The 134,455-nt window shown below is 38.0% G+C and overlaps 22 protein-coding genes, 1 long non-coding RNA gene and 2 pseudogenes across 33 annotated transcripts in view; 12 read left to right on the top strand and 13 right to left on the bottom strand.

Moving 5' to 3' along the window:
- Positions 1-18,359: 18,359 nt before the first annotated feature.
- Positions 18,360-19,456, bottom strand: LOC110754170 (protein PLANT CADMIUM RESISTANCE 12-like). The gene is made up of 4 exons (XM_021955203.2): positions 19,252-19,456; positions 19,091-19,162; positions 18,722-18,931; positions 18,360-18,636 (listed from the first exon to the last, which is right to left on the bottom strand). The coding sequence occupies exons 1-4, from the start codon at positions 19,454-19,456 to the stop codon at positions 18,551-18,553; spliced, it is 573 nt and encodes a 190-aa protein (XP_021810895.2). The 3' UTR covers positions 18,360-18,550.
- Positions 19,457-20,641: 1,185 nt separating this feature from the next.
- Positions 20,642-22,613, top strand: LOC110754083 (uncharacterized). The gene is made up of 4 exons (XM_021955093.2): positions 20,642-21,703; positions 21,797-21,868; positions 21,952-22,164; positions 22,265-22,613. Exons 1-4 carry the CDS (start codon positions 20,707-20,709, stop codon positions 22,366-22,368), a joined length of 1,386 nt encoding a protein of 461 aa, XP_021810785.2. The 5' UTR covers positions 20,642-20,706; the 3' UTR covers positions 22,369-22,613.
- A 279-nt stretch (positions 22,614-22,892) lies between these two features.
- On the top strand, positions 22,893-24,760 carry LOC110754084 (uncharacterized). Its single transcript, XM_021955094.2, has 4 exons — positions 22,893-23,802; positions 23,897-23,968; positions 24,067-24,279; positions 24,374-24,760. Exons 1-4 carry the CDS (start codon positions 22,944-22,946, stop codon positions 24,466-24,468), a joined length of 1,239 nt encoding a protein of 412 aa, XP_021810786.2. The 5' UTR covers positions 22,893-22,943; the 3' UTR covers positions 24,469-24,760.
- Positions 24,761-24,889: 129 nt separating this feature from the next.
- SCD1 (stomatal cytokinesis defective / SCD1 protein (SCD1)) lies at positions 24,890-36,517 on the bottom strand. Of its 2 annotated transcripts, none has more exons than XM_021955092.2 (30): positions 36,026-36,517; positions 35,795-35,888; positions 34,956-35,157; positions 34,726-34,867; positions 34,523-34,623; positions 34,380-34,443; positions 34,040-34,153; positions 33,362-33,582; positions 32,930-32,984; positions 32,742-32,825; positions 32,205-32,400; positions 31,984-32,092; positions 31,511-31,574; positions 31,381-31,425; positions 30,983-31,058; positions 30,719-30,843; positions 30,180-30,337; positions 29,403-29,450; positions 28,588-28,645; positions 28,403-28,486; positions 27,684-27,945; positions 27,395-27,552; positions 27,241-27,305; positions 26,805-26,928; positions 26,436-26,617; positions 26,269-26,340; positions 25,993-26,153; positions 25,826-25,867; positions 25,358-25,566; positions 24,890-25,184 (listed from the first exon to the last, which is right to left on the bottom strand). In XM_021955092.2, exons 1-30 carry the CDS (start codon positions 36,197-36,199, stop codon positions 25,089-25,091), a joined length of 3,585 nt encoding a protein of 1,194 aa, XP_021810784.1. In that variant the 5' UTR covers positions 36,200-36,517; the 3' UTR covers positions 24,890-25,088. The 2 variants fall into 2 exon arrangements, with proteins under 2 accessions (XP_021810784.1, XP_021810782.1); XM_021955090.2 differs by having other exon boundaries at positions 27,395-27,594; positions 36,026-36,516.
- A 1,843-nt stretch (positions 36,518-38,360) lies between these two features.
- LOC110754061 (cytochrome P450 CYP736A12-like) lies at positions 38,361-40,963 on the top strand. Its single transcript, XM_088253560.1, has 2 exons — positions 38,361-39,123; positions 39,964-40,963. Exons 1-2 carry the CDS (start codon positions 38,440-38,442, stop codon positions 40,807-40,809), a joined length of 1,530 nt encoding a protein of 509 aa, XP_088109686.1. The 5' UTR covers positions 38,361-38,439; the 3' UTR covers positions 40,810-40,963.
- Positions 40,964-41,420: 457 nt separating this feature from the next.
- Positions 41,421-46,412, top strand: LOC110754127 (cytochrome P450 CYP736A12-like). Its single transcript, XM_088252994.1, has 2 exons — positions 41,421-42,150; positions 45,435-46,412. Exons 1-2 carry the CDS (start codon positions 41,452-41,454, stop codon positions 46,269-46,271), a joined length of 1,536 nt encoding a protein of 511 aa, XP_088109120.1. The 5' UTR covers positions 41,421-41,451; the 3' UTR covers positions 46,272-46,412.
- LOC148294646 (cytochrome P450 CYP736A12 pseudogene) lies at positions 43,653-44,542 on the top strand (annotated as a pseudogene).
- Positions 46,413-46,628: 216 nt separating the features above from the next.
- On the bottom strand, positions 46,629-53,206 carry LOC110754126 (coatomer subunit alpha-1). Its single transcript, XM_021955152.2, has 5 exons — positions 53,042-53,206; positions 52,576-52,799; positions 51,320-51,814; positions 47,962-50,994; positions 46,629-46,857 (listed from the first exon to the last, which is right to left on the bottom strand). Exons 2-4 carry the CDS (start codon positions 52,781-52,783, stop codon positions 48,041-48,043), a joined length of 3,657 nt encoding a protein of 1,218 aa, XP_021810844.1. The 5' UTR covers positions 52,784-52,799; positions 53,042-53,206; the 3' UTR covers positions 46,629-46,857; positions 47,962-48,040.
- Positions 53,207-55,628: 2,422 nt separating this feature from the next.
- On the bottom strand, positions 55,629-62,545 carry LOC110754085 (uncharacterized). The gene is made up of 13 exons (XM_021955095.2): positions 62,387-62,545; positions 61,489-61,906; positions 60,421-60,667; positions 59,877-59,989; positions 59,693-59,772; positions 57,740-57,881; positions 57,528-57,608; positions 57,324-57,428; positions 56,917-57,099; positions 56,526-56,618; positions 56,196-56,335; positions 56,045-56,111; positions 55,629-55,923 (listed from the first exon to the last, which is right to left on the bottom strand). The coding sequence occupies exons 2-13, from the start codon at positions 61,879-61,881 to the stop codon at positions 55,804-55,806; spliced, it is 1,764 nt and encodes a 587-aa protein (XP_021810787.2). The 5' UTR covers positions 61,882-61,906; positions 62,387-62,545; the 3' UTR covers positions 55,629-55,803.
- Positions 62,546-63,017: 472 nt separating this feature from the next.
- On the bottom strand, positions 63,018-68,082 carry LOC110754108 (aluminum-activated malate transporter 9). Its single transcript, XM_088253859.1, has 6 exons — positions 67,271-68,082; positions 66,521-66,658; positions 66,131-66,400; positions 65,875-66,011; positions 65,631-65,777; positions 63,018-64,177 (listed from the first exon to the last, which is right to left on the bottom strand). The coding sequence occupies exons 1-6, from the start codon at positions 67,650-67,652 to the stop codon at positions 63,455-63,457; spliced, it is 1,797 nt and encodes a 598-aa protein (XP_088109985.1). The 5' UTR covers positions 67,653-68,082; the 3' UTR covers positions 63,018-63,454.
- A 481-nt stretch (positions 68,083-68,563) lies between these two features.
- Positions 68,564-69,317, bottom strand: LOC110754110 (heavy metal-associated isoprenylated plant protein 25-like). The gene is made up of 3 exons (XM_021955129.2): positions 69,126-69,317; positions 68,958-69,039; positions 68,564-68,863 (listed from the first exon to the last, which is right to left on the bottom strand). The coding sequence occupies exons 1-3, from the start codon at positions 69,135-69,137 to the stop codon at positions 68,604-68,606; spliced, it is 354 nt and encodes a 117-aa protein (XP_021810821.1). The 5' UTR covers positions 69,138-69,317; the 3' UTR covers positions 68,564-68,603.
- Positions 69,318-72,619: 3,302 nt separating this feature from the next.
- Positions 72,620-73,637, top strand: LOC110754152 (Bifunctional inhibitor/lipid-transfer protein/seed storage 2S albumin superfamily protein). Its single transcript, XM_021955188.2, has 3 exons — positions 72,620-73,002; positions 73,158-73,244; positions 73,477-73,637. Exons 1-3 carry the CDS (start codon positions 72,636-72,638, stop codon positions 73,635-73,637), a joined length of 615 nt encoding a protein of 204 aa, XP_021810880.1. The 5' UTR covers positions 72,620-72,635.
- A 150-nt stretch (positions 73,638-73,787) lies between these two features.
- On the bottom strand, positions 73,788-75,279 carry LOC110754153 (AT-rich interactive domain protein). Its single transcript, XM_021955190.2, has 2 exons — positions 74,784-75,279; positions 73,788-74,178 (listed from the first exon to the last, which is right to left on the bottom strand). Exons 1-2 carry the CDS (start codon positions 75,231-75,233, stop codon positions 74,005-74,007), a joined length of 624 nt encoding a protein of 207 aa, XP_021810882.2. The 5' UTR covers positions 75,234-75,279; the 3' UTR covers positions 73,788-74,004.
- Positions 75,280-78,370: 3,091 nt separating this feature from the next.
- Positions 78,371-79,890, bottom strand: LOC110754156 (uncharacterized). The gene has a single exon (XM_021955194.2). It carries the CDS (start codon positions 79,249-79,251, stop codon positions 78,511-78,513), a length of 741 nt encoding a protein of 246 aa, XP_021810886.2. The 5' UTR covers positions 79,252-79,890; the 3' UTR covers positions 78,371-78,510.
- An 8,033-nt stretch (positions 79,891-87,923) lies between these two features.
- LOC148294647 (uncharacterized) lies at positions 87,924-88,996 on the bottom strand. Its single transcript, XM_088252925.1, has one exon. It carries the CDS (start codon positions 88,776-88,778, stop codon positions 88,281-88,283), a length of 498 nt encoding a protein of 165 aa, XP_088109051.1. The 5' UTR covers positions 88,779-88,996; the 3' UTR covers positions 87,924-88,280.
- Positions 88,997-92,259: 3,263 nt separating this feature from the next.
- LOC110754171 (uncharacterized) lies at positions 92,260-94,638 on the top strand. The gene is made up of 3 exons (XM_088252907.1): positions 92,260-92,452; positions 92,653-92,910; positions 93,211-94,638. The coding sequence occupies exons 2-3, from the start codon at positions 92,738-92,740 to the stop codon at positions 94,370-94,372; spliced, it is 1,335 nt and encodes a 444-aa protein (XP_088109033.1). The 5' UTR covers positions 92,260-92,452; positions 92,653-92,737; the 3' UTR covers positions 94,373-94,638.
- Positions 94,639-95,710: 1,072 nt separating this feature from the next.
- LOC110754046 (DNAse I-like superfamily protein) lies at positions 95,711-100,342 on the bottom strand. Of its 2 annotated transcripts, XM_088253907.1 has the most exons (14): positions 99,864-100,342; positions 99,451-99,614; positions 99,248-99,313; positions 99,101-99,153; positions 98,665-98,746; positions 98,255-98,301; positions 98,068-98,155; positions 97,814-97,906; positions 97,667-97,699; positions 97,477-97,574; positions 97,170-97,308; positions 96,727-96,812; positions 96,525-96,609; positions 95,711-96,082 (listed from the first exon to the last, which is right to left on the bottom strand). In XM_088253907.1, the coding sequence occupies exons 1-14, from the start codon at positions 100,153-100,155 to the stop codon at positions 96,029-96,031; spliced, it is 1,380 nt and encodes a 459-aa protein (XP_088110033.1). In that variant the 5' UTR covers positions 100,156-100,342; the 3' UTR covers positions 95,711-96,028. The 2 variants fall into 2 exon arrangements, with proteins under 2 accessions (XP_088110033.1, XP_088110034.1); XM_088253908.1 differs by lacking the exon at positions 95,711-96,082 and having other exon boundaries at positions 96,453-96,609; positions 97,170-97,302; positions 99,864-100,341.
- Positions 100,343-100,743: 401 nt separating this feature from the next.
- Positions 100,744-102,929, top strand: LOC110754079 (lysM domain-containing GPI-anchored protein 1-like). Of its 6 annotated transcripts, none has more exons than XM_088253119.1 (5): positions 100,772-101,596; positions 101,804-101,918; positions 102,032-102,189; positions 102,298-102,329; positions 102,453-102,652. In XM_088253119.1, exons 1-5 carry the CDS (start codon positions 100,933-100,935, stop codon positions 102,504-102,506), a joined length of 1,023 nt encoding a protein of 340 aa, XP_088109245.1. In that variant the 5' UTR covers positions 100,772-100,932; the 3' UTR covers positions 102,507-102,652. The 6 variants fall into 6 exon arrangements, with proteins under 6 accessions (XP_088109243.1, XP_088109244.1, XP_088109245.1 ...); XM_088253120.1 differs by having other exon boundaries at positions 100,776-101,596; positions 102,456-102,652; XM_088253115.1 differs by having other exon boundaries at positions 100,793-101,596; positions 102,032-102,193; positions 102,453-102,929.
- A 1,735-nt stretch (positions 102,930-104,664) lies between these two features.
- On the top strand, positions 104,665-106,891 carry BBX16 (B-box type zinc finger protein with CCT domain-containing protein). The gene is made up of 2 exons (XM_021955139.2): positions 104,665-106,013; positions 106,344-106,891. The coding sequence occupies exons 1-2, from the start codon at positions 104,874-104,876 to the stop codon at positions 106,644-106,646; spliced, it is 1,443 nt and encodes a 480-aa protein (XP_021810831.1). The 5' UTR covers positions 104,665-104,873; the 3' UTR covers positions 106,647-106,891.
- Positions 106,892-109,370: 2,479 nt separating this feature from the next.
- LOC148294648 (uncharacterized) lies at positions 109,371-110,338 on the top strand. Its single transcript, XR_015835946.1, has 2 exons — positions 109,371-109,985; positions 110,132-110,338. It is a non-coding gene; the product is annotated as an uncharacterized LOC148294648 (long non-coding RNA).
- A 233-nt stretch (positions 110,339-110,571) lies between these two features.
- On the bottom strand, positions 110,572-112,657 carry LOC110754119 (NADH dehydrogenase ubiquinone 1 beta subcomplex subunit 10-B-like protein (Complex I subunit NDUFS6)). 2 transcript variants are annotated; one of them, XM_021955141.2, is made up of 3 exons: positions 112,280-112,657; positions 112,130-112,177; positions 110,572-110,764 (listed from the first exon to the last, which is right to left on the bottom strand). In XM_021955141.2, exons 1-2 carry the CDS (start codon positions 112,566-112,568, stop codon positions 112,146-112,148), a joined length of 321 nt encoding a protein of 106 aa, XP_021810833.1. In that variant the 5' UTR covers positions 112,569-112,657; the 3' UTR covers positions 110,572-110,764; positions 112,130-112,145. The 2 variants fall into 2 exon arrangements, with proteins under 2 accessions (XP_021810833.1, XP_021810832.1); XM_021955140.2 differs by having other exon boundaries at positions 110,572-110,910; positions 112,280-112,656.
- Positions 112,658-112,692: 35 nt separating this feature from the next.
- On the top strand, positions 112,693-120,946 carry LOC110754139 (P-loop containing nucleoside triphosphate hydrolases superfamily protein). The gene is made up of 24 exons (XM_088253342.1): positions 112,693-113,152; positions 113,451-113,547; positions 113,834-114,067; positions 114,181-114,338; positions 114,450-114,560; positions 114,898-115,111; positions 115,425-115,552; positions 115,651-115,734; positions 115,860-115,937; positions 116,021-116,113; positions 116,222-116,254; positions 116,541-117,293; positions 117,380-117,461; positions 117,546-117,641; positions 117,723-117,902; positions 118,038-118,144; positions 118,242-118,420; positions 118,569-118,733; positions 118,821-119,074; positions 119,221-119,384; positions 119,637-119,737; positions 119,869-120,132; positions 120,429-120,529; positions 120,654-120,946. The coding sequence occupies exons 3-24, from the start codon at positions 113,971-113,973 to the stop codon at positions 120,710-120,712; spliced, it is 3,501 nt and encodes a 1,166-aa protein (XP_088109468.1). The 5' UTR covers positions 112,693-113,152; positions 113,451-113,547; positions 113,834-113,970; the 3' UTR covers positions 120,713-120,946.
- A 2,488-nt stretch (positions 120,947-123,434) lies between these two features.
- Positions 123,435-125,381, top strand: LOC110754060 (diacylglycerol kinase 1 pseudogene; annotated as a pseudogene).
- A 2,382-nt stretch (positions 125,382-127,763) lies between these two features.
- LOC110754088 (uncharacterized) lies at positions 127,764-129,645 on the bottom strand. The gene is made up of 4 exons (XM_021955098.2): positions 129,488-129,645; positions 129,039-129,220; positions 128,847-128,907; positions 127,764-128,584 (listed from the first exon to the last, which is right to left on the bottom strand). Exons 2-4 carry the CDS (start codon positions 129,182-129,184, stop codon positions 128,303-128,305), a joined length of 489 nt encoding a protein of 162 aa, XP_021810790.1. The 5' UTR covers positions 129,185-129,220; positions 129,488-129,645; the 3' UTR covers positions 127,764-128,302.
- Positions 129,646-131,777: 2,132 nt separating this feature from the next.
- Positions 131,778-134,455, bottom strand: part of LOC110754070 (DNA ligase (DUF1666)) — a 2,713-nt gene continuing 35 nt past the window's right edge. Inside the window, exons 1-6 of one of the 3 annotated variants that reach the window (XM_021955070.2) lie at positions 134,260-134,455; positions 133,640-134,112; positions 133,196-133,543; positions 132,699-133,073; positions 132,273-132,484; positions 131,778-132,163 (exon numbers count right to left, since the gene is read on the bottom strand). The exon at positions 134,260-134,455 is cut by the window's right edge and continues 35 nt beyond it. In XM_021955070.2, the coding sequence (XP_021810762.2) occupies positions 131,918-132,163; positions 132,273-132,484; positions 132,699-133,073; positions 133,196-133,543; positions 133,640-134,112; positions 134,260-134,405 (1,800 nt within the window). In that variant the 5' untranslated portion in view covers positions 134,406-134,455 and the 3' untranslated portion in view covers positions 131,778-131,917. Of the gene's footprint in view, positions 132,164-132,272; positions 132,494-132,698; positions 133,074-133,195; positions 133,544-133,639; positions 134,113-134,259 lie in introns of all 3 variants that reach the window. The other 2 variants (XM_021955069.2, XM_021955068.2) reach the window with 2 other exon arrangements.

A 134,455-nucleotide genomic window follows, 5' to 3' on the forward strand; every position in this document is an offset into this window, starting at 1 on the left:
AACTTTGTGGATTTTGGAAACTTGGAAAATTTGAGAACGTAGAGACGGGAGGAGAAAGTGTTTGAGAAGTTTGGAGAATGTTTATGAACTTGGAGAATTTGAGAACTTAGGGAAGGGAGAGAAGGGTGTTTGAGAAGTTTAGAGAATTTGATGAAGGAATGGGAGAAGTGTTTGAGAACATGGGGAATTTGGAAGAGAATGGGAATTGTGTTTGGGAACTTTGTGGATTTTGGAAGAGAGAGTGTTTGGAAAATTGGAGAACTTTGAGAACTTTGGAAGGGAAGACACATGTGTTTGAGGAATTGGAGAATGCTTGGAAGAGAATAGAGAAGAGTTTGGGAAGTGTTTGAAGATTTAGTAAAAGGATCATATTACAACAATTGAGAACTACAAAGGGAAATTAAGAGAATTTGAGGGAGATAAGGGAAGGGAGCTCTAGAGAAGTGCTTGAGAGCTCCCCCCCTTTGGGTGTGTTTACAAGCTTGGGAAACCTCACTATATATAGGCCTAAGGAAGCTGAAAATCTGAATTAAGTATGGCTAATGCATACAACACTTTGTTTTATAAAATCTGAAATGGTTGATGCACTTCACTAATGCATACAACACTTCCATTATAAAATCTGAAATGGTTGATGCACTTCACTAATAAATCCCACCAGCAGCCCTAGCTCATCTTCATGTCACCATGACCAAGCTTCCAACCAGAAATAATAGCTCATCCTGAGGTCAGCATGACCAGCAACTTCAAGGGCTTACGAATTGGGCTTCCCTTAAGCAAATTAAGACTTTAAGCACTTAAACTTGAAGTTCAGAATGTCTTCTTTCCAGCCATATATCATTTGGGTCAATCCAAGGTCGGAGGAGGAAGTTAAGGCCAAAACAAATTGCTAACTCATTTTGCGCGCTGATAAAATCCATCCTGAGCATGGCTCTGTGTTTGCTAGGTAACAGACTCCACAATTATCCAATGAGGCTGAATTTCGGATATGTTATAGTATACACCCATTGGAACAACTTTCATGAAGAATGTGGCCTCATCCGAGCTATGTAGGTTGCTGAAACAAAGCTTGCAATATGACCTACGAAACTGGGCTGGCAGGGGACTGTAGCCAAAATTGAGTTTGTCTTTAAGCTCTTCATCCATTCATCCAAATTAGGCCCTAACATGCATGGATTGCATCATTTACTATCCAAAGCCCTCATTATTACCTAAAGCTCAATGAACTGAAAGATAAACACAAAAAGGATTAAAAGCACAAGTTTAACTCAAAAACATAACCAAATCATAAGCTAGAAGGGTACAAAATGATATACAATTATGAACCGATCAAATACCCCCAAACCTAGATTTTGCTAGTCCTCGAGCAAAACAAAAGGAAAACAAAGATAAAAACAAACAAGAAGTTAACTAGACCACTTTCGTAGGTAACTCGATTGCATTGAGCATATGCAACAAGCCTTTAAACCTCTAGGCATCCCTAGTAGGAGGAGTTGTGTCTCCTGAGGGTTTAACAGATACGATACCCACAAACGTTTTACTGACTCTGTAAAACAAGGTAATTAGAAAACTTAAAAGATTGTTAGTCCGTAAGCAAAATAAAAAACAAAAACAAAAATAATTACAAAAACAAAACAAAAATAAAAATAAATAAATAAATAAAAACTCAAAACAATCTTTCCGAACATTTTATGAAGATAAATGACTCATGCACATGACTCAAAAGTTTAAAAGCTCAATTTTAGACATTATTTACAAGGCGGCAAAGTTCAAAACATAACATGTTCAAAGTGTATTAGTGTGATAGCCAAATGCAACAAATTCCCCAATCTTAGTTTTCACACAATTTCAAAAATCATACCAAGCACAAATGCTACTTCAAATCTCACCGAAGTTGTCCTCTCACAAATGAATCACTCAGAAGAGGGCTACAATGCAACACTCAATTATAAACATGAGATTAGAGTTAAATCATAAGGGACTTAACTCAAAATAGGAAAATGAAGAACTTGCATTAATATGATCTCAAGAAGGATGCCAAACACTTAAAAGTAGAAAAATGGATGCAATTCAACCACATGACATTTAAGATCAATTTAGGTCTTTAGTATAGGTTGTAATGGGGCCAAGGGTGTAAGGTGAGTAAGAAATGAAAGGTATGGATAATACAAAGTCCAAGGAACTCGCAATGTAAGAGCATAAAACAATTGTTTACAAGACTTCGAATCATCACGATTAGATTTTTTTTTCTTTTACATGATCAAAACTCCTTATACCTTCATTTACATTGATTCAAACTCCTTTCCAAACACCAAATTATTTTGAAGGCCCAAAAATGAATTTTCAAACAACCGCCACTTAATCACAACTTTCTCTTTTCTTTCACCAATTGTGTGATTTTTTTTTTTTTTTTTTTTTTGATGTAATATCCCTTCCCAAACTTAGCCTGAAAAACACATCCGAATTAGAGCTCATGAATTCCTTAGAAAGGTAAATATTTGTTTTTCGGGCTAAGGTGAGGAAATATAATTGGTAAAATGAAAGAAAAGGTTTACATGTAGGCTCAAAATGGTTAACAATGGAAAATCATGCTTAAGCATGCATAAGGTTAGCTTGAAAGGCACAAACGATCCAAAGAGGGCCTTAATATCACTTCTTAAATGTCATGAAATCAAATTGCATAAGAATGAATGACTTTTAAGTGTTCAACCAAATCAATGAATAATGAGATCAAACAACAACTTTGATGACAAGAAAATAAGAGTATGTATATAACACTCATGAATTGAAGTACAAGGCTCAAAAGCTCACTTTATATGGTTGGTTATATAAGTCTAATTTATGCTTCATACAATTCTTTAGATCATGCAAATCCTTTAATTGGAAAATTATGAAACAAATGGCAAGTTTAAAGAAGGTTTCAAGCATATCATGTTAGAACAATGCCAAATTAAAATTTTTTTTTAAAATTTTTTAATTTTTTAATAAAGAAAAAAAAACACTAAAATAAAATGAAATCCAATTTTCATTTAAGTCATGCAAACATTTATCACAATCTCATCAAATGTGTTCGGAAAGTGAATAAAATCAAAATAAAAATAAAAGCAAGACTCAAACAAAATAAAATAAAAATAAAAACAAGCAAAAAAATTAAATTAAATTAAGGAAAAAAAATCAAATTTACATGCTAAACTCCAATACCCCCAAACCTAGAAATGAACATTGTCCTCAATGTTTAAAAATTAGGAACAAGCAATGTCATAGCAAGAAATGAAAGGTACTAAAGTAAATATAAATCACAAAACACACAAGAATTAAAATACACAAATAAAATAATTACAAAAATAAAAATTACAAAACAAACAAACAAACAAACAAAAAATGAAACAGTAAACCCTAATCACACAATTCTGAAACCCAAAAAAAATTTGAAGCCCAAAGCCCACAATTTCGAAACACAAACCACGGTGAATTTAACCCACTTTGAAACCCAAACTAAAGTGAAACCCGACCCACAATTTGTTTTCATTTATGGCTTTTTATTATTATTTAGTTTTGTAAAAACAAACTATCGAACCGTGATTAGCAACACAAAGAGCGGGATTTTAACATGGGTCATGATGTCTCGGTTCAGTGTAAGGGACCAACAGACAGGGCGAGACACGTGTCGACGCATAGAGGCGCCGCAGACTCCACAAGCAGAAATTACGGGGCCATACAAAGTCGTGATGACTTTACTGAACGCGTCCGTTCAGAAAGGTCACGTCGAGATAAATGTGTTGGGTACGGTTGGAAAGCGAGAAGGTTGTGGGACTCGATGAATGCTGGAGATTCAGAAATGCTTAGACGCTGCAATGGCTAGGGTTTGTCAAAGACTATATCTATAAGAAGGAAAAAGAAGGGGATAAAAACAAAACCACAAACTCAGAAACACAAAAGAGAAAAGAAGAAAAAAGTGAGAAATCAAATGGCCTCTTCCTACCCATTTTCGTTGGATCTCAACCTAGCTCCACCGACTCAAACACGGGGCCAAGCAGCAGCACCAGTATGGATGCCCTACTTTGGCTCCTCACGGGGGCCTGTGTCTGTCAATGACTCAATACTCCTAGACAACGATGTTGCTATTGGAGTTGGCAGAAATTTAGTGACTCCCAAAGATATACATGTGTTCGGGACAAGGGATGACAACCGAGTCACGAGTGATGCCCTGGCACTGAGCGTGCAGAGTACAGCATGTGTCGCAAGTTTGGGTCATCGCCTACTTGCGAAGTCCCATGAGGTAGAGGTGCTTAAAGCTCAGTTGGCGGCGGAGCGAAGTTTGGTTGAAGACTGTCAGAGTGCTATAAAAAGCTTGAAAAGGGAGAGGTCAAGGATTGTGGAGGTGAATCGACACCAGCTAGAAGTATTGCGAGACGAGAATAAAAATCTATCAAAGATGGTAGAGTTGTACTCTCGCGACATGAGAAAGCAACTGGAGGACCTAGACCGACCGGGTAAACGCAAGCAAGCGGATCGCGAGAGTAGTTACGCTCAAGCTAAGATTGCGATCTTTGGGAGCTCAAGTGATGAGCCCCAAGAGGCTGTGCGTGAAGCCCCGGAAGAGGACAGCCAGAGGGCCAAACTCAAAGCTCCTATGGTCGAGACACCGAGCGCCAAGAAGAAATGATTTCAGTTTTTATTTATTATTTAATTTTAAAGTGTATGTGTGTTTTTTTTTTCTTTAATTGGGAAATAAAAACGTTAGCTATCTCAAAGAAACGATTGACCCTAAATGTAAAGAACGACAATCAAACAAAAACACGAAGACCCAAACAAGATTTTTTTAATTTTTTTTTTTTTTTTTTTTTTTTTTTTAGTTAAGTAAATACACAAATAACTGCTTCTTCTTTTAAGAGAAAAACTTAAGGATGACCAGTTAAGGGCCTCAGAAAACACAGCCAGGGGTTCCGGGAAGGTTGGAGGGGTCACAATGGTCCCGCTTAAAACCCTAACTTCTTAGACACCGAAGGTGTCGCCTTAAAGAACTCCTAGACACTGTATAGACTGCGGTTGCTCACTGGAGTTACCAAAAATTTAGCTCCTTCAAAGAATATCCTATGAGTTTTAAATTATACTACCTAATTAAATAAAAAACAAAATAAATAAATAAATAAATAAACTGAAATAAACACGCAATTCAAACAATAATTTAAAAGAAGAGTTGGGATTCTTGCACCAGGTGTCCAAGACGCATCTTTAATTTTGTCTCTTCTTCCAACTACATTATTAAGAAACCAGTCAAACAAGAAGAAAATAATTGAAAATAAAATAAAATAAAATAAAATAAAATAAAAACTGAAAAAGCAAAAACACAAACATCAGAAAACAGGGAGGCAAAAGTAAGTGAAAGTGTAGACATGCTCCCTTTTAAAAAAAAAAACGTGCTCGCAATTTGCGCAAGAAATGAAGGGATTCGAGAGAAAAGAGCACAGGATAGCACCCTCGAGATCTGAAGTGCTTTCGGCTCCCTCATCTGCATAAGTCTATTTAAACTCATCTCGGTGAAGTAGAAGAGTACCCCGCATTTTTTCCTGCAAATTCAGAGAAAAACATCAAAAAATCCAAAAACAAAACAATGGCATCCTCATGCACTCACCTTGATGATCTCAACCTTGAATTGTCCCTTGCGCCACCGAATGCGCAGATAAGGGCTCCTCAAAACCATGTCTTCCCAAACTCCACATATCATCATGGTACGGCCTCAAACTTTGCTGAGGTAATACCGAACTTTTCTGAGGCAGTGCCGAACAGAGCAGCACTGCTGGAAGGCATGATTGGCAGCAAGCTCACATCGACAGATCATCTGCATGTGGCAAAGAGGTCTGACAAGGCAGCAGTGGAGGAGTCCCACAATTTAACTGTGCTCCACGTGGTCTCGGCTACCAATTTGGGCATGCGTTTACTGGCGAGAACACGGGAGTGTGCCGCGATGAGCGAGGAAATAGTTTCCTTGAAGGCTATGGTGGCGGACTTGCAGAAGCGGCTCTACTGTGCCAATCAGCACGTGGAAGCACTGCAAAGAAAAAATGAGGACCATGTGGAGCTGCTGCAGATTCTGCAAGTAAGAGATAATAGAGGCATGCCATGAAGATGAAGATGAAGACGAAGAAGAAGAAGAAGAAGTTGTTTTTATTTTTAATTTATTTGAATGTTCTTCTTTTTTTTTTTTTTCTTTTTTTTTTTTTTTTGTTTTTTTTTATAAATTTTTTTACTTTTTTTTTTGTTTGTAATGCAGTGTTTGAGTGAAATAAAAATAATATGTTTTTAACACTCAGAAATAAACTAACTAACCACACCACGTAAATAAATACATAAACTAACTTAACAAAACAAAAAAAAAAAGAAAACAAAGAAGTTCCAAATTGATTTTTTTTTTAAATTTATTATTATTTACAACTAACTGACCACACAAAGAAAAATAAATAAATAAATAAAAAGAAGTTCCAAATTGCAATTTACAAGGATAAAAAACTCAAATTTCAATTTTTTTAATTTTTTTTTTTTTTTGTTTTTGTTTTTTTATAAAACACACAAATATACAAGCAACTCATGGATGACCAGTTAAGGGCCTCAGAAAATACAGCCAGGGGATCCGGGAAGGTTGGAGGGGTCACAAAGGTCCCACTTAAAACCCAAACTTCTTAGACACCGAAGGTGTCGCCTAAAGAACTCCTAGACACTGTATTGACGGAGACGCTCACTGGAGTTACCACGAGTCAGCTAATATAAAAAATCTTTTTAAAATTTTTAAGATAAGAAACAAAAACAAATTAAGATAAAATGGAACAACAAACCATAAACGAAAATGAACTAAGTACTCTAAACAAATTCAAACAAACAACATAAATTGTTGTACTAAAAGAAACAAACCAATAAACCAAAGAAAAACACAAACAGCACTTTCTATCACCCGTTTATCACCATTTGGACAGATTCGTTTCTATGTTTTTCAGCTTCGACCTCTGTTCAGTTTTTAGGCTATAACTTTCCAACTGTAAGTCCAAATTTTACGTTCTTTATATGGTTGGATTCAGCACAGAAAAACAAAGAACTCAACGCGGACCAAAAGGTAAAAACAATGACGGAAAGAAACATAATTCAAAGAAGAGAAAGGATTGAAATGCTCCCCCTTGAAGCGATTAGGTCGAATGTGATGCACTTGGAGGTCGCGACTTCTCCCATTGCTCCACACTTCCCATTCTTATGATTGAGGTTGCCATCTCTCTCCATTTTTATTAAGCTATCATAAATTGCTAAAACAAACACACAAACTTGAAATGGAATTAAAAGGATTAAGAAATAAAAACTAAAATGAAAAGGAAAATCAACACACATCCAATTCCATGCTTCAAAGCAACAAGCACCAATGGGTTGTGTAAGCTGGGACTTAAACCCAGTTCTCTTGCTTGTTGGGCAATTGTTCTTTTCTGTTGGACTACAAACACAACTTGTCCATTAACGTCATTAACTTTAAAACTTGAAATTGTCTAGAAAAACATGAAAATGAAAAATAAAAATAAAACAAGTAGGGAAAAGAAATAGAACCAAACTATGTTGCCAATCCCCGGCAACGGCGCCAAAAACTTGTTGCGTAGATACAGCTGCACCAAAATGGATTCAGTTGCATCCTCAACTTGTGATACTCGCAAGTGCACGAGCCGTTCGGTAGTATAGCGTATGTAAGTGCGAGGTCGATCCCACGAGGATTGGTGATTGAATGATTCAATTCATTTTCCCTACACAAAACAAAAATGAAAAAGAAAGGAAATAAATACAACAAGAAAAAAGGAAATAACTCAAGCAAATAAGTTCCCAAGTTCAATTAGATTAATGGATTGATTCTAGCTAAAGTATGATTAAGCCATGGTGTGTGGTCATAACCTTGTGTTCCTAATTCCCTAATTTGATCATTTGTTGTCTAACCTAAAATTAAGCATTAGGAACCCATTAAGCATAGAAGAACAATTTAAACAACCAAGCATGTATCTAATCCCTGTTGTCGAATGTCCATACATACTCTTCCTATTCATAGTTCAATTCGAATTAAAGCATGGTGTATACTCTTAATTCAAACCAAGATAGCTAACATGCAAGCCTAAATGGTGATCAATCATTCAAACTAGCATATTAACTTATAAGCATAATGAATAAGAACAAAAACCATAATTGAAACTTGGAAACTAATTCAACTTGAAAACTTAAGAAAAGAATTTACATTACAAAGAAAAATAAATTACAACTAAGAAGCAAAAGGAAAGCTAGAATTGAGAACTAGAAAGCAAAATTAAGAGAATTTGAGGGAGAGAAGGGAAGGGAGCTCTAGAGAAGTGTTTGAGAGCTCCCCCCCTTGGGGTGTTGAGAACTTTGAGAGGGAGAAGAAAGTATTGAGAACTTGGAGGATTTTGGAAGAACATGTGTTTGAGAGCTTTGAGAGGGAGAAGAAAGTATTGAGAACTTGGAGGATTTTGGAAGAACATGTGTTTGAGAGCTTTGAGGATTTTGGAAAGGTTGAGACATGTGTTTGAGAGATTTGGAGACTTTTGGAAGAGAGGAGAGATGTGTTTGAGAAAGAGAAGGGAGGAGTGTTTGGGAACATTGAGAATTTGATGAAGGAATGGGAGAAGTGTTTGGAGAGTGTTTGAGAATATGTAGGCTTTTTGGAGAAGAAAGGAAAGTGGTGTTTGGGAACTTTGTGGATTTTGGAAACTTGGAAAATTTGAGAACGTAGAGACGGGAGGAGAAAGTGTTTGAGAAGTTTGGAGAATGTTTATGAACTTGGAGAATTTGAGAACTTAGGGAAGGGAGAGAAGGGTGTTTGAGAAGTTTAGAGAATTTGATGAAGGAATGGGAGAAGTGTTTGAGAACATGGGGAATTTGGAAGAGAATGGGAATTGTGTTTGGGAACTTTGTGGATTTTGGAAGAGAGAGTGTTTGGAAAATTGGAGAACTTTGAGAACTTTGGAAGGGAAGACACATGTGTTTGAGGAATTGGAGAATGCTTGGAAGAGAATAGAGAAGAGTTTGGGAAGTGTTTGAAGATTTAGTAAAAGGATCATATTACAACAATTGAGAACTACAAAGGGAAATTAAGAGAATTTGAGGGAGATAAGGGAAGGGAGCTCTAGAGAAGTGCTTGAGAGCTCCCCCCCTTTGGGTGTGTTTACAAGCTTGGGAAACCTCACTATATATAGGCCTAAGGAAGCTGAAAATCTGAATTAAGTATGGCTAATGCATACAACACTTTGTTTTATAAAATCTGAAATGGTTGATGCACTTCACTAATGCATACAACACTTCCATTATAAAATCTGAAATGGTTGATGCACTTCACTAATAAATCTCACCAGCAGCCCTAGCTCATCTTCATGTCACCATGACCAAGCTTCCAACCAGAAATAATAGCTCATCCTGAGGTCAGCATGACCAGCAACTTCAAGGGCTTACGAATTGGGCTTCCCTTAAGCAAATTAAGACTTTAAGCACTTAAACTTGAAGTTCAGAATGTCTTCTTTCCAGCCATATATCATTTGGGTCAATCCAAGGTCGGAGGAGGAAGTTAAGGCCAAAACAAATTGCTAACTCATTTTGCGCGCTGATAAAATCCATCCTGAGCATGGCTCTGTGTTTGCTAGGTAACAGACTCCACAATTATCCAATGAGGCTGAATTTCGGATATGTTATAGTATACACCCATTGGAACAACTTTCATGAAGAATGTGGCCTCATCCGAGCTATGTAGGTTGCTGAAACAAAGCTTGCAATATGACCTACGAAACTGGGCTGGCAGGGGACTGTAGCCAAAATTGAGTTTGTCTTTAAGCTCTTCATCCATTCATCCAAATTAGGCCCTAACATGCATGGATTGCATCATTTACTATCCAAAGCCCTCATTATTACCTAAAGCTCAATGAACTGAAAGATAAACACAAAAAGGATTAAAAGCACAAGTTTAACTCAAAAACATAACCAAATCATAAGCTAGAAGGGTACAAAATGATATACAATTATGAACCGATCAGTCATCGCCTAATTGCGAAGTCCCATGAGGTGGAGGTGCTAAGAGGTCAGTTGGCGGCAGAGCGAAGTATGGTTGAAGAGTGCCAGAGTATTATTAAAAGTTTAAAAACAGAAAGGGCAAGGATACTAGAGGTGAATCGACACCAGCTGGAGGCGTTGCGGGAAGAGAACAAAAATCTCTCAAAGATGGTAAGTGTTTACGCCCATGACATGAGAAAGCAGCTGGAGGACATAGACCGACCGGGAAAACGCAAGAAAACAGACCGCGAGAGTGGTTACGCTCAAGCTAAGAATGCAATCTTTGGGAGCTCGAGTGATGAGCCCCAAGAGGCTGTGCGTGAAGCCCCGGAAGTGGATAGCCAAAGGGCTAAACTCAAGGGTCCTATGGTCGAGACACCGAGCACTGGAAAAAAATGATTCTAGTGTATTATTGGTGTGCCTGTTTGTCTTTGCCTTTCGGTGAATTTTTTTTTTTTTTTTCAATTTCTCGTTTTCGGAAATAAAAGAAAAGAAAGTTGCAAAAGACAAAGAAGAAAAACAAAACGCACTTCCCAAACTTGAATAAAGGGAATGCGACAAACTAAAAAGAAACAAAGCACACTTCCCCAACGGAAATAAAACAAAGACGACAAACTAAAAAGAAATCAAAACACAATGCACCAGAAAACAGGGAGGGAAAGAAAGTAAAGTGAAAGCAGAAATGCTTCCCTGTTTAACTTGACTCATCCGCAAATTGCTCCGGAAATACAAAGTGGTGTCGGCTCCCCTATGAGAATAAGTCTATTTAAACCACTTCTCGGTTGAAAGAAGGAGCATCCTGCATTTCAACCTGCAAACTCAAGAAAAACCATCAAAAAGCCCAGACAGAAAAATCAATGGCATCCCCAGATATGCTTGTTGATGACCTTAACCTTGAGTTGTCGCTTGCACCACCAAATGCCCAGATACGGGCTCCTCCAAACCCTATCTTCCCAAACTCCTCATACCATCATGGCTCGGCCTCAAACTTCTCTGAGGTGGTGCCGCGAAGGGCAGTAATGCCGGAGGGCATGACTGTCAGCAGACTTACAGTTGCAGATCATCTGCATGTGGCGCAGAGGTCTGACCAGATGGCAGTGGACGAGTCCCACAATCTAACCGTGCTCAACGCGGTCTCGGCCACAAATTTGGGCATGCGCCTACTGGCGAGAACACGAGAGTGCGGGGCACTGAGTGAGGAGGTGGCGGCCCTGAAAGCTCTGGTGGCGGACCTGCAGAAGCGGCTCTACAGTGCCAGCCAGCATGTAGAGATGCTGCAAAAGAGGAATGAAGATCATGTAGAGCTGTTGCAGGTTCTACAAGCAAGAACAGACAGAGGCAATTAGCAGAAGCCTCAGGTGGTGCAAAATGCAACAATGAACATGTGATTGAGAAATTTATGTTTTTTTTTTTTTTTTTTTTTTTTTTTTTTTTTTTTCAAGTTTGTGTTTGGAATCACATGTATGGAATGAAATAAACATTTGAGCCAAAGTTCAGTGTGTGCAATCATGAAGCAATCTACTTCCCAAACTTAACAACAAAATAGAAACACAAACAAGTAAAGGAAAGTGAAAGTAAGAAAAACAAAGAGAAACAACAAGAAAATCGAAATTACCTTGGTTGGAGATTGAAATCCTAACTCAAAAGGAAAATAAATAAATAAAGTAAAATAAAAGTAAGTTTGAGTCTAGAGAAACTCCACTTTGAAGCGATTAGGACGACAACAAACTTCTTCTATTCACCTTGGGTTGCCTCCCAAGAAGCGCTAAGTTTAAAGTCTTTTGCCGGACTTCCAACATACTTGGGTCACTTGGGGGGTTTTGGCTCAATCGCCTCCTTGTGCCGAACATGAATTTTCTTCAAATCCCTTTGCCATCTAATCAACCCATTTCGTATTCTTTTCTTTTTATGCACATGAGTATAAGGAGGAGGCACATATTTAGGGTCGGGTGGCCTTCTCATTTGAGTATAAGGAGTGACATTGAACATATGATTGGTGCTTGGAACATGGATGTTCATCTTGTCTTCCTTTAGTACTTCAAAAACAGAATATGGCATTAGATTAATTGAAGCACCGAAATCAATTAAAGGTTCCTCAAACAATTTATCACCAACTATACAAGGAATTGTGAAACTTCCTGGATCTTGCAAATTGGGAGGAAGCTTCCTTTGCAAAACAGCAAAAACCTCTTCCGTTAATGCAACAGTTTCGCATTCCTTGAGCTTGTTTGCATCCAAGGAAGGAATATTGACTTGCACTTGCTTGAAAGTTTCCAATATGTCCTTGGCATGTTGATTTTTCCTAGAACTCATCAACCTGTGAGGAAAAGGAGCATGTAAGATATCTTCATCAGTAGGTTCACGACTTACCTTCTCCTTTCTTGCCCTTCTTGCAAGTTCATGCTTTGGGATCCACTCAGGTGACGATGCTGCTTGTTTATCTTCCCCCTTGTTGATTTCATCCTTTTCCTTAGGCCCAATCACTTGCTCAACCTGCATTTCATCAACATTGTGAATCAAATTTTTAGAACCATCAATTTCACCAATTACCTTACCAGTTCTCAAGGTAACTGCTTGAACATGCTCACGCCCATTTTGTATCACTGTTTGGCTAGACATTATCCTAGCTTCCCTTTGACTCAAAGAGGTGACAATTTGCCCCACTTGATTTTCTAGATTGGCAATGGCCTTAACCATTTTCTGCATGTGGGTATCATTCCTCTGCATATGGGTGTCATTCCTCTGCATGATGAAACTATCTGTGTGTCTAACCATTGAAGCAACAATTTCTTCCAAAGTTGGTCCTTGAGGTGGTTGGTGAGATTGACTAAGTGGTGGTGGATTATAATATTGGGGTTGACCATAAGGTGGACAAGTATTATGTTGGCCTTGATATGGTTGATATGACCCTTGTTGAAAATTTGGATTGTCGGTCCACCAGAAGTTTGAATTATTTCTCCACTCCGAATTGTATGTTTGTCGGAAATATTCATTCATAGGCAATTCATTATGAAATGAGCCAAAAACATTTGCTTCTTCCATCACAAATTTATTGGAGTATTCTTACATAGTAAGTTCCACAATTTCAGTTGCGGCTGCCATTGGAGATGGTGGAGGTGACTCCTCGGATGTTCCTGTAAGAAAAAGAAACAAAAACAAATCAAGATAAAATGAAACAACAATCAATAAACAAAAATAAAACTAAGTACTCTAAACATACTCAAACAAAACAAATAAGCAACCGCGCCAGTTCCCCAGCAACGGCGCCAAAAATTGTTGCATTCCTAAAAGGACACAAATTAATGTGCAAACAACCAATTAAAAATACCCGCAAGTGCACGAATCTAATGAAGTATAGATTATGTAAGTACGGGGTCGATCCCACGAAGAACTTGTCGGTTTCCTATAAGTTCTAATTTGAGTACGTAAAGAACACTAATTTTACACAACACACAAACACAATACAAATTGGAAACTAAAAATGAAGTAAGGAAGATAAAAGAAATGAAACAACACAAGAAAACAAAGAAAAACACAAACAGCACTTTCTATCACCCGTTTATCACCATTTGGACAGATTCGTTTCTCTGTTTTTCAGTTTCGACCTCTGTCCAGTTTTTGACCTATAACTTTCCAACCGTTTATCCAAAATTCACGTTCTTTATACGGTTGGAATCAGCACAGAAAATGCAAGAACACAACGCGGACCAAAAGTCCAAAACAATTACGGAAACAAACAAAATTCAGTGACAAAGACACAAAACGTGTCAAACACGCAACTCACACACACATTGGGGGGGGTTTTTTGATTTTGGTTCAAGTGACCTATTTCTATTGCATGAAAGTAAATGGACTTTGAATTTAAATGTGAATGGCAGAGATGAATTATCAAAAAGTGAAATTAAAATGTAACAAACACTAGGGTTTCGGAATCCACCCTAAACAATTCTACCCGTGTTCATGGATACTCAAGTGATGAACTCTAAATGTATTGATGAAGATGTTCGCAATCAAGACCATAGGTCGTGGCTCAAGACGCATTGATTCTCTCTAATATACGTAAAGTGCATGGTTCGTGCTACAATACTTGTGCCCTCCTCATAACCGAACCTAGGTATGGTTCGTACTTCGATTCGATTGCAAGGAAAACCCATTAAGTTCAAAGAGAATATGAACATCACAAGAACCCTAATAGCATGGTGTTTACATTAGGTATTCAAGAAACCAATTCACATGGATGGTTCTTACTCCATCCATCTATTGCTTAGGAAAACATGAAGATACACATAATCCCAACAACCTCAAGAAGCATGCTTTCAAAGGTAATCAATCAAGGAAAACACACATCAAGGATAGATTAATTTGGTGAATTGGAATTCATCAATTGTTGTCAAGAAACCAATTCACATGATGCTCACTTAAACAAGTTCAATCATTTGTTGCTAATTAGAAATTGTGTTCTTGGTTATCTTACACAACTTCTCAACTTTAGCTACATGCATACAACCTAAGGTGATTAAGCAAAGGAAGCAAACACAAATCATAAAATTCAATTAGTGAATGGGGTTCATCAACAACATCTAGAAATTCATACACTCAAGCATCAAAACAATAAGGTAATCATGTTTAGGGCTTCAACCTAAGCCCTAGCTATGGAGTTTAGTTGCTCATACTTATTCCAAATACAAACTCGAAATATAACTAGAAGGAGTTTACAGATTTGGAAATGATGAAAGCTTGAAGTCTTCAATGGTGGAAGTCTTCTCCTTTCTTCCTTGGCTGCACCTCCTTCTCCTTCCTTGCTCTTAGCTCCCCAAAAGCTGCTCTCCAGTTGTGTAGAATGTGGAATAGCCTGATTTCCCACGATCAAAAGGCTCCCAATATCAGATTGCAATTTTGACTTCTCCTCCCTCTCTCCTCCTTTCCAGCTTTTACCTTTTAATATAAAACTACCACCTTTGATAAAGCCTTAGCCCATTGTCCCCTTGCCATGATGGAGCTTTGACTTCACAAAGATGCCAAAAGCTCAGAAAATATCTATTTTACAAATGTAATTCCTTGTTACCAAGAGTTATGGTAACAAGAAGTTAAGATGACACAAGGGAGGTAAAAGCTGGCCAAATCCGGATTTCCAGAACTGTGGTAACATGATGGATTGGTTGGATAGGCAATACTTGTCCAATGGAGCTCAAATTTGGATATGTTGTAGTTAACATCCATTGGAACAAGTCTCATGAAGATCATGACCTCATCCGAGCACCAGAGCATGTTGATCCCAGGCCAAGAAGTTGACCTACGAAAATGAACAAAAACAGAATTTATAACTAATAATGCACTTTTAGCTCATTTTCATCCCAACCAAGGCAAAATCTAAGAAAACACAAAAAGGAAGTAAAAAGCTATAAAATGTCAAGAACTAACTCAAAATAGTGGGTGAATAACATGAAAAATCATGTGTAAAAATGAACCGAACAACGCACCTAATTAAAATTTCAATTTTCATTAACAATTTTGGACGAGATGGGGATTTTATCAAGATCTTGGACCGTTTGAAAATAATAATAATAATAATAATATTTCAAGAGCCAATACTAATAAGGAAAATGTTTAAGTACCAATATAATTCATATCTATTGAAAATTTTCTAGTTACTAAAGTTCAAGAGACGGGATTCGAAATGAAAATATGACATGTACTGATGTAAGATATTTTTTATAGAACATGAAAGCTCATAATTTATATGGGATTCCTCAAATTATTAATAGAAGACAACTCGAAGAATCGAAGAATTCACAATGAATGTACAAAGAAAACTCAATTGTGTAAACCGAAAACTCAACATTGCTATTACAAAAATTTCAAATTGTTACGAGCACCCCAATATTCTTGCAGAAGTTAAGGAAAGTAGGGTTCCTCTAGAAATCATTCGAGTTAAAATTTATTATTGTGCATATGCAGATCGAACTATCTATGGGGTATTAGGCATCAAATTTGGATATTTGTAGGTGAGGAATAATAAGAACTTATTTTACTTGTATTTAGTTGCAAACTCTTTCATTCTTTTTCTGTTAAATAAAAAAAATGAACAATTCCATAAGGAACTTCTGAATAGTTGTTTGAAAATGAGTTACATTTACATACCAGAAGTGCTAATATTGGTATGTTTGGAACTGTAAAAGAAACAACGGATTAGTCCTTCTAATGCAAGCATTTTTTTTATTTTAAAAAAAAAACCCATGATAACCATTCAAGCATATGAAATTGGTAATATTATCCGCCTATAGTAGGATATAAAATTTTATATTGATTGGAATTTCGATTTGCATAGATGTACACACTAGTAAACCAGATTTACTTTGCTCAATCAAGTAGGGCATGTTCTTGTTGTCTGCATTGATTGAGTGATTATCGAAATTCTATTTCCAATAAAAATGGTCCATATGTATATATAATTATGAACAAGATTCCATTTTGATCAAAAGGTTCTCTTCACTTTCTGTAAATTATATATAGATACGAAAATTGATAGGATATAGTTTTGATAAAATATTACACAAGGACAGAAAGGAGCAGGTAGATCCTTTTGGGCAGCAACTGGTGGATTGAGTGGAACATTCAAATTAAGATGGAACTCGTTTATGTTTGTTCTTCTCAGTGAGAAAGCACCAAAATGGAAAAGTAATGGAAATTAACTTGAATTATTATTCATTATTTGTCTTTACATTTGATTTTTCGTTTTCAAGGGGATTAATTAAAAGGAAATAATCTTCAAACAGATGATCATCTCTATCAATCTACTACACTCAGACTCTGATACTTGAGGGTTGCAGATGAGCTTGAGGGTGGTTAGGGAAGCTGTTGGTTGACGTAGGAAGGCGGAGTGTCTGGGACGACGTGGAAGAAGAAATCAAGGCAGGGGTTGCCGGAGGAGAGGTAGGTGGGTGAATTGTTCTCTGTTCTTTCCCATTGGGAGTGACTTGAGTGTGATGACTGCACATGTGTCGTCGAAATTGGCAACCACGAGGTCCGCGAAGGGGTCGCTGCTGGGTTTGGGTTGGGTACATACATTGGGGTAATGCTGCTGCTGGGTTTAGTAAGTTGTTGGTGTGGGGACGACGACTCTGATCTCTGGAGGACCAAGAAGAAGAGTTGGAGTTGGCGGAGGAGAGGCTCTTGCGAGTTGAGAAATGGCGGCTTGGGTTGGTTTTGCTCTGCTAACTGACAGGATTCCCATCTTCAGTTTCACTTTGACTTTAATCAAAAGGAAAACATATATTATATACCCTAAAACCGATTATTTTGGGATTTCAATTTGAGATTAATTTTGGGATCAGCTTACTTGCGCTCCAAGATATATATATATATATATATATATATATATATATATATATATATATATATTATTTAGTATTGTACAGGTACTAAAGTTCAAGAGACAAACTTTAAAGTGAAAATATATAAGAATAATTTTATTATTGTATGATATTCTTTAAATTTGTAGCATTATCTTTTTGTATTTCAGTATCACAAGGAAATATTCAAATTCAAAAAACTTATTTATTTTAGATAATTTGAAGTCAAATCAACTTATTTATCTTTTGAAAATTAGCAAAAACCAACGTTAAAGTTGCAAATTATTCATTTACATAATTGGATATTTCTTTTGGCGAACCATCATGTTAACCGCTATTTGTTTATGGGTCATGCTAGGGAGACCAACTTGGGAGACCAACTTGTGTACCAACTCTCTAATAGAGGTGGAGCCCACCAATACAATGGATCCCATGCTCTATTAGAGAGTTGGTATCCCAAATTGGTCTCCCAAGTTGGTCTCCCTAGCATTTTCCTTTGTTTATTTAGCACAAAACGGTCTTGCTTCTTTTGCTTACATGGATTAATGAATATCATATAAGCAAAATAATACGTCAACTGAGTCCTCCTTAAGTTTAACAAATGAATTAAGTTTAACGAATGAATAGGCAAATGATGTAACAATTTGTAACTTTAAATTTAAATGTGATATTTGGCCAAAGATATGAGCCCAAGCTAATACAAGTTCCAAAGCATTCATGTCGTGTGTGTGAGTTTAGTGTGTTATTGCCCCTCACAATAAGAGAGGTCCTCAACAAAAAAAATGTTTTTTGGGCTAAAAATGATCAGTACGAAAAATGAGTGAATATAAATTTGAAGTCAAGTTCGACAACGTTACAAATCAGGTAATACCGTCGACTGATACATACATATATATAATTAAAAAAAAGTAAACTTCACTTGCAGGTCGCGTCTGAGAAACTAATGAAAAACCAGAAAAACTCATGAACTGAAATAAATCAAATTACACTCTTTTTTTTAGGTGAGACCCAAGGGTATCCACCGCCGACAGCAGTGACTAATTCCTTTCGCCGCGGGAGCTCTCCCAAATTACACTCTTGATTGATCGTAGAATGAAGAACAAAAGAACCAACACGGGAAGTGTCTAACGAGACATGCCTGGCGTGATGTATGGTGGTGCAGGGTTTCCAGCTTGACCTTGGTTCATTTTCTGAGCATTGGCAATCCAACCTGCATTGAATTTTCATATTAATTAATCATGCAATTAATTAAGGCTATGAATTTTTGTTAATTAATTATGTAGATAGGTAGGTACCTATGGAGGGGTCTTGTCCACGGTTCTTGAGCTCCCTGTACTCTTGACAAATTGCACAACTGGCAAGCAAACAATGGACACAACAGTCTACACATGGATCTTCCGGCAATGAATATAGGCCTCTCAGTTTGGATCGATAGGGAAACGAGAACAAACAAGAACACCCCACATAGGAAAGAGCATGATAGATTAAACCCGCAAAAGCACAAGCTGCATGCAATATTATCAAGAATTTTTTTTACTTAACATTGCCATGCATCAATAATTTATATTAATATTTGATTAATTAGCATGATTGATTCAATTCATGTATGTTCTTAATTTGTAACTGCACCAAGGAAGTAAAAGGTTGACAAGTTATTGACTTACACGTTGTTCCTTTATCAATGATCTCAGCATTTTGGCCAAAGGTTACGCAGGGACAGCAGCAGGTCATCAAACCTAATAGAAAAGATTGGTTAGCAAAGATTGTTAATTTACCTGTTCACTATATATACTATAGAAAAGGTTAGTTAATTACTAGGACTTACAATTGGAAGGATCTTCAAAGCAACCACATAGACCTGTCGTCCATTGAGGCGGCCCCTGTTGATAGCCATATGCTGCTGCTGCGTGTGGAGGTGCCGCCTGTTGTTGATAACCACCGTATGCTGCTGCTGCCGCCTGATGCTGATAACCGCCGTATGCTGCTGCTTGTGGAGCTTGTTTAGGATCACTATTGTTATTAGGATGCATTTTGGTCTTATGAATGCTCAGACTAAAGTAACAGAAGGTCCAAGTGAAATTAATTGAGAGAGTTGCTAGCTGCAACCCCTTATATGCAGCACACTAGCTATAAGTTTGCTTTTAATTTGTTGCAGCTAAGTTTTTAGTAGTAATACTTAAATTGCAAATAATTCTAGGTAGCAGGCAGCTACTCTGCAGGCTGACTTGACTGACTGCGAGATGTTTGTGATTAACGTTAGGGATTGGACAGCGTAACACAGATGATTTTATTAGTTCAATGATTAAGAAAGTTCATACAAGTAGTTGACTAATATTATTGACCTTTTCAAAATACAAACCTGGCATGGATTAAAATTTTTCCATCCCCTGTTTGAAGGGCAGAGCAGAGGTAGGTGTTTTGCTTTTTTCTGGGGGAACTAAAACCAGTTCCATCTAGGCAGGGTGCCCAACTTGCTGCTCCAAGTGAAGCCCATGTGGGCATGTGGCTTGCTCCTTCCATCTTATCTTATTATTATGATGCCAACCAAAACCAATATAAGGAACTAAGAAGGAAATTGACTGGTTAATCAAAACAAAAGCCTCCTTGTTTCTTTTCCCTCTTTTTCTGAAGATCAAATGTAAATATATCAAGTGGCCAACTTAACAAAGTCAAACTAAGCTCCATCCTCCCTCCATTGACTTTGATTAGGATGTGTTTCCTGTTGAAGAGGGCCATGTGATGAAGTACATTGTCTCTGCCACTAGTTTGCAGGCAGGCACACATGGCGCTAGCTGCCAGCGTTTTTGCTGGTTTTGCAAAGAATCGGATGACATTCTGGTCAAAGTAAACTCTTCCGCAATTCCATTAGAACATTATTGTCTACCAGACAGACAGTGATCACCATGACTTTCCCAAATCCCCCAAATTAATATCTAAGTCAAACAATTCCGCATTTGTTCCATCCCTAAACCATTTGTTCCATCCCTCTTTCACACAAACTTCTTTTTTTCTTTCTTTTTTGTTGTAAGTGAATTACGGTTCCATAGTTTGTATATACAGCTGTGTGTGTTTGACTTCAATATATCCAGACAGAACTCCCACTAGTGGATTTTGTTAATTATTGCTTGCTCAATTGTTTGCACAACAGCTTCTTTTATTATAGTTGGTGGCATGTATGATATATATATTGTGTAGCATTGCACTATGATGTTTTCATCCACAGCTCTCTATCTCCATTTCTGTGAGATCAATCAACAAAGTTAGAGTGGTACATAGGCTAATGGGAGACCCAGAAGCAGAATACCAGGGTGATGTTCATGACCAACCTCAAATGGGGGCGGAGGTGGAGTTTGAGTTACAAGATCAACAATTTGAGTATCAGCAAGTGCCTGACACTGGCGACGGTGTTCCTCCATCGAACTATGATGACCAAAACCAACATGATCAATACCAACAACAACAGCAACAACCTCAGCCACAGCCACCCAATCAAAATGATTATGACCCCCAACCGCAACCGCAACCACAACCACAAGTCGTCTTTCAGCAGACACAACAGCCATCTCAGCCTCAGCCAATGCAGTTCCCACCACAAGTTCCTCCACAACCAAACCCTTATCAGACTCAACCACAGCAGTTCCCTCCTCAAAGCCCTCAGCAGTTTCCTCCTCAGAGGCCTCAGCAGTTTCCTCCTCAGAGGCCACAGAAGTTTCCTCCTCAAAGTCCACAGCAATTTCCTCCTCAAAGGCCACAGCAGTTCCCTCCTCAAAACCCACAGCAGTTCCCTCCTCAAAGTCCACAGCAGTACCCACCACAAAGCCCGCAATTTCAAGCTCAACAACAACAACAACAGCAGCAGCAGGGCTATCAGCAGCCTCAAATGAGCCCCCAGACTGGGGCTGCTGCACAGTTCCCACCCCAGAATGTGCAATCCCATCCCAATCCCAATCCCATGTATGGAAATGGGGCTAACCAACCTGGGGCCTACCCACCACAAGCACCCCAACAATCTCCAGCAAAGTTTCCTCCTGCAAGTCCAAGTACACCTCATCAGGTTCGTTACCAGCAGCAGCAGCCGCAACAAGCACAAGCAGGGTACATTAATGTTAATGCAGGCAATGCCAATGGCGTGCCTGATAATAATTATGCTGCTCAAGGGGTTCCAGTGCAGCAGCCTCATTACCAGCCGGGACCTCTTAATCATATAAACCTGCAGAATGTTGGCACTGGGGGCTGGAGTTCTGAGTTATTTGATTGCATGGATGATCCAATGAATGGTACGTCTACATTTCGTAGTATACATGGAATTATATATCAATTAATGAATCTTAATAAAGTATGATGATAAGCGTACTATGACAATATTTCAGCTCTCACAACGGCTTTCGTTCCATGCTTGACGTTCGGGCAGATAGCAGAGATTGTGGATAACGGCACTACCTGTAAGTCATCCAAAACATATATATTTATCTTATCTTATGTAGAATGATCCATGCTTAATTAACTGCCCGAGTAATTAATGCAGCATGTGCCATCAGCGGATTGTTCTACGGGTTGATTGCAAGTTTCCTTGGGGTACCATTCATAATGTCATGCACTTATCGCACAAAGCTGCGGAGCATGTTTGGGCTGGTGGAGGCCCCTGCACCCGATTGGGTCACTCATTTGTTTTGTGAACCCTGTGCTCTCTGCCAAGAATATAGGGAACTTCAGATCAGAGGGATAGATCCTTCCATAGGTATGTAACGTTACGTACGGTTCGTGATTTCATGTATGTACATTATATTATATAAAAATATAATATCCATCCTCCTTCCTTCTTCTATGCATCTTTGTAGGTTGGATAGGAAATTTGCAACGGAATCCCAACTTGCAGCAGCAGCTGCGAGCTAACATGATGGCGCCCCCACCACCCCAATATATGAATCATAATTGTCAATGACAAACAAATATGATATGATAATTGGTTTCATGAGAAATTGAAGCAAATTAATGTTTCTGATCTCATCATCTTTGTTATAAATCTCAACCGTTTGCAGACTTTTGCGTTTTCTGTCATCAAGGCCAATATTTTCTTTTTCTATGTTATTATTTTCTTGTTTAGTGATATTGTGGATACCATGAATATGTATCGCTTTTCATTCTTGTAATATTGAACGAATTGTTGTTTTCATTCATTGACAAATAATCCGAATATTTTTGTTTTGATGGAGTTTCTTTTATGTGTATATATATTCGTATAATGCCTAATGCTTATAAGATAACCTACCATGTTCACAACAACAAATCTCACATATGTATATTTAGAGATGAAAGTCAATGCATCCTTTTGGTCAACCGTGTTGACAATGTGTGTATAGAATAGAATATATGGTAGCAAAAGTAGGGGTGAGAGGCTGTCCTTAGTTTTCTCGTTTGTATATAAAGACGCGATGACGTTGCCGTCCAATTGGTTGGGTCCATTGATGCTCAAACCCCTCTTCTTCCCAGAGCGTGGGACGTCCTGGGGTGGATCTCATGGGACGTCCTGAGGCACAAACTTGTGATGCTCAACTGCATCCTCTTGAACATCAACCAAACCAGGCGCCGTTCAAATTCGCAGTACATGCGCAACAACCCCAGCAGCAGCTGCCTGCAGAACAGCTTCCCCCTCCAAATAACCCCTCTACTGCTATAGAACCCAGTCCTGATCACGAGGCAGATGATGATCTTCATGAACATCAAGCAATTGCAAACCATCATGATCAAACTCATGAACATCAAGCCATGCAGCCCCACTATAACCGTCCACAGCTTGCACCCCCAAACCCCTCCCACAGCGTTGGAACATCACGTCTTGATCATCATCAACAACCCCGGCCTTTACATCATGCGGCACAATTGCCTCCCACAAACCCCTATAACCCCAATCTCATGTTACACCATTATCATTGGCCTCACCATAATTATAATGCTCCTGCACCACCAGCGGCATACCAAGTACACCCCCAACAACAAGCATTGATGCCAACTGGCCCAGCAGCACCACGCCCGCATCCAACTCCAACTCCATATTATCTTCCTCATCATCATCATCATCATCACCGAGCTTCTTCTGCTCCTGCAATTTATTATACTACACCGCAAGTGCTTTTCCCTCCTCCGGCTGCTTACCAATTTGTTCCTCATCACTCTGGACAACTGCAATATTATAACAATCCAGTTGCTGCAGCTAGAAATCAGCTGCCGCCTCTACATTATAACCCTAATTATATTGCAGAAACAGGAATACCCGTCCAAAATGTTCAATACCTACCAATGCTGCTGCCTCAGCCCGCTGGCATAGACAGTGCTTGGAAAACGGGGCTTTTTCAGTGCTTACATGACCCCCCAAATGGTACTCTCAACTCACCATATGATACTCCAACTTTTTTATACGGCTTAGCTTGGAGGATTCATGAAAAATACATATATTTGTTGTTATATTTCAGCTATCATGACGTTATTCTGCCCATGCTGGACATTCGGTCAGGTTGCAGAGATTGTCAACAATGGTCAAACCTGTAAGTCGAGTTAAATCGTTTTCTGATTCCCATGAATGAATTAATATTTGACTACTTTTATGTTCACGACATTGATCTAAGTGTCAATATACGTTCAGCGTGCGCAGTCAATTCACTGATTTATATGCTGATCACGGTGTGCATCTTTGTGCCATGCTTGCTATCATGCACATATCGGAAAAAGCTAAGGAACAAGTTTGACCTACCTGAAAGCCCCGCTCCCGACTGCATCATTCACTTCTTATGTGAGTGGTGCGCTCTCTGCCAAGAACATAGGGAGCTCGAGCTCAGAGGCCTGGACCCTTCTTTAGGTACATACAAACACTCCCATTCACAATATGACGTTGTGATTTGCATATGTATGATGGCTTATGGTGTTTCATATGACATCTTTGTGTGTTGTAGGATGGGTAGGAAACATGGAGCATATGCAGAGGTTGCAGCAAAAGCGGCAAGCTGCCATGGCTCCCCCCACGACCCAAAGAATGACTGGATATTGAACAAAACCAAATGTTTGTGATATTGGCTATCCTTCCTATTTCCCATCAAAACTAAGCATCGACTTGGTATTTTGTTGGTTTGTATGCTTTTATGTTGTGGGATGCTTTTTTATCTTGTATTTTTTGTTATGAGGGGTGGTGAAGAGGGATGGATCATCAATGTCTAAACCGATTGATGTGAATGTGAACATTTTGTGATTTTGAATCAAACAGATGGTCCAGCTACAAGTCCTGCATTCCGATCTCTAGTACATTGGCGCGACATCCAAATTTGGGTCCGGGAAATATGAACTATTTCTGGCTCCAAACACGAACTTATCAAATACCTCATCTGATTAATGTTATTTTTTCACTTAACAGAGATCCAATTCACTAATACCAAACTAAGCAAACCCGAAAACGCACACCATGGATCAAGAAATTACACAAACAGGGCGACAACAAACCAGCCCCTCTTCTCTTCGTATTGTATTTAGCTTCAACACGCCAATTTCACAACTCAGAATGTATGTAGGTAGGTACAACTTGTAAAATATATTGGCAAAAATTGATTATTTTTTGGAAGAAAAGAAAAATGATGTGACATTTACTCAGCATAAATACACAAACGCACCAGAAACTTAAATGTTTATGGTGGCTTCCCAAAGCCTAAGAAGTCCATTACGACCGCCGCTGCATATCCTTTTCCTCTCGAGGTCCGTAGCAATACATCGTACCTGGATAGCACAAGGTAGTGAGTAAAACAGGGGAAACAAATAGCCATTAACAAGCAGATGCATACAGAACGGGAAAAGAAAATTATTATTATATCCATAGAGAGAGAGAGAGAGAGAGAGAGAGAGAGAGCGTGTTTTCTTGTAGGAATAAAATGGTTCGGATTAGTGCATACCACAGCAACTGTTCTTTGTGGTGTTCGGTATAGTTGCCACCCAGCCATTTTTGTTCCCGTGCTAGAGAAGCTACCAAGTCTCTCTTGAGGCCGATGGAAAAGAGACATGGAATTATCAGCAGCTCCAATTCCTAACCAGTGTTCTGCAGCGTTGATTGACAATATAGCAGCAGTATGAACAGTAACATTTTTCACGCATCTTATACCTCCTGCATAAAAGCAACAGAAGCAATGGTAAATGCTTACTTTTCATTGAAGAATGGCAGTAATTCGAAGGGAAACTTAAATCATTTCTATAAACTCTGACATAATTATTTGATTAATTACAAAAAATCTTGTAGAAACCAACCAACATTATATTTTAATAGTCTCTGTTTCTTATCACAGAAAAAGAACCTAGAAATAATAATAGTTGAACATGAAAGAATGAAAAATAAAAATTCTAGAGTCGAGACAAAATGCTCTTACCCTCCACATTTTCCCAAAAGCGGAGTAGCCCATCAGTTGAACCTGGAACAGAAATCACATGTTATAATTCCAACAGTTTTATTGGCGCATGTGTAAAAGCATTGCGACCAAAAATCTTGGGAGAAATCTAGGAAAAATAACATAGCAAATAGAATAGGAGTGCCAACCTGTAATTATTCCTTTGTCAGGTGTGGAATATTCAACGCTTAATATTGGGCCAGCATGGCATGCTAGAACAGCATCACATGTTCCTCGGGAAACGGACCACATTCTTGCGGTCCAATCATCACTACCAGTAACAACTGTGTCCCCCACCATTCTAATCGACCTGCATGATTGACAATAAAATACATGGCTAATTTAATATTTATCAATAAAATACTTGGCTACTTAAAAATTATCAATAAAATACATAAAAGAAAAGCTATGCTCCTTTAGCTCACCGAATCCATTTTGTGTGCCCTACAAGCTTGTGCATTGCCTTTCCCGCACGAATGTCCCAGATGTTTGCAATGCTGATAATCCAAGAACTCAGAGGATTAATTTCTAGGCATTAGTTGAATAAATTTTTCATAATGAAGCATGCTTAATCGAGTTTCAATATACATACGCATCTCGACCAGCAGCAGCTAAAATTCCTGTGGAGTCATCATATTCCATGCATAGAACGGCACTAGAGCAACGACCAACAGTTGCTACACAAGTGTCAGTTCTAACATCCCACATCTTTACAGTTCCATCATGAGCAGCGGTAAGGACACGCTCACCAGACAGCATGCGCGCACAGCTAACCTACAAGGATGGACAATAGGAAGTAAAGTTCAATACGTACTCCACATCAAGGGTGAGATATTTAATTTTGATGGAAAGATTGGTCATTATTGTGTGACTATTACCACATTATAATATAACAACTAAGTGCTTGATTTTCCATTGTCCGGTAACTAGTCAACATAATAAGCAAAGTGAGTAAGCTCACCGGTGCATCATGGCCTTTCAACTCTTCTAGAAGCTGAGTAGTTTGCTTATCCCATACTAAAACAGACTGATCATCTGATCCGGATACTACCTTTCCTCGATCAGAACTTATTGCACGAACAGCTCTGTAACAAGGGCCCAAAAGGACATGAGAGGAAGGACACTGAGCTATGTTGAATTAGTCATTATGACAAAGGATACTGCCACATAAAACCAAGTGTAGTAGGGCACATTGGATTTGATAAATGTACCCTATATGTATTGACATGCAATAAAAGCCAAACAATTTTTATTTTTATTTATATAAAAAATTAGTAATAATATAGTAGATTTTAAAATTTTAACAAAAGTATAGTCAACTAGTAATTGAAACAAAACAACAAAATGATGATAATGATGATAGTAAGAACAATAGTAACAGTAGAAAACAACAAAACCTTGTGTGTCCTTTCAAGGTTGCCCGAAGTTCATTACCACGAAAGCTAGGATCCCAGATCTTAACCTGAAAGATTGCTGAAAAGAATTAATATACCCCTTTCAGAGGACAGACTCTTGTGCAATGGAATTGTTTGGTAGATATGCAGAGCTCACCGTGCAGTCTGTGCTTCCACTGATGAAGAAACCAGCATCTTCGCGGTCGCCCACAAGATCCCAAACCTCTCTCCTCGTTACACAATGTAAAGCAGTAACCGAGCCACTATGACCTCTAAGTACACGCACATTGGTTTGAGTTTTCTTCTGCCCAGTAGCTGATAAATCTCGTTTACGTGGAGTCCCATTTTCATTTGTAGCTTAATGAATAGAAATTATGGTGATGTAGATGCAGATTATAAAAAATCAAACATAACATGCAAGAGCCTAATCTTAGCAACAGATTTACCTGAAGAGCCACCATCAGAGGTCCACTTACGAACACGACTGAAAGAGGTGGATCTGGATGCAGTATCCCTGCTAAACATGCTCTGAACCCAGCTCCTTCCAACACCAGAAGCCTCAGCAGGCTGCTGATCCTCAACTGTGGTATCTTTTGAATGTGGAGATGCTAATCCATGAGACAACATGGATTGAGGCTTGACAGCAGTGATTCCCCAATAACCAATGCGTAGTTGCACAACATGCGACAAGAACCCTCTCAGCTGTATCTGAAAATACATAATTAAGGAATATCATCAGCAATAAATCGAAAAACCAAAGGACACTTCAGCTGCATGCATACAGAAGACAGAACCAACAGATGAGCAACTAAATTATCTAGCCAAAATAAAAATATGGGAGTTTCACTAAAATACCCAAAATGGGGGCTGAAATTATAAAAATACCAAACACCCAAAACACTTTATAAACATACCCAAAACTCATCATTACACACACTCAAAACCCATCATTACACACATACCCAAAACCCATTTTGGGTATGTTTCTATGTTTAAATAGTGCTTGGGTATTTTTATAAATACATGTCTAGGATTGGGTATTTTTATAAATATCTATAAAAATATCCAGTAGGAAATTCTAATCACATACAGAAAAGAAGACGAGGATAACATTATGACCTTAAGTAGAACTGTAGAAACTGAAAGAAAGAAACAAGTTTCTTACAAATTGTGTGTATCCAATGTTGTTCTTCTCTCCTATTGTTTCAATCGTGTACCAAGCATCAGTATCCGGAAGGCCCAATCCAGCCTTATGTTGACAAAAAACAAACTCATAATCAAACTAATGAAAACAACTGTAAAAGTTGAGAATAGCCAGGAAAAGTGTAAAGATAAAAGAAGAAACAGCACCATGTGTGATTCCACAAACTTTAGCTGTGCAGTCACCAGAGAAGCATAGTTGGCCGACCTGATGTAAAAACGGAAACAAACATTACTTTGCAAAGATTACATCTCACATGGTGCAATAGAAGTTTCTCATTTATTGTGTACTAAGCACAAGACTATCAATATTTTTGTACAATAATTTGGATGAAAAGAAAAGATACAATGTACAAGTATTATCATCAACTTCAATGGTCCGGTATAGATACTACTGTTAGTATTCTTGGTAGGTGGATGCTTGGTTCTCCAAATAAAATACAACCAGATGGGGCAGGCTAACATCCCCATAATCATATAATCACTAAACTTGCATGCGTAGCACAAGTGTGCACTCAATATAACCAACAACTCAAAATTGCGCATTCTGTAAAATACAGGTCATGCTACTGTATACACTCATAGTTGAGCAGAAGTGCGCTAAATGCAACCCAACAACTCAAAATTGAGCATTATGCAGAATACAAGTCATGCTACAATATAAGGCCTTGCACAGAGGGGACTTAGCTAAAATAAAGTATAGGAAACATGGACATGAAAGCAGGATACACTCATAGTTGCTACTAAAACTTTGAAGTAGGTTTACCAGTTTCATACTCAAGGTTACTATTTATGTATGAGGTACAAGGCTTATACCATAGGAAACCCCTAACCAAACACCCAGAAAAAGGGAATGCAATGTAACAGATGAATTCAGTAGACCATAAAATCAAAGGCAGGATAAAGTGAATTTATCTAAGAAGTAAAAAAAACAAAAAAAGAAGATAAATTGGCTGAATTCTTACTTGTTTGCAGACCTCTCCATTAGATAGTCAAAGTACCCTTCCCAAAAGCTGCAAAATCATAAACATACATAAAATTTCATTTGTGATTTTTGTTGGATAAAAACTGATAAAATATAGATAGAGAAAGAAGTAATACGGAGAGTGAACCAGCAAGTTCACTTTGTAAACTAACCAGGTATGACAAATGTATTAAAAAGGCAATTTAACATAAAGAAAGAGACAAGAGCCACTATGGAGCGGGAAAAGAAAAGGAACTACAACACAAATGTCAAAAAGTTTAGAGTTTAGTTAAAGCAGCCTACAAACAAGAAAAATGAAAGTAAGTTGCAGATAGGGAAGTTTGGAATAGCTTAGGTTCAAGTACTGCAAGTATGTTACTTATCAGTAATGTGCCATCCATTACTTTCTCTCACTATTCTGATCTATTTCTGCACTGACAATAAACTCCAAAATATCATCTGGTTTTCTTTATTACTTTCTAATATCCACATTGTCCTTGTGGCTCTGAAGTTCAAAGGAGACTGGAAATGCAAGGATTTATTACACTTTGCACTGGTCTAGATTTAGAGTTTGACTCTGCATCTGATTGACACATTGCGTAGACCCCCTACTTCCACTACTGAAAATTGACCTAAGTTCAAATTTTACAGAGCAGAAGAGAAAAATAGCAGCGTGATAGTTCAATGAGAAGAACCAATAACTGTATGCAAGGGAAAAGTGAACATCAGAATCAATTGATGCTCAAAACTGAGGTGTAAATGACTTGCAACCACATACCGTAATTCCTCCCAGATGGACAAAGATATAAGATGGCGCTGAATGTAGTCAGCAACATTGTTTGCATCCTTCTTATACATTTCAGCAGATACTTCAAGGGCATCCCTGATGGTCAACAAATCATTTCGGGAAGTTGCACGACTGATAGCTGTTTTAAGCTGAATGCAAATACAAGTTAATGTTGAAAATAATAAAAAATAAATAACAGATTATCACAAAATACATGTTGTGTATAAAGTATTAGCCTAATGATAACTCTGGAATGCAAGCCAATAAGCAAAATAGTCAATGAGTGTTCGTTTGTGTGCTTGTGTGTTTGGGTAGCATATCCTTATACCCTGAAACCATGATCTAGTTTACAAGAAAATGTTTTGTTTTTTGTGGGATTACAAAAACCATAATAATGCTAAAAATTGAACCCAGGAAAATACAAAGTTGAACAAAACTTGGAGATTTTGATGTTCCAAAATCTTAACAATTCTTGGTTATTACTAAATTAGATCTATCTTCCGAAGAAAATTGAGTTTGTTTTTGCATACCAATTCCTTCACAGCAAGAAATTGTTCTTCAGTCAACTGACAGTGCCATCCCTGATTTATATGCTCCCTTATACATTCAATGAACCCACTGCCACCAATCCCCTCTGCATCAGATTCAATTAAAGCTGCAAAGCCAATATATAGTAATGTTTGTTAATTAACAGGCCCTTTGAGCTGCGAAGCAGATTATATTTCCAAAAAATAGACATCAGCCTTCCACCCCATCATAATACATGTGAGAGTTGAACACTCAAACAGCCATACCAAGGATTGTGCCATATTCAAATGACGAAAGAGGATCATCAGTGGGTCCCAATTTCAGAAGACGAAGCCACAGACCCTGGTCATCAACCACAATCACAAAAACACGCATAGTTATTAACCAGCATGGTCATTCAATATTCAAAGGTTATATGGTCAATAGTTTTTCACGGAAAAAAAAAAGGAAGAGAAGAATAAACTCCAAAAACTGATAATTTTGCATGATTATTAAGATATACATGAATTTCTTTTAAATTAGTAAAATGATCATAGCCAATTTCTTTTAAACTTAATAACATATTGATCAAGTAATGGAATATCATGCACTATAAACAGCCAACAAAAACGTGCACAATATGTCCACTACATGAACAGATAAATAAATAAATAAAAAATTGTACCTGCAGCTTAACTTTTATGTCCAAAACCATGCACTCCCTTTCCGCCTGAATGACCAATGTTTCATAAAGTTAAGGAAAGATTAAAGTAGAATTACAACTACAGGGAATCATTTTGGAGTACAGAACTTACAGCCCTCTCCAATGGAGTTAGAGTTTCTGATTTGGAGTCTTTACCCACTAGGACAGAAGGTGAGCTGAGAGAGAAACAAGAAAAGAGAAGAAAGATTAGAAACTGTACCAAGATGTGTTATAATTAGTCTTCAACTCTACTGAACAAGATAATGTCATCATATCCCCTACAACTCAATCTAATAATATATATTGCCACCATCTTTTATCATAGATGAAAGCCTACAGGCAAAACAAATATACAAAATCTGATTGACTTTATTGTATAACCAACTCACAAATTGGTAGAAAGGTTAGTAACCATATTTTAGTGTCTCTCAATGCAAGTAGAATTTGTCTCCAATAGTTTTCAGATATTTTAAAATTCTCATTTCTGTTACATATATGAAGCATGTTTATTTCCAGATTGACTGAAAATTACAAACATGAACAAGATTTCATTTTCATCTGCAACAAATTGCCATGTATATATACCTAGAGGATAATCCACTTGCTGCAGCAAGGATCTGCCTCCTCTTTTCTTCTTGCTCTTCTGTCCTAATGTTTGAGGGAAACCTATCATATGTGTATTTGGCACCTGATCCTAAAATCCACCAAAAATGAGGAAAATTAACACCATATCAAGCTTAATATTTGTGTTATCTTCTTCTGTTGACATAATTTTCAATCTTAAATAAACAGCAAATCAAATTCACCTGATGCTCCCACATCCGTATCTGAAATTGTTATAATCTCAGGCTCTACCAAATTTGATGGAAGAATTGAAATAGGATTTTGGCCTCTTCTAATTGCATCTTGTAACTTGTCAAGTAGGTTATTAGTGTTTTCGTCAGAACCTAATCCTCGTTCCAGATAATCCATGAAACCATGGGAATCCAGGAACTGTGTTAACTGTAAATAACAACAAAGAAATAAGTATAACACCAGGAGCCTAGGACAAGATATTTCATGAAATGAAGATTAAAATGATATTAAAAGAAAAAATGTAGTTGATATAAACCAACAACAACACACAAACACACATATTTGACTGGTTTGCTAGAAACTCTGCAATATGTAGAGTAACAATAAGAATAATCATCACAACAATTACAATTACAATCACAATCATAACTACATTAGTCATACCAATTACCATAATTATGACTATTGCAATTATATCTACCCATAATTACTAATGTGAGTTGATATCTCGAAGATAATGATGGGTGCAATGCAATGAAAATAAATACCATGGGTTCTGGTGGTTGGCCAGTTGACCGAGACCGCATCGTCAAGAATGCTTGAGTGTTGAAGACATGAGTAGCAGTAACTTCCTTGGGGAAAAAAACAATTCCACCAAATAAAATTTAGAGGAATCTACAGAGACAAATGAATAGACCAATTCACAAAACATCAAATTAGATAAAAAGTTTCATACTATGAAGTTTCGGTAGCCACTTAAAAGTGATGCAAAGAACTTTAAGAACACTAACCTGCACATGAAATCAAGTGCAAAGAATATGTGTGAATACTTAACACTCTCCAAAAAGTAAGGCTTCAGAAACAACTAACAAGCCATTAGCTCAGAGGGAAGACATAAAGCATAATTACCAACTGGTTAGCATTTCTAAGGTTATTGCATAGCTTCAAGACCTCTCCAATATTAAATTTTGAACTTTAAGTAAAAGAAAAGAAGCAAATAACAATGACTACACTGGTGTTTGTTGAAGTATAATGAAAACCTATAATCTGCAATGTTGGTCACAATATTTAAAATCAATCAAGGCAAAGTTGCTCTTTCAGTCTTTTACCACAAAAGTGGAACCCCTACAATTATTACGCTAAATTTCGCTTGGCACCAGAGTATCACCTAAGTTGAAGGTCGTAATCCTCTCCCCAAGGTTTGTTGCCACCTTTAGGATATTGCTCAGGCAAACTATATAAACCATCCTTCATCTGATCTATCCCCACAACATTGGGATGCAATAACTTTGTTATCTCCCCACGCAAATCTCCTAATTCTGGCTCTGGGATAGGAGGTATATCTTCCGTTGTTGTGATACGATTACACTCAAGGTCAACAACAACTACCTAGAACCACAAGGGGAAGGCAAGAAAACAGATATTACATCAGTACCTTTCTTACATGCTACAAAATTTCATCATGATTTTGCAATCTTTTGGAAAACATAACAGAAGAAGTCACAGAAAAAAGAATGTAAGAATAGAGAGCTAAACGAGATATGCAACATTGTAAAGAATATAAAACCTAAGCCCTAAGTAATTATATAGTATACTATACAGCAACGAATTCCTGTGATAGGTACTTGACCAAATACAGGCAGAATGAAGGGTCAGAATCAAATCCAAAGGTTTCCCAACATATTGTTATTAGCAATGCTGTTGGGAACCTAACAACCATAGAATACATATAAAAGACCATGAGATATATTGTTCAACCAGCACATGTAAATTAATAACTATAAATTGACAAATGTGCAGTTTTTTTTTTTGTCATATAAAGTGCAGTTTATGCAGAACAACTTACACCATCCATGGCCAGATTAGATGTATCAACGCCTGAATGGAGACCCATCATATATGGCGTAGGCGCATCAATATAGTCTACGCCACTGAAAAAGAGTAACGGAATGTAGACTTGCTTCCGCACAACAAACATGCACAAATTAGACAAGAGTCAAGTACACGAAGCATAAAAGATAATACTACTGCATTATTTATTCCATCTTTGAACAAAAAATTAGTTCTTTTGAAAATGTTGGAATATAAAAAATTTTGCCACCATAATGACAAAAACTAAATGAAGCACAAGGGTTAAATATTTTATCTAGACCCATAAAAAGCAGGTCACAAAAGAACTAGTTTACCTGCCACCGAAATGGATAAAGTAAATGGCATATGGCTTCTGATACAAGGGTTAAAATTGAATATCTGCCAAAAAACAGGAGGACGGATTATCTAAAGGATGCACAAATACACGGCATTAAATTGTTCAAAGTCAGCTGCTTACTTGTTTGATCGGAGCAAAATTCTCCTCTCAAGCAACACGGCTGTGAAAAATTTAATTAAGTTGTCAACATCTAGGCACTGTACCAATGGCTGAAATGATATCTGCATTAAAGAAATATAGTCCGGTAATTAAGCAACCAGATTAATATTCAGCAAAAGGCAGAAGCATTCAACTAAAAAAGCAAGAAAACAATGAGGCTGTACATCAACATGGGGGAGCCCATCCTTTGGTGGAGCCTCCACAGAAAGCAGACAATTGTCAATAGCAAACAAAACTCGATCTTTTCCTGGGGTGGGCAAAGGTACAGTGGACACCAAAGATGCAATAACATCCCATAAGGGTTTGCTGTAAATTTTAAAGAAACATTTGGATTCTTACCACCATGAATCTCCATAAAAAATACCATCAAAATTTACCAGCAGATGATACTTACCTACTTCCACCAGGGGAAAAACAAAGTGTAAATAATTCCTCTAGTGTATTCCTAAGTAAACGAAAGCTAGGTGACCGCGAAACTAGACAGATACATTTATCAGCAAATGAATTTGCAGGTATACAATAAGCTTCAGCAATATCCTCACTGACTGGATCTCGGAAAGAAATGCAACTAACATAAATTTTTGTCCCATCACCCTCTGCACAAAATTAGGAAAACACCCTTAGAAACAAACAATAAGACGTGGATACATACACACTTGCAAGAAAGTAACTGCACCTTTAGAAGCAACTAACTAGGAAATGATGATTAAAAGCCAACATTCTAATGTTAAACAGAAAACAAATAGCTCTATCTAAAGCTTTGTTTAAACCTACTAATCACGAAAAACCACTATATGATGGCTCCGATATCCTCTGAAGATTTGTGCGATCACAAATTTCACATAAACCTAAATGTACAAATGTGTGTGTCATCATTCTAGTTTCTAAGCGACAACACTAACTTGAAGAACTAGTCAATTTCTATATTTTCTTCTGCAAATTTAATAGCAAGGTTATAGCTCTATCTAAAGCTTTGTTTAAACCTACTAATCACGAAAAACCACTCGTATAATGGCTCCGATATCCTCTGCAGCTTTGTGCTATCACAAATTTCGCATAATCCTAAATGTACAAATGTGTGTAAAACTCTATGTGTTATCATTCTAGTTTCTAAGCGACAACGCTAACTTGACGAACTAGTCAAATTCTATATTTTCTTCTGAAAGTTTAATAACAAGGAAACACATTTTTGAAGAATGCATAGAGCAGAGCGTAGAGCTTAATAATAAATACCAGTGAGAACAATGGGGTAGCTCCGTGGAATCGTGGAGGCGTCATTGGAATCATAGCCTGATGAATAGAACAAAACACCAGCTGGCAACACACACTGAAACAGAAAACAAGAAAAGCACACAATCATCCAGATCATTCATAAGGCGCAGCTAAAATTGAACGAATAAATGGATTTCGGAAAACAAACAGAAGAAAAGCAGAAATAGAAAGCAGCGAAGACTGGTAACTTACGGTTGGGAGCTGAGGAGGAGGAGGAGGGTAGAGAGTGTGGTTGGGAGAAGGGTACTGGTCCAGAAGAGACGGCATGTAATATGTGCCAAAGCCGTGGAAGCCTTTGCTACCGTCCAGGGTCCGAATCTCGGGTCCGATCCCGCACACCACCAAGTGCTCGAAGATCCGAGCCATTGGTCAACGATCCTCTCCTATCTCTCTCACAAACACACAGACAGAGATTGATTTGAGAGAGAGGGAGCAGGAGGCTGAGATCTGGTTCAGTGGATAGAAAATGAAGGACAAATTGAGATCAATTCAGCCTCTGACTGAAGCTCGTTCTATAGCAAAGGCCAGGGGCAGGGGCTGCTTTGGATTTCAAACATTCGTTTCCTGGTTGAAACATGAGTGTTGTTTATGATTCATAATCATAAATTCATAAATGTGTTTCTTCCGCAAGGGAAATAGAATCTCTCAAATCGCCCTAGTTCAGTTTATATATAACCACTGCAATTTCCATTGATGCATATTTACTATTATGTTTTGTTATCCCCTTTCAATCTTCATGCCACTTTAAACGATCGAAAGAAAAAAAAATATATGTATGTAAATTACTAAGTTCTGTTTTCCTTCTTTGTAATTATTTTGTTACATGCCAAATTTAAATTTTATGAGAAACTTGGTACCTTAATTCAAGAAGATAAAGATAATCATAAGAAATTCATTGCAATTTTACTCTTTTACATGGAAATAAATTGTTGTTTTGCATGTTTTTTGTGCATAATGTTACTAGTTTTCTTTTTCTTTTTTAATACAAGTGATAGTTTAAATTATAGGAAATGGATTTCTCACACACACAAATTATAATGATGTAGGAATTCGAACCTGAGACCTCTGCAAGTCAAAGCTCTTTTTCACTGGACTAGACCTCATTGGCTACTAATTTACATAGACATGGTGTTACTACTTACTGGTTAGGTTCTTTGAAAAACAAAAGAAATGTCATTCCATAATCGAGCGAGATCAAGTGAAAAGCAAAAGGCTAGCAACGAGGGTGTGTACTTGGTATCACCGCACGCAATTTTCATAATTTTGCGTCTAGTAAAGTTCCTTAAGCAAGGTCTCGAGTTCGAGCCTTGTGAATGGAGCAGCCATCATTGAGAGAGCTTGCCCCCCGAAGGGGGTCCGACCCGGCTCGAGGGATTAGTCCTCGCCTACGTACGGGGGATACCTTGGATTCATCCAAAAAAGTTGGTTTGCTACTTAAAAATCTCAAGACGGGCCAAAATTTTGCGTGTGAGGCTGTCAAAATCTCAAGGCGGGCCATGGTCAACAGCTGTGTATTGACCCCATTTGGTGTACTTTAGTCGAGTTAAACTCAGCCGTCGAATTTGTCTGGATGAGATCCAACGGCTAATTCTAAAAGAGTAATGTTGTTTGGCTACGGCGGTTGGAGCTGTATAAATAAAGGCTAAATTATTAAAATGCCCCCTGTAACTCAATTTCAGTCTCAGTTTCCCCCTTGAAACTCTAAGTGTCTCACTTTCCCCCCTGAAACTCCATATATTGTCTCACTTTGCCTATATTCCATCCAACCCTAGCAGAAGTCAAAAATTGGGGAAACAATGATGGGGAAACAGTGATGGGGACGTTGTTGAGTGAGACTCTGGGGTCATAGGCCAAAGTGGTGACGGAGAGAGAGCGGTCAGAGAGTAAAGTTGTGATCTTGGCGCTGAAAGGCAGGGACTTGAGGGATCGGAGAGAGAAATAAAGAGGGATGATGTAGAATTGCAAGGGGTTCAGCGGCAGTTGACCGGAGTGAGAGAAGGCGGCGTTGGTGGAGGCGAAGATGGTGAGAGAAGGAGACTGGGAGAGGAGGAGGGTTTGAGAGGCGAGGTCGAGGGTCAAAGCCATGGAGGTGTAGCCGAAATTTGAGAGGATTTCGACGGCGTTGACGAGGGTTTGGGTGGGGAGGGCGGAGGAGAGAGAGAGAGAACTGAGAGGACGATGAGAGAGAGAAGGAGTTGGGTTGCCGCCATTGTTGGAGGTTGTTCTTCGTTTCTTGGAGTTTGGAGAGGGGTTTGGTTTTGCAAATGAGTCTGAGTGTAGTTGCAGATTCAGAGAGTATCTGAATTTGTAAGGGAAGGTTGTTTTTGGGGGGTTAAGATTTGACGACTTCTATTAGGGCTGGATGGAATATAGGCAAAGTGAGACAATATATGGAGTTTCAGGGGGGAAAGTGAGACACTTAGAGTTTCAGGGGGGAAACTAAGATTGAAATTGAGTTACAGGGACATTTCAATAATTTAGCCTATAAATAAATATCAAACACTTTGTATGAGAGTGGATGAGCAAATGCCCCATCTCTCAATAATAATAGCCATCCTTCTGGTCTGACCTTCCTCTGCTCTCTCATCCACACCCATAAAGCTAGAATGAGTCCAACAATAATAGCCATCCTTCTGGTCTTTCTGACCTTCCTCTGCTCTCTCATCCACACCATAATCACTGCCTCCTCCTCAAGGCCAAAACTGCCTCCTGGGCCTCGGGCACTGCCAATCATTGGCAATCTTCACATGCTAGGCAACCTCCCACACCGCAGCCTCCAACACTTGGCGAAAAAATATGGCCCAATCATGTCCATGCGCCTAGGCAACATACCCGCCATAGTGGTCTCCTCCCCCACAGCTGCAGAGCTTTTCTTGAAAACCCATGACACCATTTTTGCCAGCCGCCCCAAAGTCCAAGCCTCCGAGTACATGTCCTACGGCACAAAGGGCATGGCCTTCACTGAATATGGTCCATACTGGCGGCATATTAGGAAGCTATGCACTCTGCAGCTTCTTTGTCCATCAAAGATTGAGGGTTTTGCTCCACTGAGATGGGAGGAGGTGGGGTTGTTTGTTCGGTCACTGAAGAAAGCCGCAGCGGCGGGTGAAGTGGTGGATCTTAGTGAGAAGGTTGGTGGGCTTGTTGAGGACATAACATATAGGATGGTTTTGGGGAGAAAAAATGATGATATGTTTGATCTCAAGGGGACTGTTGAGGAAACCCTGTTCTTGGCAGGCGCATTCAATATTGGTGATTACGTCCCCTTCCTCAGTCCACTTGATCTTCAGGTGTGCTTTACATATCCTTACCAAACTTAATTATTATTATTACATGAATTAATAATGCACTGTTAGATTATAGATCATTAGTGTCAACGAAGTAAAGTAAAAAAGATTTCAGGACTTTTTCAATTACTAATTGTCAATTCTCAACGCGTAGCTTTTGGAATGAGCTCACTTTCGTCGCCAATTTCCTGTAACACACATGCACCCTAAATCACAAATAATATTAAATAAATGAAAGATTGGCCATATCCTTCTCACATTATATTAATTATTTTCGTTAATGGCAAGGTTCATATGCATATGGCTCCAATAAGGTTTGGCCGGCCGGCCAGGTAGTATTCATATTATAATACGTAAAAATTATATATGATGAAAATTATATATGGCCAGGTAGTTCAATGATGAGCTCCAGTTGTACTGGCGTAAACAATTGGGAAATGCTTTGTGAAGAAGAATAGAGAGAAAACTTGGATGATGCTGTATTCACAATAACAAATATTTATACAAAGTCTTGAGCACATATTCTCACATATTCCTATATAACATATCCCTAAATCTATGCATTAAAATATGAGATGTTCCCCTAGAATAATGGGATATCACGTGCTCTGTCTCTAATATGCCCCCTCAAGCTGATGGGGATGAAAGGAGGAGAAAAGATGAGTAGAGAGCCCTTTGCTAAAGATATCTGAAAGCTGATTGGAGGAACCAACAAAACTGATTGTTAAGAAATCTTTGGAAACTTCTTTTCTTTTCTATGTTATGCTCGAGGAGCAGCAATTTTACTGTATCATTGATCCTAAGAAATATTATATATCTTAACCGTATCTTCCTATCATATAGGGATTAGCCAAGCGCATGAAGAGAATTAGCAAGACAATTGACCAACTTTTCGAAAAGATAATCGGGGAACATGAACAAGTTTCTAAGAGTGGGCAAGTACAAGACCGTAGTCACAAGGACTTTGTGGACGTGCTGCTTTCATTGATACACCAACCATTAAATCCCAACGATGAGCAGGTCTACATGATGGAACGGACAAATGTGAAAGCCATCTTACTAGACATGATTTCGGGTGCCTTCGATACTTCAGCTACCGCCATAGTTTGGACCCTTGCGGAGCTCTTGAGGCATCCCAGGGTAATGAAGCATCTCCAGGAAGAGCTCCAGAGTGTGATTGGAATGGACCGAATGGTGGAAGAGAGTGACTTGCCGAAGTTGGGTTACTTGAGCATGGTGGTCAAGGAGAGCTTGAGGCTGCACCCAGTTGCACCATTGCTGATCCCACATGAATCCATGGAGGACATTACAGTTGAAGGATTCGACATACCCAAGAAATCGAGAATCTTTATAAACACTTGGGCCATTGGGAGAGATCCTAAAGTATGGTCAGAAAATGTGGAAGAATTTTACCCTGAAAGGTTCATTGATGGCAATATTGATCTTCGAGGGCATGACTTCCAGCTTCTACCATTTGGGTCTGGTCGAAGAGGGTGTCCTGCTATGCAACTAGGCCTAACCACAGTTCGTCTGGCTCTAGCAAACTTGGTCCACTGCTTTAACTGGGACCTCCCAAGTGGCCTGAAACCTAAAGATTTGGACATGACTGAGAAATTCGGATTGTCGCTGTCAAAAGCCATACACTTGTTTGCCATGCCCACCTACCGCCTATCCAATCAACTTTCATAGTTCAGATCAGACTTCAAAGACATTCATCTATTTGTAATTGATATGCTTAATTATATTCCCTTAAACTCTTACTTAGAAGGAGTGGATTAACGAAATGTATTAAGAGCTTGATATATATATAGAGCTTCATTGAGGAATTCCTCAAATAAGCTTATTTGAGGGACACTCTTGTATGGCTTAAAGGACGTCTCTCAAATAAAATTATTTGAAGAATCCCTCAATATAGGATAAAATAAACATCAATTTCTTACTGTTTAGATCTCTTTTCGTTCTAGGATCAAGCGTGGCGGCATACTTGCTACATCACAATTACAATGACTGGCGTCATTCAACCCACCCATTCTGCTACAACTCTTCAAGCATTCATTCCTCTTTAAAACTCTTCTCCTACCTTCATAAGAATTTGACTTTGCATATATGCTAAATAAGTACACTTGCACTTGGTCTTCAGCTGCATTATTTGACCCCATTTGGCATATTTGGGTCAAGTTAAACTCAGCCGTCTCTTTGGATGAAATCCAACGGCGCATACAAAAAAACAAAAAACAACCCATTTTTCAAAACATTGGGTGGTCATCCGGCTGTACAAATATCAAACACCTCCTATAAGTCTAAGTATGAGCAAATATATGTCCACGAATAATGTCTGTCACACCTCCTATCAGTCTAACTATGACTGCTTCAGCAATAGCCATCATCCTCATCTTTCTTGCCTTCCTCTGGTCTCTCATCCAGAGGCCGAGACACCGAAAACTGCCTCCTGGTCCTTGGGCGCTGCCAGTCATTGGTAATCTCCACATGCTAGGCAACCTCCCACACCGCAGCCTCCGAGACTTGGCCAAAAAATATGGACCCATAATGTCCATGCGTCTAGGCACCAAAACCACAATAGTGGTCTCATCCCCTGAAGCTGCAGAGTTATTCTTGAAAACCCATGACACCATTTTTGCCAGCCGCCCCAAAGTCCAATCCTCCGACTACTTGTCGTACGGCACAAAGGGCATGGGTTTCAGTGAATATGGTCCGTACTGGCGGCATATTAGGAAGTTGTGCACGCTGCAGCTTCTTTGTCCATCAAAGATTGAGGCTTTTGCTCCATTGAGGAGGGAAGAGGTGGGTTTGTTGGTTGAGTCGCTGAAGAAAGCCGCAGCGGAGGGCCAAGTTGTGGATCTTAGTGAGAAGGTTGGTGAGCTGATTGAGGGCATAACGTATAGGATGGTGTTGGGGAGCAAAAATGATGATACGTTTGATGTGAAGGGAATTATTGAGGAGATCATGTTGTTGACAGAGGCAGTCAACATTGGTGATTATTTGCCTTTCCTCAGTCCATTTGATTTTCAGGTACGTAAAGAAAGCATGTGAGATTTTAACAAGAGTTATCTATCCTTCTACCCTGTGAATTACACTATAATTATCAATTTATTCTATAAACTTTTTTTCTCGGTAAATTAAGGACTTCAAATATGTGAAATATGGCACGACGTGTCGTTTACTTTTTGAATGTCCATCAAAATTTTGTCAATATTAAGGGCACATTCGCAATTTTAAAGAAAAAAACTACACCTTATTAAATAATAGTAAAAAATTATAATAATAAAAAGGAACTTATCCGGCCCCTCTGACGAACCCAGCCACCCCCACCCCTATATATCTAAATCTCTCTGTCTCCTCAAAGTCAACAGACCCATATCCACCCCATTTATGTCGTCTTTCCCCACCAGATCAGACGAGCCACTAGGAGGCGAGGAGGTCACATCTGGATAATTATCCCTATTAGTCTGCAGAGGAAGAGTTTGACCCCCTTTTCCACAGTAGTTCCACGGTCCACCCTGTGTGATAGTTTGGGCTTATCAAACACCTCCTTAGAGCAGCTCCACCGGTTAGCTGAGCCCAAGGATGGGGGGTGCAAAAAAAAAATGACGTTCCAGCGAGGAGCCCAAGCCCGGATTGGGAGTGGGACCCACGAAGACGGGTTGGCCCGAAGGCCAGTTTCGCCCGAGACCCAAACCGAGGGCTGATGACGTCAGGCGCGACGTCATCACGCGCTTCAAATTTTTTTTACCGTTGGTGCGTGCAAACCAACGGTAAAAAAAATTTGAACTCGCGTGCCCTGACGTCAGCCCTGTGCCAGCTCCAACGGGTAGAAGCCAGCTGTCAAGCCCTAGGCGCTCCGATCTGCTTCTCTCCTCCAATCCAACGGCTGGCATTTTTTTTGGCAATAAAATTATGAAAAAAAATCGAATTTTTTTTTAAAAAAATACCAAAATATTCTGATTTTTTTTTCTTTCTATAAATACCTTTCAATACCCTTCACTTTCAACACCAATCCTCATACATTTTCTTCTACTTCTACTATTATTCACTCTTTACTCAACATTTTCCTCTCTTTCAAATTGTATTTTTATTTCTTATATTTATGGCTTCTTCTATCGAAAATTTTGGCCAGATAGAGATGCCACGTGGCTTGATTTGATTGGATGAAAATCTTATCTGAAATTTGAAATTCATCCGAAATTTGAAATTTGAAATTTATCTGAATTTTGAATTTTGAAATTGATCCGAAATTTGAAATTTGAAATTTATCTGAATTTTGAATTTTGAAATTCATCCGAAATTTGAGATCAAAAATCTTATCCGAAAATTTTATCCGATTATGAATAGTTTTGACACGTAGGAACCCGAAAATCTTATCCGAATTAATTATTAAGGTAAAAAATTTTGTGAAAAAAACAAAAAAATGAATAATAATTGCCATTAACCATGGCAACAGGTGGAAACACAAAATACTATTTGCAAGGGCAACTACTATTTACGTGAATAGTGGCTGCCCTAGCTCCCCCTTGCCATGGCAAAGAGCAAATGGGTGGAGTTGCTCTTATGAGCAAATGTATGGTCACCACCGCCGACACTCTCTCTCACACCACAGAAAGCCAGAATGACTGCTTCAGCTATAGCTATCCTCCTTCTCTTTCTTACCTTCCTCTGGTCTCTCATACAGAGGCCGAGACACCGGAAACTACCTCCTGGTCCTTGGGCGCTGCCAGTCATTGGTAATCTCCATATGTTAGGCAACTTCCCACACCGCAGCCTCCGAGACTTGGCCAAAAAATATGGACCCATAATGTCCATGCGTCTAGGCACCAAAGCCACCATAGTGGTCTCATCCCCTGAAGCTGCAGAGTTATTCTTGAAATCCCATGATACCATTTTTGCCAGCCGCCCCAAAGTCCAATCCTCCGACTACTTGTTTTACGGCACAAAGGACATGGTTTTCAGTGAATATGGTCCGTACTGGCGGCATATTAGGAAGTTGTGCACGCTGCAGCTTCTTTGTTCATCAAAGATTGAGACTTTTGCTCCATTGAGGAGGGAAGAGGTAGGTTTGTTGGTTGAGTCGCTGAAGAAAGCCGCAGCGGAGGGCCAAGTGGTGGATCTTAGTGAGAAGGTTGGTGAGCTGATTGAGGACATAACGTATAGGACGGTGTTGGGGAGCAAAAATGATGATACGTTTGATGTGAAGGGAATTATTGAGGAGATCATGTTGTTGATAGGGGCAGTCAACATTGGTGATTATTTGCTTTTCCTCAGTCCATTCGATTTTCAAGTGTGTTGATTGTCGGAACACTCACTCATCTATCTATCTATATCGATCAGCCAACCGGTAGTACTAGTTCTCACTCCTTTGACTAGTTGTTCTTGATCATGCATAACTACTCATAAATAATTAATACAAATGAAAGATTGGCCCGTATCCTCCTGTCTATAATATATAATTTGTTTCCGTTGGCTTCATTGGCGTTGCTCTCAGAGCATCCACAGTGGGGAGGTGTAAATTCGAAGGTGTAAAGTCACTTTTACATCTCTTTTACACCTCCGGGAGATGTAAATGTCATTTTTGCTCCAATGAGTTGGATGCAAATTCAAAGATGTAAATCCGATTTTCTTATATGAATTCGTTTTTTGTGTTAATTCTTTTTTATGTTAATATTATTAATTTTGTGTGTGTTAAGTTTAATTATTATTTTTAAACAAATCGACGTAAAAATATTAAAATTCTTATAAGATATAATTTCATTTAAATATGATGTAATATAAAATTAATTTGAACCGTCAACTTTGATATGAATTTATTCTTCATCAATGATCAATGTAATTGTTAGTTTCATATTTCAATTTGAATGAAATACGACCATACATTAGAAAGTTGTTGGAGAAGAACTTTTTGTACATTTGCATCATTTTAATAACTTCCCCGTCTTTTAGGTAGCTTTCCTCTCTCCTCTCCCTTGGTTTTTTTGTTACAGGACCCACTTGACTGGGTGTAAAATTAGATGTACATTTGTATCTTTTTTCCCATCTCATAGTTGTGATGTACATTTACAGTCATATACACCTCCCCATTGCAGGACATTCCGGCAACCAAATGTGAATATTTTATATACACTTCCATATACACCTTATCAATGTGGATGCTCTCAGACAGTTGTTAATTTTACATGTACACTAGGGGCACTACTACATGTGAGACTTTAAGATTGCTTGACATTAGAACTGTGTCATTGATTGATTCCTAACTAAGGAATATATATGTATCTGAACCGTATCTTCCTCTTAATATAATATAGGGATTGACCAAGCGCATGAAGAGACTTAGCAAGACAATCGACCAACTCTTAGAGAAGATAATTGGGGAACACCAACAAGTTTCCCAGAGTGGGCAAGCACACCAAGGCCATCATCACAAGGACTTTGTGGACGTGATGCTTTCGTTAATGCACCAACCATTGAATCCCAACGATGAGCAAGTCTACATGATTGACCGCACAAATGTGAAGGCCATCTTACTAGACATGATTTCGGGTGCCTTCGATACGTCAGCTACCGCCATAGTTTGGACCCTCGCTGAACTCCTGAGGCATCCGAGGGTAATGAAGCATCTCCAGCAAGAGCTCCAGAGTGTGATTGGAACGGACCGAATGGTGGAAGAGAGTGATTTGCCAAAGTTGGGTTACTTGAACATGGTGCTCAAGGAGAGCTTTAGGTTACACCCAGTTGCACCATTGCTCATCCCACATGCATCCATGGAGGACATTACAGTTGAAGGACATGACATACCCAAGAAATCGACAATCTTTATAAACGTTTGGGCTATTGGGAGAGATCCTAATGTCTGGTCAGAAAATGTGGAAGAATTTTACCCCGAACGGTTCATTGATGGCAATATTGACCTTCGAGGGCATGACTTCGAGCTCCTACCATTTGGGTCTGGTCGAAGAGGGTGCCCTGCTATGCAATTAGGGCTAACCACAGTCCGGCTGGCTCTGGCAAACTTGGTCCACTGCTTTAACTGGGACCTCCCAAGTGGCCTGAAACCCGAAGATGTGGACATGACTGAGACATTCGGCTTATCGCTGTCAAAGACCAAACACTTGCTTGTCATGCCAATCTACCGCCTATACTAAATAGACACCCATCCATTTGCAATTGATATGTTAAATTCCCTAAAAAATTATTCAGAGGGAGTGGCTTAAATAAATGTACCCATCAGTGAAAATTGAATAAAATGATTTCTGTATTTTGGAACAATGATTTCTGTATTAACAATAAATAAAAGGGGCATGGTGACAAATTAAATTAATAAAAGTAAACACCAATTTCCTTACCATCAGCATTTCGATCTCTCTTTGGGGTCTACGATCAAGTACAGTTGAAACACTTTAACCCTGGAACTAATCCGAGATCAATTGCTTATACATAAGGCTTGGCTAAAACTAATCTTTCAAGTATGATTAACTTATAAGAACAACAAACTCTCATCATGGCCATTTAAAAATAACTATACGATTAAAAATTCTGAGCGTATACTCTGCTTAATATTACATAACACCATCTCAATGAAAAAATTTGCTCAAACTAGATTCCAAATGTTCACTAGGAGTAATACACCATTGCCTGCGTCTGAAAAAAAAACAAAAACAAAAATAGCAACATTGTTGCCAAAAACAGAACATTTGTCCTCCCCCTTCCCTTCTCAAAGCTCATAGTTGTCTACAAAACAAAAAATAGAAGGCACATAGTTAAAGTGTACGTTCAAACTTCGAAGAAAGACCAGTCTCATTTGGTATTATGAAATGGCTAAGGGTAAAATTTAAAAATAAAATGGTTTTGCAAGAGAACAATGTCAAGAGTGAAAATTGCACATAGAATACACGTTGAACTACAACTACAACACAAGTGCAACAACTTTATGATATGGAACACACAAAGAACCTCGGACGTGCAGAAAAGAATTGTACTCTACTACATCTACTCTACAAGAAAACTAACACAAATGCACAAGAAACTGAAAAGCACAACAGAACAGAACCACAAGACCACACAGCTGATTATAACAGTGAATACAAAACCAAACCCACAAAAAAGTATAGAATAACTAACAAAGAAAAGAAGAAGAAAAAAGTGTGACAAGACCACCTCCGCAATTACATGTTCAAGTTATTAGTTTAACAGCTCCATATAGGTTCCACTGTGATAAGCTGAAAAACAATATCCATGAACTAGTCCGTGACCCTCTTATTAGCTATTTATTATCTACATGTCAAAAACATCGAAACCCAGAGAAGAAGCAAAACGAAGAAAGAGAGCATCCAAGCAAGATGATAATAGAAAGCCAATCAGATAAACAAATCGAAACTAAGAAGCAAACTAAAAATGTAACACCAAAAGAAAAAGAGTTCAAGGACATTATCTGCCAAGCCCTTAGAACTTAGAGTGGGATAACCTAATAAATATAAAAATTGTAACACAATCGAATTTACCCATGCGTGAAACAGATACAATAAAGATGTACAAGCATGAAATAGAACATTTCCATGTCCCAATAACCATTAGCATCATTGTTATCAAAGAAAACAGTTATACATTCATCTTCATGACTTTCAGAAAACAAAAAACACATTGCTACAGATGAGAATGACTGCTCTGGTGCCGCAGCCGAAAATAAAAATCATAATGTATTTTCACAAACGATTTTGAATCCATAGACTCAACAGATCCAAGAGACAAGAAAGACGGAGAAAAAGGAGACAACCAAGAAAAGGAGACATCACAAACAATTCATTTGAAAGTTAAATCTTCTGCAGCATTTCTTACCAATTAACTGGCAGGTATAAACCAATCAACATAAACGCTTCTTCAGCCAAAAGGATGAATCCAACTAGTAGCAGCTTGACTATCGAACCTGAGTAGGAGAACATAGCAACCCTGAAGCATCTGCCCCAACCACTGCAAGATCACAAACAGTACAGAGCTGCCCTTCTTGGGTTGGCACAAACCGTGAGCTACAGTACGGGCAAGAGACATCCTTCTGTCCTCGGTAAATTGGTACATATGTTGCCCCACAAGTCACAAATGGGTTTCTAAAATCATAGTTCAGTTGAGAGGCATCAGTCATATTCCTCTCTGCTCCCTGCAGCACTTGCCTGGCTGTCTTTGCTTGAATCTCAATGGTGGGGTTGGTATCCAATAGCCGCCTGGCAAAGTTAGCTGCAGTGGCAAAGTTCTTTGCCTTGAAGCAAATTCTCGCTGCATTAACCAATGCAAGTCTTACATGAGGCGTTTGAAGATTGCAGTGTGTGAAATAAGCTGCAAGCTCCTGTTCACGTACTGGATTATCTTTAATTTCCCTTCTCTTCAGCTCCATTTGCAATCCCAGAACATACTCTCTGACTATTATAATTAACTCCTTAACTTCATCAACTTCCCTCCTTGAATCAACAACAATCAAAGGAATTGTGTGAAGAATGCTAAGGAAGAGCCTAAGAGCTTCAGTTAACTTCCCAGCTGTTGTAGCCTTGTAACCAGCTTTGAGTTTCTCTTCCAACTGAGAGAAATTGAACACAAGTGCTGGCGGGCCTCTCACATTCGGGGTAGCAGATTCATTCCACCCACGCTCAATGGCAAGTGATATCACTGGAGTAGATGAAAATGCACGCAGATAGCTGTGGCTGCCAGTGTGAAGATCAAGAAACATGGGTCTCAAGGGAGCAAAGTTTTTGATTCCAAGCTGCCTGTTCAGCAAGCGCATTGCAGTATCAAAATTTCCTGCTGCTGCATGTTCAGCAGCAAGAGAAGATCTCTGGATCCAAATCTGGCTTACAGGCATGCCAATAGTTGGAGCAACAAAAACTGATGAATTAGAATTAACAGAAGCCCTTGGTGTGTCTGCTTCAGGGGGGAGCTCCAAATCTTCAAGGTCCCATCCTCCCTCTTCCTCATTTCCTTCAGCCACTACCTCATCTTCCAATACAGCAGTGACATCTCCATTTTGCAAGCCATCAACATCAACCATGTCCAGCTCCTCACCCCAGTCACCATCAGCAGCCTCATCCTCTTCATCTGCAGCTCCCCTGCCAATATTATCCAACCCACCTTCAAATATACCTCTCATGACTCTAAGAAGAGGCCAATCACCACCACACATAACTGGCGTTGGGGGCATCAAAAGAGTGGGTACTTTCCCCTGCGGCAAGGTTGGAACATTTTCTCCCAACTCAGCAGATAGCCGTTCAGCAACATCATGTAGGCCATGAACTGAAGCTGTGATGTAAGCAAGGGGTAAGTGGCCGACATTCTCCAAGATCTTAATACGCTCCTGGACATTGCCTAGATACAGTGCATTGTGGAACTGACCCATGACATCATTCTTAACCTCAGCAATTTTCAGCATCTTTGACAGCTTTTCCATATTACCAGTTACGAGATAAAGGAAAGATAGCCTCTCAAAATTTTTAGTCTTCTGGTAGGCATACTCCACAATACCTGCATTGCCCTGACGAAGAGCCTCCACCCCCAACCTATACCAGTAATCTTTTTCATCAATTGCTGTAGCGGATGCCACTGCAATTTGAATATTTCCACTCTCTAGGGCCAGATTGAATCTAGTTCTTTCATCTTTCACAAAATGGAGAGCAACTTCGGGGAACCCCTTCTGTTGCAGATAAGCAATCATTGCCTGCCCACAGAGCTGTGAGCTCCTTATCATGCTCATAACATGGTCATATCTCTTCTTAAACAGGGATAACTTGAAAATGTATTCGGTGGCATCAATAACTATGGCTCTGTTTTTCCCATCCCGATCCAAGCAAAAGATGGTATTTCCAGAAACCTTCGTAATGTATATAGGAACATCTAGGGTTCTGATTATCCCACTATCTCCATTAGGGAGACAATATTTTATGTGATTTAGAGTCGTGTAAATGAAAACACCATTGTCATCCCAGCCACCACTCTTTACACGGATTGTCTCATGAAGAGTGCACTGGTGCACAAGCCTCTTGCTAGCAATAATAATGGCATGTTTGCTGAGCAAGGCAACACTTTCCATGTCATTGGACCAAACAACATACTTGATGAAGGGGGTTTGAAGCTCACCAAGAACAATCCTCTGCTGGAGGTCAAATATAGACACTCTGTCCTCTGCCCTACACAGCAAATTACCTGTTCCGGCATAGAATATTGCATCAACAGCAAAAGGAATACCACTCCTTTTAACAACCTCATTTTTCAAATTCTTAATCAAGACTTGGTTGTTGCTTTTGTCAAGCACAGCAAACCTATTTCGTGCCATAAACACAGCTGAACCTCCAACACCTCTCTTTGCATCTTGCATACTGTCACCCCTACTAATGCTGTCCTTGGGTATCAAATACAATTCATAAGATCCCCCGTCCAAGTCTGAGCAAATAAGAACTGCATTTTCTGAAGGATTGTAAGAAAGAGTCCTCGGACTTTGATTTAAAGTGGTGGAACCAGGGCGTCGAATTGGAATAACTTGTGTGTCCCTTTGGGTTGAAAACTCATAGTACCGCAAGAAGCGATCTTTAGCATAGAACAGAGAATCACCACTCACTGCAAAGGCTGGACGTTCCCTCTCTAACTTAAATACGATCATGCCACTGTCATGACCTGCAGCCAACAGATTCATTTCAGGGTGAGATGAAAGAATCCAAAAACGGTCATGCTCTCGTCGGAAAGTTTGAATTCCAGTTCGCTTCGTTACGTCCCAAACACGGATACTTTTGTCTTCCGAGTTAGATACAATAATGTCCTGTTTGGCATGAAACATAACACATGAAACATTATTCATGTGCCCTCTCAGTGTGTCCACTTCCCAAGCCTTTGTATCTGAGAACAAAATGAACAACTCAGATTAATAACTGAAATTACTCTAACCACTAGACAATTGTAATGATTACCCAGAAACCCTACAATCTTTTGGGTACTAAGGATCCTGATATAATCAATCTTCGCCTATATATTACAGATGATAACAAATTTTATACTCAGCAAGATCATTGTTTCGTGCACTCTCATGAAACTTAAATTACAACAAATATTTATTAAACAGCCCATGATTCTTATGAAAAATGAGATTAATAAGGTGGCTTCCTAATATAGAACTGAATAATAGACAAGTAACAAGGAAGAAGAAAAAAAAATCATGTGATACCATTCATCCGCCACAATTTAACTTGGCGATCATCTGCGCCTGAGACAATCAAAGGTAGGTTCGGATGGAATGAAGCCCAATTAACACCTCGATCATGCCCTTCCAAGACATACTTAACAACAGCATCAACACCACCAAAAAGATCCGTATTCATCTGACTTAGTCGTAGTATGTCATCTGCAGGGGATACGGTCTTCTTCTTGAGGGAACCAATATCCCAAACACGGACAGTCTGATCTAAGGAGGCAGATACAACAAGGTCTTCTTTGGGATGGAATGAGGCACACATGACATAATGATTGTGGCCTGTCAAAACTGAAATGCAAGTACGTGACTGCCAGTTCCATATACGAATGGTCTGGTCATCACTGGCACTCACAATCCATGGGTACTCATGGTGAAACTGCACGGTACGAATATAATCAAGGTGCCCAAGAAGTGTAAAAAGACACCTATGCATCTTATAGTTCCAAACTTTGATCTTATAATCATCCCCTGTCAAAATGCAACACAGCTTGATTAATGCATGAACTGTACCATCTACACATTAGTAATCTTCTGATAATTGTAGGGACAAAAATCCCTTTTCCGCAGGGCTAAATCTGTTAATGCAAGTATTGAATATGAATCTCTGTCATGAGAGGTAACATGGGTATAAATCAATAGAAAGAGGGCTTGCACATCAACGAGATTTCATATATTTAAATTGTTTTCATTATTAATCCATTTCTAAATTCTAAAATAATGATCTGGCTCTACGAAAACTCAAAGTGACATCGAATTAGAAATCTTACTTGGATTTTAAACTTTCTAATCTAAAGCCCAACAACATAATCAACATTAAAAGAACAGGAAAACTAATAGGTTTGACTCCTTGATCATTCATTAGGCAGTATTGGTCGAAATAATACTATCTCAAAGTCATTCTTGCATTAGATAAACCTTTGAAAATTTGGGATATACCATGTTCAATGGCAGAGTGGAATAATATGAACTAGTTACTCCACCACTTGGGACTTGATAAATCATATACTCCTAAAAGCATTCCATACTAGTACTTGGCTCAGGTTATGACAGTTTCACGTTTTCTTCACAATTAATTCCAATTTCGTTTTCCATTTTCTATTTACAGTTGCCTTCAGCCTAGATCTATAGGGTCCCAACAAAAACTAATCAAAAAAAGAAACAACAATAACGAAATCCAATTGCATCTATCAAAAACCAAACAATTGAAAAACTATATATAAATTTGGAACCTCCAGACACAAAGAGAGGCTGAGATTTGTGGAAGTGGACACCACGAACAGGCCCATCATGCTCGTCGAATCGATCAATGAGAGTCCCCATACGGTAGTCCCATAGCTGGATCACACCACTGTGAAGACTTGCGAGGATCCACGGTCTCTTACTGTGGAAGCTCAGTCCCTTCACTCTATTACTCTTCGTTTCAAACTTGGTCAACATCTTCACCACGCGATCACTGTAGCCAATCGAATCGCATCAAAATTCACCAATAAGGAAAATTAATTTCGGTCTGGTTGGTTGCCGAGAAGCCGAAGCAAAATAAAAAACAAAAACAAAAACCTAGATTCACAATTTTCTTATTCAGTCCCCACAATTTATCGGCAACCAAACAGAGCACAAATTCATCAAAACGCAAAAACCTAAGAAAAAATTGGCAACAGATCTGAATCGTAAACGAAATTATGATGAGAATTATACCTTAGATCCGATCAGTAAGTGAGGGGATCCAAATAGACTAATGCATCCAAAGATTACCTCCAGAACCTGATGTGCGTATGTTGTTGTGTGTCCAGAGAGAGAGAGAGAAAGAGCGCACCGTAGAGAGAGGGTGTGTTAATTTTAGATAGAGAAGAGGGAATTTTATTTTTAATAATAAAAAAAAATATGGCTTCAACTCGAGATGAGTATGGCCGTCTAATTGGTATTGGATGGACGTGATCAAGTGGGAGTGCGTCACCAGAGTGAGCAATTTTGACTTCGAGTCTACGTTTGTTATTACAAATATAAACCCATAATTGTAATTTTTTGGCCAAAAAACAAAAACAAACAAACCAATACTTGTAATTTTGTAAAAAGCGAAAATTACAATTTTAATCAAATTTATGGCTTCAAATGCATAGATAAATATTCTTAATCATTTAAACTACAAGTAACAAATTATGTTTTATTTTATTTGTTAGAAATAAATGAGGTCAAAAATAAGGCCAAAATATATAATTGGCGTACAAAGAATAAACCCACAAACACAAAAGCCACAATAGAAAAGAACATAAAATTACCCATAATTACTAAGGGAGAAAACTTAGTTCATCATCTTATGTTACTTCCATTCCGTGTATAGTTTAATTAGTGCCGCACCGTTATGTTTATGGAGAGTTGGGCTGGAGTGGGCCCAAAAAAAAATGCATAGTAAAAGTTCAAAAATAAACAAAAAAATTTAGCTGGTCTATAAAAACCCGTATAGCCCACAGCATGTTAAATAGTTAAAAACCCAAAACACTAAAATGAACTCTCTCGTTGCTTATTTGCTTGGCTTATTATCACAAAACGTCCCTGACGTTTGCGAAACTATTAGATTGCATCCTTAAAGTTTTTTTGTATCACTTATGGTCCCTAACGTTAATATAGGTGCTCTTAAATAGTCCCTCTGTCAAAAAGTCTGATAAATCCAGGGATATAATGGTCAAATCAATCCAAAATTATAAAATATATATATATATATATATTTTTTTTTTCCTTCCCTTCTCTCTTTCTTTTCTTCTTCTTCTTCTTTCTCTCTTTCTTTTCTTTTCTTCTTTCTCTCCGCCAAATTCCTCATCTCTTCTATATCTGTCTTCAATACAGGAATATCTGATCCGCCATTTCTTGAACTCTCAAGTTTGAACCAAAAGCTGCCAAATCTCTTCATCTTCACTTCTTCTGCATCTCCAAATACCACATTTGGAATATAGACTCTCATTTCATTTTCGATCAATGGGAAGTCATAAGGGCATTTAACATTTGGGGCCATATCCTTTGCAGGGTTGCCAAAATGAGCCAAAGCTAATGGGTTCCTCCCCTCTAGAATGTTGCCCCTATTTCCCAGTTGCCTTTGATCCAAAGGCTTACTAAGGAGTTTCCAGAACTGGTCTGGACCTTTCTCGCCTCCCTGCATATTAGGCCTGATTTCTGGTACAGTTAAACCATCCCAAAAATCACATGTTTCACCCCCAGAACCCCAAGGTTGTGCATTGATCACAGTCCCGTCAACTTTACAAAAGAAGACGAATACAATATTACGGTGGGGGTTTTTTAGTTATCTTTTTTCTTCACGCCACGGGGGAGAAATAACAGAGGGGATGGGGGGAGCAAATAGGTCTCTGTCTGGATTTTTTTGTTCTCTTTTTCTTCAGCTTTTTTCCAAAATAAAAATAAAAATTGAACAAAGGTGGAAGAAGAGGCCAATAGAAGCTGACGTCGTGACTTTTTGCCCCAAACCAACCCCAGCACATTGTAGCCAAATCATTCTCAGATAATGAAGAAGAAAAAAAAGATAGAGGAGAGAGAAGGGGGAAACGCCCAGTTTTCCAGCTAAGAGAAGAAGAAAAAAATCACCCATGACAAGAGGAAGAAGAAAAAAAGAAAGAGAGAGAGAGAGAGAGAGAGAGAGAGAGAGAGAGAGAAGAGTAGATATCTGGCGGAGAGAAAGAAGAAGAAGAAAAGAAAAGAAAGAGAAGTAGAAGAATAGATATCTGGCAGAGAGAAGAGAAAGAAGAAGAAGAAAGAAAGAGAGAAGGGAAGGAAATTTAAAAAATAATTTTGGATTGATTTGACGATTATATCCTGGGATTTAACAGATTTTTTGACAGAGGGACTATTTAAGAGCATCCATACTAACGTTAGGGACCATGAGTGATACAAAAAAACTTTAAGGATGCAATCTGATAATTTCGTAAACGTCAGGGACGTTTTGTGATAATAAGCCTATTTGCTTTGCACCAGTCGATTGGTTCACAGTTGCTGTAGCGTTTGCTGGGTTGCATTGGTTCAGTCAAGTTTATTGTGGAAGATCTGAGATATGTACCTTTTGTTCATTATGCCTCCTATTATATGAAAATGTTGCGTTTTTTGTGCAAATAATACTAAATTAGTAGCCTTCTATCATCATCTCCACGTGAATGGTTTTGCTAAAAACTCTTCTCATGGCTTTGAAGGAAAAGGAAAAGAAAACTGTTAAATTCAAAGGTGAGAGAACAAATTCCAAGTTCCAACACCATATTTGGATGCAGCATTACTATACCAGACGGGGACAAATACACTAAAATAAACCAAAATCATGGCAAATTGTTAAGCGTACGGTACCAAAGAACCTCTGCGTCTCAAAAGGTAAGATACATAGGAATTTCGTGGTCCACGTACAAGGGAAACAACAAAAAAGGAAAAACTTTTGAACAAAATGTATACTAAGGACAACGATCTTGCTAGCTGGACATCATGACCTGTTCAATTGACTGAAGAGCTTGGCTAGCAAAAGACCTTACATCAACGTCAGGATCCTCGCTAAGCTCAACCAAGCAAGGACGAATCATCTTCTCCACCACCTGTACAAAGCATATCATGCAAAAGTCCTTTCAGTGCTTTCACTCAATTTCAGTATTATATTTTGGATTTTACGCTGCTGCGCATAAGGACACTATCAAGCGAAAAGATCTCATTACTTACAGACTGATCAACTATCGGAATAACTGACTGCAACACTTTAGCCACATTGAACTTGATGTTTGGTACCCTGCAAGAAACAATTCTCAGCCCAACAGGCCCACCTTTAATTATACAAAAAGCACAACTAAGCTTAATAACTCTTGATCTTTACCTATCTTTTGATGCATTGATGACAACCGGTAGAAGTTTCGAACAAGTGATTTCTGATCCCAAAACAGGAGCAAGTAGGGAAATTGCATGTAGAATGGTCATTCGATACAAATAGTGAGGGTTGTTAATCATATCCAAAACCTGTCAAGAGATTGCCAAGTTTTTCTTTAGGCATGGTGCCGAAGATTTCTATGTTTGAAAGAATACTACCCAATGAATCAGTCCCTTGACAGGGTTGGCTCCAATAACTATGCTTTAGTAACATATCACTAGAATCAAGACATAACTACATGTAATATTTTCAGAAAAAGAAAAGAAGGGATAAGAAAACCTGTGGGACTATATGCTGCATTGCCCAATCAGGGCCAAATTCTTCTGCAAGGCGCTTCACATTATTAGCAGCTGCATCACGTATTGAGTAAACCTACAAACATAAACAATTATGTTAGTGAAAAGAGGTTACCAGTAAATATTGCATCACCAATTACTACAATTTATAGGTTTTGAAATCACAGAAGTAGTCAACCACCTAGAAACAAGGTCCCTATGTGTTTGCTTCTTATCAAGTAAACCAATTATAGGCATCAAATTTACTGGTGATGATGAAGTAGAAACAACAAAGGCATAAACACAACTCACTTCTGATTCTTTCTGTTCTTTTAAGCTACACAGTAAACATGAGATATTGACGCATTACTAATCAAAGCCAGAGCTGCACAAACCTTATCATTTAACCACTGCATGCAAAGAGACCCAAGCTTATCATCAAAAAACCCTACACCCAACTGACTTGCCAATAAAGGGATATATTCTATTATTGCGAGCCGAACCCTCCAATGTCTATCCTCTGCAAGTTCAACAATTGCTGGCAATAGAGATTGGGACAGCAGATCAATCCCAATTACCTGCGTTCAAACATTTCAAGATTCAAAATGAACTTCTAAACCACAAGGTCTAACGATCACATATAAGTACATACATTGCATCATTAGCGAAAAGAAAAAGGAAAAAACCACACATAGTTACATGAAGTATACAAAATCATATGTTTAACCACCAGCTGAACACGCAGAAAAAGAAAAAAAAGACAAAAAGAACAGGAATATGCAGAGAGAGACTTCTGACAAACCTGGTTGACTTGATCAAGCTTGCTAATAATATTCAGTCGGACATCAGGGAATTCATCTTTTAGAAGTGAAAGGAAAATAGGCAGTAGTTGCTCTATGGTTGCATCCTGCAATCACCCAAAAAAGGTAGCTTTAATATAAGGAGAGGGAGAAAAAGATTGCTTAAGGAATAATTCACATTAGATAACCAAAAAAAAAATTCTTGCCTTTCCTAAAACTGGTGCCATTCCCATTATTACTGAAGCCAATGCAGAACGAACATGTTGGGATGAATCTGTTGACAATTCCTACATCAGGCAAACTTAATAAATCAAATCATTCTTACACAAACAACCACTAAAAAGTATTAGAATTGCCTAAATTTACAACAAAAACTACTTATAGAAACCATAAGCTGCTCATTCGGTGAGATTTGTACCTTCACAAACGGAAGGATCTGCTGAATAGCAAGCTCTGGATTCAAAATTCTGCAAAACTTAGTTACTTTTCCTGCAGCAGCTATTCGCACTTCAGCCTCATTATCACGAAGCAGCCGAACATATGCAGGCACCAGGTCAGACCTAAAGTATGCCAACATCACAACAATCATCAATTAGAAATCAAATGGAAGAGATATTAATTATACTAACCCTGCAAAGAATTTAAAAGAAAACAGACAAGAAAAATAAAATAACTACACATAATATAATATAATATATATATATATATATGGGTCAGGATCGTAGGGGCACACAAAAAACCACAAATTTTGACACATCTTTTTAGCCTTTAGATGCATCTGGAACCAAAACAAAATTTTATTTATTATTTTATTGGGAACATTAAACACGTTGTACGAAGAGTGTTTAATTCTCTTCTTTACCATTTTCTATCCCTTCAGGTTCAAATTATCATCTCTTCACCTTCCTCTCCATTAAAAATCCGGGCGTCTTCTTTGTCTGCAATTGATGCCCTTCATCTCTTCCTGAATTTGCTTCATCATTTTTTCCTTTGCTGGAAAAGTGGAACAAGTGCAATGTCCTCACATTCCTCCAGCCCTCATCTGTCTATTTCAGCAAATCCTTACTAACAACAATGGATTGCTAAAAGAACTCTAACTATTATGAGATCCAAACAGCAAACATAAACCTCTTGGGTACATATTTTAGAATCTCATTCTGTAATTTCATATTGTTAAGCAAAAGTGAAAGTTTTTCCATTTCAATCTAAAAAATTATTGAATGACATTAAACCCCTATGCAAAGATGCGACAAAAGAAAGAATTAAAAAATAATAATAATCAATTATCAAGAAGAAAAAAAAATCAATTTTGAGAGCCCATTCATGGCAGAAGATTCAGTTTCCATGCCTTTTTTTTTTTTTTTGTTTGCTGGTCTTTTGCTGTTATACAGTCCATAAAATATAGAAACTAACCGCACCTATGAAATCAGCTTCAGACAATATTGTTCATCAATATAAAGGTCTAAAAACTTCTGACAAAAAAAATGGGGTAAAAACTTGATTAGAAAATCTCGTAGCCATTGGATTTCGCTGAGGAAACTAAAAATTTGCAGCCAAGACATCAAATGTTTGGGTTAAGATCTCACATGGACTTTCTCATCTCAAACCAAAATGTGTAAACAAATTATAAGAATAAATTGTAATCCTTACTGTATCACTAGATTGACAGTGGTATAATCCTCTAGAAGCAGTATTTCCACTTGGAGCTCAACTCAACCTTAAACTCTAATCCGTGGACTATTTTCTATTTGGTTTCCTTCATAGGCTGTAAAAAGGATATTGCAGAGACTAGAAAGAGGGAGAATGAGGAAGAAAGCTTCTTTTCTTTTCTTCTTTTTTTCTGTTCACTGATGGATGAGGAATTTTTTAAGATTAGATAGCTTTTTTATATATATTTTTTGTTCTGGAGAACTTGCCCAGAAAGATGGTGAAGAGAGTTTTGCCAAAGAAGAAGATGAAGGTTGTGTGGGGTGGGACGGGTGGCCTTTGGGAAGTGAAGAAGATGATGCATATTGAAGAAAAAGGCAAGAGAATGAAAAGTTTTAAAGAGTTTAAAACTTTTTGGTTAGTTCCAATGTGTGTATTAATTGTTTAACAAAGAAGCGAATAATTTGTTCTAAATGCGATCTTAGCCATTGAATACTCTTCAATCTAATGGTTTAAAATGTGTGCCATAATGTGTGTCAAAAATGTGTGTCCCCCAATCCTGACCCTATATTTATATAGGCTACCCATATATATATATATATATATATATATAAGAGAGAGAGAGAGAGAGAGAGAGAGAGAGAGTAGATTCAGTTACAAATTACAATACCCAACTAATACAACATTCAAAATAAGAGCCAAGCCACAAAAAAAGAATGATTACCTTGTAGCTTCTGGACCAACAGCTTCACACAGCTCATATAATTGATTTGCAACCATATAACGAACACGCCAAGACTTATCCTGGTCAAAAGAACCAAGTTACATCACGTATATCGGCAAGAGCCATCAACAAACAATAAAGGCGCTGGCTATAGTCTGGAATACCATTCAAAAATATGATATACCTGTGAAAAATTAACAATGACAGGAAGAATATGGGTCACACAATCTTGTGGTTCCAACAACTTCCCAAGCGATGCACAACCCTCTACTGCCAATAACCGAACAGAATCCTGATCTGAAAACAAAAGTGATTAGAGACAAATTCATATGCAACACCAACGCTAAATTTTGGTCAAAACCTTGTAAATTCATTAGATTTATACTTCATATATAATAAACCAAAACAAACAAACAAACGTGCACCCAGGCAGTGGTAGGCCAATAAACGACTGTACACAGGAAAAACAAGAAACAATTCTGGAATATGAATGCATGAAGGAAGGTGACGAACTTCTATTCTTTTACTAATTTCTCCAATCAATTTTATATCTTTCCTCTATTTTCACATAGTTAAGAACAAGAAGTGGTATATGTTACCATTTTTTATCACAAAATTAAGCACAAAAAAACTTTGCATGAATATTACCGGATATTGCTCTATCAGAAAAAGAAAAGCAAAAGAAATAACATTGAAGAGAAAAAACCAGAAATTTCACCAGCACATACCATCCTGAGTTAAATCCTCAAATATTGACAAGATGTCAGCTTTGAGGTGCGTGGCTTCTACAGTCGCAGCAAATTTTCCTAGGTTAGTAGCAGCAGATCTTCTAACCATGGGCATGTCATCTTGGCACAGTTGACTGTATGTTGTTCTTAGTTCAGTCTTTAAAGTCTCTGGGGCACTAGGATAAGCAATATGAAACAAACCACAGGATGAAACTCGGGCTGTAAACCATTCGCCAGCAGCAAGTCTCTGTACATTTGAAATGATAGTGTGGAAAAAGTAAGAAACTGTTACTCTAACTGCACCAAGGTACAAAGCATTCTCATATGGAAAATGTGATCAAAAAATAAGTTCTAGCAGATTTGTGAACTGTTACATTTATTGAAATGGGAAAAAAGAAAAGAAAATAAAGAATCAAACTTTGTGAACCTACTACCCTTTTACAGACATTCCACAACTCTATGCATGGGAATACCAAATCAAACCATAAGATCATGTGTCCACAGCGAAAGGGTAAGGGTCCCATCAATTTTTCTTCTGGATGCAACCTGATAGATGTTCCACTTCTGCATGCACCTTGATAGATGTTCCACTACTGTAAATGAGAAAGTGTCACCTCACAGTAGTGGAACATCTATCACGGTGCATGCAGAAGAAGAATTGATCCCCCTAACCAAACCTTCATGAACGTAATAAAATTATAGTGTGACATTTATAGTTAATCTGGTTGCCAAGCATAATTTCTAAAACGTTATCTTCTTGCGGGATTTCCATTTAATATACAAACAATATCTTCTGCACTCCAGTTTATAACTTCAAAGCATTCCACATTTGAGGATACAGTGATCTGAGAATCAAGTTTATAAATTTTCAATGCATTTGTAAACTAGGCAAAGACTAGGCAAAGACTTTACAAACATATCACATTGAGGTCTCACCTAGGGTCAAGTTTTTCTTTAAAACTTTCTACTGCCTTAGTATCAACAAATGTTATATTGTTCAAGCACTAAAACCAAATGACAAGGCAAAAAACTCAAATTAAACAATCGAAGAGAATTAAATTATCTGACCTTAACCAAAGGAATGAAATACTCCACCAAGTCCTTCTCCCTCATCTGCGCCCCAATTCTACACAATGAATCCACTGCTTTGTCCCTCACACATGTTTCCTCAACAGTGCAGAGCGTTTCCAAAGGTGGGAGCAGAATGTTGGCATACTCTACACCACCTACATATGGAATAAACACCCCCAACTCTTCTGCCATTGCCAGAAGCACTTCATCATCATCATCATTGTTATCGCTGAGGAAAGGAATCAGTTCCTTCCTGGTCCTCTCTTCTCCAAGTGCACGAGCAATGGTGGAGAGCCTGCGGATTGAGTTCAACCGGAGCTGAATGTCTTCATTCTTGAGCTCGTCGATTAAAACCGCAATTGGGTATAAAGGTTCATCCACCATAGCCATCTTTTGCTACAAATTATGCCTTTAACTGAAAACAAAGAGAATTTTGAAATACTTAGAAAATCCACTTCTACATCAGATACATGTACATGTATTTAACAATTCCCTTGGCAACCAAACCGATGGGCATATGACAAGTGATCTTTTTACTCACTAATTGGAATAAATTCCATATCTATCTAAAAAGGTTACGGTACTTCAGAAAATTTAATAAAGTAATGCTTACCCGAAAACAAAAACAAATATTTCAGCGCAAAAAAAAAAAAAAAACAATTTCCAATCAATTTCCAACAAGATCCATCATCCATGCAAATGGTTCATAATTTCAAGAATACATTACTTTGACGGTAAGAAAATGACATCTGAGAGGATCAATGAATGGCAAATCGCAGATATGTGAAAGGAAAACCGAGGCATGAAATTAATTAAAAATAATAACAATAAATAAAGTACAAGAAAATATACAACACAAAAAAAGCAGAACAAGAAACGAGAGAGAAATAGGTACCTGAGGGCTTGGCTGGAGAGCTCGATCTAACGGAGACTGTGTTGGAAATGGGACAGATCTTTTGGGTGTGAGCCAGATAGATAGATAGATAGAGAGAGAGAGAGAGAGAGAGATGTGCTTAGTTTAATTTTCCGTCATGCTCGGGGATTTTCTTCTTTCTTTTTGACCAAACATTTTACACCAGGGAGAGACCGGATCCCGCCCGACCCGCCACACGATTTTCTTTCATCCGTGCCCCGACCGAATTTTGCCTTTTTTTCCTCAGTTTAACAAAAAAGAAATAAATAACATCTAAAAAAAACTAAAATAAAATAAAATACAATTCCCTTTTTGCCCCCAGTTTGCAAAAACTCGTGAAACAATTACTATATTTTCTAGTTTAAAAATTAACATATGTAAGAAAGGGTTTGTAGCTCGAGCCTCAAGGTCTTGTGTTTGAATCCCCAATATCGCTTCACGGAAGAAAGTCGAAATTTAAGATATGTTTTTCATTATATTGTTACCAGTTGAAACTAGGGAGATAAACAACTGCACAGAAGTAAGACTCATTCACTAATGATTAAAGGCTGGTTTGTAACCCAGCACAGGACATGCTTCTGTTTTGGTAGAGATAGAGAGTTGAGACAGATCATACAAAGAAAAATAAACTACAGAATCATCATTGAAGCGTGTAACTCCAGAGTTATCTTACAATATATAGCGGCGCAAAAACTAAAACGCCAACATCAATATGCAGTGTTAGTCAGAAACATATTGTTTCATATCCATTCTCATTATCCATATGCAGTGTTTGTCAGAAACTCATTGTTTCATATCCATTCTCATTATCCCCATTGATGCTCTGAGTAATAATACCAATCGTAGCCTGCAAATTATCTAACCACCCCCCCAGCGGCGGAACCAAAGGTATCGACATATCCACGATTATATGCTCATCTTTGTCAACTAAGAAAGCAAGACTGTTCTTGTGAGCAATGTCAGCAGCAGCAGCAGAAATCAGTGGCATTGTATTCTATAACTGAACTAGCAGCAGGTTAAATAAAGCAGAATAGTAAGTGATATGTTGATTTAGGATTTCAGACAGTTGAGCAATCTGGTCCAAAACCTGCAAGGTGGCTCCAAGGCTTCTGGTGATTCGACAGGTTCCTTGAAACGTGCTTTCTCACTTAATTCTTCAAATGAGTCGACAAGATTTTGAAGCCTTGCAACAAATTCTATCAACAGGGATGTAAATGTGGCTAATGACAATTGACTAGCATTTTCGTAGGTATTGGATTCTTCTGCTACTGGAGGTTCGTTAACCTCAAATTTCAGTCCTGCAGGCCATGAAACCTGCTTCATGAACATGCTTCCTGAGGAAAAACCTACGGGCGGGTTGGAGCGGTTGACATCAGTGGGTATGGGGCTCACACCAGTTGGCATCGCAGGCATTTGGCCATCCCAACTTTGTGGCACAGGAAAAGATCTGAGATCGAGCACAGCTTCACTAAGGGATTTGTATTCCCGGAACGTATTTTCGTCATCATCCAAGTTCAATAAGTCTTGAGGATCTCTCACCTCCTTTGGCCGACTTCCAATCTCCCAGCTTTCTGAATTAACAAGAAGGTATGACTTCTGGTCAATTTTCTTTTGTAACTCCTCTGCAGCCTCATGCACTTCGTTGAGTATATCTACAGAACCTAGTTTCTCCATCTTTTTCAGTTTGTTTCCAAGTTCACGTAACACTTTAGCACCTTCGAAACCAACTCTTTGGAGCTCCCGACGAAATACTTGTCTTCGTTCAGCAGGAGCCTACGTACACAAATGTTGGAAGTTAAATAAAAATAGATTATAAGATGTCAAATAAAAACACAAATACGTACAGATAGTTCAGGAAAATTACAATTACTCTTATCAAATGCATGAGGACCATTACAGTTGCATGTACATAAAACAAGATAAACATCCACCACAGGTTTCGATACTTAGTGAACCATGAGGGTTGTAGTATAAGATATTGAATCGCATACAACTACAGTCTTCATACCCCCACAGATATAGATCATTCAATGAGAGTTCTTCAGTACAAAAACACCAAAGATGACTTGGCAGGAAGAACTTTCCCAGGCATGATAATTGAGAAAATATTAAACTCTCAGGCAAAACAATGACGTCATGTTTTCATCTGTTGCGCTTCAAGATGCCCAGATAACCAAAAGAATTGAGCATCCCATTTTAATCAATTCAGTGATAAGGTCAAAACTTTTATTTTGTGCACGTCTCATTGTATGGAAGATAAAGTTTTGATGAAATGTCAATATTGCATATTTGGCTCCAGTTAGGATGAGACCGGGCACAGCATTTCTCTCTCCTAAACAGGTGGAATATGAACTTGACTACTCGAAATGCACAAGGGACAGTAGATATTAGCCGCCAAAATCAGAATTTCAATTTTTGAGTCCACAGGGAATACAACCACATCAAGGACCCCTCTTCTCAAAAACTTAGTCTTGTGAACTCTTTGCATATCAATGTTCTTTCACCACGACCACACCCCACCCCAAAACCCCTTTTACAGCCAAAAACTCTTAGAGCCTTGGAAGGAGAGTAGGTGAAAGCTGCATTCAAGGGCACAAGACGACTTGACAAAGATGGCAAGGACGCCAATTGAATAGCCAATGGGCCAGCAGACAACACACAAACATTTTGACTGACAAAATCTTAAAGAAAAAGAACACAATGCAACCAAGCTATATTTGATGCGAATATGCCATGACTGCCAATGAGCTTCCTCAGGGCTCACCAGTGCCCCAGAAAAAAAAACTAAAATAATGGTAACTACATGTCATTCATATTAAAGAACAAAGGTAGACCATGAGATATATTCAAGAAACAAACAAATCTATTAAACACCCAAAGTGCACAACTTATCTTTGAAGTCAAGAAGATAAGGGAAAAAAATTACATGCTCTCAAGCACAGCTATCATATATTCTTTCCAGAGGTCTCATTAGGAAAAAATGGAAGAGTATAACCACCCATACTTGGGAAACCATAACCAAAAATCATTTGTTCATGCAAGGCCTTTGATTCACGATTTCTTCCTTTAGGAGAATAGCAAATCAGAAGGAAGGAACTACTTTTGGAATGAGCAATACTTTTAAAAGAAAAAAATTTCCCAGAGGCACAAATAAATGAAAATACAAATACAGTATCTTTGTCATTAATAGCCTCACAATGTGGTTAGAGGTGGAAATTTTTAGTACCTGTATTTCAGAAAGTACACATCCATGCAATGCCATGACCGTAAATGCACAATGCCTTAGTGCACCACCTACTTTTACATAGTTCTTCCATGGATATTTAAGCATTCTGTAACGACCATGAGGTGGCTCCCAGATAGCAAATCCCATCTTCAAACAAAAATAATGAGTTAAAACAAAAACCAAAAGAAAAACTCTGCTAATATGGTGAATTGCCAATGCATCACCATGTTACAACAAAGAATACCAGAGCGTCCTCTTGGCTGGTAGATTCCACAGCAGATCTGTAACCGCTGTAAAGCGGGTCATCAGAAGCTTGGTAGGTAAGAATCTTAGAAGGAACTCTCTCATATTCAACGCAATTAAGGTAACCATTAACACAACCTAAAAAATGATAAAGATAGTCAATAAAGGAAATTAATTATGACAAAAGTGGGGTTTGGACTAATAAAAGAAAAATATTTTACAATATCCAACAAATGCAAAGTATATCGTAAATCAACCTTCCAATGACTTTGCGACGCCCATGAAATTCTTTACCACCAATTTATGCAGATCCTCGCCAGCCCAGATGGGAAAAATGCATATATTTACTCCCAAACCAACACCAGCACCCAGTGCGATAAGCAAGAATCGTGACACAGCCGTATGGACAAATTCCCTTGTCCTATACCCAGATACCATTATGAAACAATATGTCAACAAGAACACTCGAAACCCATATTCATAAGGCTTCATTGTTGGGTATAGCTTTGCATAAGTTGCAAGAAATCCTAGCGACCAAATAACATGTCATGAAAATAAAAACAAAACAAAACACAAAATTAATAATTAGCATAAGTTGAGCTTTCCAGTGACATGCCAAAAAAAGTATATTCATTGCAAATTCAGACCTATGATAAAGATACTAGCGAAAATAACAGCTTCTTCCCACTCTCCAGCTAGCCCACATAAGTGCGCCATACCCAAAGCAAGGCCTCCAGCAGAAAATGTCCCTAACCCACGGTTAAATCCTTTGCTCAGAGTCGCTCCTGCAGAAGAACATAGCCACTGAATATAAGAAAGTAAAACAGACATAGGCATGCTCATGTTGGAAGACAACAGACTACACTGGAAAAAAAAAATTGCACTTTGAACTATGAACTAATTCAAGTTGAAGGCCCAGCCTATTAAAACAAAAGAAAGAAGATGGATTTAGTTAATTTAAAACAATTTGAATAAACAAAAAGATGTCGGATGATTAAGGGAAGCTGTTCACCAAAATATTCATTCTTGTACAATAATAGCTTATCGTGAATAAACAAAAACACTTTAGTTTCACTTCATTATTGTAATCATGAGCTCCATGCTTTTTCCAATTCCCTTCAGTGATTACACTGTCAAGCGTTCCACTTTATAACATACTGAACGTGAAAGTTGGTTTCTTTTCATGTGAACTACTAATGCCAATAATAGTAACAAACAAAAATTAAATTAAAAACAAGACCCCCAATTTTGCAACCAAAAAAAAAGAGTAAAATGCAACAAAACAAGAAACAACTATTTCTACCCAGAGACGCCCAAAAGCATAGGCACACGTGCAAATTGATGAAGACCCAGATGATGAAATGACTAAATAAAGCCAAACAGAGAAATACAATTACCTATGCTAAACTCAAATACTACCACAACAGTGAGGATGGCCCAGACCGAGTAACGACTGAGCTGCTTGAAAGGCTCTTTGAGGAAAATCAGCAACGAAATGATCATCAAGGCCAGACCCATCTTGGCCGCGAATACGATCTTTCTCGGATCGGATTGACCCATCCGAATTGCCCGGTTAGAAACATTTTGTACAGTCCTGCACCAGCTCACAATTCTATCGGAAACTGATCGAAAAGTGCAGCAGCGAAGAGACCCAGATGGCTCTTGTTCCTCGATGTGGACGAAGCCCAGCTCGGAGTAGCCCTTCTGGGTTGAGAGCAACCTTTCTCTTTTCTCTTGGAAATTGTACTTGAAAGAACCCAACTTTGCTATTGCTGCCATTTTTTCAAGAGAACAGAAGAAAACAGAGGGAATAATGGAAATCTTGTAATACAACAAAGGGTGTGAGAGAGCTAGAGTCAGAAATTCTCTCCCTTTATTTGTGGTTTATACTATTTTTGGGGGGATTAGAGCCCGAGAGTGAGAGACAATGTTTTGGTTTGGAGTGGATCACAGTAAAATAACAATAAAGAAGGAGTCTTTTTGCGGTTTGTAACTTACCAAATTATTATTTTGGTCTGATGTCATGTAACTAGATTGAAGAGTAAGAGATAGGTTAAATAAATCAGGTACGGAAATTGTAAGAAAGTTTCAGGGTTTCAGTTTTCAGTTTTGTGACGGGGTAGAGGCAGCGCCGTTACTTTATCCAGATACGACTTCATCATTGGAAGGAGTTGCGTAATGAGGTAGTAGCCCCTCAACAAACTAGGAGATTTTTTCTTCTTTTTTTCTTTTTTATAACTGAAAATTGGGCTTTTGTACGCCACTCAAATTTAATAAGAAAGAAAAGCTTTGTGTAAAAAGAAAATGTTTTATTATTCATAAACAATCAAATCATGCAAGGCTTGTAGTTCGAGTGATTAACCCTTGTCTGAGATTTTGTGTTTAAATTATTTTTCTCTAATATTGCTTGTATTTAAAATTTAAAAACAAAAAACAAAAGAAACCAACAGCAGCTAGATCAGTCCGTCTCTAACATGCTTGGCTTGCCTATTTTCTTCGCAATATGACTGACAATCAACTTGACCAACCAGTTTGCACCATCTGCAGGCTTCTCTCTGCCCTCCATAATTTCTGTTTTTATGGCTTCATAATTAAATCGTCGTCATGTGCACACAGCCGACTCCTTCGAATTATTAGCACGTATGGAACTTAGTATTAAAAAAAGTCCCACTTGCGTATGCACTTAACTCGAAGCGAAAATCTTGCCAAAATTTAAGAAAAAGTTTTACATCACACATGCATACAAGTGGTTTCAACTTGGTTGGGGTATGATATGAGATTATTCCAAGAAGTGATCAAAGGCGTCTGCTGCTGATCTTGGTTTTCTTCATCATTGGTGTTACTGTTGTTGCTGCTAAGTTCTTGTATGTCCAGTATCTCAACTCTGCGATTTGTCTTCTTCCTTATCTTGATCGCTACGTCCTGTGGGATAAATCTGCCGCACACGCTCACCCTGCACTCCTTCTTCTCTATCAAATGTGTCTCCAACTCTATACATGTGTATATATATAATCAGCTAGTTAAGAAACAAAATATATATACTTGTGTATGAGAAAATTAAGATAGATTGTACTTTTATCTCACCTCGCATATCAAGAAGAGCTCTCCTTACTTTTCTGTAGCAACCATTGCAGTCAATATTGATTCTCATCAGCATGTAGCAGAACTGAACATGATCAAATATGTGTATCAGATCATGCAGATATCAGAAACTGAAATAATATTGGACATTGTAATTCAATTTGAGCATACCTTGTCTGTCATGAAATGGTGATCAGAGAGAGATGTATTGCAATTGTTGCTTCAGAATCCAAAATTGGTCGAATGGACAACAACAGAAGGTTGATATTAAATGCCAATGATGCAATGGAATAATATAGAAAGCGAAAAAGGATCAATCGAGTATCATGAGCTGGTTATATATAATTCTGTTGATTCATGGAGTTCTGTTCATCTTGGAATCTGATTCTTCCCATGCAAAGATATATATGTATAGGTTGGCAATTTGGTTAGTTTTTCTCATTATTCTTGACTTCTTTGCATTCTTTTGTGTTTCTCAAATGCACTAAGCTAACTAGAGCATCACTTTCTTGCTTCCAGAGGGGCCTATGCCGACACAAAGGCATCACTTTTTCTCAACACCTTTTCCAAATGGCAATTAATGCCTTAATCTGGGTGAAATGGAAAGTTTATTTGACTCCAATATTAGGAATTTCTTTTTGGGATTCCAAAATTCTCTCTTTTCTCTATTTTTATTTCTCTGGTCTGCATATCTGTCTGCAATCGAGTGATTAATGATATATAAACTAATATGCCTTTGGAAATAAGGAAAGCCCAATGTAGGAAATGGCGACCAGGAACCACTCACCAATTACTTGTTTTATAAGACAACCAATAACTGCTTTATTCCATGTACTAGAACTTAGACATATGACTAAAAGTTTCTAGGCTGCTTGCATAACTGTAAGCTGAGTGATCATAGCTTGAGGGTTTACTTATATTATACACACAAAGAAAACAAAAAACCTCAGACATTTTTACATGGGTGAATTCATAATAAAAAGGATTTTCAAGAGCAATCAACAACGGATAGAAAATCTTGCAATCCTTCAAGCTTTGTGAGACAGTTTTCTACAGAAGGCAGACACATTTCTTAGAGATGCTTTATGGACTGATTTACGAGGGAGCATAACCTTTTTATCTAGAAGATAAGAAATTATACTTAATTGGTCATGTATAATTGAAAGTTTGGTACCAACAATAAGCTTCCATAAATTATCATTCTCACATATGACGGATGTTACATAACCAGGAACTTCAACCGGGTAATGGCTCCTTAGAAGGCTTTAAATAATTCTCTTACCATCAACATCTGAAATCACCTGGGAAGTCCTCTTTGGCACTTGCCGCATCCTAAATCAGCAGATATAACCACTTCCGGAATCTGCTCAATAAAATTATAATCAGGCATGAACTGCGTACCGACATCAATAAACTATCCATAATGTGTTTGAAAATAGTGAGACAGAGGGAACCAACCAGAGGCACCTCTAAGGTTGTAGCAGAAAGCAGAGCTGGTTCGAGGAAGTAGCCACCTGTTACTGGCCTTGTGAGCTTTTAGTGGAGCAAACTTCTTCTTAACCCAAAAAGTCGGAGAAATGGCTTTGCTGTGTGTATCTTTGAAGCTTGGCAATGATAAACCATAAACCGTTACAGGAGAATGTGTGCATATATATATATATATATGTAAGTATATTACAAACCACGTTCATTGAAGTTGCTTAACTTCAGTTCCCCCTGCTAATTAATAGAGTTGGAAGGGGTTGATTTTTCAAATGAATACGACTATTTTGATTGAGAAATCTGATCTATATGATTTTGAGCTGCAAAAGCTTTTAGGACAGCGAGATGGGATACATAACGTATGCATTCTTAATACTTAGGTTGACAAAAATGGTCAGTCTCCATTGATGGGTTAAAAAAGAAAACTTTTTGCTCATTTTCTCTTTCCTTCTATTTCTTATTGAAAAATGAACGTACAAAGAATTAATGGACAATGAAATCGTAGTACAATGGTATGCAGGGGACTTGAAGTTATGGCCAGTGAGCATTTAATTTACATGGAGAAGGTGAACAAGAAACTCAAACATGTTTGCAACGCCTTGTAAAAATCAATAATTAATTTGCTAGTTTCAATATATCCAAAGCAGATATTGAAGAGAGATAAATTTCACAATAAATCAATCTGAGAGTTCAATTTTTTCTTTCTTTTTGGTATCAAAAATTTCACAGTAAATCAATAGACTCGGGTAATGGTCTAATAGTAATGGATAATGCTCTAAACTACTCTTATCAATAAACGAAAATCTGGGGAATTTTTTTTTTTTAAAAAGGATATATATACCGCTCAGAGCTATCGAGTATAGCCACTCGGCTATACTATTTATAAAATTAAAAAAAGTACCACCCAGCGATTAGGTGCCCACGTGTCAAAATCAGTATAGCGCGGCTATACGATTTTTTTTAAAAACAGAAAACCCCGGTATAGCCGCGCGGCTATACTATATATATATATTTTTTAAAAGGAGGACCCGCTAGAGATTAGGTGCCCACGTGTCAAAATAAGTGTAGCCACACGGCTCAACTATTTTTAAAATAAAAAATCGCGTTTAGCCACGCGGCTAGACTATTTATTAAATTAAAAAAGAGCACCACCCAGCGATTAGGTGCCCACGTGTCAAAATCAGTATAGGATCGGCTATAACATTTTTAAAAAAAAATCAGAAAATCCGAGTATAGCCGCACGGCTATACTATAGATATATATTTTTTAAAGGAGGACCCGCCTAGAGATTAGGTGCCCACGTGTCAAAATAAGTATAGCCAAACGGCTCTACTATTTATAAAAAAAAATATAAAAAGGACCAGCCAATTAATATAGCCGTGCGGCGATACTATTTGAGTGTCAGTTTATACTTTATAGATATTAATTTGCTAGTTTCTTTTAACATATCCAAAGCAGATATTAAAGAGATCCAAATTTCACAATAAATCAATCTGAGAGCTCGATTTTTTTATTTTTTATTTTGGTGGAAATTTCACAGTAAATCAATAGAGACTCGAATAATGGCCTAATAATAATGGATAATGCTCTAAACTACTCTTATCCATGAACAAAAATTGGAACATTGATCAATCATATTAAGAAAGGAACCTCCTAGTTGCATTAGTTTAAATTTATCATCTTTCCGTAGCCATAATAATGCAAGGACTTACAGGTAGAAAATGGAACATTGATCAATCATATTAATTTCGTAAATTGTTTTTCTGTTTGATTTGTTGAGGTCTTAACCTTAAAGATTACTTGATACCTTATTTGGGTTAGATGGTTAAACGAGGAGAAGTTAATTCACATCATTTTAGAAACTCGAATATCAGCAGATCATGACCAATATCTCTTGAAAATTAGCCTTTCGCAAGTACGAATCTCTTAGTTAGTTTGAATAGTTTTAATTGTTAGGAAGAAGAAGAAGAAGAATAAAGTTTGTTTTGTATGTCATTTGGACTGGTAAAGTTGGAAAATAGAGCAAGAAGTTCAAGCAGAACAACACACACCATGCATGTAGCAACTGACACTCAAATCATGCAGCACATTCATCTATTTACATATTTTTGGAAAAGAGAGCAAAAATTGCATGAACATTTCATATATTAGCCTTGGTAAATGGTAATCTCAAATTATTATTCTACATAAGGACATAACATGGCTTCTCTTCACAGCTCTCTGCTTCAACATCCATTTGCCCTTTCCTCTCTGACTCTGCTACTCTTTCTCATTTCCCTTCCACCATCCATCCTTTCACAAGACCCCAGCTCCTCAAGCCCTACCATTGCTCAATGCACCACACGGCTTCTTCCACTGGCCTCGTGTGCATCGTTTGTGCAAGGCACTTCCCAATCTCCGGCACAATCATGTTGTGACAACCTCAAGCTGCTCTATAGCCAGCAGCCAGACTGCCTTTGCCTTTTGCTCAATGGCACTACTTTGAGCTCCTTCCCTATCAACACCACACGTGCTCTTCAGCTGCCTGCTCTCTGCAGCCTTCAAGTTGACATCTCTGCTTGTTCAGGTAACTTCTGATTTTGGAAAAGAAAAAAATATATAAAACAAGAGGGTTCTGTGATAATTCTGGTTTCAACTCTGTTAAGTAGAATAACTTCAAACAGTTTCATGTTTGTGCATTGTTTTAATCTTCTTCTTTTTTTGTGTGTGGTTTTGCTGCAGGGGTACATGTGCCTCCTAGCACACCTAGTTCTCAAGTTTCCTTTGGGACAAACACCAACTCAACTGCTGTTAACTCTACAATTGCTGGTATGCAAATATATCCATCTCTTACATTTGTGTAGAATCCTTCTAATTTATGTAATGGTGTCTCAAAAAGAAATTAACTATCATAAAATAGTAAGAACCCATCAATTAGGTTAGTCATTTTACTATTCCTTGTAGGTTCATTCCTTTGATTAAGAAAAAAGTAAATAGAAAAATCCTATTCAAGGCTTGAATTCTTGGGTTTATTATGATTCTCTATTTCTTTGGGTTTCAGCCTCTCCAATGCCTCAAAATGCACCAAGACCCAGCATGATGGGGTTAGGATTTGGCAGAACTTCAAGTGCTGGCACCAAATTGAAGATGGGCAGTTGCCTCACGGTGGTGGCGCTGGCTATGGGAGGCCTTCTGGTGACAGGAGTTCCATTTTCAGTATGATCATACCAGCAGACTATTCTGTGTATGGTTTTTTATGGTGTGTTTAGAGTTTTTTGTTCTTTTTATAATTAGAACCAGCCCGAGATTATATTTCACTATGGTTTTGTTTAAATGATACCGGATCTTCTATTGATTTGAATAAGAACAGTGTTTTACTGTCAAATTATGTCCTTCATTTGCCTCTCCTTAGCTTAGCCTTTCTGTATCAACACCACATAATATAGTGGGAGGAAATACAATTCAGAAAAGAAGTTTTACATAGGGAACGTCACCTTACAAATTGAGATATTAAGTTTGACAGAAAGTTTCTTTGCCTAGGAGTATATCATGTATCAGATGTAAACGTCCTTTTCATGACAGAGACAGACTATTCCAAACTAGGAGCCACTTCAGTTGGGTTGGATTCGAAGACATCTGAGTTAGTTGCCTCCGGTTCTTCCAAAAACTCCCGAGACTGGAATGAATCTTTGTACACAGGAGTCTCCTTAAAATCAGTTGCTCCTTCATTGTAAGAAGTAGCAGCAACGAGACATGCAATAAGCTGCACACACACACCAAAACCGAACAGCATTAGCCTTGAGGGGTGGTTAGTGGAAGCAAAAGTAGGGTAGTATTCACTTATGAGCTAGGTTTCCCTACACTTTGTTCAGGAAAAAGATTCACTCAACTGCTATTAAATTTCTAATCTCAACCTTTCCATAAGCAAAAAGTAAAACCAAATAGAACTCCCTGAATTTCTTCTTCAGGTTTTCATAATATAACCAGTTCCAGCAGGTAGCTTTTTGGCTAGTTAAGGAATCTATGAACATCATTCAAATCAGCAGTGGGGGGCTTCAGACTTGAAGGTTAAAAGCTAGAATCAAAAAGGGCATGTCTTGAAATCACAGTTGCATTGGCCCTTGCTTGTGAAGGAGAGCATTTCTCCAATAACTACCAGAAAATACTCTGGTATAGAAGCAAAATCATACCAAAATGTGGAAATTAATCATTATTTGAGCAGGGTTTCAGCTACAACTGAATTAAACTATAATTTAGCAAAGTCCTAGTGATCATATACTTGTAGCAGCAGAGACACAAAAACCATGAACCCAACAAATTAAAGGACCAAAATTTAACTAGTGTGGGAGAGAGAAAGTAAAGACATACCGCAAAGCCAATTCCAAAAGCCCACAAGTACTCGACAAAGAAGCCAAGAAAGTCCCATTTTTCACCTTCCCAGAAGTCAGGTTCGTCACCCGGAAGCTTAGGCAAGAAATACCCATCATCAACATTGTCAACAGCAACACCATCACCAACGTTTTCAATCTCAGCCGTCCGTTCTAGTCGCAGTGGGTCTTGTTCTTGGTCTCTGGTGGTTGTGGTGCCTCTCTTGTTCTTGCCGTCGGACCTCCCAGTTCTGGACGTGAACCTCTTGGCTGACACCACGTGGAGGGTCCTTCTGGGGGAGAGAGGGAAGAGGACGTGGCGTTGAGAGGAGAGGTTGGTGTAGGGGTGACTGGTGGAGCTGCTGTACAGGAGCCTAGCTCCACCAGTAGCTCCACTGTTGGCTATGGTTAGAGCCATGGGTGGAGGAGAGTGAGAGAGTGTGCAGAACATAAGCTGATCAGCGCGATCTTTTGAGAGAGTTTGTGGATGAGAGTGGGGAGATAATAATGGATGTTGGTTTCTATAAACTTGACCCGGTTTGTCTTCTTATTGGACCATCCGGTCCATTTCTGTAGGCCCAAATATATTTTTTGCTTCTTTCGAGCCCAAATATTTTTTTTTCTTCTTCTGAGCCCAAATAATAAATTTACTTTTATTTTTCTGTTAATTTTCTTTCAGCTTTTGTCATAGTTACTGATAAATTATTGTTTAAAGTATGAATTTTTTTTTTAAAATTTTCTAATTGATTGGTACTTTAATTTTCTAATCGATTTTTACTGAAATTATTGCTTAGAGCTTAAATTTCGAAATTTAAATTGTGGATTGAATAAATTTTAAAATCGCAACTCTAACTCTAAGGTCCCGTTTGATTTACATAATGGATTTGAAGGGAAATCACTTCCCATGTCATTTCACAAGAGATGGGAAATAAAGATTCATTTCCCATGTTTGGTAATCCTGAAAAAGTAATCAAGAAATACCACTTTATTTCCTTTCACATGTTTGGTTTGTGTATGAATGTAAAACAAAGTTTGTTTTATTTTCCAATTATATCCATATGAAATCAAATAAATAAAAAATAATATATTTAATGCTATATTATAATTCTAAATTGTGAATGGGGACAATATGGTCAAGAAAAATGTGTATTTAATGTTGGCTCATTTTCCCAAACTTTCATACGATAAGGAAAACAAAACTCAAGGGAGGAGGAGAGCTTCACTTTTGCCCCCCTACTTTCTCATGTGCAAGGCAACGATTTCTCATTTTGGGACTCACCAAACATGAAAAAGCAATTGATTTCCCATCCACAAGCCTCTTTTCCCATGAACCAAATGGGGCCTAAAGGACTGTTTTATGTGCTAAATAATAAGGGCACGTTTGGTTCAAGGTTTAGGAGCTTATGAATGGGTTTCATATTGCATTTTTATGTTTGATAAGTGCATTCTTGATAATGCAATCTGTATTCATGGATATGGATATTCCATGCATTAGGGAATTTCATACCATTGGCTCACCTTAGGTCCTTTGACATTTATTACTTTTTTGTTGTGTCGATTTTACCCTTTAAGGTAAATAAGAAAAACACATTGAAAATCTAAATTTAATGCATTATTTCCTTGTAATTGAATTCCAGAATTTGAATTTTGAATTTTTTTTCCATGATAATATTCCTAATATATAGATAAAATACAATTTAATCAATAAAAAGTAAAGACTCACATATTATACAAATCGATCAAACAAGCACCCACATTAAATTATGTACCTGACATATAGGTAAATAATGTTAATACATACAGGTATATATGTAACTGCCTTACAGGTAAGTATTTTTTTCTTGAGTTTTCTTAAGCAGCTTTTTCTGGAGCTTCATATTTATATACATACGTACATGTCTTACATGTAATAGTTTTTTTTTTTTTTTTCCAAAGAAATTTTATATGGATTTTTATCTCAGTTGAGTTTAAAGATCCATACCAAGATATTATATGAGTTCAATTAGCTGGGCTAGAGGGTATAACTACCTAGACTAGAGGTAATTTATGGGTTTAATTACATGCATACTGCATACGAGGTGTATGCATAGGTACCTTACCTATTGTTAAGGTACGAAGTTTTTATGAACTCTTATTACAAATTTTGATGTCGGTATGCCTTGGGAAAATTTCAGAATTCAATAAATAGATTTGCAATTAAATTCAAATCAAATATGATAATTAATATCATACAAATCAATAACTTACCAGTTTTACGAATTCATAATTTATCTTATTTATGTTTTAGGTGCATAACTAGAACAAAAAAATAACAAATAAAAAAAAGTAAATATCAATAAATTGAAAAAGACATGTAATCTTATGTGACGCAAAAGTCCAAGGACTTGGATCAACAACAATTTATGCGTGGATTGTACCCAAAATCTCTCCTCATAATTGGACTTATGCCAAATTTTCTATTTAAAATATCACTTCTAACCCTTAAGAGAGTTAAAAGAGTTAAACTGTTGTTCCCAATACTGTTGTTCCCTTGGGGACTCATCCTACTAAGTCCGGTATGGGGTGTGGAGATTACGGGTCCTAAGGGAGTTAAGGTGCTTCTGTCTCAGGAAGCTCAAGTTTGGCTAGAGGATGGTCATTTATGATTTTTTGATGTTTTGGCCAATGACAAGTTATTCTCTTATTTTTAATTTTATACTGGATGTGATGTTGTGGTACTCTTTTTCTTTAACCGAATTTTCCTCCATTTGAGAGTTTTTAAAGGCAAGGTTTTAACGAGGCCACTCTTGTTGCATCACTAAAGTCAAGTTTTTACTTTTTATACCCTGACATTGTTGTTTCAATAAGTTATTTTTCCTTGATCCAAAAAAAAAAAAAAAAAAAACCTTAAAATATTCTTCATATTAATACATTTTAATAATAAAAAATTTAAAGGTATTTTTAGAAAAATTGAAAATTTTCACTCATTATGCACAAACCAAACATGAAAAATGAGGAAAAAAGACATTTCCAAGCGTTCCCAAACAATCCATTTTCATATCATGAAATTAGACATGAAAAATTTATTCTAAAAAAATTCAATCGCGAACCAACCTGTTTAATACATAATCATAATTTTGTATACAAGAAGTGTCTGAAAAGTCTTCTTTTAATTGGGATATCGAAATCTCATCTTAACACAAACATTGAACATCATCAATATAAATGGAAGCAAAGATATACATTAAATCATTTGAATAATGAAAATATTCAGTGATTACATATTGTTGAGAATCCACTGAGGATACATACACCCTAGTTCGTATGTAATCTGCTTGAAGCATTGAAATTTCTGTATTAGTAATTCTACTTGATTTTTTAAAGCAGAGAATTGAAATTTCGTTTTGCTGAATTATAATAAATAAATGGCCTCAATTACTTGGTGATCTGGCTGTTTTCTGTTTTTGAATCCAACCCCAAAACCCAAAAATCAAAACACACATTTTTCAGAACAAAACAAAGAATTCAAATAATTTTAAAACGAATGTCAATTAACAAATATCAACTTTTTTTTTTTGGGGCAGAAGCAACAAATATCAACATGTTGGGTTCAAATTCAAAATTTTCCATGTTCTTGTCTTTTACTTTGTGTCAAGTTTACAACCTATCATATAAACAGCTACACGTCTAACAAAGCGGTCCGGGGTTGTAAACAAAAACACCCCCACCGCCTTGCCGCCGAAACGTTCCTACAGAGCAGAGAGCGATTCGGTTCGCCACGAAACATCCGAAACGCTGCCATCCGAGTAATCAAACAACCCACCTAATGCCACGTACTCCGCCCCGCCATTATAATTGTTGTTCAAGTTACACTCGCCACCAATTCCGAACTCAAACGAGTCGTAACTCGGAATGATGTCGTTCTCAAACCCTAGCATCCCGTCCAATCCAACCGCCTCCGAACCACTCGACGTAAAATCAGCGGCCTCCAACTTTCCGTCCTCGCTTCCTCCATTGGTCGGCGGGAGGCCGAGTTCGTCGTCAGAAGCCTCTAGAAGGTAACCTAGTTCCGGCTGCGACGACCCGCCTGGAGACGACGTCGTTTCGGACACGGGAAATGCCGGAACCTGTATCTCTTCCTCGAAGCTTTTAATCACCGAGTCAAGGTCCTGGATCGCCGGGTCACGGTCGGTAACGGTGTCCGAGTCGTCCAGGATGTTGAGGAGGTCGTCTTGGATCAGCTTAACCTCCTCCGACTCTATAACCAACTCGTCCGAGTCGACCCGGACAGGCTGCGGAGTCAACGACTCGTCCGAGTTCACCTCCGAGTTGGTCGAGTCGAACACGGTGGAACCCGACTCGGGCGGGCAGGCAACTGAGTGACTCGAGTCGACTCGGACGAGTTTGAACTCGAGTTGGGTATGTTTTGTTTCTGGGTCGTCCGAGTCATTTCGGGCTCGTTTCCTATTATGGTTGATGCTGTTATCCATTGTGAACCAATGAGAAAAATGAAGAGTGGGTTTGGTTTGGTTTGGTTTCAGAGGGGACAAAGAAGACCCAAATCCAGGATTGTGTTTCAGGAGAGAGAGACACCAAAGAGAAAAAAGGTATATAGAGAGAGATTGAGAGTTGTCAAAGCAACGAGAGAAAAGGTGGTGGGCAAGTATATTAATAAGTGATGTGGTAGGAGGTGGTATATATAGTCGGCAAGAAGCAAAGATTAGTTAATATTTTCTAGAGGGAGAAAAATGGTTGTTTGGAAAATGAGAAAAAGATAGGGAGAGAGAGAAAAGTTGGAATGGTGGTGGTGGCTGGTGGGTGATGAGAAAAAGAAAGAGAGAGAGAGAGAAGATTATCAAATTTTAGAGGGACCAAGAAAAGAAAAAAGTTAGGTGGGTTGCAAATGCAAATGGTGTTTTCTTTCCTTAGATTTTGAAGTTGAAGAATGAGTAGGAGAGTTGAATTGTGGGAAGGTTATATATAATGGAGAGAGAAACAGAGAGAGGATTTGGCATTCAATTTTAAAATGGAAGATGCCGATACGCGCGGCCACTGCGGAGCCTTAAAACCCCTCACGGAAGTCTCGGACTTTTTTTAAAATAAATAATTTTGAAATTTAGTTATTTTATGTTGCCCACCTTAACGTATCTCTACTATAATAATTCTGTGGGATACTTTTCTTTTTTATTTTATTTAATTTCTGTTCTGTCAATTAACTAAATTTAAGTCTGGAGTTTGAGGTCCGTTCAGGACCCACCAATTTTGATTTTTCACTTCCCTTGCTTGGATCGGGTTGCTTGCGAATTGGATTGGGATAGGTATGAGGCTTTTTGGCTTCGCTGTCGTTTTTGTTCTTGACGATTTCTTTCCTTATTATAGTAAAAGCTTCAACAAAATCAAGTGCTTTACTTGATAACTGCTTTTTGTAGGCTCCAAATTATGCAGTCAGCCAATCACTGTTCAATGTCGAAGCATTTACTGTTATTGCAATGCTGTTAATACCAAGTACTTTTTCCGAATTTTGTTTTTTCATTTTCTTGTTTAGATTACAAGTGCCAATTGCCAAATTGATGGTTTTGTTTGGCGACTCGGGTTAAATGAGTGCAAATTTATCATTATGAATCACACTCACTCGTAAAACATAATCTGTTGAATTATTATTGTATTCAATAAGTTTAATAATAACATATTAAATAGCATTCACGATACTTGTCCAATTTAATTGATATGGGTGTATTCAGTTCGGCCCACAACATCATATAGTTTCGAGAAAGTTTTTCAATATAATTTAAAAAGCTTGGGAAAAAAAGATAGTAATAAGTTAAAGTAAAAAAAAGTCACTGGATGACATAACTCCTTATTTAACAAGTCATCTCGGGTTTTTATTTATAAAAAATTATGGGACCTACACTCGATCGACACTTCACCCTCAAACCACGTGTGTACGTGGAACTACCTCCAAGCGCAACCCAACGACTTGGCCAGCCGAATCTTGAAGCCGACTCATGTAAACGGCGCCGACAAGAAGAACAATAAGGAAAGTGCCTTTCACAGCTTTCTAGAGAAACCCAGACAAGCCTGAGTCAGCTTCTGCGGCTTCAGGGCATGCACGTCGCCACATCATCCAAATCGTGGCACGTGTTACAAGAACCACAACCCTCGCCTTGGCCACGCGACCGATTCAGCACCGCCCTAGTCTTTATTTAGTAAACTGACCAACAACGGTACTTCCGGTGGGCTAGTCGATATGTTCATGTGCCGAAAGTGACAAGTGATTACTGAACAGTGTCGTTTTATTTTTCGTGGCGTCGTGGGCCTCACGAAGTAACGGGTGGCGTGGAACCAATAAATAAACAAATATCTGCATCTGCTTTTTGATAATTTTAGTAATTATTTTGTCAAATATCTAATTCGGTTGATGGAGCTCTTTCCATGTCATGGATGAGGAGGACACACGCCAACTATTGAATCAATCAAGGAATTGGAAATTTGAAGGAGGACCAGCATTCTATTCTATTCTATTCTATTCTATAACGTCTTTATTTTTGTCAAGTATTCTATAATGTCTATACTAGGCTAACTTTCTTAATTTCTTTAATTTATTCTTATTTATATAGGTGGATAGTTCGAGATTCAAACTTGAGTGTAAAGGAAGGAAGGTGAGGTTAAAATCAATCGGTAATGGTAATGGGGAGATTCAGTGAACCAACTATTTATAAGTTTATGCTAGGTATATTAACTTTAGATGTCGAATTGGTGACTCATTATCCTAATTAGCTAACTTAACCGATATTTAATGATATCCTTCACATTTAATAATAACGTGTAAATTAATATGTTATCGCTTCTCTTAATATAAAACAATTGATAGTAACGTGTGTGGTGTATTGGAAAAGATGTGCTGGAGTTGGAAGTTGCATCCATAATATACGATAGAGAGAGAGAGAGAGAGAGAGAATGAAATAATTGAAAGCAAAAAAAGTACAATTAATTGCATGCACATGTGCAGTTAAATAAGAATGAGGCGATCCATCCACCAAGCAACTGAACCGGAAACAGGTGGAATGAAAAAGCCCAAACAGGGAAATATTCAGTGGGCCACAGTAACATATTGGAAGGGGAGAAATTGATAAGCTCATGTGCATGATGGTCCTGGTCCTGGACTTGACCATGTGAAGTGAGTTTTGTCACATGCCCTGCGCTGGACCTTATTTTTCATCTTTTGCTTCATCACAAAGCCATCCCCAAATATTCAATTTTGAAAACCAAGTCCTTTCTTCCTCTTCTTCCACTAACGAGTTACAAGTTACAAGTTACAACCACCCACCCATCATTGAATAAACAATAGTTAGATTAGACAGAGACACAGAACCTTGCAACACCTACATGCTATCAATGGTCTCGGAACTGCCACGTGCCGCAACTTGTATCCACTGGATTGTAAAAGGTGCAATCATCAATGCAATTTGCTAGTCAAAAATACACAGATTGCATAAACAAAGCATCAAAATTGACGTGAGTGGAATGAAACCGATATACATATATATATATATACCTTTTAGCTTTTTGTCCCTGTTTTACCCATTTGAAATTGCTAGTACAAAAGATACCAAGGTATAGTACAAGCACTAGCTACCAGTTGCTATGTACTATCAAGCATGGAGTCAATACTCAATAGTACTGTTCCCATCTCAATATTATATAATCAAGGAGACGAACAAAACCTCGAATTCGAGCGCATTATTAAGATTGTATTATTGACACACTATCCTGATTAACTGATCTAATGCACATCTATATATTATTATGACACGTAACCTTTTATCTATTAATATGTATATGACCATGACCTTTGAGCTTTATCCACTGGTGGGCCCATTTACAACTAGCTTCATCCCTTTGATCCTTTCATTTGAAACATGCATGCGTCATTCTGCAACCTTTAATTATTTTCTTGGAGATTTCAATCTATCTCATTAGCAAGTGCGAAAGTTGGTAACCTTGTTCACAAGTCTAAAATGACCAAGACTTTTTAGACGGCAATTTGCAAAAGGTGATGTTTCATTGATTTATGTTAATTATAACTTCGCTTTCAAGTTTCTGGGAATCGTAGCCAACTTTGAAAAAATGAGAAGAAATTGCAGGCTCCAGATCTGGACCATTCAATCTCTCTCAGTCTCAACCCTATTTCAAAGGCAGCTACAGAATCTTGCTCCTACTTTGAACTTTTGCTTCGTGGTGAGGCTTTTTTCAAACCTAACCAAATCAATTTTGCATGAGATTTTTTAGGACACGTTCGGGTATATCGAATTTCTGGAGGGTTCTTAAGTATCTTAAAATTGAGATAATCATGCATGACAGATGTGAGTACATATATCCAGTGGCAGATTCGTGAATTTTTTTAGTGGATGTGCAATTGTGAAAGGCTAAAAATTCTTTGTGGATTGAACATCTAAGACTTTTTACCTAGATTGACCTTAGGTCCCTTCATGTATTCATATCATATATGAAAATTCGTTTTTATAAATAATTATTTTATCAAGATAATTTTTGGTGGCTTTTATTCCTTACACATCAAATAAGAAAACTTGATTTTATGGGATTTTATTATGAAGTATATATTGACTTAATGAGCCATCACTTTTAGCCGAAATCGTATTTTGTATTAAAATCGATTTTGGTGGGAATGTGATTTTCTAGTATTTTTATTTGAATCCAAATAGGAGGTACTTCCTTATTTACATTGTAAACTTAAGTAATTTACTTAAATATTGAAAATGGAAATAAGGTAATCTGTGTACCATCACCAGCTGAGCAAATGGGCAATTTAAAGCACCTACAATGGTTTTTCCGGCGAGGCAAATGGATAAGTCATTATTTTCTAACATTGTGAATCTAATAATTTTGTCGAAATATCAAATCGGGATGGGTCTCTCTCAAGCATAGATTGAAATCACATAAACATTATCTCTTGCTGTTTTTTGTCAACCAGCAAAATGAATAATGATGGCTACATCATACTTTCTGATTAGTGTTTTTTACACTTAAAATAATGTTATTATTAAAGCAATATATAGATTAAACAAACCCTAGTCTCCCTTTTGAGTAAACCCTAAGCGAAAGGAGAAGAGAGAAAGCTAGCCGAAGGTGAGCGCAGGTTTTGAAAACCCCCTTGATCCCATAAAAAATTCACAGTAAAGTAGTATGAAAGAAGAGAGAATGAGAGATCGAGCAAGAAAGCTTCAGATCTGGGTGCCTTGGTGGACCATGTTGTTCTTTTCTCCTTGTTGCAAATCTGTTCGTCTCTATTTTGATCTGGATGGCTTTGGTTGTGTGAAGCATCTTATGGAGCGGCTTTGATGTGTTGCTACTACTTCAGTCGTTTTTTGTTTAGTTTTTTAGTTTTAATTCCATAAACTCTTACGGGTTGTTTGTGAGTTTGTGTCATGATTCCCATAAACTTGTTGAGTTTGTTGGGTTGTCTAGTCTTTCTAGGAGAGTCATGACGGTTAGCGGCAAATTTTGTTCTTGATAAATTGCCTTAATTTGCAATAATGAAGGCGATAGATAGGGGTTTTAGACAAGTATTTGTTTTAGATTGATTCTCTTTAGATCATTTCAGCCCTTAGGCTAACTCAACTCACTGAAGAAATTTATCCATGTCTGTCATACTACTAATGGGATAACTCCCTTTGTACTTTTTTCAGTTGTTCTAATAAAATTATGTCGCCTGTTATAAATAATAATAATGATATTATCCACGTAATCAAACCTCACGAAATCCAAACAACAAATAGCATCCAATTCTAGTCCATTTTCTAATCCCTTCATTAATTATCCCTTTGTTCTTTGACACGTGTTCATGATTTTTGATAGTGTACTGCAATGTGATTTGCATGTAAGGAGGAATGCTTAGATATTCCACTAATAATAGAATAGAACATTACCCTTTCGGAAAGAAGCCAAAATTTGCGTATAATTGATGTGATTTGTACTTGCGAGTCATGACGTGCGAATGTGGCTTTGAATAATCTAAATCTAACATGGGGTTCGAGGGAGAAATGGCCTCGACATGCTCTCCGCCACAGTAAACCTGCAAGCTTCAAGCACCTACAAATATCCTTCTGAATCTGATGATAAAAGTTGGTAGGTAAGAGGCATATAAATTATCTTGTAGACGAGCAATAGTAATCTTCAACCAAACAACCAACCAACCAACCAACCAAAATCGAAAAAAATATGTAGTAGGTCGGGACGGGAGGGTTGGAACCATTGAGTCCTTGCCCTAATTACTTTAATTTAACTTGCAATGCAATGTCATAAGAGCATCCATAGTGGGGGGTGTATGTTAAATATACACCCCGAGTCACCGGAATCGTCTCCAATGGTGAGATGTAAATGGATGTAAATATACATCACCACCATGGGGATGTAAAATAAAATGTATATTTACATCCATTTTTACATCCCTTGCAGGCGGAACTCACCCGAAAAAAGAGAAGAAAAATGAAGAAAAGTCAACATAAAAGGCTGAGACCCACGGCTACACCCCTGAATTTACACCCCCATTGGAGCAAAAAACATATTTACACCCCCCGGAGGTGTAAAGGGGATGTAAAAGTGGCTTTACACCCCCAAATTTACACCTCCCCACTGTGGATGCTCTAACATTGCTAAACTCACTTATTTTAATCTTGAAAAAAACTGTTATTTGATCAATTTCATAACCTAGGCTAATCTTATTCACACTCTTTATAAAACTACTTGATAGGTCACATGATGTGAACATAAAAAATAATTCTTGACCAGAAATTAGGGCGAAATTTACTAAACTTTTCTGTTCTTTTTTTCTTTTAAGTTTGGAAGAAGACATGGGACAACGTCAACTTGAAGAACATTCAAATAGTTCAATGTCTGGATCTTGTCTTGGGCGTCACATCATTTGCCTAAAGTGATATAGTTAATGCTAAATTATTGAGGTCTAGCTATAAAGCAGTTTTAAAAGCAGCTTGTTTATAATCTAAACTTAATCTGGATTTTGACTAATTTGCTCTAAACATGCAAATTGTTAGTAAAGTCTCGCTTCCAAAAGCCTACAACCTTGTAGGCTTCACAAAAGAATCTCTCCTTCTCAATTTCATATTGAATTTTAATTAAAATATATATTTCATATGTCGACGTACAGGTGCTAATTCAGCAACTATGACGTAGATGTGAAATTGTTAATCAATTTCATATTGGAAAATTCATGACATTATTTAAGTGTAAGGACATTTGTCATGAATAAAAATGAGAATGTCCAAAAAAAGAAGGTTGGTAGTATTCTCCAACTTTGTTTTATCTTTTTTCTTTTCGGTGGCCAAGTGGCTTTGATGGTGCCAACGGTTCTTGGGTGATTGGGTGGCGTTGATGTCATGGTCTTTGAGGATGAATGGAGAAATATATTTTATTTTTATTTTAAAATTAGGGGACTGATTGTCCCACTTCTTTTTTATCCACTTACACTCCATTTTTCTAAACAAAAAGGAGTGTAGGTGGATAAAAGGGGAGTGGGAAAATCATTTACCTAAAATTATTTTTCTTAATTTAATAATTTGTGGATCGAATTGCCCTTCTACAACTAACGGAAGTTAAAAAAGTTTGATAGAAATTAAGATTTGTCCTTGAATTGCTTCAAATTGAAACTATATGGACAAGATTGACGAAATTGAAACGACATGACCATAAGATCTCTATCCCTCACTTAGTTCCTTGTATCGTGGAAGACGAGGGAATTTATTTTACAGCTACACTTGCAAGAAATCTATGTGTGTATATATATATAGCTTGTAAGGGAAGCAGAATCTAATCAGTTTCTGCCTAATGGCTAAAGGCTCAAAAGTGGGCTAATCTCACACAAAAGAAACGAATATTTCGTAAAATGATATGTATTCGCGCATCCGAGAAATGGAATATATAATGACTCATGCATCGTTGCCTGCCTTTGTTTTAACTTAGGATATGTGCCAAGGCAGTTTTTCTAAGTACCTGCTCCATATGCTTCAAGTCTTTTCATGTATTTGTCTTAGAACAAACACTTGATTGGCATCTTCTGACGTTTGATTCTTACGCCCAAATAAACCTTAAAAAAATATGCATCTTTTGTTGAAGAATATAAGTCTTCGAAAATTTGACTAAATAAAATATGATTTCGTCCAAAAAATAAAATATAACTTATAATAAATTGTTCAACTGCTAATATCACCGAGACATTTTATGATAACCTCACACCTATTGGACTTTGTAGATTGTTAAGTTGGAGAGAATATCAGTGTTGTTAATAATGAGCTTTGTAAGTGGTTAAGTTTGAGAGAATATCGGTTTTTTACGAAACTTATGGTGTATTTATTAATCAGGAATTGAATTCCACATATGAATGATTCCCTTGTTTACTTCACATCAATGAATTTAAAAGTAAGTGGGGCCCACACAAAATTAGGAATTGAATTCTTAATTTTGGAGGAATTCAATTCTTGTGTGGGATCTGGTATTCTAATTCAGTCCTCTCGTTGATTAGGCTATTGCAAGTTAATATCCAAGACTCGCATTATCTAGTGCAAATGCTTGTTTTCACTTTATCAAAAGTTGGTATAAAATGGAGACTAATTTAATCAACGGTCACCGTTTATTTTAATTATTAAAACTGGTCTCGTACGTGAGCGAAATAGGTTACGTAAACACCTCTATCATCTTCTTAACGTGAAAGACATAAAGATTTTTTTTAAAAAAAGGATATACACCCAGTTGTAGGTGAGTTTCTCTCCTATGCAAGATGGAAGCATTCCACATCGCATCATGCTCTGCCACTAAATTAATTAATATTATTTATTTATTATAAATATTTCCTATGATTCAATTTAAAGCCCAAATAAGATTTGAAAAAGCCGGGCTTAATTTGGTTGAGTTGAGTCAGTCAGAGGAGGAACGGCTCTTGGCATTTTCAAAGTGGTTTTGGAGAAACAAGACAGGCACTGGGTCTTGTTCCTCCTCCTCACCCACATTCATTCCCTTCCTTGCCGACTAATTAATAATTAATAATTATAATTATCAAAATATTAAGATAATAATTCCATAATTAAGGAGGAGATGATGAATATAACCAGCAACACACAACCCAAAGACATGAAGAACAAATTACTTAATTAATTAACTGTACCCACCAACCAGCAAACAAAACAAAAGGCTGAAATTAGAAAAAAGTAATTAAAAGAACAACAAAATTAAGGACACCGGACGAACAACCTTTGCTTCGTCATTAATCCCCAACAAAAATTCATTAAAGAAAAAGAACAGCCTTTAGTAGCTTCAATTCGGTTCAGCCGGCCGGAGTTCCCCATGTCCGCCCCAGGCATGCCCTGATGATCGCAAGTCAGAAGAGAGCCAGCCATCTCCAGGTTGCCAAAAACCAGAGACGGCGACACGACGTCGTACAGCACATATATATATATATATATATATATATATATATATTTATTATCATTCAAGTCTCCTCCGTGATGTCGTCTGGTGCCTCATTCAAGTCTAGAACTCCATTCTCGTCATCTCCTTCGTCCTTATTATCATCTGGTGCCACCACAGCTTCTGCATCTGCTGCCTCTTGATCATCATGATGATCATCTTGATCTGCGGCGTCGTCAACATCCACAGCCAGCAGCGGCTCTGTAGACTCCAAGGCAGCTCTCCAGCCGTTCTGAATCGGATGATCTCCTCCTCGTCCTCCTCGTCCTCCTCCTTTGGTAGTATTCGCAGCAGCTTTCTCAAAGTACTTGACAGCCGCCTGCATCCTCTTCACTATAGCAAAAAACTCCTCCACCTCCTCCTCCGTTGCCACGTCAGCAGCAGCCTCCTTCTCCTCCTCCTCCTTCTTCTTATTATTATTATTATTCACATGACGCTGCGGCTGGTGCTGCTGCAGCTTCTTAGGCCTCCTCCCTCCGCCTTCATCATCTTTCTCTGTGACCCTTTTTCTTCTCTCCATTAATTACTACTGTACCCACCTAATATTCTATCTTTATAAATTAACCCCTCCGCCTTAAACCATTATATATTTTCTATCTTTCGTGAAGGCGGTTAAAAGCCTCTCTGCGTGTTTTGGGTTGCTTTCGTTGCCGCAATTTAAATGAAAGAGTGAAGCAACAGCCTCTCTGCGTGTGTCTCAATATTCTCTCCTTGGTGGTTGTGGTGCTTCTGCTGATCATGATGGCGACTTCCTTCATTTCTTGCAGTCCATCCCTTTTTTAGCCGTTGGATGAGATCCACCCAATGACGTCACTCCACTACGTATGAATGACAACGCAACACTTACCATCCCACGCCGCGCGCGTCAGAAATTCTTTTCTTTTGCTGTGCTGTATTTTGTCGGGTGGGGTAGTGGGACATGAGGCGCGTGGGGTTTGGGTATGGGTGGGTGGACGGACAACGCAAGCAACTTTGGTCTCTTCCGCGATGATTCGAGTGGACCCAAAAAGGACGACTCACAGGTCACTGCGCTTAGGTCAACATTTTTTAATCTTTCTTGAAAATCAAATCAAACCAATGGGGCTCACTACGGTGTGGCTTTGGAGTATAATAATAGGGTGTACCGCAGTACCTACCACGTGATTGCTTGATGTAACCCACCCAACCACTGTATTACTTTAGATTGATGCATGTGACCTTTCCCCCACCCCTAATGTGGGCCCATTTAATCTGATTATTGCGGGGGATGGGGTAGCCAAGCTAACTAAAGTGTGATTTGTTCATCTAATCATTCACAGCACGATGCAATGGATAAATGGAACCTAATCACAATTAGCCGTTTCCATTTATCCATTTAACCAAACCAAAGGTGTACTGTAACTAATACATAACTATAGTTTCACAAATACAAAGTAAAATGTTAACTATTGTAACGTATACGGGAACATGTGTCAAGTATTGAGCAGGGGAATGAGGGTGGAGACTTTTCTGCAAATGAAGATAACACTTATTACTATAATCCCAATTTGAATGAATTGGGAACAAGGACGAGGCTCAAAACGAAATTTCTGGTGAAATTGTTGTCACTTTTAGTAGTAGTGGGGATGCGATGGCTAAATATGAAAGGAAACAATACGGCCAGGGCAACCTGCAAATTAAGCGAATGGAGGTGTTAAGTTTTCAAATTGAGTGGGGCCCAGCCCAGTAGATAAAGCTTCGGTTTGACTGGAGTGGATAGGCCTGCCTGTCTAAAACCATGATAATATATTTAATATGATATGATCCAGGATGGAAAAAAGCTTTGTTCATGTGTCGTTGTTGTTGTTGTGACTTTGTGACCACCAGTTTTCTCTCCTCTCCTCTCCTCTCCTCCGTCTGTTTGCTACATTTTACCCACTTTCAGTCTACCTGCAAGTTGCAACTCTACTCTACTGTAAATTAAAAAGCACACACCAGTTTTCTTTTTTATTTTTGCTTCTCTCTCTTTCTCTCTTTTTTCTTTCTGGGTCATACTATTCATGCATACAGAATAAAAACCAAAGAAAGAAGCATATCATTCATTCACGTCTAAAAAAGTTTACCGACATACAAGTCACTTATTTATTGCCAAACGATTTTCAATCATCAACTCACTTGAATCGAACGGAATCTTATCTCATTGTGTGACATTGACCTAATTATAATCAATCAACAACACTTGTAAAAGATAAAGCCAATGTTACATTATATAGCAAGCATGTACAAATAAGCAATAGTCTAAATACTTTATAAACAACTTAGTCAAATGGTTTCTAACACGAGGCGTATTGGCAACGCTTGATTTAAATAAAAAATATCAATTAGGTGTTAGTTGGATTGACTTAGACTTTTGATATACTCTTAGGTTCTGAGTTCAAGGCGCATGGTACCTGTATGTGTGACTTTTTGACTAATATCCTAACATATATTCAAATCAAATCAACTCTACTCCCTCAGTCTTTTCCTTTACTTTATTGAAAGTTTGAGTTAGACTAGACTAGCCTTTAGAAAACTTAACCTCAATCTTAGGCCAAGACGTTTTCTATTTTCTCTATTAAAAATACAATATATTTTCGTATTTAACTTGTACACTCAGTTGACCATTTCTTTCTATCTATAGATGAAGATACCGAACCAAATTTGAAGATAGTGCTTGCTTGCTTGGTAAATTCAAGAGAATTCCTTTTTTTAGCTAGGACCTTTCCTATTGAGAATTCATACTTTTTTAAATTTAACGACATCATGTCACTTCTAACCCTTTGTTACGATTGCATTTATATATAAACTCTAAAACCTGTAAATTGAAGAAAAAAACCCAACAAGGGCCAACTGTAATATTTTTTTAATTTGAATGATGTTTGAAATACCTACGTTATGATTTTTAGGAAGGAAAAGCATTATTTTACTTTAAAGAGTTTTCAAAGTATATTTAGTCAATTTGAAAAGTCAAATGAGTTTTTTCCTTTTTTATAAATATTTTGGGCCCTATTTATAAGTTTACATGTGAAAAGCCCATATATTGAACACGGGCTAAAGAGACGCAATGGGGTGGGGGGGCCAGTACAAAAACTTGCGAAAGAAAGGAGGAAACTCTTTGGAAAAGCGAAGAGACAGTGAAAGTGAGGAAACTCTAGTTTCAATTTCAAAACAAACCAAGAGAAAAAGAGAGTTGGCTGCTTTTTGAATTTTCCTCATTAACTATTTCTACTTGGTATTGTCATCTTCTTCATCACTTCAGTATCTTCCAACTTCCAAAGGATGTCATTCTGTTTGGGGAAGGGAAATATCCCAACCCACGAAACATAGAATTGGGCCTGGGTTGGCTTCAGCTTGGGCCACCAATAAATTAACTTGGGCTGCAGTTCTAAATCTCAAAATGACTCGCCCGCCACTGATGTTGGGGAGTTGGGCCTCCATAAGCTGGGTCAGGGTAAGCTCATATTTGATTTCTATGGCTTCGTTTGGTTGGTGACCCAACCCTAAACCCAAATATGGATAACTTACAACCTGCTCTCTCAGAGACATCTTCTCCTTTCATAGTTGGCCTCAGCTTTCTGACCTTAAAAATTGCTAACCAAGAAGAAATTAATGTAATAAATCCTTTTAACGTTAATTTGATATTAAAATATAAGCCATGACATAATAAATACTAGCATTCATTTAATGTTGTTTGGCAGGACGGTTTCAAAACAGGAATTGGTTATATGTGGACAGAAATTTGGTTTTACATGTCATACTAGGACACATGAATAATTTATTTTGTTACAAAATAAGCGTTACAATAAGTTTTTTTAAAATCAAATTGAGATTAGCGTGAAAATGACCAAACGAACCTTGTTACTGTTGTGGGGTCCCACTATTGTCTTATTGTAGGAAAAAAGGCTGAATTGTAATTGTAACGCAAAACTGATGCAGCCAAGCTGTTTTCCAATTCGGTCGTCCTCCTGCCCTCTTAAGTGGCTCTTCGGAGAAAATACCATTTTAGTCCCTGGAGAAAAAATAAAAAATAAAAAAGAGAGTCGGGAGTGGGGACTGAGGGGAGAGCAGAGAGACTCAGAAAGACTGGGTTTTTCTCGCGTGTGTGCGTGTGTGTGAGGCTGAGCCTGAGGGTGAGGAGAGGGACACATTCCAGTCTCCTTCAGAGACAATAACAAGAAAGCGGAATCATCACCTTGTGTAAGAATCAAGCTTTCTTATTTGCCTTTTCACTGATTCTATTGATTTGTTTCCCTAGATATTATTTTCCTTTCCTGTATGATTCTTGAGACTTCTTTTGGGAAGTTTTTCTGGCCATTGATTCCTAATCTTCAGCTTGTATTAGATTCTGGGTCTTTTTTATTATTTGGGTTTCTGATTTTGTTGTATTATTATTTCAGATTCTCTCCTTTTGCTAAGTTTTCTGTACCGCAAGCCAAGATAAGGTCTTCTTGAGGAAACAGGGGAGGGTGACACAGAGGATTTATGTCGTCTCAATTTCATCTATTGACTGGAGCTCAGAAGAAGCTCTGGACCTCATATCATTGTCTCTCTTGCACACTCGTTTTGCTCTCCACCTTTTGCATGCAATACTGGCCTCACGGTCAGACCCTCAAACAGAGTTCACCTCTCTTTTCCATGCCATTAAGATCAAAAAGGTATGTGTGTTTTATTTATTACTGTTTTGAGTGTATTATTATGTGCTTGTGGAATGTCATAACATGGGTTTTGATGGGTTTAAATTCTTAAATTTGTTGTCATTTTTTTTGTTGATCTTTTGTTTTCTTTTACACTTGGTGCAGGAGTTGTTCTGGATTAGAGTGCTTTGGTGATTATTTCAGAAAACAATTTTCCATTTCAATTTTAGGACTCAGGTGTTTTAGGGTTTTGGGTTTTTCTTGAGACTGAGTTTTGAAAAAGATTTTGTTTTTTTTGTTTGTTTTTTGTTTTTCCTGTAGTTTTCCTTTTGCATTGCCTTTGGGCTTTAGGGGTTTTGACTTTAAAAAAATGCCGGGCTTTAAAACTCTAGTCTTGAATCAACATGTGAAGTTGAACAAATTGAAGACAAAGCAACCAAACAAAGAAGAGAATACAAGTTCCGTGAAGAGAATTCGGATTATGTACAATGATCCTGATGCCACCGATTCTTCAAGTGATGATGAGGAATATGATGGTAAGGAGGACCGACTTCTGCATGACAAGCGCTTTGTTTCCGAGATTTTGGTTGCAGATACAGAATATGAATCATCTGCAGATGTTTTATCCCATTGCAAGACCAACGGAGGGAAAATTGGCCTTAGTATGAACTTTTATGACTGTAAGAAAACTAAAAGATCTTCTTCCATGTATAAGGGAGTTCGTCGCAGAAAATGGGGAAAATATGCGGCTGAGATTCGAGATCCAATTCAACGGCGTCGAACATGGCTTGGAACTTTTGCTACTGCAGAGGAGGCTGCCGCTGCGTATCAGAAAAAGAAGCTCGAATTTGATAGCATACAATCACTGGGAAAGACTCAGAGGGACTATCAAAACTTGCAGTTATCAGATAAGGATAAGGGTGCTTTTGAGAGTTTTCAATTAACTGAGAGGACCAAGCGTGAGTTTCAAGGCATTCCTTTATCAGAGGAGAGTCAGGATTCATTGGGTGATGCTGCTATTGAAACTTTCTCAGCAGAAGAAACCGAACGTGTGTTTTGTCATCCGTCACCATCATCCGTGCTTGAAATATCTGGTACAGCTTCACTCGGTATTGGACTCAAACAGGCGAAAGAAGAATCTAGCGTGGAAGTTTTGGGGGGAGAAGGCAGCGTGCAACCATTTTTTGAAGAAGAACTATCCATTTTAAAGTTTCCTGAAGAGCCAATGTTGCCGTTAGATATCGAACAGTTGGGTTTGGGATGTGGTGAAAATTACGTGTTTTCCAGTTTGGATCAGTTCTTTGATGGTATGAGTGATATAGTCGATACTGGTATGAGTGCCATAGTTGATTATCCTGCGTTCAATGATGGAAATGGTGAGGCTATCTGTCTTCCCGCTCTCGACTCTGATTTTGGTCAGCAGGATTTTGCTTGGATTGATCAAAAACCTGAACATGGCATGCCCATGAAGTTTTGTAGTTAGGAATTACCAGTAGTTATATATCTAGGACATGCTCACAATAAAAAGCTCAGGAAATGTTTGAGCAGTCTTGAGGTTTTTTGTAATGAGAGAGTTCTTGGGTTTTCATTGTGCTTTTTGCGGCCGTCCAAGATTTTGCAACTCTCATACTGGTATGTGTTATGAGTAAGTTATTATGTATTGGACCTTGTTTATGTCGCCAGTTGAGAATCTGAATCTGAGCTATTAAGAATCTGAGCTTTCAGAAGAGAAAGTCTTTGGAGTTTAAATTTGTTCTCATCCTTATTTTTTTTTAGTATATACTATACTTTAGGAAGAGCTTGGAAGATGGCATCTTACATTATTTCTGTCTCTCTATCTATTCTCTTCCTTGGTAATTTTTCTTATGATTTACAAAATTTTGAATTCAGCCACAATGGTAATGGTTGCCTTTGAAACATGTGGATTTTGTAAGGGAAAGCAGTTTATAAATTATTAGATCGAGTTCATAGGAGGATAATCGATTTAGCAGTCAATAGAATCTCCTTGCTTGCTTCATTTCATGAACAAAAGTTGCACTGCTAAATTTTATAAGAAAAGAGACAATATACTAACATGGCAGCCAAGAATTCAAACGGGGACTTTTCTTAAAGCAAGCAATGAGTGGACTTGATATCTAGAAGGTGGGTTGAACTTTAAACATACACTTTTTTCATAATCACGTTTGTTTTTCAATTCAACAATTACTTAAATATCAATGTACCTAATTTGACAAATTAATTTGTCAGCATTATGAAAATGGATGGCTAGCTAGGACCCCATGGAACCACTTTAAAGTGGGGCCGGCAATCATGGTTCGTTAAGGATTGCGGACTCGAAAGGGGTCTATCAAGCGAAAATGAAAGCAAACCTAAAGCTAATAAGGCCACTTCAATTAGCCGCCTTGCCTTGCCATATGGTCAGCCTTAAATGACGCCCCTCCTCAGACACAAGCCACTGTTTTTGTTTCTTCCTATGAGATGATTCTTGTCTCTCCTTTTATTCCTTCACTGTCTTTGGGTTCAGAGTTTACGGGTTGTGTTGAGGAAATTATTGAATTTAAACATTTTAATCGATCGGATGACTATTAAGAACCCCTTGTCAAGAAACATCAAGCAGGTAATGACTTTTCCATAATCCCATTGTGGCCTCTACCCTTGTCTTATATCATATATTCTTCCAAGGTTCCAACCAGTGCGATACCGAGAGGATGGAAAGTTGTAATCTGAAACCTCTCTCTCTCTCTCTCTCTCTCTCTCTCTCATAGACTTTTCTTCTTTGAAGCTGATTGGGTTTTTTTTATTAAAGTTGGTGGGTGCAAGATTATCAGTTTTATCACCTATCTCAACTCAATAAATCAGGGTTATTACAAGTCAGCACACGACAGAAATGCCCATAATGTACACTTTGAGCGATCATCACATTAGTATTAGGGTCCCCAATAAAACTTGGGAGCACCCTAAATGGCCAAAAGGCCCCATACATATTCAATTCCTCAACAAATACAGCCATCCATGAAAATCCTAAGATAGCCGGATTAGAATTAATAATGGTAGGAGGGAGCTCAAGGCCACCTCCTCTCCTCTGGTCTGGTCTGGTCTGGTCCATCCATGGCTTGGTAGTAGTCAGGCCCTACTGCTATCATTTACGAAAAGCCAGTTCACATACAAGAGCAAGATGATCGCTACCCCATTTCTGCAAACCAAAAACTTCAATCTTGAGAGAGAAATAAACAAAGAATGGAATCTTGAGAATAAAACACTCTACAACATTGACGAGCTCATACTATCTTTATAAACATATAATTTCAGAAAACGAAGGGCAAATACTTCCACTTTTCTTGGGATTAGTTCAAGAAAGAATTCTACCAGCACCTTACCACCTTATCACACTTCCAAGTTTTTAGGCCAATTTTCTGGGAGTAATTCACTTTTTATCCCTTAATTAGTTCACTTTTCTACTGTCTTTAACAAAGTGAAGAAGTTCACGATACTATAACTCAAGTACTGTAACACAGTTCAGAATAATCTACCCATTTTCATTCAAACATATACTAATTTCAATATTAAGTTTAATTCCCCTATAATTTACAGGCTGTATTACTGACAAAGCAAAAGTAATTGGAGATAGAAAGTACTTTGCTAGGGAGTCCTCCATTTCTTCTTAAAATGTTTACTGGTAAGGTTTCAAGAACTCTGACAGGAACAAGTTCCTCTGTATGCCTGTCACACAATGATATCAGCAACCAATAGTATTTAAGTGCAAACAGTGAAGCTGTGCCTTTTACAGCCCAATGGAATACTAAATAAGCCACCAACCAAAAAGAAAAAAAGACATACCAAATATAATCAACAGTTCCCATGAACTTGGAGTGGTACGATGTTGCCAAGGGTTCTCCACACCTGTCTCTGGTTCTACAACTACCCTGCAGAAAGGCAGAAAAAAAAACATATATTTGTATTAATAATTAATAAAAAGGTTGGTAAATTTCTAATAAAACAACTCCCACTCTTTTTTTTGGTCTGGATAAAACAACTCCCACTCTAAGTTGTACATTTTCTGGATCCTCCAAGGGGACAATTACACGTGTCATGCTTAATTGACTATGATATAAAGTGTTTGGCCGAGGGGACTGTCATATCTGACTACATCCATCTGTGGTATCAGATATGAGACCTACAGCACACTATCCATATCAAGTGCTTGGAAATATTGTTTAAAGAAGTTGATTGGAACTTTGTAAATATGAGTTGGAAAATTGAAGAGAAGAGTTAAGACTTACAGGTACTCCAAGATATGCACTGCAAAGCTTTAAATGGTGCTGAAGACGAGTGGCTCCTTCAATGCCTGTTGCAAGCCTTACTTCTTCCTCATTCCATATATATTGCAATGGCCTTGAAATATATTTCCTAATACTGCATCTCCAATACAGAATGCAGTTAAGAATTTTCTTTTCCCTTCTAAAATCAAATTTCTCACTGCAGTGCATACTATATATATATATATATATATATAGAGAGAGAGAGAGAGAGAGAGAGAGAGATTGAGAGAGAGAGAGAGAGTTCTTATATAACATTTTTCAAAAGTACCTGCTTCCTTTCTCATTCTGAGATCTGAAGGATCTGTTCTCTGATCCAGAGTCAACCTGTCCGGAAATATGTCTGCGGTTATGTAGTCGGATGTCCAACTGCAACAAAATACAGCAAGAACTGCATAATCTAAAATGAAACACAGCAGAACTAAAAGAAAGGGGGGCAGGAGAAGCTAAAATGGACTCACCTCAGATGAAGCCAGGAACTGGTACATAGGACTCTGACCATTTGATAAAAGGAGAAATCAGGTATAAAGTGACAATGAGAAAAATAGTACATGGATCATGTGAATCAAATCTGCTCAATATATAATATCATCATAGCAAGAACTCACCTGTGGGATACTATTTAGATCTCCGGAAATTATAACAGGGATACTGCCCCACTCTTGTGATAGCTCATGAGCTTTTTCAAGAAACAGACGGACCTATGCCATTGTTTATTACAAGTTATGTCAATGCATAACTACAGTGACAACAATGAACACAAAGCTCTAACAGAGAGCAATATTTGACAAGTTTTCATTGATAGCGATTGATGACATGCTGCAAGAATCTCGCAAATTTCCGAAAAAACAGTAGAGAATACCTGCCCTAGCTTGATGTCTCCACGGTTTGGATTGAATAGTACATGCGTATTGCCAATCACCACGCTTCTGTTTTGGGTGCATGGACTCCTGTATGTATGTACATCAGTGAGTGAATTGACCTACCATTATCTGAAGTTAAATCACATTCTACACAAATGATATGCAACACAATAAACTAGAACTTACACCGAGGTTTGGAGAGTTATCTCCGACTCTAATTGATTTTGTTTACTCTGTGTATACGGGAAACAAGAAACATTAAGGTATAAACTGTTTATGTGTAGCTAACCAACAAGAGTTTAAATTGGAAAAGAAACGCCTTCCACATCAAAGAAACACAAATAAAACAGAAGGGGTTCCTCAACATCAGCAGCGGCTAATATTTTAACCAGGGATGTCACCATAAGTCACATAAGTTAAAAGATCACACCATAAGTCACATACTTCAACACAATGTGCTACAATGTGCTACATGAAAGCATGACACAGAAGTGAATCAATATGCCACACATCAATGTGCATTTCAACTTATGGGTTAGCACCTCCTAGACGAAAGGGAAAGTATGTCATAATGCACTAAATACTGCTCCACTTACCTTTAAAACACAAAGTTGGGCAACATTGTTTCGAAGGCCAAAACTTTGGAACTCTATATTTTCTTGATGCAAAAGGCTAAACCTGCGTTCAGAATTTGATTTGGCTAAAAGCTGAATATAGAAGGTAAATAAATTCATCATACATAAGAGTGATACTAAGTGTGAGAACATGCTCAACCCCATATCTGAATACAATAACAGTATGCATTTAATATATGAAAATTAGATAGAGTACCTAATCCATTTGCAGTTAACCTCAAGAAACTATAAACAACTAATATGTTTCTATAATGGAATATCAAAGGAAAACCTATCCAACCATTTATAAAGAAGTAAAGGAAAATTTACTATTAATATGAAAAAAGATTGGGTAGGATCTACTCCGTTATTCAAACTTAGAAATCAAAGTAATTTTCACTTTGAAAAGGGCAATTACATTTCTTTTTTCCAAAATATAGCGCATCCATCACTTGCTTCACCTGTGCGTGCCTGGGATATTTTGTTATCAGTAATATATGTCGATAAGAAGGTACTTGATATGTGATTACACACTTAGAATTTAGAAATGAGCATTTAAAGCCACCTTGTAAACACCTTCGAACCCATCTTTTTGGAAAAGATGAGCTAAATCATCAAAACGATCAACCTCCTACAGCCACACAAGTGAATAATAAGAACAAAATACCATTCTAGACCGTTTGCAATTGGGGAGTAAAAATTAAGTCAATTTCACACTCTACTCTACACATACCATATTATCTACACGCCTGATGATTTGAAATTTACCTGTAAACACATGATGCTAGCATTGTAACGATTGATCTCCTTCCGTATAAGCTTCTTGCGGCGGCCCCACTCCAAGAATCTGGGTGGGACTTTATAGTACAAATCTGGGTGCTTGGATGCATTTTCAACACCCAGAATGTTATAAGAAACAACCACAAATTTATCTGCAGAACGAAAAAGATACAAATTTAGCAGATGATCATCACGGAACTAAGCTTAAAGACGTCAGGAACATTCCATGGCCTAAAACTCAGGAGCCTCGTTTGCCTGAGCATACTAAATAGCTAATTGCAGTCTTTCACATAGCAAACACACAGTCCTAAGAAAAAGTCTGTGCTTGAAGAAATTCATCGAAGTTCAAATTGGACAGTTGAACGCTGCCAAACACAGTAATTGATAGTTTGATATTTCACCTTTATAGGTAGAAGTAGAAGAGTTGCAGGGAGAGAAAGCCCACTGCCGGGAGCTCTCTCTCTCATCTCGACTCCGTTGCGGCTTCCTATGCCTCCGAGATAAGGGAGAAAGGGCTTGGAACCTAGTTGACAACGACGGGCCGGGTTCTCGGGTTAGGGTTTCTGTTTCGAACTCAACTCTTCCGCTCCTAATTTTGTGAGGCTGCTGTTCTACGTCTGTGTTTATTGAATATCGTTTACGTTTCGGAGGCCGCACATCGCCATTTCCCTCCATTCTGCCCAACTGTTTCATTAGCGGTGGCGCGTGAGAGGATCGCGCTCAATATCGTTACGCGCATCCTTGGGGGAGAATGGTGGTTGCTCCGAGCATCGTTAACGGCGTCATGAGGACAGGGATGACTTAGAGACGGTCCAATGAAGTTATAAGCTTCTTAGCCCGTACACATATAATAAAATGTTCAAGATCTCCAGCCCAATTATTATTATTATTTTTTTCAAAAAGAAAGAATATATGCCCAAATTTTTGCAATATTAGGGGTGGAGGAAACAGTTATGAACTTAAGTGAAGGGTAACTGCTCTTAATTACTCGTGTTACAAGTTATTGTACAACTTCTTATATCTTAATTAGGTACACCAATACCAATGGGCAATAAAGAATTCAATCCAAGTTTCAACGGCTATGGAAGAATTGAATATTGCTTAGCTACTCATGGAAACACCCAAGGGCCAAAGACTGGTTGATCTAATGTGACAATGTCCATGGCCTATACTATACTATAGCATAGATGTACATAAATGTATATATTTATAGCTAAAGAAATTTAGAATCAAATGGTTGCCACATCACACCAACCCATCTAACTCTCATAAATTATGATGTATACACCCAACAACTTCAGTCCAAATTAAACCATTGGAAAAACAAAAAATTGGACAAAAGATCCATTGGAAAAACAAAAAATTGGACAAAAGATCCATTGGAAAAACAAAAAATTGGACAAAAGATAGGATCTTTGCTACTGTTTTCAAAACCCACAAGTAAAAGCTAGCAACTTTGCAATTTGCAAGATGATGAGATCAAACCAGCTTGAGCAACTTCTTGTTTTCATCTTCATTCTTTCCCCAACACTGCTAGTACTAGTAACACATGCCAAGTCCACAATAGAAGCATGCTCCTCTACAGACTCCTGCACCTCTCTTCTCTCCTACATTGTCCCTTGGGACTCAAAATTCTCTGAGATTGCTTACCGCTTCCAAGTCAATGTCTTTGATGTCTTGGCTGCAAACTCCATTAACTTGACCATTCCATCACCAGGCAACCAAATTCTGCAGGAAAAATCTATGCTCAAAATTCCCAATTCGTGTGCTTGCGTGGATGGGATCAGACGGTCTATAATAGCCTACACTGTGAAGGCAGCTGACAGCTTGGATCTGATATCACAAGGGTATGGGGAGCTTGTTAGTGCAGAACAAATTAGGACCATGAATGGGATTGGTCCCAAGAATCCATTGACGAGCGGGCAGAGCATTATGATACAGTTGCCATGTACGTGCTTTAACAATACTAACAATGGGGTTTCCTCTGTGTACATGTCATATGTGGTGCAGAGTGGGGAGAGCTTGAGCAGCATTGGACGGGAATTTGGCCCAACTTTGATGGAGTTGGTGAGCATCAATGGCCTCGATCAACCACGGGTCGATCCCGGAGACATATTGGCTATTCCATTTTCAGGTTAATTAGTATGGCTTTTTGGTTGTTAAGATTTATGTAGCAGAAAGGTAGGTTGTTGTTTGTAACATGCGGCATGCCATATAATTATCTACTTACTGGTCAACATGTTATATCAACTGCATGTGTTTGATAAAATAAGTGTGGAATTTTAGTACAAATATGAAGTAAAATTCATTTTCATTAATTTTAGTCTCAGCGTTTGTGCAGCTTGTTCATCAGCAAATCTGAACTGGTACAATGAGAGCTTAATAGTTCCAAATGGTTCAATCGCCTTAACTGCCAACGACTGCATAAAGTGCTTTTGCAGACCAAGCAGTCTCAAGTAAGCAAGCAAGCAAAAAAGTGCTTTTAGATTTTAGTGCTGCAATTACCATGTTTTCATGTTTGCAAACTTTATATATATACACCTGAGAAGATACTGAATGAAATGATCAGGTTGCATTGTTCTCCATCTGGCATTGTCGCCTCATGCTCTCATCTGCAGTGCAAAGAATCTGATCTTTTCATTGGCGATGTGTCCATCCAACAAAATGCTATTGGTTGTAATGTCAGCACATGTCTGTATCGAGGCCACAATGGCCGTAAGATTTTCAGTAGGTAGATAGTAAGACACAGGATTTTAACCACAAATTCATGGACTAAATTTCTAAATTTCTATTCAGAAAGATTCACAAAATGCTTTTATATTCTTTTCATTGCAGTTTGGAAAATTCTACTCATGCCAACTGCTCAGGTAATAATCCCCTAACTCTGGTAGCTACCAATGTATGTATGTAGCTACCAGTGATTTAAAAAAAAAAAAAAAAAAAACTCTTCCTTTCTTTCTTTACTTCATTTTGTTTTTGTTTTTGTGCAGCAGATGGAGAAGATTACAGCGCAGGGTCACCAGAGCAATCTCCAAATCCTATAGTTCCACGTATTTCACTATCTCCATCACCATTGCCATCTTCTCATCCACCTATGGGAGTAGGTGCTTATGGTCCTACCAGCACACACAACCCTAACATTCCTAATTACAGCACATTGCTTACTCATGCTCCATTCCACAGTTTGTTGGTTGTTCTCTTTTTCTTCTTGTGATCAAAATAATGCCAATTCTTGCAAAGGCTCACAGCCATGAAATCTCAAAATCTTTTAATTCCTATTTTGCATTTAGAGGCTCAACCAAGGCAAAGATGCAAACAGAATGTCACAACCAGCAACGTGTGTAATGTTTTAGGCTTTCCATTTGTATCCTTTTAATTTGTAATATGTTAGTGGTTAACATCATTTATTTATGCACCTGAGGTTCTAGGTTCGATTACTCCACGTATCAAAAATTTATAACATATTAGTGACCGTTGGTAATATAATTATGAGTCTTATTTCTTACATACCCACAAATCTACTGCACTCGCCCTAATGGGCGCGGGTTCAGCTGAGCTAGCCCACTAAGAAACCATTACATATAATATTCACATTCAGCCCAATTCAAACTCAATAAATTGTTTTTGATCAAAACCCAACTAAACCAAATTGTTGGACAAATGAGAGAGAGAGATAGCACACAAATCTCCACCATGAATGTATATATGTGGAGTTCCGTTACTGGTTATTTTATGGCCCCAAGCCAAAAATCAAACGTGGCAGTGGCACCTATCTCTGCTTGGCTCCAGAGCCTCCAGTTGCACTAGATGTTAACATAAGGGGAATGCTAGCAGTCTCAAAATCATAACTCAAAATTTTGATTTATGCGCCATCCCACTTAGAGCATACACGTGTCAAAACCTAACTTGATCTTACCATTCCATCATCAGTTTGCTAGCTAGATAGATTTCAAGCCATCATCTTCAAATTGACAATAACATTGTACTATATATTCTTGTTGTTCTTCAACATCATATAAGTCCAGTCCAGTCCATTCCATACATATATGTATGGATGATAAATTTGCAGGTACAGTTTGTTTACTATGTGTCAAACCCATCATTCTTCTTCCTCATTAGAATACCATCTTTTATAATAAAGAGTACTCTGTGTGAAAAACCAGGATGCTCTCTCTCTCTCTCTCTCTCTCTCTCTCTCTCTCTCTCTCTCTCTCTCTCTCTCTCTCTCTCTCTCTCTGTGTGGCATGGGCAGGTTTATGGTTTTATACAAGTTTGGCAGCATTCTAATCTTGGCCTGACCCCAAGCACAAGCCAGCTTATCTTGATTGGCAAGTTTTCAGCTTAACTTTTAATCTGTTTGTTTACCAAGTCATCACACACAAGACACAAGTGGTTATGTAAATTTAGTATAGTTCCTTTCTATTTTTGGATCAGCAAAGTCAAACAAGTAGGTGCTAACGACGATTGTGGGCAGTGACATATAAGCAGATAAGGCAATGATGAAATGAAATTAGTGGGTGTGAATCAATTACCATTAAAAAGCTGGATGATAAAAGGGCTTTAAGCATAAGCTTAGTTGAGGAAAAAGATATTTTGATGTTAATTTACTACATGAGGATGTGGGCTCCAATTATGTTTTTTTTAAAATTATAATATTTTTTCTAATTCAGACTCAGATTCGTTTACAAGTTACAACAGAAGTAACGACCTGCACAGTAGTAGAATTGAGAGGTGGAGGAGAGTGGTTTTAGGTGAGAGTGAGAGATGGGAACCACAACAAGAGAGTTAAAAGTTGAAAGCAACCATAGGGAGGGAGGGGACCAAAAACAAGAGTTTTTAAAGGGTCTAATTCTTCTAATATGAATGATTGAATTATAGAAACTAAGCAACAAAAGGGTCTTACTCAATTTTTTACACTGTCTTACCTCCACAACACAGAACACACAAGAGGCCCAGTTGTGGCCTTGCCCTACTCTTCTCTCCAGTTGGGTCCACCTGGATCCCTCCATTACCCTTTAACCAATCAGACTTGAGAGAATAAGATCAACTTCAGAAGTTTAGCCAATCAGGAGTGAGATATGACCTCCTTATGGGTCCCAAAGAAGCTTAGCAGCATCCTCTTCCTCTGTAGCAAACCAACAAAACAACTGCATGGGCTACTGGTGAAAGACTAAAAGCGCTGCAGTGTGTCTTCCCCTCACTCTCTCTCACCCTCTCTCCCAGTCCCCACACACATTAATAATTGAACCATTTGGGCCCCTAAATAAATATATATGATTCCACCTCAATATTCCTTAGTGAGTTGTGACTTGTGAGGCAGGTCACTTGCATTCTTTTCTTGGCTTTGAAACACAAAACACAAAACACTTCTCTCTAATTCTATCAAACACTTTTGCAGCTGCAAATTAATTATGATCACAGGAAAGAAAGCTGCAAATGCCATGGGAGGCAACACAGCTAGAGCTTGTGATAGCTGTCTGATTAAACGGGCTCGATGGTTTTGTGCTGCTGATGATGCTTTTCTTTGCCAAAGATGTGATGGCTCAGTGCACTCAGCAAACCAGTTAGCAAGCAGACATGAGAGGGTTAAGCTCCAAGCTGCATCTTTCAAACCCAATCAGTCGACCCTACTGGCCGCGGACCAATCTCCACCAGCTTGGCACAAGGGTTTCACACGCAAGGCACGAACTCCACGCCACAATAATAAGCCTCCATTCATGGCCAAAGATGATAAAGAGAAAGTACGTTTAAACCCTCCTCTTCCTTTCGTGCCGGAGATTGGATGCGAAGAAGCTAATTACATGGATGATGATGAGGAGAATGAAGATCTAGAGCAGCTTCTGTATAGGGTCCCAATCTATGACCCTTTTGCAGCTGAGCTTTGCAACATGTCAAGTCATGAAGTTGGGAATAGCACCAGTGCCATTAATCTTGATGATGAGGTAACTGAGATGAGAAGGAGAAACCATCATGAAGTTGGTGATGATGAGGAGGAGGACAATAATAATAACTATGGAGGAAATGAGTTGGATAATTTGCCAGGCTTTCTACCATCAGATATGGAGCTCGCTGAGTTTGCTGCAGATGTTGAGAACCTGCTTGGTGGAGGACTTGATGATGAAGATTCTAGTGACATCAAAGGAGTATTGGGACTATTAGATGATAGCAAATTAGAAGGAGATGGGGGTGTGGATGTTTGCATGAAGAATGTTGACATAAATGAAGACAGGAAAGCAGTGAAGGTTGAAGAGGAAGCTGAAGGAATGGAATTCAATCCATCAATGCTGGATTGGAACTCAGATTATGAACTCAGATTATCATCATCACCATTGCCAATGGGTGGTGAGGAGGAGAAGGTGGTCTTCCTCATGGGAGCTCAGAGTAGTGATGAGGTGGCACAAATGGATAACAAGCAGATGATGATGAAGAGGAAGATATGTTTGAGGCTTGATTATGAGGCAGTCATCACTGCCTGGGCAAACCAAGGCTCTCCATGGACGACTGGAACTCGACCGGAGCTTAACCCAGACGATGGCTGGCTAGACTGCATGGTAAAACAATACTACTTTTTTCTTTCTTTTATCTTGTCTCTCTCTCTCTCTCTCTGCATTTTCTGGTCCTACTCTAGATCTACTATACTACAAAACAAAACATACTGATTTGAATTACTCAGGTGTGTCCTCTTGCTGTGCATGTGATTGCTGTAACAATAGGGAAATTTGAAAAACATGTGCATTAATGAGTGTGGTCTAGAAGTAGACTATGTACATAAACATATTGAAGAAGAAAAACACAATGCAATGAAGCTCACACATTGATAATGTGTACATAAAAGTTGAAACTAATTAACTATAACTGTGGGGATATATATATTATTGCAGGGTATATGGGGGAGTGATCAAATTCATCAGCCACATGGACATGGAGAGAGTGCAGGATGTGTAGGTGGAAGAGGCGATGACCGAGGAAGAGAAGCAAGGGTTTCAAGGTACAGAGAGAAGCGAAGGACACGATTGTTTTCGAAGAAAATAAGATACGAAGTAAGGAAGCTGAACGCAGAGAAGAGGCCTAGGATGAAAGGTCGATTTGTTAAGAGGACATGCGGCTCCAACTTTGTGGGGAGTAGTTCTAGTAATAGTAGTAAGACTGCAGCTGCTGCATTTCCCTACCTCGTCCATCAATAGCAGCAGCAGCAGCAGCATATAATAATTATAAATTTTCATGAGCTAGCACCCAATTTTGCTTGTCTTGTTTAATTAATTTCATGGCAAAATTGGAGGAGGACTAACATTTGATGTATGCAATGGGAGGGAGGCCTGCACTTGTACAATAAATGAAGTAAGTTGTAAGTTGGTAGCTTACACTCTAAGTAACACATCCATTGGAATTTCCAAGCTTCACTGAACAAAGTCAGAAGCTCCTTCCCATATACTTGGAATTAAAAACCATGTATTAATTTGCTTGAATTATTTTATTTTGTATACATAAAGAGTAAGGTAGCTAGCAATTCAAGTAGACTGGGGAGCAACATTAATTTCTTTTCTTTTCTTTGCGGAAGCATAACTTAATCTTCTTTTGTTTTCATCAGCCCCAAATTAATTTAATTAATAAGATGGTGCACTGTTGATTGATAACTCAATTTCGTGGGTAAGTTATGCCCAAAAAAGCTATTGTCTACAAAGCCACACATTGTGACAAGGCATGTCTGTCTGGAGCCTCAATTCCCATTATACAGAAAAAGAAAGAAGAAAAAAAAAAAAAAATCTTGTTGCGAGTTGTCATCTTCAGTTTTACTATTTTGAATTTGAGTTAGCCAGCATTTTCTGGTTTTATATCATAGCCATCATATATAAGTTCAAAAATGGAAAAATCAGGAACCAAATTCATTCACAAGTCACAAGACTTGTTATTTCCACTGCAAATTTCATCCTCTTGTTGGTGAACTCGATCTAATTGTTATGCTAATTATAGTTAGGACTAGGAGGAATGAGATTAATGAGGTCTTCTTCCTTAGCTAAACAATGACGTTGAATTATTGATGAATGATTGAAGGTCACTTTTTTTAAAAATAAATAAATACAAACGATACTCTAAATTATAAAGCGGTAAGGATTTCTCCAACACACTACAAGGATGTCATCATGACATGAAGGTTCGAATATAAGACCACTAATTTACAAGTCAATATATTTTTCCACTAGCCGAAGGTATGCAAAATATCGAATCATTCATATTTTCATATTTTCTTCTAAGCCAGAAAAGTCCATTTTTGCCACACATATGTATGGACTCACTCCTGTTGAAAAAGAAAGAACGTGGTTGTGTTGTGTCTTTCATGAGCGAGAGAGAAAGTGAGGTTGCACGTGGGCTACGATTAGCAAGCAAAATATCTATAGCCCCATGATATTTTTATTAGTTTTTGGTCAAAATCAATGGGCATGGAGATGGGCTAGCAACCATGAATGAACAATTGAACTTGGGCTACAGATTCATTTGCCCAGGTTAGGGTAGGCCTAAGTGAAACCCCCAATTGAAACATCTTAAGCAAAAAACGTACATGGGACAAGCCCAATTTGCACAAAATATTTTGCATACGTGGGATGTGGTTCTAAATATAAATACTTTTAATTCAAATTTTTTTCGGGTCAGTTATTTAATTGGTTGATAACTTATCATAATTTAAGACTAAAATTAATTAAGTTTGGTGACATAGGTTGGCTTGTTGGAGTCACTTGGACAAAATAAATTAATGTAGAATTGATCAATAATTTGCATTATGTCTTCTTCTTAGACGTCTTCCTTTGAAATTTTATATTTCAATGAATACCTTAATTTGGCATCAACAAGTATATATGAAAGTTAATATATTCAACTTTTTGTATGTGTAGGATGTAGACTTGTAAAAAAGAAAAAAGACTTTCGGATTCTACTCTCATTTTCTCTTTAAAAAAAATGAAATTTCAGCATATCACAGTCCATCCGAAAAGACAAGTGAGAGAGAGAGAATCGGAATCCAAGCATTTGGGAGCAGGACAAACACTAAATCACATACATGGAGATGTATGGAGCCATGATCTCATGATGCATGATTCTCTTTAACTAAACCCTAGCTAGCATTACCAAGAAGGCTACATTCATCCCCGCCAATATTAATGCAATTACTAAGAATCATGCATGAAGAGATGTGGCATATTTCTTATCTGCATATATCTTCAATTGATACCTACTACCTAGGTGATGAATCATGATTAGAATTAGGTAAACTTGGGGTTTCAGCATCTTATCTTGAACGTCCATTAGCAGTAGTGAAAGTTGAAAAGAAATCCAACGGTTGGGGGGAACATTGGATTGGATTGGATGTGCCTATAACTGTTCAATACATAGGATAGGACTGTGTTTTGGTTCATAGGTTGTCTTTTGCTTTTGCTTTGAACAGACATGAGTAATGAGGGAAGACCATTGCCTCTTGGGTCTTGGGTATGTTTGCGATCTCTGCCGTGATGGGAATATTGCAGTACGTAGTGTTAAATCTCATCCATCCAAAGATTTCATACAAACTCAAGAAAGCTACTTTTCTTCCACCAAAGAGAAACTAAAAGTAAAACCAATCTAGCTATATTCAATTTCGTATGTTTATATATATATATATATATTCCAATTCAAAGAGCAATGAGGTGGCGTGCGTACGCAGTGTCCTTGATCTTACTCTTACATCAATTGATCGAACAGGACAAACCCATCACTCCTCCATAGGTAACAGGTTATATATCAGAATTGAGAATATTCCCATGATTCATAATCTCTCACTCTCACCTACCTATGCCTATATGCTATAGGTGTATAGGCAATTAATATATATATATATATATATATATATAGAATAGGAGGAAGCAAAGCAAGAAGGGGAAGGAAGGAGGATTAATTTGCTATTGTATAAGTATAGAGAGCTTAGCTTGCTGCTTGCTAGCATTCAGAGGAGAGAGAGAGAGAGAGAGAGAGAGAGAGAGAGAGAGAGAGAGAGAGAGATGAGAGAGCAATGGCCATGGGGAGCTCCTTTTGGTCCAATACAGAGGGCTGAGGTGTGGCTAGAGCTGTCATCTCATGCATTCGGCTACCCCTTAATATTTCTAATTAACCCTCCTGCTCCTGCTGTGCCTGTGCTGCACAATTATTCTTATGAAAATGTTAAGGTTTAGCCTGGTGCATGGTGTGGGAGCAACTCCTTCCGCGCGCTCAGCCCACCCATTGGACTGAAGGGAGCTCCCGCCCACTGCTTTCATCACATCACATTTGCATATCTGGTTTTCGTTAATTTCTTTCTTACTACTTTTAATTTATTTCTGATTGTCATATTCTTCCATCCAATCTCATACTTGTTACTCTTATGCATGCAGTTCTATATACTTTAAAATAAGGTTTGATTGGCTTGACACACAGGAAAGACGAAGAAATAAGAGTTGATGAAGCTCCGAGCGTTGGGGGAAGAAGCATCTATTGGATGCATGCATGTTAACTAGAAGAAGGTGATATTATTCTTACCTCCAGCATACGCTTAAATGGTGTCCGTGATGTTTAATCCGTTCTCACTCTCAAGTTATCTAGAGAAATTGACTCTACTTTTCTGGTTTTTCTTCTCCGATCACCATGTTAACCCATTCTCACTCTCAAGTTAGCAACGTCGGCTTACAGTGCGCCTTGCAGAAAGCAACCACCGTCAAGAGGGAAAGGGACTCCCGAGCCCACGTTGTACCTTCCATTTACCATTGTTCTGTTTTCACTCTCTCCACGTAAATGGAAGGTGACGGATAGCAAACTATTGCAACCAAAGCACAGCAGAAACATGTAAATATCATAAGTAATTGTATATTGTTTCCGATGTTGTGCATCTTAAACAAGCTAACTTTGGAACTTCTACAAACATCTTTGGAAAGACTCTTTGAATATGCCAAAGCCTTCTCGATTAGGCCTGAATTTATTTATTTTTACCAGGTGTATATCCATTAATCTTACATTAGGCGCTCGTAGATTTCATCTCTAATGAGCAGATCGGGTCCTAGGAAAATAGAAATTAAAGAGAGAAGAAAAAAATTGCCGGTACCCATAGAAGTATGCTACAATAACTAAAGCTCCATCATTCCCTTTAAGAAAATGCATTGGAAAGTTAACGACTGTTTTTCCTTATCAATTTAGCAACGCAAAACATTTCTGATGCATAGCCAAAGACGATAAATTTATTTTTTCATCTAGGCACAGGCCCAGTCCAAATCACCTTCTCTTTGGAAGCCTGAAATCTGGCCTTCATCTGTAACACGAAAGAAAAGAGAATACTGGTATGACAAAGTCTAGACAAGACAGAACTGAATATCAACAATGCAACCAAATCGTGATGTATGTGATCCCCAACTTCCCTCCCATTCAAGCATTTCCTCACACGCCAAACTTACTCACCTGCATGAAGAAAACATAAAAAAAACCACAAATTACAACTCTGCAGACTCCTTTCATGCACGTGCATTGAACATATCATGTCAAGCAACAAATTCAAAATTCTATTAAATCTGGATGGAGAGTGATGACAACAAAGCTCAGTATTCATGTCATTAAACAAATTCAAATTAAATGTTCCAGATAAAATGAAGTTGCCAGAAAGATTGGGCAAGCAAACCTCTTAGCTCCATAACCCAATCTCCAAATTCAAAATCACATGAGTAGATTTACAGACTTCAACATCATACCAGCAGGCCTCAACGACAGCATACATTTAAAAACAATTCATCAAGTTCTTTGCTTTCTCAAGTTAGACCCTTATCTATTTGTTTACGTTATGTCTGTACTGAAACTTATTGTAGACCTACCGATTTAAAGACGATCAGAATTCCAAGGTGAAGACTTTTGGCTTGCTGAGACCTTTCAATGAACCATCCAAAAGTTCTGAAGCAACCCAATCCAACAAGACACAGCATGCCATGCAAAATGCATCAAAGATACTAGATATGCAGTAAATCATAATAGCAAATTCATGTAACATCCCCCTGACTAGTTAATTGATGGTTGCAACATGGATGATAGGACAAAGGGGCTCCATCAAAAAGCCTCATGAAGCAATAGGGGAGATTGTAGGGGCAAATCCCCAAAAGTCTGCAGACCCATGTCTTTGGTATTCAGCTCCAAGTGTTCTCATATTTATCATCTGAACTAAAGTAAAGCTGGGTTGCAAATAGTGATCCGAACTAACTATCAATAATTGCGTTTTGTGATTACTATCATGCTTAATTAAGTATTTGGCATTCATTTCCTAGAAAGGTCTAGAGTTGAATATTACTCCAATCTAAAACCCTAAAGCCTATGCCTCACCAGAATGGAAAGCACAAGCAAAACCCAGTGTAGCTTCGCAGCCAAAAAACCAATTGAACTGAAAAAGTTCCTAATTTGATCAAAACTTTGGCCCAAAAAATGAACTTTCAAGGGAATTCGACAAGGATTCAACTTAAGAGTCAAAAAGTCCCCAATTTGATCAAAATTTTGGCCCAAAAAATGGAACTTCAAGGGAATTTGACAGTCATAAATTGCAATTCCATGAGGCAACACAACACCAAACCTTGAAGAAACGGCAACAGAATAAGAAATGGCAATTACATTAACAAATTGAGAGGTCCAAATCAAATACCTCAAAGAAGTAAGGATCAGTCGGCCTCAACAGCCTCCACCTTGGGACCTGAAATTCACAAAAGGAAAACGAAAAGGTGAATTAATGAAGAAAAAGAGGGGAAATGATATGATAGGAAAGGAGAGGACAGGGTAGGGTAGGGAGGCGGACCATGGAACTCATGAGGACGATGGTCCTTGCCCCAGCCGATGCCGCGAGTCGACTCGAGGTACTGTTGGACGAGGTGGCGGCACTTCTGGAGGTGGTTGATGCCTTCGATGCGGTAGCACCAGCGGAGCTTCTCTCTGATGATCTTGGCCTTCTCGATGTCGATCCACTTCTCTCGTACTATGTGCTCCCTCATCTCCAGCATCGCCACCGGGTCCTTGTACGGATTCGCCGGATCGAAGTCATCCGGCGGCGACTCGTCGAAGTCCACAACTCCCTTCCTCCTCCCCATTTTCACTCTTCCACTCTCTCTCTCTCTCTCTCTCTCTCTCTCTCTCTCTCTCTGTGTTTTGCCTTTGATTTCACAGCTCTGCTGTCTGTAGCTGCAACAGCTTGTTTGCCTTTGGGTGCTTGGGCTTAAAATTCACTACCAGTTGGTTTTGGGCCTAGTTAGACGGGCCACTAAGCTACACTGACTATTGTGCCCACAATTATTTGGGCCGTGGAGTTGAAAACTCGAGACCAGTTTCAACGTGTGATTGTTGATGATGACCACCAGAGAGTTAGCACAGAAGACGGACCGTCACAGTCGGGTTGTGGACACGTGGCAGAAACCCACCTGATGGATTTTGAGACGTAGAGCTGAGAGAGTTGTGCTCCTAGTTTCACGGACTGGTTCTGAACTCTCACGGAAGATCAACGGTGCACGGAAAGACCAAACAAACCAATATTCCCAAGAAAAAAACATTTGAACAACATAACTAAAATTTTCAAGTAAAAAATTCAAGTAAAAGATCAAAACATTTTTTGACGTGACAATCCTTAGTTTAACCTTAATCAACGTGCATAGCTTGACGTCTCTTTCAGTTTTCCCAGGTTAGATTCTGTTCTCATATCTTCTTGCATTTCGTAATTTGCATATGCATGATTGCCACCGACATTACTCATTTCGTATGAACAGCTGAGCCGAGTTTCTAATGCATATTGGGTTCTAGTCTGGTTGAATGTTTCAGGGTGGTTGTTCCATTTTACTTTTCTCTTTGCATTACTGAGCATACGTTTTTTTGTAACTAGAGTGCAGTTGTAGCAAATTGTGTCTCAGATGTTTGAAATTGCTATTTTCTTTTCAAACCGGCCTTGTGATTGACATTTTCGTTTCTTCTTTGCAATGCAGGCTGCAGCAATTAGTAACTCGGGGCTTGACCGCCACAATTGCACTGCAGCTTCTTTTTCAGGTCATTGTCTCAGAGTTATAATCAAAATCATTCCAGGTTTGTTTTGCCTTTGTCAATTTCATTGATTATGAAGTATGAAATATATAATGTTTATGATTATGATTACTATTGGTACCCGATATTATTCCATGGCAACAAGACATTAGTGATCATCTTTTCATTCAAGTATTAAAAGGCAACTCTAGCAAATAGCTTGAGCTGTCTTTTTATCTTCAGCCCCTTTCCTAAATGTAGGCAGGAACAGTTCATCAAAAGCTTTCGACTCTCAAGAAGAAGTATATGCAATTACTTTGTTTTGAATAAACACTTACTTGCTGTGCAGCAGTCATAGAAGTTTCTCTCTCTAGTGTTCAAGAGGAGCAGACTTGCCCCAACCAGAGGCACATAAATAATGTTTACCATTACCATGAGTTTTATAGTTGAGCTCCAAAGCTAGATGCCACTCCCAAGTAGCTGATCATGGATTCCACATCAAGTTACAGCAAAACAGAAAATGGAGGGGTCACCAGCTCAAGTTTTCATGCTGGCAGGGATAGTTCAGAACAAGTTGTAAATGGTAATGGTGAGACTGAAGGCGAGGAAAGCTAGCTGTCTCCAATTTACACAGCTATACATCTCTAATGTGCAACAATCTAAATTTTTTTCTTGTTTTTGAAATTGATTTTGCAGGCAAGCGGCGAGCATATTTAGTGGAGTGGTTAAATAGTTTACTTCCTACTTTAGGTTTACCAAAAAATGCTTCAGATGAGGACTTGAGATCATGCTTGATTGATGGTACCATTTTATGTCGGATACTGAACAGGCTTAAACCTGGTTTTGTGGATGAGGTTGATTGATAGTCTTTTCCCACCCCGTTTTTTGCTTTTAACTTTATGAGTTATTCTACAAGTTAGTGATTGGATGTCTGGTTTACTTTCAATTTGCATATTCTATTATAGGGGGGTAAATCAGATCAGAATTCAGTGCCATCCTCAGAAAATGTTGCAAGGTTTCTGGCAGCTATGGATGTACTGGGGGTTCCCAAATTTGACATGTCGGACCTAGAGAAGGTATCTGTCAATATCACTTGTATGTTTACAGTTTCTTTGCAATGTGCATTTGAAATCCAGTTTTAATGTTTTGTTCTTAAACAATTTGTAAGTATATGCTTTTCGTGCATGTGTAAGTTTATATAGCAGAATTTTTTGATAATTCGTATGCATTATGAATACCTGTACTGAATGTTATTTTTGCTTAACATACTAGTCATAGTGTACTCGTTGGGTAATTGCCTCACAAAGATTTTTTCTTGTTCATCTACGTTCTTCTGCCCTCCCTCCCTCCCACCCACATGGTCTCTCTCTCTCTCTCTCTCAGCGCCACATTTTTCGGATTCATGTTATGCAGGGATCTATGAAGACTGTCACAGACTGTCTTTTAACACTTAAAGCACAGTTTATGCCAAATGTTATGGGAGATGGCTTTTCTATAACAAGTCCAACTACTAAATCTGACAACCAATCTACCCGTGGCCTTTTATCTCCATTATCCGTGGAAGAGAGGCGGAAGGTCTTCTCTGAGTCAAAATTCCAGCGCGCATTGCGTAGCCCTGTTATGTCAGGTATGGTTAATTCTCTTGTACAGATTATATCCGTTGTGCATGGTAACTGGCTTATAGATAACAGTAAAATATCATTCACATTATAATTCAAGTTAGCATGGTGTGATGGACAAAAAGAAATTAGAGATGTAGCACACTTTAGCAGTTTTGGTGCCGTATCAAAACCATGTGCTAATTTTCCTCAAGTCAAATTTTGGTTTGGCTGATATACATTTGTTTGGTTCAGTTGGAAAAAAAAAAAAAAAAAAAAAACTTTTGCTGCTGTTTTCTTAATCCAAACAGTTGATGTTTGATGCAAATTTACTTTCCACAGAGCCATCAGCTGCATTAATGCATCATGTTGGACATAAGTTCCACGAGGTGTTTCAGATGAAGCAAGGATGCTATGCTGATCTTCCTGCTGCAAAAATTTCAGAAATGATGAAACCCAACAGTTTAGATGTAAGTTGTCAATGGACCAGGAAACTGAATCAGGTTTTCGTTTTGTGATCTCATCAGTTTGATGCATCCTTAATGCATTTCAGCATCTCTTGTTGCAGAACGCGCCAACTCAGTCACTTTTGAGTGTTGTAAATGGAATTCTTGATGAAAGTGTTGAAAGAAAGAGTGGTGAAATACCTCATGTATGGAAATCAGAAAGCACATGATTGTGAAAAATAAGTACCTGTATTCAAATACAGTATGTACATGCATATTCAAGAAATACATAGTTTGAAAAATCTGGTCTGACATTGCATTTGTTGCACAGCGTGTGGCTTGTCTTCTGAGAAAAGTTGTCCAGGAGATTGAGCGGCGTATATCAACTCAAGCAGAGCATTTAAGAACTGTAATATGTTTTTATGAACATTTTTCACTTGTGACCTCATTAAGAAATGTTGTGTTAATTTCTTTATGGTTTTGTTTATCCAGCAAAACAACCTTTTTAAGGCTCGTGAAGAGAAATACCAGTCAAGAGTCAAAGTACTTGAAGCCCTTGCTTCCGGTACAAGTGAAGAAAGCCAGGTATGAAACATAATTCGAATAAATAGACCAGGAGCTGACAGCTTTCTATACAAATGTTTCGATGCGGTACCAATGCCTAACTTTTTAAGTGAAAATTTTCTGTTACAGCTCGTCATGAACCACCATCTTCAGCAAATTAAGGTATATTTCATAGACTAAATTTATTTTCTTTCCTTTGTGCTATGCTGTCCAGTTCACCAATTGGCAGCACCAAATTTTCTTTTCACATGCCTTTACATTCTTGCCAAATTCACCTCAGAGTTTTTACCATTACGGATGTAAAGAAATTACTTTACACCTGATTATCTATCTGTTTAAGCAGTGAAAGAATATGTATAGTTTTGCTACTTTCCACCTGCAGTTAGCAATCTTTCCTCATTATATGAATTTCAGAATATCTTTTAGTGGGAATGTTTACCATTGGCAGAATGAGAGAACCAGATTGGAAGCAAAGAAGAAAACCGATGATGAGGATGTGATCAGATTGCTGAAAGAGAAGGATCAGAGCAACCTTGAAATTTCAGGTTTAAAGCAAGAGTTGGATATAGCCAAAAAGACATATGACTTGCGTTGCTTGCAAATGGAGACAGAAGCTAAAGGCGCTAGAGCAGAACTTGAACGTCTCTTGGAAGAGTCGAGGAATAAGGTAAAAGAGCTTGAGGGAAATTCTGAGTCAAAGTTTCAGCTTTCTAAGGCAGAGATTGAAGAGAAAGTAAAAGGACTTGAAGGTCTCTTGGAAGAGTCAAAGAATAAGGTGAAAAAGCTTGAGGCAAATTCTGAGTCAAAATATCAGCTTTCTAAGGCAGAGCTTGAAGGGAGAGTAAAAGAACTTGAACGTCTCTTGGAAGAGTCAAAGAATAAGGTGAAAGAGCTTGAGGCGAATTCTGAGTCTAAATATCAGCTTTCTAAGGCAGAGCTTGAAGGGAGAATAAAGGAACTTGAAGGTTTCCTGGCAGAGTCAAGGAATAAGGTGAATGAGCTTGAGACAAATTCTGAGTCAAAATATCAGTTTTCTAAAGCAGAGCTTGAAGAGAGAATAAAAGAACTTGAACGCCTCTTGGCAGATTCAAGGAATGAGGCGAAACAACTTGTGGCAAATGCAGAGTCAAAATGTAAAAGTTGGAACAAGAAAGAGCACGCTTGCTATAGCTTTATGGATTTTCAACTTGGTTCATTGAAGGTATTTTTTTATGTTAAATTGTATTTTTAGCTTTAATTGTATATGATGAATAGTATACATTTTTAGAAAATTTATGACATATTCAGGAACTGAGATTATCTTCGGAGTCCATTAAGCACGAAATTTTGAAGGCAGGACAGAGTTACACGGTTGAATTTAATCAATTAGGTGGGTTTGTCTATTGGAAAACTCTGTCTGTTTCCTACAGTTTGTGGTATAAAATTTTCACGGCTTATAACTGTCTTTTTTCAGGAGTGAAGCTTCAAACATTAGCAGAGGCTTCTGAGAACTATCATGCACTCCTTGCTGAAAATAGGAAGCTATTTAACGAAATTCAGGATCTAAAAGGTGCAAAAAAGATAAATTAGCTTTATTTGGCTTGCATCTGATGGAAAGCATTAGAGTTCTCTTCTTAACTTTCTTGCGCAGGAAACATTAGAGTGTATTGTCGAATAAGGCCATTTCTTCCGGGACAGAGAGAAAAACGGACATCAGTAGAACATGTTGGTGAAAATGGGGAACTGGTAGTTGCAGACCGCTCCAAACCAGGGAAAGAGGGTCATCGATTGTTTAAGTTTAATAAGGTCTTTGGTTCAGATGCAACTCAAGGTTATCCACTATATATATGTCATTTTGTGTCTTCAATGTTAGATAAAACTTGTTTGATTGATCTGTTTTGAGAATCTTTTTCTTGAACATGATTTTGTCATGACAAACTTATACAACTAATTTAACTGTTGGCAGCCGAGGTATACTCTGACACCCAACCGTTGATTCGATCCGTGCTTGATGGATATAATGTTTGTATTTTTGCTTATGGTCAAACTGGATCTGGGAAAACCTACACAATGGTACGGACCCTCGTTATATCCTAATTTTGATCACACAACAATATTTTGAAAAAGTTGTGAATGCTGATGATCTTTTATGTCTATTGTTTCCTCTCAGACTGGGCCTAATTCCTCAACTAAAGAGAACTGGGGGGTCAATTATCGAGCCTTAAATGACCTTTTTGACATCTCTCAACGTAGAAAAAGCTCCATCACCTATGAAATTGGAGTTCAAATGGTTGAAATATACAACGAACAAGTGCGCGATTTACTATCCAGCGATGGTTCTCTGAAAAAATATCCTTGGCAGTTATGAATTGTGCTTAAAATGGTGTTGACATTTGCATTTTGTTTTCACATTACTCTAAAACAATATATTATGTGAGTCAAAATCGTAGTTTCATTGATTTTGGTAAGAATCCTTTGTTTCCCTTGATTTCCACACACTTGGGATTATGACGCACTCTCAACCGAATGGGTTAGCTGTGCCAGATGCTAGCATGCACCCTGTCAAATCAACCTCAGATGTGATACAATTAATGGGTTTGGGACATAAGAACAGAGTTGTTAGTGCCACTGCCCTAAACGAAAGAAGTAGTCGCTCCCATAGGTTTGTACATTTCATCTTGATGGAAACCTATCTGCACATTATATATTTTCTAGTGGTTTGATGTTCACTTTGAATATGTGTATGCAGTGTTGTTACTGTTCATGTACGTGGGACGGATTTGAAGACTGGTTCTGCTTTGATTGGTAATCTTCATCTTGTAGATCTCGCGGGAAGCGAAAGAGTGGACCGCTCGGAGGTAATTGGAGATAGGCTAAAGGAAGCACAACATATAAACAAATCACTATCTGCACTTGGAGATGTCATATTTGCTCTTTCACAAAAGAGCTCTCATGTACCATACAGAAATAGCAAGCTTACTCAAGTCCTTCAAAGTTCTCTCGGTACTACTTATTTGCTAGTCAGTTTCATTGAATCAAAGACTTGCTATAGAGTTGCTTTCTTCTTTTTTTCCCTAAGATTTGTCTTCCATCTTGCAAAGTCTTATAAGATTTATATAGCGCTAGAATTTTCTGGTGTTTTGTAACAGGTGGGCAAGCAAAAACGCTTATGTTTGTGCAGCTTAATCCTGAAACAAGTTCATATTCTGAAAGTTTAAGTACTCTAAAGTTTGCTGAGAGGGTTGCTGGAGTTGAGCTGGGGGCTGCACGAACCAACAAAGAGGGCAGGGATGTTAGAGAATTAATGGAACAGGTCCTCATTGTGAACTCGTTTGATTTGCTTTGAAGATCAAAAACTTTTTAAACAGATCAACTACCATGTATGATTGCTGCTAAGAAATCCTTTTTCAACAGAGAAAGTATGCTTGTTATAGAAAACAATATTTAACATTCCTTCTGAAATATCAAAGAAAAAAATTGTAACTAGTTTGTTGGGCATGAGATATATAGTCAACAGCAATAAATAATGCATCAACAAGAAAATTGTTGCTTCCTGGCTTTGCAGGTGGCATCTCTCAAAGACACTATTGCTAAGAAGGATGGCGAGATCGAACGGTTGCTAAAAAACGATGTCCACGGTGAGAAGCGTGGGACAGGCTCATTTAGGTATGAATCTTCCCATCCAAGCAGAGTTTCTAGAGGCGGGACTACTCCTAAGTGAAGCCAAACACCGTTAAGTGGGAAAGGCTTAGGACTTAAGGCAGCTTCTGATCCTGAAAAATGTGTGTTTTGTACAGTCATAAGCATTCTGAAGCTGAGCTCCAGAAGTCCATGCATGACATTAAACACCAAAATGATTTTCTCCGGCAATCAAAGGTTGCCGGAGGTGATATAGGTCAGAATAAACATGCAGATGCTGAGATGTTAGCATTTGGAGATGCAGATAGTGAGGAGAAATTAAGTGACATGTCTGACGGTGGTCTTTCTGCTGGAACAGAAACTGACGGCTCTGCAGACAGCATGAATTACCCTGAAAGTGCAAAATCTGATAACTCGGAAAGGTGTGTTACTTTCTCACTGCTTTCTCTCTTGCATTGCATGCTGTTAGGCAGATTAAAATCACCCTCTACTGATTTATAGAACTTTATGTAGTGCTTTTGGACAGTGTCTTAATTGGGTTAACAAAACACTTGTCTGTTCATTTATTAAAATTTTCTATCCTTGTAAAGGAATGACCAAAGATTTGAAACTATAAATTCAGTGTGCGTTGGATTGGAGCCTGCCTCATATGTGAGCAACTATTAGTATATATAAAACTGCTGTTTGTAATTATGAAAGATGGTTTTATTTTGTGCAGGCCTAAAAGGCTTAATAGGATTCCGCGACCGTCGCTAAAACCAGGACAACCTTTGACATCTCCAGCATCAGGATCAAAGGGCTCTCCCAAGGTACCACCAGGTATTTTTGAACACTCTCCGCTGCGATTACTGTTTTTCTTAGTGGATAATTAAATACACGTTCAGACTTATGTTGTAGAGTAATTAATTATTAACATTTGCCACAATGGAATTACTGGTTTCAGGTTTAAGAAAAAGTAACAGCTCTTCTTCACTGAAGCCTTCTTCCAGAAGATGGCAATAAGTCGAAGGGCAGTCGACGCTACCATTTGTCATTTTGATTTTACATGTATAGTTTTTTTTTTTTTTTTTTTTCCCATGGTTTTCTAGTTAGTTGTAATTGTTTGTTGTGAGGTTTTAACAGCTGCCCTAGCTTTGTAATTGCTAAATTTTTTTGTTAAGTAAGGTCTAAATCAACGTATAGAAGAATCACACAACGGATTGAAGGCTTGTACAAATCCAAATCTTAGACAAGAAGAAATGCGGACAGGAATAATACAATTTACACTTGATAATGAAAAATTGAGAATGTATTTCAAATTGACAGAATAGTACATTTTGATTGATTCAAACTACAAAGAATAAATAATACATATATCATGTGTGACAAGCAAAAATGAAGGTGAACCCTAAATTGACAAAAGTTTTAAAAGCATTTCACTGAGCCTGAACGAATGCTTTCCCGATTTACTCCTCGTCTGTATTATTAGGTCTAACTGAAAAAGGATCCATATCAATGACCCTTCAACTAGGGGCAGGTTGGGTGGATTAGCAGGCCAACCTAATCTTAATTCATCCTCCAATTGCTATTCTACCTGCCGGAACAGGGAATGATCTGGCTAGAGTTTTGTCATGGAAGGGAGGTGGTTTGGGCTCAGTGGAGAGACAAGGAGGCCTTTGCACAGTTTTGCACCACATAGAGCATGCTGCCATTATCACTGATGTTGTTGAGAATGCCGAGACCAACCATGCAGTAAGTGCTGTGCAGAAGCGAGCTCTTCTTCAAGAAATGGCGCTTATGCTGACTTAGAAGTTTCCTTTTGCTGCTCGCTGCTTAGATTAGTAATCAAAGTTTTGATTGTATCTTCCTCTTCTTTCTTTCAGAAATATTCTCTTGGTGTTTCTCAACAAGATTAGGTTGAATTATAAGGTGCTACTGTTGTGGCAAGGGCTCAGCCTCCATAGAAGGAAGTATTATATTTAAAGGGTATAGCCGCACGGCTGTACTCTTTAAATATATTTTAATATTTAAATAGTTTATCCGCGCGGCTATACATTTTAAATATATTCGACTGCTAAAATAGTATAGCCATATTTTCTAAATATATTCGAATATTTACGTAGTCTAGCCGGGTGGCTATACTGTTCACATATATTTTAACATTTAAAGATTATAGCCGAACGGCTATACGTTCTAAATGTATTCGACTATGTAAATACTACAGCTGCACGGCTATACTCTTTAAATATATTTTAATATTTAAAGAGTATAGCCTGTTTACATATATTCGAATGCACAACTCGTCTGGGCTGAACCTTCTATGAGTTTTCCTAATTTTTAGAGTTTTGGGCTTCTGGGTTTTCTCTTCTATTTTCTGTTTCTGTGTTCAAGTGGGTTTCAGGGAATTTCATTATGTTTTTAGCTTTTGAAATGTGTTGAAAAGCAAGCTTTTTTAAATTTTTGAGAGAAAAGCAAGCATTTTCTCCTCCAGACCCGCCCAGGCCGCCTAGTCCTCCCGCCTAGCGCCTAGGCGGATTTTTCGAACACTAACTTTTGTTCATATATACCATGTGTGGTTTTGAGAAAGTTGTGGGAAAAAAGAAAAGCCAAGTTAGAATCTTTGAAAAAGACGAGAAAAGTTGGAATCTTTGCTCACAAGAAGCAAAGTTGGAACCTTTGCTCACTCACAAGTTGGAACCTTCTAATTCAGAAATCAGTAGTGCCATTGAATATGTTGGGCATAAAACTTCAGATAACTCATTTCACATTCATATTTGGCTTGATTATGCTACTTAAGTATGTTTAAAAGATTGATTCAAGCTTCGGTTTACTCATGCATGTGGAATATATAGGAAGCTGATACATGATTATAATGCTAATTACTGGTTTAGATATTTTATCTTATATTCTCACTTGGCGATCTCTTCTGATCGGTTTGTTTCAATGTGAAAATTAATATGAGTTTCTTTCTTTCAATGGGCAGTTTTGATCTCAGACAGACAACACTTGACTTGCTTCTGTTTTACAAAGAAGTCATTGAAAGAGGAGGATTTATTCAGGTTTATTTCTATCACTTGCTCATTCTTACCTATTTCTTTAGTGAAAAAGAAATGAATGATATACCTTATAACCATTCAAAAGGTCTGTCTTATGATCATTTATCTGAATTTCACATAGACAAGCTGACACTAAGCGATATCAGATAAATGAGTATGAAATTGTTGATGAAATCATGCATGTCCACTAGGTGACCTTTTATTTTCGAAATGAGTAGTAATCGCTTTTTAATGTAAGTGGGTTCTCATAAAGGCAAATCGTTTCAGTTCAAATTCTTAATGGGAAACCATTATATATAGATTACTAAACGTTTGGACTAGTACTAGCCATCCCAGGTCAAAATCTCAAAAAGGGTATATTTATCAATCTAGCTAACCATGGTAGCAAGTGCTTTGTCTTTGGAATGAGATTTTTTATAGGTTGAAGCGGTTACAGTAAGTAGCACCTATCAAAAGCATTGTGAGATTTTTTATAGATTTGTTATATTTATATCAATCTAGCTAATCATGATGAATTAACTATAGGATGATGAGTTGGGTTGTCAAATGAGTTTAAGGCTTTTGATAATGTTATTGAATGATGAAATGAAGCCTTATTGGAGGATATATGAGTTTGAGCCTAATTAAACTGAGATTGGGCAGTTTGATGCTTATGTGAACGTAGATCAAACAAGTAGTCATTGAGGAGGATGGATGATGATGGTCACATTGATATTTTTTTTCTCCAATTGGAACAACAGGAATCCAATTGATCACCTTTTTATTGTCTCTTTCCTTATATAGATGCTCTAGTTGGAATTTTTTACTATAGCCTACTCCGCATTCCAATGGAGGAGAAATATCAATCCAAGTTGGATGAAAGCAAAAGCCAGGTCAAAGAAAAATCCAAAGGCACGTCACAAAGTTCCAATATAGCTCCTCATACTTGGGTTTTATAAACGGTATCTTGTGGAAAGAACTTGAATTCCTGTGTATGCTTTAAGTCCATGAGCCCTTCTCAAACTCTTGGGCCTATGACAGCTTCAGACAGTTTTAGTCACCGTTGCAGTATTTGTGGTGCAGCGGCTCGCCTAAGCTGCTCTTCTAGTGCGCACAAGGATTGCAAGTGTGTATCCATGACGGGGTATGAGCATGTGATGCACCAATGGGCTGTCCGTTGGAATGAGGTAACAGATCAACCTGATGAAACTTCTTTTTGCAGCTATTGTGAAGACATGTAGTGGGTCTTTTCTTGGTGGATCCCCAATATGGTGCTGCTTGTGGTGTCAAAGATTGGTACATGCGGATTGCCACAGTAGCATGTCCAATGAAACAGGTGATATTTGTGATTTAGGTCCATTCAGAAGGTTGATTTCTTTCTATCCCCTCTTCATGGAAAGGAATTGAGCCAGACTTCCGCTGGTGGATTTTTTAGCTCCATTACTCAGGGGGCCAATGAGATAGCATCTTCAGTACGTTCAACTATTAGGAGTCAGAGCAACAAGTCCAAGCATGGAAATGAAACCTCTGTTGACACGGGAAATAGTGGTAGTAGTGGGGATATGTCCACAGAAAGCACAGCTGATACTCATCAAGCTGTTAATGGTTCTCATGAAATTGAGGAAAACCGTAATGGTACTGTAAACGTGGATTTGCAGCACCAAGATGGTGATGTAGATAGGAAATTGAATTCTAAGCCTAGTTTCAAAAGGAGCTCGTCAAGCAATAAGAAGGATGAGTCTCAGGTTTTAGGGATGAAACAAAAATACGAGTTGATTGATTTGTCACCTGATGCAAGACCCTTGTTAGTTTTTATCAACAAGAGGAGTGGGGCTCAGCGTGGGAATTTACTGAGGCAACGATTGAATATTCTTCTCAATCTTGTTCAGGTTTGATTTCTCTACCATCTTGATTATTTGGAAAAATATACTTGCCTTCATTTGTTTAGCCAAGTGAGGTCTTTAAGTAAAGGTTAAGGTTGAAATTTCTGTGGTGTAAAAAAGATTTCCCTTCTTTTCTTTTCAAATGAGCCAAAGTAAGGTTATTACTAAGGCTTAAGGTTTAAATCTCCGTGGGATTGAAAAATTAAGATTTGCTAGTTTAGCCCCCTAGTGAAACAGGAAGTCCTAACTGTACATTCTAATTGCTGATGATTATCAACATCACATGCTGGGCTCTCTCCTCAGTTGATTTCTATGGAGTTTGGTGAACCTATTATCAATTAATATTTGTGATATATCATATATTGTTGCTTAATTGTTGCATGTTTTCGTGTTTCATGTAGATTTTTGAGCTGAGCTCAACACAAGGACCAGAGGTGGGTCTCTATTTATTCAGAAGGTGCCGCACTTCAGATTTCTTGTTTGTGGGGGAGATGGTGCTGTTGGTTGGGTTCTGAATGCCATAGAAAAGCAAAACTTTGTGTCTCTCCTCCTGTTGCTATTCTACCTGCCGGAACAGGGAATGATCTGGCTAGAGTTTTCTCATGGGGAGGTGGTTTGGGCTCAGTGGAGAGACAAGGAGGCCTTTGCACAGTTTTGCACCACATAGAGCATGTTGCAGTAACCATTCTTGATCGTTGGAAGGTAGCAATTGTAAATCAACAGGGGAAGCAGCCCCAATCGGCAAAGTTTATGAACAACTATCCGGGTAAGTAATCATATTACCTTGTGATCATCTGGTTTATAAGTGGTTGGAGTTCAGGATTTTGGTTGGATTTTTCTGGTTCTTGGGTTCTTAGTATGTCTATAGTTATTCACTTGAGTTATGGCTCCAACAAACTTCTCAGATCAGCTCACATTAGTTTTTCTGCATTGATGGGGAATCCTGGTGCTACCATTGTGCCCGGAGATCAGCCTCCACGGAAGGGGAAAATATATATATTTAAAGAGTATAGCCTACCGGCTATACTTTTTAAATGTATTCGAATATTGAAATAGTATAGCCGCGCGGCTATACACGTTAAAACATATTTTAATATTTAATAAGTATCTCCGCGCGGTTATACTGTTTATATTCCAATATTTAAATAGTATAGCCGCGCGGCTATACCATTAGAATGTCTTCTACTATTTAAAGAGTATAGCCGCACGGCTATACGGTTTAAATTGTAGAGCCGGGCGGCTATACTGTTTAAATTTATTCCAATATTTAAATAGTATAGCCGCGCAGCTCTACGTTTTAAATATATTCGAATATTTAAACAGTATAGCCGGTCGGCTATACTGTTCTTATTCAATTACTGCTCAAGAAACCCAAAAATAAAAAATTAAATACTAAGTGGAAAAGCCATGCTTTCCCTGGATTTGGGTTTTTCTTCGATTCCTACACTGAACTTTTCCTCTCTGCGTGGATCAAGCTAAGATTGATTAGTGCGATCCATCTCCATCTCCACGAAACGTCATTGTAAGTTCCCTTGTTTTTTTTCAAAAACTTTAACTTTTCATTTTCTGAAATCTTCACGTTTCAATGTATTTATTGATTATTATTTCAAAATCGAGACACACACACTCATATCATAGATATGTATTCTTAGTTACATATTAGAATGTATGTACGTATGTTATACTTTGCTTTTAGACTATTCCATTTGGTTTCCGAGAAATTGGGATAGAAAGTTAAGTATGAAGCGGGTTTTGTGTGTTGCTTTGGTCTCTAAAGACGGAGGTGTTTTGTTTTCCCACGGGACTGTCATTTAAATTAAAATATCACCAAATTGGGCCTAACTAATAAAGGATCCATATCCTCCCTTTGGTAGGCTAAATTGAATTAAGAAAAAAGAAAAAAAAAGAACGGCCTAGTATAGCCCACACCTTCCTACCTGCCTGCTGGCCCAGCGAATGACCCTTCAACTAGGGGCGGATTGGGTGGATTATTCGGGTTTCATGTAGTTGGGAAAAATATGAATTCAGTCCAACCCAAATAACTTCGACCCGAGTTACAAAAGGTTTTTTTTTCTTTTTTTGGTAACAGTATTATTATTTGTTTAAATACAAGCAATAGTCTAAACTACAAGAGAATGACACACATTAGCAGGGTGTCATGCATGTTCGAACATGAGACCACTGATCTGTAAGCATCTCCAGCAAACTCTATCCTCTCATTCCTAACTACTTTGGCTAAAAAGAAGGAAAATCCTTATCTCCCTAGTTGGCTCTCTATTTTGGAGAACCAACTTTTGGCTCCTACATCTAGCAAGGAGGAGAGAGAATTTGGCTAGGAGGAGAGAGAAAAAGGGGTAGAGAGATAGAGACATTTGGGAGGTTGGTGGGGTTGGGTTTCTACTTTTCTTTTTGAAATATTTGATTTGCAAGAGAGAGGGGGAGAAATATAAAGAGAAAATAATAATAAAATATTTCATATTAGCCAAAATAGAGAACATTGCTGGAGGAAACACCTTTTAGTAAGTTATTTGCTATAATAACTTTCAAGCTATTTTAATTAGAATTTGGTTAAAATTTGGAGACTACCTGGAGACGCTCTAAGTCAAAAACTGTTTTCCACCGGACTTCACCTCTTTGCACAAACTACAATTGCCTAGAATTTTTTTAAAAAAAAAAATACAAAGGGGGCACCATAATTTAGGGCATTTGAATAGTCAGTCACTTTATCAGCCCTTGACCATTCAAAAATTGAAAAGCCTAATAGCAATCCTCCACGTCAATACTAAGTCAGCCAAAGCCAGGAAGTAAATCCAAACATAACAAACAAGCAACGAGGCCAAATCCACGACCACATGTTTATACGATGCTTCCAAAGACAGAAACCCATTACCCCACACATGTCGTCCTATCTTCCACCCACCTTCTTCATCCTTACCCCTATCACCCTCTATCCCTTCTCCTTTTCAACTCCACAACAACTTGGAAATTTCTTTTCATTACTAAAATCGTAATTTAGCTTGGCTTTAAGTCTGGTCACAAGGCCAGCCAGCCACCCCTGCTCAATAATTTATCTTTTTTTATTCATGGACCCATCAACTTTGATTTGCCCTTTCTGTACACAAGAAAACACCACAAAACCCAGAAACGAATAATATCTATAACAAATTCCCAATAAGATTCAATCCTCACTTCCTCCAAAATACAATTACAAACAGAGGATTATGAGAACCCAAACAAAAGTATTCAGCAGGAGATTACAAGCTTGTCCCATGAAATGAAACCTCCCAAACAAAAGTCACATACCAACCATCTCCCAACAGAGATGGCTGACCACTTCTATGAAAGAAACCAAAACATCTCTACCCAGAAAGAGAGCGAGGGAGAAAAGACTTGGCCCCTTTCCCCCACACTGTCTCTCATTCTTAAGACCTTTTATTCCTCAAAATGGAACATCTCCCATCACCTTAATTTACATATACATATCTTTGAGTTTACACAAAAAAACTCTGCAGAAATAACATTAGATTGGACTTTAACTTGTATATACAAAAATTACACACTCAACTCAAAGACCCCAAAAAACCTGTGCGTCCTCCTCCTCTTGATGATGATCCCAAGGCACCCTCTCTCACAAAACTCTGCTTTTTCGATAATGAGAGACAGGGTTCTTCATTCTTGGGTGAGCCTATAACTGCCTAAGCTACAGCAGAGATGCTGCAGTTTCTGCGGTCCCTGCTAAGACAATCAAACCCTTCAATGCGCACAGCAGCAGGCTTGTCCCCTGATTTCATCCGAACACACCCTCCGTTGCGCGCAGACAATGAAGACGGCGGTGCTGGAAAAAATGGAGCCATCTTGCTGCTGTTGCCAAATTGCTCATCTTGGATTACAGGGTTTGATGCCCTGCTTGGTGGAGACCCACAGAAAAATGGTGGCGATGAAGCCAGTGGGTTACTGGATCTCTCTTCACAATTTCCCTGTGAATTAACCAAAGAAAAATTAGGAAAGCATTAGTTTTTCTATTCTTGGATTTGAATTCAATTTTGGAAGTTTGAGCTAAAACATGACACAAAATTAAAAAAATTATGAATTCAAGGTTGAAAAAACAAACTTCAAATCAATTGATTGTCAAATCATAACAAAATATAAGTCGTAAAAAACCAAATACAGTGCCCACTACTAGAAATTAAAAATTGAATATTAGCTCAAAATAGACGTTTCATGATGAGAGAGAGGAACCTTGGTGAGAAGAAAATCCAGAAGTTCAGACCCTGCTTGAGAATCTCCGATTTCCGATTGGCTGTGAAAAAGTAAGAGCGAAAACCATGAGCCCGAAAGAACAACCTTTGACTCTAATAAATTAAAATCTAAACAACGTGATTATAAATAAAAAAAATAAAAAAAAACAGTGTGTGAGAAAAAGGTACATACTTGAAATATCTGAAGGGTCTGATGGAGTCGTTAAGGGAAGGATTTATGAGGTTCAAACGACGTGGCTTTGGGCACACAACTGAATCCACCATCTTCATCCCCTCACAACCTGCCATGGCGTTCTGCTCGTAAGCGCACCTATTCATCTTTGTCTCTTTTTTTGGAGATCTCACCAACAACGCCTACACACACAGATTTTCTTTCATCAAAATTAACTCTTAACAAAAAAAAAAATACAACTTTGGGATCAAACTATAATTTTTAAACAATTTATGTTTTTCCTGTTCTTCCATGTAACAAAGCTTCAAAATTTCCTGAAAACCAAACAAACCCAGAAGGCATATGAGGTAATCCTCAGTTTTTCCTTAGAACTTTGCAGATCTATGAATAAAACAAGCCCCTGGCTTACGATATAGGACACTTATAAAGAAGAGGGAGAAACAAACAACCTTGGGCCGCCACAGGAGGCTCCTCCGAGAGGAGGAGGAGAAGAAGATTGAGGGAAGATAAAGGTCTGTAAACAGAGTATTTTTTGGGCGTCTGAGAAGGAGAGAGAGATAAGGTTTGGGTGGGCCGAGTATTTATGATTCACAGAAACAGGGGAGGGAACAGAGAACGAGTTATGTTCAGCTGTGTGAGGGTGCATGGTTTATCCGATTGTAGACGGTACGATGATAGCCCTTTGTTTGTGGGGTCATTTTGACATCGAGATTGGTGGAGCGATGAGACCGATTTGGTCCACAAGATACACGTATGCTTGCTGTTTAATTAAATTTAGATCCGGCTCTCCAGCCTCTGTTCGTTGCATTCTCTGTAAGAATCCAATCAATAAATAAATAATTCCTGTTTTAGCACAAGACTACAAAGGAAAATATCTCATTTTCTCATATATTATATTTACAGTAGTTCACTGCACAGTTGACCAATCACCATCGAGCACGTATGCTGATTAAAGAAAAAAAGCCATTTTGACAAAGCTTTTTTCTGTACAAAAAGCAAGATGATGATCAAGGAAAGTCGCATCTCTCAAGGCCTAAAATTAGTTTATACTCAAACGAAATCCATAATTTTTTATATTTCTTTTAAAATTAATGAGTTTTTTAATAGATCCAAGTTTTTATGAAGTCTTTTAAAGTCGTGATTGAATACATCCAAATTCGAGTGAAGTTTAAAAAAATATAAACTGAATACACCCAGAATTGTATAGACTTTTAAAAAATTGTGATTAAATACACTTGAACTTTTAAACTTCTTTAAAATCTTTTAAAATCTAAATTGAATACACACAAATTTTTATTTATGTGATAAGACGATGTTGATATAGATATCACAATTGCTATGAGGTTTGACCAACTGGCCTTATCATTTGAGTATCAACTTAATCAACTAACTTAACTCACGTTTGCTACGCATAAAAACGTTTATGGTATGCAGAAGAGGAAAAGGGTAAGAATGAAGCGAGGGAGGCTCCATGATTCCAATCCAAAGTGGAAAGGACAGAGAGAGATGTTTTGCAGACAGAGGAATGGAAGTGGGAACCACAACCCAATTCGCTTTCCTTTTGCGTTCGATTTCTTCACATGGCCACTGCCCTTGGGCTGTTCAGTTGGTAAGCTTAAGTTGGCTTCTATTAAATTTGAAGCCGGTGGTCCACTACGTACCAACCACCAATCCTTTCAATTGCTGAGCTCATACCATATCACATCATATGCGGATATCCGGACGTTATTATCATGCAGACGCCGTGTATTTTGTACTACCCCTCTCTGTTTTCTTGCCTGTTTACAATAGAATCCGCATGATAATAACGTGCGGACATCCGAATAAGAGAATAACTGATATATAAATATAATCATACAGGGCCCATACATTGCGAATAAAGCTCCAATGTCTTGGTTGGGCTGAAGGATTTGCCGGTTACACTAAATATAAGGCCTGTTACGCCGTGGGTTATGAGACAATAGTTTAACGGGCCTGTTAGGCCCCCTTTACTCGAATCGAATTCGATCATCCTTTTTTCATATTAGAGAAGTTTAAAATATCTTCATTGTCAAAATAAAAAATAAAAAACTGCTTCATTTGAATGAAACAAGGGGTTATAGTATTTGATCTGAAATGAAATCAAGCTACTTCCATCCATGGTGCAAATGATAATGCTTCATTTCCTTTCCATACATGATGATTGCCCAACTACAACAAGGCCATGGAACTTTAAAAAAAAGGTCGAGAAATCTCATTGTAGCTTCAGGTACACATCTTTAAATTAAAACGGCTGATTTATTGGACTAACTTTTATTTCTTTTTTCATTTCCCATGTAAGTGGGTCCATATGATATGAGCCTACCATATAATTTGATAGATAGATATATATATATATATATCCCTTGAGTGTAGCATGTGCCCTTTTTTATTCCACTGCATCTGCATTGCATGTGTAGCAGCAGCCTTGCCCTTTTGCACACCTTCTTCCTCTTCAGTCTTCTCTCCTTTTGATTCAGATCAAATCCCAGCCTTGTAGATAAACTCTAATTTAAAAGGCTAATAAAGCTAAAGTTATTCTTGTCTCTATCTCTTCATGTTCCTTGCTTTCTTCCCCTCATCTTTCACCTTCAACCAATATCCTCTCTCTCTCTCTCTCTCTCTCTCTCTCTCTCTCTAAACATTCTCTCCTTCCTGGATTCCAAATCTCCAAAATCCCATGTGGTTACTTTTATTTGTAGGATCCCTCCATCATATTATATAAACATAATAATAATAATAATAATAATATGTTTTCATATACAAAAGGGTACCTATAGCTAGGAGGATATTCATGTTTGTGCAGTCCTCCTCCTGGTGCACATTCATGTCATGATCTAGTCATCAAAGCAAGCTGTGGGTCATTGTGCTGGGAAGAAAAGTGGTGAGGAATCTCTGTGATATATCCCATCCAATATTCTCACTTTGCTCATCTTCGCTTCACACCAATGCAATTGTTCTTCACTTAACTCTGTCATTCTCAAAACCCTTGAAACTAGTTTTAGGTCAATTAGACCCATCAGTATCTCCATCTCTTCCTCCACCTTCAACTTTCTTTTTCTCAAGCATTTGTGAGAACGCCGAAGATCTTTCACTTTCATCTTCTTCTGCTCATCATCCAATGGAACAAACAAAAAAAAGTCAAGAACCAATATGATAAGTTGATAACATTACATATAATTAAGCAGATATGATTAATATAATATATTCACTTACTTTTTGATTAATTTTCTTCGTCAGATGGAGAAGAGTTGGATCAACTGAACCTTTTCGTTTCCTTTTAAACATGGATGCTAATTTCTGGCAGGGTTTCTCCTTATCAGCCTTGAGAAAATTCATGAACGTTCGGATTCCATCTTCCATTATCATTAAAAACGCAGCTGACGAGATTCTTGAGCCAAAACCTTCATCCTTTTGATTACCATCATCTTCTGAAGCTTAAAACATAAAAAAAGCAAGGCATTAATCATTTATTTATTTATCTTTGATTGATTTGATCCCTAGACCTTTTGCATTTCTTTGTTACTCGTGATGATGTAACTATTACAATTTTAATTTAACTATGATGCGCGTACATTCAAATTATTGTTAAAGAAAAAAGGTAAGAAAAGAAGTTAAAGTACAATCTGGCTGCAGGACTACCTCGATATTCTGGCACTTGCAGTAACTTTGGTGCCAAAAGCCTCATCCTAGCATAAATCTCTGGTCTCCTGCCCTGCTCATAAGGTTCATTCTCTATGTATCTCTGCAGAAGAACTTGGAATTGCTGAAACTGCTGCGCTAATTGGCCAGGACAGCCAGGATCAAAATCACCGTGTGACGCTTTTTTTTGTTCGAAATTCTTGTAGTTCCAATTAAGTGCTTCCCATGTTAAGCAAATTTGAGCAACATAAGCAGCCTCCAGTTCATGATAAGGGTTGTGACGTACGTCCAATGGCCTTTTTGTTACCATGGCGATTTTATGAACTATCCTCTCCGAAATTGATCTTGGACAAACTTGAATAGACCTGAGTGATTCTGGAAAATGAAAATATTGCATTCATGATTATCAGATTAATTAGCTTCAAGCTCCCAAAACAAAAATACAACCACTTTAAAAAAAGTAGAAGAAAAAAATATAGCTATAGAAACAAAATGACCTGTTTCATGGAGCTTTTGGGCACTAATTCTGTCTAGGAACATCATTTCTTCATCGTACTTTTGAAAAACAGTGTAAGACTCCCACTTGGGGCAGCTTCTCCTGGACGACGAAGAAAATGGATCTTCTGTAGCAGAGTCCCTGCAATTAATTGAGCTTCTCCATTCAGAAGAGCTTTTAGAAGTTGATCCAACAGTTGAGTCACCAAAAATCTCATCCTCATTACTTTCTTGAACTTGGAACTTGTTTGTCTCCAATTGGTGTGGCCTAAACACTAGACAATTTTCATCACCGGGCAAATGCGTCTGAACTGCCTTGTTTTTTTCAGTGTTCTGTTTCTCACATTTACCTGCATCAATAGCATAAGCAATGTCAGGCTCCAGAGTACATGTACAAGTAAGATTACAAGTACAACATGTGACTAGCTATAGCTAGTGTAACAAACCTAGATGCTTGATGTGTTGGTCACCATTTTTGGCATTGCTCCGCAAGTCACTTTTGCGTAGGTCTATAGTTATCGGAGCGGTGGACCACACTTGATCATTTTGGAGAGAATTGCGAACCAAAACGGTCTCTTTCACTGGGATTTCCTCCGCATCATGATCATAATATTCAGATTCTGTAACTTGTGGTGAGCCATGCAAAGATTCGTCTTCATGGTCTTCAATTATTAAGCTCTCACGGGCGCTAATAAATTGATCTTCAGAAGAAGTTGTTTGATGCTGGCTCTGAAGGTTGCTGTTCGGCAAAAACATCAGTGATTCACCGCCAAGAATGATGTCAGCCACCAGATCATGATCATTTTCTGTGTAGCTCTGATGACCATGAACACGAAACTGCCTTTCTTCTTCTAATTCCTCTTCCTCTTCTCCTTCTTCTTCTTCCGAAAACACGTAGTTTTCGTCTCCGTTCTGGTTTCTGCAATACAACAAATTAATGCATACAAAAGGGTGAAGATTTAAGTAATTTATATGTCAAAGGAAATAACTAAATAAGCAAACACAAAGTGAGCAAGAGAGGTATTGATGTATAGTAGCATGCGATGCAAGGTTAATTTGTTAAGACCTTGGGAAAATTGGGTTGCTGCCAACAAAGTAGAAGAATTTGGCAAGAAAAATGGAGGAGACATAGAGGAAGAGCAGGAGGAGGTGCAAGGAGGATGAGGCATTGTAGAAAAGCCTAGCAAGTGCTTCCTCTGTTGAACATGGCATTTTTTTTTTCTCTCCAAAATGAGTTTCTATCAACTCCTCTCCTTCACAAA

Source organism: Prunus avium, chromosome 5 (genome assembly GCF_965620075.1).
Source record: "Prunus avium chromosome 5, drPruAviu1.hap1.1, whole genome shotgun sequence".
NCBI lineage: Eukaryota > Viridiplantae > Streptophyta > Magnoliopsida > Rosales > Rosaceae > Prunus > Prunus avium.

What these genes read in the sequence shown, in the direction of transcription:
- LOC110754139 (XM_088253342.1), top strand. Translation starts at nt 113,971, where the DNA reads ATGGATTCCACATCAAGTTACAGCAAAACAGAAAATGGAGGGGTCACC. An exon ending in TTCAGAACAAGTTGTAAATG is followed by an intron (nt 114,068 to 114,180) that starts GTAATGGTGAGA and finishes TTGATTTTGCAG; the next exon opens with GCAAGCGGCGAGCATATTTA. An exon ending in TGAAACCCAACAGTTTAGAT is followed by an intron (nt 115,553 to 115,650) that starts GTAAGTTGTCAA and finishes CTCTTGTTGCAG; the next exon opens with AACGCGCCAACTCAGTCACT.
- LOC110754170 (XM_021955203.2), bottom strand. Translation starts at nt 19,456, where the DNA reads ATGCATCCTAATAACAATAGTGATCCTAAACAAGCTCCACAAGCAGCA. An exon ending in CATTGATAAAGGAACAACGT is followed by an intron (nt 18,932 to 19,090) that starts GTAAGTCAATAA and finishes TATTGCATGCAG; the next exon opens with CTTGTGCTTTTGCGGGTTTA. An exon ending in TGGACAAGACCCCTCCATAG is followed by an intron (nt 18,637 to 18,721) that starts GTACCTACCTAT and finishes AATTCAATGCAG; the next exon opens with GTTGGATTGCCAATGCTCAG.
- LOC148294647 (XM_088252925.1), bottom strand. Translation starts at nt 88,778, where the DNA reads ATGGAGAGAAGAAAAAGGGTCACAGAGAAAGATGATGAAGGCGGAGGG.
- LOC110754083 (XM_021955093.2), top strand. Translation starts at nt 20,707, where the DNA reads ATGGGAGACCCAGAAGCAGAATACCAGGGTGATGTTCATGACCAACCT. An exon ending in TGTGGATAACGGCACTACCT is followed by an intron (nt 21,869 to 21,951) that starts GTAAGTCATCCA and finishes TAATTAATGCAG; the next exon opens with CATGTGCCATCAGCGGATTG. An exon ending in AGGGATAGATCCTTCCATAG is followed by an intron (nt 22,165 to 22,264) that starts GTATGTAACGTT and finishes GCATCTTTGTAG; the next exon opens with GTTGGATAGGAAATTTGCAA.
- LOC110754046 (XM_088253907.1), bottom strand. Translation starts at nt 100,155, where the DNA reads ATGAAACAGTTGGGCAGAATGGAGGGAAATGGCGATGTGCGGCCTCCG. An exon ending in CCCAACTTTGTGTTTTAAAG is followed by an intron (nt 98,302 to 98,664) that starts GTAAGTGGAGCA and finishes CCGTATACACAG; the next exon opens with AGTAAACAAAATCAATTAGA. An exon ending in GAGACATCAAGCTAGGGCAG is followed by an intron (nt 97,907 to 98,067) that starts GTATTCTCTACT and finishes ACAATGGCATAG; the next exon opens with GTCCGTCTGTTTCTTGAAAA.
- LOC110754088 (XM_021955098.2), bottom strand. Translation starts at nt 129,184, where the DNA reads ATGAATAGGTGCGCTTACGAGCAGAACGCCATGGCAGGTTGTGAGGGG. An exon ending in AGACCCTTCAGATATTTCAA is followed by an intron (nt 128,908 to 129,038) that starts GTATGTACCTTT and finishes ACTTTTTCACAG; the next exon opens with CCAATCGGAAATCGGAGATT. An exon ending in TGGATTTTCTTCTCACCAAG is followed by an intron (nt 128,585 to 128,846) that starts GTTCCTCTCTCT and finishes GTTAATTCACAG; the next exon opens with GGAAATTGTGAAGAGAGATC.
- LOC110754108 (XM_088253859.1), bottom strand. Translation starts at nt 67,652, where the DNA reads ATGGCAGCAATAGCAAAGTTGGGTTCTTTCAAGTACAATTTCCAAGAG. An exon ending in CGTCGCAAAGTCATTGGAAG is followed by an intron (nt 66,012 to 66,130) that starts GTTGATTTACGA and finishes ATCATTTTTTAG; the next exon opens with GTTGTGTTAATGGTTACCTT. An exon ending in GTGTACTTTCTGAAATACAG is followed by an intron (nt 64,178 to 65,630) that starts GTACTAAAAATT and finishes TTGTGTACGTAG; the next exon opens with GCTCCTGCTGAACGAAGACA.
- SCD1 (XM_021955090.2), bottom strand. Translation starts at nt 36,199, where the DNA reads ATGGCTCGGATCTTCGAGCACTTGGTGGTGTGCGGGATCGGACCCGAG. An exon ending in ACCTTGAAAGGACACACAAG is followed by an intron (nt 26,929 to 27,240) that starts GTTTTGTTGTTT and finishes CCCTTGTTACAG; the next exon opens with AGCTGTTCGTGCAATAAGTT. An exon ending in CTTTTGGGAAAATGTGGAGG is followed by an intron (nt 25,567 to 25,825) that starts GTAAGAGCATTT and finishes GCTTTTATGCAG; the next exon opens with GAGGTATAAGATGCGTGAAA.
- LOC110754126 (XM_021955152.2), bottom strand. Translation starts at nt 52,783, where the DNA reads ATGTTGACCAAGTTTGAAACGAAGAGTAATAGAGTGAAGGGACTGAGC. An exon ending in GCCTCTCTTTGTGTCTGGAG is followed by an intron (nt 51,815 to 52,575) that starts GTTCCAAATTTA and finishes GCATTTTGACAG; the next exon opens with GGGATGATTATAAGATCAAA. An exon ending in TAAATTGTGGCGGATGAATG is followed by an intron (nt 50,995 to 51,319) that starts GTATCACATGAT and finishes TTTTGTTCTCAG; the next exon opens with ATACAAAGGCTTGGGAAGTG.
- LOC110754156 (XM_021955194.2), bottom strand. Translation starts at nt 79,251, where the DNA reads ATGGATAACAGCATCAACCATAATAGGAAACGAGCCCGAAATGACTCG.
- LOC110754127 (XM_088252994.1), top strand. Translation starts at nt 41,452, where the DNA reads ATGTCTGTCACACCTCCTATCAGTCTAACTATGACTGCTTCAGCAATA. An exon ending in TCAGTCCATTTGATTTTCAG is followed by an intron (nt 42,151 to 45,434) that starts GTACGTAAAGAA and finishes AATATAATATAG; the next exon opens with GGATTGACCAAGCGCATGAA.
- LOC110754084 (XM_021955094.2), top strand. Translation starts at nt 22,944, where the DNA reads ATGGGACGTCCTGAGGCACAAACTTGTGATGCTCAACTGCATCCTCTT. An exon ending in CTTACATGACCCCCCAAATG is followed by an intron (nt 23,803 to 23,896) that starts GTACTCTCAACT and finishes GTTATATTTCAG; the next exon opens with CTATCATGACGTTATTCTGC. An exon ending in AGGCCTGGACCCTTCTTTAG is followed by an intron (nt 24,280 to 24,373) that starts GTACATACAAAC and finishes TGTGTGTTGTAG; the next exon opens with GATGGGTAGGAAACATGGAG.
- LOC110754085 (XM_021955095.2), bottom strand. Translation starts at nt 61,881, where the DNA reads ATGGCTATGGTGGATGAACCTTTATACCCAATTGCGGTTTTAATCGAC. An exon ending in AGATCCTTCCGTTTGTGAAG is followed by an intron (nt 57,609 to 57,739) that starts GTACAAATCTCA and finishes TGCCTGATGTAG; the next exon opens with GAATTGTCAACAGATTCATC. An exon ending in TTCCGATAGTTGATCAGTCT is followed by an intron (nt 55,924 to 56,044) that starts GTAAGTAATGAG and finishes TGCTTTGTACAG; the next exon opens with GTGGTGGAGAAGATGATTCG.
- LOC110754152 (XM_021955188.2), top strand. Translation starts at nt 72,636, where the DNA reads ATGGCTTCTCTTCACAGCTCTCTGCTTCAACATCCATTTGCCCTTTCC. An exon ending in TGACATCTCTGCTTGTTCAG is followed by an intron (nt 73,003 to 73,157) that starts GTAACTTCTGAT and finishes GTTTTGCTGCAG; the next exon opens with GGGTACATGTGCCTCCTAGC. An exon ending in TGTTAACTCTACAATTGCTG is followed by an intron (nt 73,245 to 73,476) that starts GTATGCAAATAT and finishes TTTGGGTTTCAG; the next exon opens with CCTCTCCAATGCCTCAAAAT.
- LOC110754110 (XM_021955129.2), bottom strand. An exon ending in AGCTCTTCTTGATATGCGAG is followed by an intron (nt 68,864 to 68,957) that starts GTGAGATAAAAG and finishes ACACATGTATAG; the next exon opens with AGTTGGAGACACATTTGATA.
- LOC110754061 (XM_088253560.1), top strand. Translation starts at nt 38,440, where the DNA reads ATGAGTCCAACAATAATAGCCATCCTTCTGGTCTTTCTGACCTTCCTC. An exon ending in TCAGTCCACTTGATCTTCAG is followed by an intron (nt 39,124 to 39,963) that starts GTGTGCTTTACA and finishes CCTATCATATAG; the next exon opens with GGATTAGCCAAGCGCATGAA.
- LOC110754079 (XM_088253115.1), top strand. Translation starts at nt 100,933, where the DNA reads ATGATGAGATCAAACCAGCTTGAGCAACTTCTTGTTTTCATCTTCATT. An exon ending in TGCAGACCAAGCAGTCTCAA is followed by an intron (nt 101,919 to 102,031) that starts GTAAGCAAGCAA and finishes TGAAATGATCAG; the next exon opens with GTTGCATTGTTCTCCATCTG. An exon ending in GGCCGTAAGATTTTCAGTAG is followed by an intron (nt 102,194 to 102,297) that starts GTAGATAGTAAG and finishes TTTTCATTGCAG; the next exon opens with TTTGGAAAATTCTACTCATG.
- LOC110754171 (XM_088252907.1), top strand. Translation starts at nt 92,738, where the DNA reads ATGTCGTCTCAATTTCATCTATTGACTGGAGCTCAGAAGAAGCTCTGG. An exon ending in ATGCCATTAAGATCAAAAAG is followed by an intron (nt 92,911 to 93,210) that starts GTATGTGTGTTT and finishes TTTTTCCTGTAG; the next exon opens with TTTTCCTTTTGCATTGCCTT.
- LOC110754153 (XM_021955190.2), bottom strand. Translation starts at nt 75,233, where the DNA reads ATGTTCTGCACACTCTCTCACTCTCCTCCACCCATGGCTCTAACCATA. An exon ending in CTTTTGGAATTGGCTTTGCG is followed by an intron (nt 74,179 to 74,783) that starts GTATGTCTTTAC and finishes GTGTGTGTGCAG; the next exon opens with CTTATTGCATGTCTCGTTGC.
- BBX16 (XM_021955139.2), top strand. Translation starts at nt 104,874, where the DNA reads ATGATCACAGGAAAGAAAGCTGCAAATGCCATGGGAGGCAACACAGCT. An exon ending in ATGGCTGGCTAGACTGCATG is followed by an intron (nt 106,014 to 106,343) that starts GTAAAACAATAC and finishes ATATTATTGCAG; the next exon opens with GGTATATGGGGGAGTGATCA.
- LOC110754119 (XM_021955141.2), bottom strand. Translation starts at nt 112,568, where the DNA reads ATGGGGAGGAGGAAGGGAGTTGTGGACTTCGACGAGTCGCCGCCGGAT. An exon ending in TCGTCCTCATGAGTTCCATG is followed by an intron (nt 112,178 to 112,279) that starts GTCCGCCTCCCT and finishes TGTGAATTTCAG; the next exon opens with GTCCCAAGGTGGAGGCTGTT.